At 43.4% G+C, this 137,816-nt stretch overlaps 5 protein-coding genes across 12 annotated transcripts; 3 read left to right on the top strand and 2 right to left on the bottom strand.

Annotated features, from left to right (window-relative positions):
- The first annotated feature begins 5,886 nt into the window (after window positions 1-5,886).
- LOC135311774 (uncharacterized) lies at window positions 5,887-7,023 on the top strand. Its single transcript, XM_064441772.1, has one exon. The coding sequence runs from the start codon at window positions 5,887-5,889 to the stop codon at window positions 7,021-7,023; it is 1,137 nt and encodes a 378-aa protein (XP_064297842.1).
- Window positions 7,024-21,248: 14,225 nt separating this feature from the next.
- Window positions 21,249-63,587, top strand: LOC104046010 (neural-cadherin). The gene is made up of 32 exons (XM_064442381.1): window positions 21,249-21,443; window positions 21,894-22,119; window positions 23,446-23,650; window positions 24,035-24,146; window positions 27,901-28,150; window positions 29,057-29,199; window positions 29,539-29,711; window positions 30,053-30,221; window positions 31,465-31,635; window positions 34,605-34,777; window positions 34,903-35,070; window positions 36,004-36,253; window positions 38,930-39,057; window positions 40,235-40,421; window positions 40,587-40,730; window positions 42,074-42,357; window positions 43,330-44,947; window positions 47,966-48,059; window positions 48,844-49,028; window positions 49,610-49,842; window positions 50,855-51,132; window positions 52,579-52,793; window positions 53,077-53,208; window positions 54,030-54,153; window positions 54,292-54,424; window positions 54,507-54,687; window positions 57,499-57,665; window positions 58,255-58,519; window positions 59,315-59,495; window positions 60,874-61,127; window positions 62,056-62,210; window positions 62,547-63,587. The coding sequence occupies exons 1-32, from the start codon at window positions 21,314-21,316 to the stop codon at window positions 62,946-62,948; spliced, it is 7,530 nt and encodes a 2,509-aa protein (XP_064298451.1). The 5' UTR covers window positions 21,249-21,313; the 3' UTR covers window positions 62,949-63,587.
- A 3,162-nt stretch (window positions 63,588-66,749) lies between these two features.
- On the top strand, window positions 66,750-92,664 carry INTS8 (integrator complex subunit 8). The gene is made up of 27 exons (XM_064442377.1): window positions 66,750-67,001; window positions 68,253-68,427; window positions 70,862-71,002; window positions 71,415-71,486; window positions 72,642-72,693; window positions 73,708-73,890; window positions 74,603-74,710; window positions 75,409-75,564; window positions 76,074-76,174; window positions 77,605-77,746; window positions 78,927-78,997; window positions 79,136-79,311; window positions 80,217-80,350; window positions 80,979-81,089; window positions 81,852-82,053; window positions 82,585-82,706; window positions 83,752-83,936; window positions 85,410-85,443; window positions 86,113-86,169; window positions 86,253-86,314; window positions 87,403-87,521; window positions 89,378-89,481; window positions 91,090-91,140; window positions 91,823-91,896; window positions 91,980-92,044; window positions 92,148-92,191; window positions 92,455-92,664. The coding sequence occupies exons 1-27, from the start codon at window positions 66,872-66,874 to the stop codon at window positions 92,569-92,571; spliced, it is 2,988 nt and encodes a 995-aa protein (XP_064298447.1). The 5' UTR covers window positions 66,750-66,871; the 3' UTR covers window positions 92,572-92,664.
- On the bottom strand, window positions 92,602-107,900 carry CCNE2 (cyclin E2). 3 transcript variants are annotated; one of them, XM_064442379.1, is made up of 12 exons: window positions 107,831-107,900; window positions 105,761-105,799; window positions 105,559-105,667; window positions 105,318-105,377; window positions 103,281-103,432; window positions 100,997-101,132; window positions 98,523-98,669; window positions 97,133-97,228; window positions 96,228-96,362; window positions 95,305-95,416; window positions 94,336-94,490; window positions 92,602-93,975 (listed from the first exon to the last, which is right to left on the bottom strand). In XM_064442379.1, exons 2-12 carry the CDS (start codon window positions 105,772-105,774, stop codon window positions 93,874-93,876), a joined length of 1,218 nt encoding a protein of 405 aa, XP_064298449.1. In that variant the 5' UTR covers window positions 105,775-105,799; window positions 107,831-107,900; the 3' UTR covers window positions 92,602-93,873. The 3 variants fall into 3 exon arrangements, with proteins under 3 accessions (XP_064298449.1, XP_064298448.1, XP_064298450.1); XM_064442378.1 differs by lacking the exon at window positions 107,831-107,900 and adding an exon at window positions 107,454-107,520; XM_064442380.1 differs by lacking the exon at window positions 107,831-107,900 and adding an exon at window positions 107,454-107,520 and having other exon boundaries at window positions 105,318-105,374.
- A 9,189-nt stretch (window positions 107,901-117,089) lies between these two features.
- TP53INP1 (tumor protein p53 inducible nuclear protein 1) lies at window positions 117,090-129,034 on the bottom strand. 6 transcript variants are annotated; one of them, XM_064442372.1, is made up of 4 exons: window positions 128,925-129,034; window positions 125,515-125,798; window positions 124,693-125,044; window positions 117,090-120,549 (listed from the first exon to the last, which is right to left on the bottom strand). In XM_064442372.1, the coding sequence occupies exons 2-4, from the start codon at window positions 125,624-125,626 to the stop codon at window positions 120,300-120,302; spliced, it is 714 nt and encodes a 237-aa protein (XP_064298442.1). In that variant the 5' UTR covers window positions 125,627-125,798; window positions 128,925-129,034; the 3' UTR covers window positions 117,090-120,299. The 6 variants fall into 6 exon arrangements, with proteins under 6 accessions (XP_064298442.1, XP_064298444.1, XP_009503035.1 ...); XM_064442375.1 differs by lacking the exon at window positions 128,925-129,034 and adding an exon at window positions 122,931-122,964 and having other exon boundaries at window positions 120,395-120,549; window positions 124,693-125,041; window positions 125,515-128,545; XM_064442373.1 differs by lacking the exon at window positions 128,925-129,034 and adding an exon at window positions 122,931-122,964 and having other exon boundaries at window positions 120,395-120,549; window positions 125,515-128,538.
- Between the last annotated feature and the right edge of the window lie 8,782 nt (window positions 129,035-137,816).

The following is a 137,816-nucleotide window of genomic DNA, read 5'->3' as shown; positions in this document are numbered from 1 at the left end:
TGATCCAGACTGGCATACTTCAATTCCTTTATGCTTTCAGATTGCTTAGGGAACAAACAGGACAGATGGGTTTTTTAATAGTAATGAGGTGAGATGCATATCATTATGAATTTAATTGCATATATAGAATACACAAACATAAAGGAATATAGAGTAATGCCAAACTATTCAAGAGGTTATAACACAGCAGCAGTATATACATTTACTTTCAGAAATTTTTAGCAGCTTTACAATGCCTTGGAATTTCTTGTTTCAGAGTTTTGGCTGTGCTGTCTGCTGTCAAGCCTTGACTCCTGATGGTACCAAACTGACTGATTATAGAAAGACCAAAATGTGTTAAGACCTGTTAAGACGGGTGGGTGTCAAGAGGATGGGGCCGGACTCTTTTCAGTGGTGCCCAATGACAGGCCAAGGGGCAACGGGCACAAGTTGGAACACAGGAAGTTCCAACTCAATATGAGAAAAAACTTTGCTGTGAGGGTGCCAGAGCAGTGGCACAGGCTGCCCAGGGAGGCTGTGGAGTCTCCTTCCCTGGAGGCATTCAAAACCCACCTGGATGCGTTCCTGTGCCCCCTGCTCTGGGTGTCCCTGCTCCAGCAGGGGGGTTGAATGAGATGATCTCCAGAGGTCCCTTCCAACCCCTGCCATTCTATGATTCTGTGATACTCCATAGTGGTGAGTCTTGTAGCATTTCAACATATACTGGATGTACATACACATACATAATACAGCTTTTGAGAATTACTTACCATTCCTTAAACTGTTTAGCTGCTGTGTGATCCCTGATGAGCACATAGATTCTATTGTGAAGAGTAGAAATTTTTTTCCTGGTTTTCAAAGTAGTTGCTAGGATGGAATATCACCCCCTGACTCTAAAGAGACCCAACAAAAGCCTGTGCTTTGACTTCCCCAACCCTCCAACATCAGCTGAACTGGACCCTCCTCCCCACCACTCAGCTCCAGAAGAAAAATGGCTTTCATTGAAAGACTGATCAAGATGTTCAGTCTTTTCATCAATGCTTTCATATTTCTAGCAAAAGCATGTGGTTTAGTCCTTTTGTTATAGCTTGAAAAAAACCATCTGAACAGCCCATTTTAAATAACTTTCACCATTTGAAACAGGTATTTCATAGAATCGTAGAATCATTAAGGCTGGAAGAGTTGTCTAGGATCATCAAGTCCAGCCATCAAACCAACACCACCAGGCCCCCTAAACCATGCCCTGAAGTGCCACGTCTATATGTTTTTTCAATAGCTCCAGGGATGGTGACTCCACCTCCTCTCTGGGCAGCCTCTTCCAATGTCCGACCACTCTTCTAGTAAAGACATTTTTTCCTAATATCTAATCTAAACCTCCCTGATGCAACTCGAGCTGATTTCTTCTCGTCCTATTGCCCTCAGAGATATGGTGTAAATTTGGGGTTGTCCTTTGCAGGGAGAGGAGGTGGACCTGATGATCCTTGTGGGTCCCTTCCAACTCAGGGCATTCTATGATTCTGTGACTGTAGTAACTTGGGAGAAGAGACCAACACCCACCCCACTACAGCCTCCTGTCAGGTAGTTGTAGACAGTGATAAGGTCTCCCCTCAGCCTCCTTTTCTCCAGGCTAAACAACCCCAGTTCCCTCAACCTCTCCTCATAAGACCTGCTCTCCAGACCCTGCACCAGATTCGTTGCCCTTCTCTGGACACACTCCAGCACCTCAATGTTCTTCTTGTACTGAGGGGCCCAAAACTGAACATAGGATTCAAGGTGTGGCCTCACCAGTGCTGAGTACAGGGGCACGATCACTTCCCTCCTCCTGCTGGCCACACTATTCCTGATACAAGCCAGGCTGCTGTTGGTCTCCTTGGCCAGCTGGGCACACTGCTGGCTCCTGTTCAGCCGGCTGTCAACCAACACCCCTGGGTCCTTCTCCAGCCACTCTTCCCCAAGCCTGTAGCGTTGCATGGGGTTGTTGTGACCAAAGTGCCTAATATCTAATCAAGCACTGAGCCTTGTTGAACTTCATATAACTGGCCTTGGCCCATTGATCCAGCCTGTCCAGGGCCCTCTTCAGAGCCTTCCTACCCTGGAGCAGATCAACACTCCCACCCAACTTGGTGTTGTCTGCAGACTTACTGAGGGTGCACTCAATCCCCTCATCCAGATCATTGATAAAGATATTAAACAGGACTGGTCCCAACACAGAGCCCTGGGGAATCCCACTCGTGACCAGCCACCAACTGAATTTTAGCTCGGTTCACCACAACTCTCTGGGCTCGGCCATCCAGTCAGTTTTCTACCCAGCAAAGAGTACACCTGTCTAAGCTGTGAGCAGCCAGCTTCTCCAGGAGAATGCTGTGGGAGTCGGTGTCAAAGGCTTTGCTACAGTCCAGGCAGACAACATCCACAGCCTCTCCCTCATCCACTAGGCGGGTCATCTGGTCATAGAAGGAGGTCAGGTTGGTAATTCAGTGCATGTACTACTGCCTGACACCAGAAAGAGCAGTATTTCAGCTGTGCCTGGCTGGGATGCAGTCACATCATTTTAGAGCTGGTAATCGCGGTCAAACTCACCCCAAGTGTGTTTGCATCTCTTTAAATTGTAGGGTAGGGGGTGTGTCCACAAATATATATATGTGTTTGCTTTGTCATTGCACAGGTTTTGTGCAACTGGAAGTTGAAAATAAGACCATTATGCTGGTAAGTATCCACAGCTGCAATGTTGTTGCTGGTTCTGCTCTGTAAGGTGGGCCCTAAATTCCGTCAATGGTAGCGATATGCAGCAGAAGCCTCAATTTACATCACCAGAACGATGTGTTAAGGAGTGTGCTAACAGTTCCTGTGTGGCAGGGAGTACGGGGAATAAAATCCAGGTCATGTCTTGACAGGCCGCAGACAAAACCATATGTTTCTAAATGTGTGTGTGTGTGAATAACAGAGAATACAAGGGGTAGTGCATCTTGCGAAGTAGGTTAAAATTGAGCACTTGACGTTGAGAGGATTTAGTTTGCTTGTTGGGACCTTGTGTAAGGCCAGTGGGACACAAAGCATTTCAGAAGATGGTATTTTGCGCTGTCAGTACTGATCTAAACTTGTCCTACACCGGACACTCATCTGGGTGGTCTGTCTGGCTCATTCACTGTTGTAAGGTAATGAGCTTTCCAGCACCTTTGTGAGGCAGGGTGTTATGCACATTTTATTTTTAGGTAGGGCACAAAGAGTACAGATAACACGCACAAAGCTTGCTACAGCACATTAACCATGGATGAATCTGGATGGTTACTTTCCTGTTGTTACTGGTAAACCAGTCCTTAAAAATGTTTGGTTTTACTTTTTGCCTTCCCAGTCGGAGGCCTCACATGGTGCCCATTTTTAGAAATTATCATCTCTCCACCTTCCTAGGGTAAAAATAAAGGCTGACAGGTTGTAATAACATGATGTGATCACCCAGAGGTCACCTCTCCTTAAACCCGGTAATTCCCCAGGTGGCAGGGGTGCCAATCTAGCAGTTGGTTGTCACCTTTCGTTGTTGGCTGTCACCTTTGAGTGTTCCCTGCAATGTTTGACTAAAGCTGATTGAAATGGTTTCTGGCTTTCTTAGGCAAAGCTTCGCTTCCAGCCTAGACATGTTGTTGCTGAAGTTACAACACCCCTGCCTTGCTAACAGCCTTCTATTAAAACTAGCAAACCTGTGTTCAAAGCAACAAGAGGGAGTATTTCTAATGGAAAAAGATAGTAACACAGTTTGAGCAGCTGGATGCAGAGGCTCAGCAACAGGCTGTTCCTAAACTGTTGTTACCGTTGCTGTGTGAAGGGAGACGTTGTTCCTGTTTGTTATCAGGGATGGAAGACGCTGCTGGGACTTGGGCTTGGTTTGATGAGTAGTGGGGGGTGACTGCCACGGGAGCGGTCTGGCTTGCACTTACGCTTCCATTCATCACATTATAACCGGTGTGGTGATTCCCACGCCCAGATTGTTTTACGGGTGCCTAGCAGGACTGATGCATTTGCTTGCTGAATTCAGAAGGACCGTTTCAGCGTTGCCCTCAAGAGCTGTGCACGCTATTCTTTTCCCCAATATATTTCACCCAAAGAGTGAAATTTAAAATGTGATACTTGGTGCTATTGTTCATGTATTATGCTGAGACGTGTTTTGCTCTTCCCCCTTCTGCCAGAAATGCCTCTTCCCTGAAGGAGCTGCAATTTGCAGACACATTCCTGAGAGGCCATGCTTCCACGACAAGCCTGGCTCATGTCAGAAAAAGACATCTTCTTGGTCGCAACTATTTTTCAACGATTCAAGTATCCCAAGGCGCTCTCTCCTTTACAAAATTGTGGCTGGAGAGCTGCCTGGCGGAGAAGGACCTGGGGGTGTTGGTTGACAGCTGGTTGAACATGAGCCAGCAGTGTGCCCAGGTGGCCAAGGAGGCCAATGGCATCCTGGCTTGTATCAGGAATCGTGTGGCAAGCAGGAGGAGGGAAGTGATTGTGACCCTGTACTCAGCCCTGGTGAGGCTCCGTGATGGGACCAGTCCTGTTTAATATCTTTATCAATGATCTGGATGAGGGGATTGAGTGCACCCTCAGTAAGTCTGCAGACAACACCAAGTTGGGTGGGAGTGTTGATCTGCTCCAGGGTAGGAAGGCTCTGAAGAGGGCCCTGGACAGGCTGGATCAATGGGCCAAGGCCAGTTATATGAAGTTCAACAAGGCTCAGTGCTTGATTAGATATTAGGCACTTTGGTCACAACAACCCCATGCAACGCTACAGGCTTGGGGAAGAGTGGCTGGAGAAGGACCCAGGGGTGTTGGTTGACAGCCGGCTGAACAGGAGCCAGCAGTGTGCCCAGCTGGCCAAGGAGACCAACAGCAGCCTGGCTTGTATCAGGAATAGTGTGGCCAGCAGGAGGAGGGAAGTGATCGTGCCCCTGTACTCGGCACTGGTGAGGCCACACCTTGAATCCTATGTTCAGTTTTGGGCCCCTCAGTACAAGAAGAACATTGAGGTGCTGGAGTGTGTCCAGAGAAGGGCAACGAATCTGGTGCAGGGTCTGGAGAGCAGGTCTTATGAGGAGAGGTTGAGGGAACTGGGGTTGTTTAGCCTGGAGAAAAGGAGGCTGAGGGGAGACCTTATCACTGTCTACAACTACCTGACAGGAGGCTGTAGTGAGGTGGGTGTTGGTCTCTTCTCCCAAGTAATGAGTGATAGGACGAGAGGAAATGGGCTCAAGTTGCATCAGGGGAGGTTTACATTGGATATTAGGAAAAAATTCTTCACTGAAAGAGTGGTCAGGCATTGGCACAGGCTGCCCAGGAAAGATGGTAGAGTCGCCATCCCTGGAGGTATTTAAAAGAAATGTAGACGCGGCACTTCAGGGCATGATTTAGAAGACATGGTGGTGTTGGGTTGACGGTTGGACTTGATGACCCTAGAGGTCTTTTCCAGCCTTAATGATTCTATGATTCTGCGAAAGTTTTCTCTCGTCTGTGTCTTTTACCGGTTGCTCTTTTAGCTTGGCTGGGGTTTTCCCTGTATGCTCAGGAAAGCAGGAGGGGTCCCCTGGGAAGCACGGCTCTTCCTTCTGTGCCCACCTCTCTTGCGGAGGGAGCAGCTGTACACGTTACACGCGAGCGGCAGAGGAGGCTGGCAGGAAAGCTCTGGAATTGGTGGAAAATGAGGAATTCGCCCGAAATTGTTATACGCACTCTGCCGCGATGGGGGCTCCACCTCCCCCCCACGGGGGAGCGGGCTCGCCCCGTCCCCGCCCACGGCTCTGAGTGGCCCCGGCGGCGGGGGCGGGCCGGGTCCCCACGCGGCGCGGGGGTGCGCGGCAGGAGCGGGGCTCAGTGCCCCGCGTGGGCTCCGTGGGCAGCCCGCTGCGCTGCGCTCCGCTGGGCGGGATGTGCCGGGCGCGGCGGCGCGGCGGCGGGCGGCTCCCGGCCCTGCTGCTGCTGCTGCTGCTCGGCGGGGCGGCGGGGCTGGGCCGCCTCTCCGGGCCCGTGTCCGGGAACAGCCCGGCGGGGAGGCGGCTGCGGGGCTTGCGGGGGCCGCTGCGGGGAACGCCGGGCCCCGGGGAGTGGGCGCTGGAGGGCGACGGCGACTCCCGCTTCTCCCTCCGCCGGCGGCGGCTCCTGCTGCTCCGCACGGCCGAGGGCCCGGACCGGGAGGCGCGGCCCGAGTACGGGCGGCGGCGGGCAGGACGGGACCCCCGGGAGGCGCTGCTGCGGGTCCGGGTCGTGTCCCGCAGCGCCCACCGGCCGCGCCTGCCCCCGGGGGTGGCCGAGCCGGGCACGGAGGTGGCCCGGCTCCGCGCCCTGGACGGCGTCGGGGAGGCATCGGGGGCGCCGAGGCGCGTCCCGCCCAGCCGCCTGCTCGTCGTGGTGCCCGGCAGCGGGCGGGGGCTGACGGCGGGCTCGCTGCCGGGGCTGCCCCGGTGCCGCCGCCACGCCGCGGCTGGCGCCGGGGGGAGGCGGAGAGCGCGCTCGCTGCTGCCGCCGGGGACCGGCTCCCGCCGCTACACGGCCCGCCTGCCCCACGGGGCGCGGGTGGGTGACACCGTCTTCACCGTCCCGCGGAGCCGCGACCGGGCGGCGGGCGGCTGGTTCGAGCTGGCGTCTCCCGGTGCCGCCCCCGTGGGGGTCGACAGGGCGTCGGGGCGGCTCTACCTCCGGCGGGAGCTGCGGGCGGGCGGCCGGGCGGAGGTGCTGGTCAAGGTGCACCGCGGCGGCGGACGAGGTAGGGGCCGGGCCGGGCCGGGCCGGGCGGCGGGGATGGGGCGCATCCCCCCCCCCGGTGCTGCCCCCGGTGGGGGTGGAGGGTCGGCCCGCGGGAGGGGGGACGCTGAGCGGGCACGGCCGTGCCGGGCGCTTGTCACTCGAGGAGAGGCGGCGGCGCCGATGCCGCTCTCCGTGGGGTGTGGGGAGCCGCGGGCGGGTGGGAGCTGCCCCCCGGGCCGGGTTTGGAGGCGTGGGGATGTGCCGACTCCTCTCTGGTACCGCCTGCACCGCTTTCGCCTGTTTCCATCTTTGAAGGAATAGATTAAATCCTGTGCAGCGGTGTTTGGGTTATGTTGTCCTGTAAGGAATTCCTGTCCTTTTGTAGGACCGGCGGGTCTGCTAGTAGGTTAACAAGCGCTTAAAACTTGTTAAAAAGGGGGGGCCTACCGCAACAGACAGCTTGTCTTATAGCGGGGGGCGCTCATAGAGTTACTAGAGAACCTCTTTGGTTCACTGTCGTCCTCTGTGACCCGCGAAGGGAGAGGCGACCTTGCCCTGGGGGTGCGTGCTTACGGACCCACAGCTAAAGCCCGCTGCGCCTGGAGAAGCGCCGCTGGATGTCAGCTACAGCAGTGGCCCAGCAGCGCGCGGGAAGGGCAAGAAGCTGTTGTGCAAGAGGTGTCAGTGGGCCTAGGACAAGCAAAGGGTATAAAAAACCCCACCCTGATTCTAGAATCACAGGAGTCAGTGTACAGCAAATCGTTACACTGCTGTGTAAACCCTCAGTGCATCAATAGCTTGTATACAGTAGTGCTTCTCCTAATAACAGCAAAGAGAATGGCTGACTTGTTATACTTCTTAAACCATGTTAAGCTTGAGGTACGTTACGGTTACTAAAGCCATCCTTTCCATGTGTTACTTTCGTCTTATTCAGATTAAGTTTGATAGTGTATTTGTAACTCTAGCTCAGGTCTCTGATAATGTTACTGGTTATCATTTGCTTATAGTTTCTTGGTTTTTTTTTCTCAGATGTTTGCAACTTCATCGCAGGGGGAATATTTACAGTTTTCTGTAAACGTTTTTCACAGCCTAATGCTCAGGAAATGGGAAACATCATAGAGCTGGGAGGGAAACAAATGTGTCGAAGCATGTTGGGGGCTGTGATCCCCTTTACCATCCTGCACTGTGTGCAGTCTGAGAATGCCAGAGCCCCCTCTCTGAAAGACTTATTCTTGCAGGAACAGGCTGTTATGCAACATTTAACAAATAAAACCGCTGCGCAGTATTTCTAGGTACTAACTTTAAAGAAATCACCCAACTTTGCAAGTAGAACTTCTCATTCAAGCTACAGATGCAGTTGGAAAGGTGATGTGTTGCTTGACTGTCTTGCTTATTTATAATGAAAGCAAACAACCTTGGGAGCAGTGTTGTACAAATGATTAATCACGTTGTCCTCTCCAATCTGGTGTGGTACAACATGTTTTTACCACTGTCTATGCACTGATAATGTATTGACAAGAGATGAGCCTCAGGGAGAAAGGAATTCGATGATCAAGTGGGACAAGGTCATTTAGACACTCCTTTAAGCTACTTTTGAAATCAAGACTATCTCATAACTTTGTGCAGTAACAAACTTGGGATCTTTTTCTGGCTGCTTATTTTACAGGAAGGTGATGAAACAGTGGGAGGCTTTGAGCATCCTTTTTTTTTTTTTAATCTGAAGAAACCTGGCGAAATGTCTAAAGCAAAACAGTATTAACTTTGGTTTGCTCCTCATTTCTCCTTGTGCCTCTTACTAAATGTAATTAACAGTGGGTCACGGAGTAATCAATGTTATGGAACATGTGCCAAACTTCTAACCCTCTCATTAATTGCAGAACAAAACTATTGGACCCTTATTAATGACTATCTCTTATGTAAAAGTCGTGAATGGACTTAGGCGTTTCACAGGTGCTGTTTCTCCAGTGAAGTGCGTGTCTTGGGGTTGTGTTTTTTTTCAAGAAAAGCAAAGCTTTTTTGGCACTTATATAATAAATGATATAAAAGGAGGCGAGATAGTAACTCGGAGCACTGTCTCTTGCACCTGTAGGCCTAGGAAGAAAAGGTATTCATGTACACAGTTGAAATACTGAAATAAACTGAGCATAGACTACGATAACTTTCTGAATCCTACCTGGTGCTCAGTTGTACTCATAGCAGTGACGTGTATGGGGCGGCCATCTGTTCTGTGGGGACGCTGTAGCTGGCACTGTGAAAAGACAGTTTTTCTCACATTGAATATACACTTGGTGCATGGACTGTGCATCACAAAGAGGATTGCACAGCTTCTGTGAATTATCTCATTTACCTACACAAAGCAGTCAGCGTCCTCTTTGGGCATCTGCCAGGTTGCCTCCGTCTCTCAAAGCCTTGTTGTTCTGGGCTCTGCATGAGCGTAGTTGTGGGATTCGGACCTGCAGTTCAGACAAGACTCTTACATGAAGGTAGGAGCTACTAACCCACCCTTTTCTCACCCACATTTTCTGCTGGGACATTTAGCATCCTGGAAACACTGCACCATCAGAAGGTGGAAGAACAGTGTGTAGGCTGAACATGGAAGGGCTGGGGGTGGTGGGGAAGGGTTGAAAGGGCTGTAGCGCCCTTTCCCTTCCAAGCCTGCCTCTGTTCATGCACACCCGCCCGCACCTACAAGCACCTACATAGGTTTTCGTACTTGTTACCGACTTACACAGGGTGGGACGTGAGCAGTTACGCAGCTGTTTCCTCTTCACCCATGGCTGTCCTTTCTGTAGCTGGGGGTAGGTACTGGTATACCCTGTGTAGAAGTTTTACGTTTAGGACTTTGTCTATCATGTTTCAAAAAGTGAAGGAACACAATTTGTTACCATGTACTTTGACTCTAGCAGACTTTCAGCTCTGTTTTGTTTTTTTTTTCTTTAATCTTAAGAGCCTTCCATGAAGGGCTTGCAAAGCACATGCCGCATTGGCTCGGAATAGTGAGAGCCACTGGGTGCTTTCCATGTTCCTGCACACACCAACACTGCACATACAGTGCACATGCTATCAAAGTGAAAACACCAGGGGTAAGTCACTCCATGATCTAAAAAGGTTATTTTTCTTTAATAGCAAGGGAGACTTGAAAGCCCAGCAAGATAAATCTCTTCCCCCTCCGGCGTGTCTGCAGGGCTCTGAAGAGTAAGCTTGAGGCTAGCAACCCTTTAAATTTGGGATGCCTCAAGACATTGAAGTGAGGTAAACACTAGCAGTTAGTTTATGACTGAAACAAATAAAACCGTTGTAAGGCTGTTCAGTATTTCCATGTTTTAGAATTGAGATGAATCTCTTGTTCAGGTGGGATAACAACTATTTACTACTGTAACTGAATTCCAAGGAGACAGATCTTAAATCTGACTGAGGAGGCTGTAGCATAATGTTGTTCCTCAGGTATAGTGTCTTACCGTAGAATGTGATCAGTATTGAACCCTTATGACACCCTGCAAGAAAAGTACATTTTAAAAAGGCATCTGTCAAATCTTGAAATACCTGAAAATACAGCCTAGACCGCACACAGAAACATTATGTGGTTTGACTCCCTTGCACTTGCTTAAAAAACCTCTACCAGGATGCCTGCTGGGAAGGGAAAGCCTTTTGATCCACATAATACAGCCTCTGTAAAAACTAGCAAGCAATCCGTACGTGTTGCTGGCTATGATTTCAAATCAAGAGATAGCTTAGGGTGTTTTTTTTAATGGAGCCAGAAATGGCCCATTGCTTCCTGGCACCCCCTGACATTTTCAGAAAACCAAATCTGACTCCAGAAACAGAAATCTGACCTGGCAATCAGGTTTAGAAGTCATACTATATGCTGCTATTTGTTTTTTTCCCCTCCCGGTGTCAGACTGATTAAAACCATCTGTGGATACTATTGCTATGCCTTCAAAATCAGGTGCCGACAGAGAAAAAACTTGCTTCACTTAAATCATGAAGCCCTTTTAATGGCCAGGGATCATTAGACAAAACAGCAAGCTCCAGGATGAAGGTTATTGTGTTACCATGTCTGCACATATCTTTGGAAGAATCCTACTGTAAAAAAAAAAAAAATTGATGTAAAAATATATAACGACCCAGAGGCAATAAGTGTTAAGAATGTCTGATAAAGTCTACAGCTGAAAAACTAACAAAAAGCTTAAAAACCAAGGAGGTAAATGTAAAGTTTATGTTACAAGTATTCTTAGTAAGGTACATAAGAAGCTATTTAAATGGTGAAAAAGCCTTTATCATAACAAGTTAGAGAGAAAAGCAATAGACCTGCAAAGTAAAATATTCAGCCCTTTATTCTTAATGTTAACATCTTAAATCCTTTTATACAACCTATGATTTCATATTTCTGATTTTTCATTACATTACAACAGCAGGAAGGCATTTAAAAAACTGGTTTAGACTCAAATCAAAGCTGCAGCATGCCAGAAATATCCCTGTGTGCTCTCAGTGCTGTCTCAGGCTCCAAGAACACTGTGCAGGGCATGGCAGGGTCAATTTTTGTGTACAGGCAGGAGCTGGCTCCTCTGCGGCTGCCTTTTCACACCTGCATTACACATGGGAGGCCCAAAATCTGTGCATACTCTGCACAAGCAGTTTGTTCATATAAGCCTCCCGAGGTAGATGTGCATGTAGCCCTCCTGTTTGGGAATGCAACTTGGAAGTGGACTTGAACTTGCTCCCGTCCGTGCATCTTCCGATGGACTTTGAAAGCTGTCCTTGCTGGGGAGCAGCACTGGCTTCTCAGCAGGTGTTTCAGTGCAGGCATTAGTGTTTCCTTGCTAAAGCAGCCGGACCCAGACTCGTGTGTGTCACAACAGTACTGGAGTTTTAGCCTGAGCATTGAGGTTGGCGTGCTAGTGGAAACTGTCCAAAATTTATGAGAAGGTTAAGAAGAAAGTTCAAGAAAAGCCTTTAAAAGCTTGACCTTAGGAAGCGGGCTGATGGAAGGGGCTTGGGGTTCTGCTCCTGTAACTATATGCTTTTCCCCGTCTGCCTTGTTGCTGATGGAAGGACCTAAAAGCAGCGCTTGATGACAGCAGAGTAAGGAGCCATTTGTGCATACGACTATGGAGGTACTTGCTTCACATCAGATGGGTTGACTGAGCTTTTGCGTGAGTAAACAAACGCTATACGTATGGAATAGACATCTGCTTCGTGAGACGGAAGTAGCAAAGCAGCGAGGGATATGTCTGTGGAAGAGGATCTGTTTAGAAATTCAGTATATAAGGAGAACTGGAACGTAGGCTATCAACTCTAGCTTTTCATTTGTTAGGACACAGCACAGGAACCGGCACACTGCTCTTTTGGAGGCTGCTGCTGTGGTTAATCCAAATGCACCTCTAAATACTGCTGCCCACCTGTATCAAAGGTGCATGTGCTGCTGGGTTTGAGGTGCATCTCTTACAGTTGCATCCAATGGTGTTCACAAGAAATACTGCTACAACTTTTTTTGGGCATCATTTTGTACATATAAAATTCGCTGAAAAAAAATACTGGTATTTTTATGGTGACGATAATTTTTAAGTGTTTGGAAAGAAGTTAATACACTCAAAGTGTGCTCACAGGAACAGCTTTTATTGCATAAAGCCTCAGCAAGCAATTTTCTATTTAAAAACTGTTTGAACAAACCTCAAGAAGAGACTTACGTTAAAGGACTTTGCTGACAGAAGAACAAATGCCTGTAGCTTTTCTGCAGAAAGACTGGGACTGGAAGCGAGGTGATTCCTAACCACTGCAGCAATCAGATTCTGCCTCTCTGGAAGAGGATCTTTTATGCCCCACACAAAGTACTTTAAACTTAATAAGTTCCACTCCGATGAGGAAGAGTAGGTGCTGTGTTGTGTGGGACAATGGGAAGGCAGAGGCAGTGACTGGGAGCTTGTCTGGGCGTAGGTTCCTCAGAGGATGTTGGGTTTCTTTAATGATATAAGAAAATTATAAGAAAAAGTTTAGGAATCTTCCTAGAATTTGTGGCTATATGTTTTGAGCCTCTTTTTTGTTGGCAGGCAAGAGACTTTGCAGGTAATTTCACTTCAGTGACGTAAGTACAGTCTTGAAGTGTGTTGTACCACACAAATGTCTATTTTGCCTGTATTGTTTCACCTGCTTTGTGAAAGATTGACCAGAAAGTGGAAGATGAACTTGTGAGGGATGAGAACAAACCCAAAGAACATGCCTCTCCTTCCTACCAACAGTAAAAACTGAATGATCTGCAAAGAGAAGCAACTTTTAAATGCCAAGCCTGCAGCTGTGTCTACAGTGCTTTCCTTCTTTAAAGAAAATTTTTTAATTCCCCAAATATTCTCTGTGCTGCTGACTCCTCAGCTATTCTTACCATGCCAGTGTGGTTTGACTTCCTCGCAAACTGATGTGCCTGCAAATGATTATGGATTGTATAGTATTTAATGGCATCTTTTAATGGTGATTAGGAGGCTGTTAACATGGCCAGCTGTAGTAAAAAACTTGTTTTATGAAGAATCTGCTCATCTGGCAGCCTTTGAGATCCTGTAAATAATTGTACTTCCTACTTTCTCTGCAATGCTGTGAAGGCTTTCTAATCCTGGTGGTTGTGTGGTAATGGACAGATGTTGGCAGATACACTAGATTTTATGGTGGGGGCAAAGATGCTACTTCTGTAATCACAGGTCTGACAGTGCTTCAGAGCCTTCGTCTGGAAACTAACGAAAAAAACGGCAACATTTTAAAAGAGGATGACGCCACAGTGAAGCTTTGAAGGCTAGTGCAGGATGATGTGGTAGCAGAAAAGATAGGATGGATTTTGCAGTCCTGTTCTCTTGTCTTCCTGAACAAATCTCCTTTGTTTTCCTTTCCTTGATCTTTTCTGAGGCTCCTCAGACCTGTCATATGTTTGGGAGGCTGGAGTGCGAGCTGCATGTTGTAACCCCTGGTGACCATAATGTTAAACGTAAAAAAAAAAAAAAAAGAAAAAGAAAAACGTTTCTTGCAGCAAGCAGAGAGTCTGGTCTCTGCTATAGAGCTCAGGAATAGGTGATGGTTTCCCCATCTTCACGCTGAAGTGCCATGTTAACGGAGGAACACATCATGTTGCTGGTGTTCATTGGGATGGCTGCTGCCTGCCATCATGTTTTGTGCAAGCAGCTGCCTGCAAAACATTACTCTTGAAAATTGTAACTTATAAGGAAAATTGCAAATTTAGAATGGCAAGAATTTATAGGACTTCTAGGACAAGTTATATTTATATGGGTATATATATACACAAGATATTTTCTATCTCAAATATAATCTTGTATGATATTTGAGGTAGAAGTTTATTATTCAGTGTGTCAGGTGTTTCCTGGCAATTACATTCTTTTTAATTTGAGGAAATACAGGTCACTTGAAACTAATTTTGTGTTTCAGTCCTGAAGATGACAAGAGTTTCTTAGCTGTGATAGTCACTGTTTCTCGGGTGTGGATTTCCTGGTGAGGGTTCAGTAGCAAGCCAAAGCTCCTGTTTTGCCCTGCCACTGAGAGGTAACAGTGTGGCCTGACAGCACAATGAGGGGCTGTGTGGGGATCCTGCAGTGATGTCCTATTTCAGACTGGGTACTTCAGAATGGTCTTTGCATACCATGCTGTCTCTTTTACATTCAAATAATTCATTTTGCCAGAGGGAATATAAGCAAAACATACAAAGTACCATTTTTGATGCACATTTTTTACTTCTCAGCTTCCCAAAATTAGTCCTGTCAAACCCACATCGGTCAGTAGGGCTCTAATCCTCATCTCGGGAGAAGAAAATTACTTCTATCACCTTTCCTCCCTCCGTTACAGGAGGAAAATAAATGATTAAAGGAACATGGAATTGATACAAGCTTGCAGGAATAGCCACTTGCAGTTTAAAATCCTTTTCCAGTTCTTTCTTTGCTTTCATGCTCTTGGCCAAGGATGGGGTACGTATATCTGCTCTGTTCTGTTGGATTGTGTTTAGCCCTCAAAGACAGAAAGTTAGCAGCTCTTCACTGCATGGATGGCCATGTGGTGGGTTCCCCCATCCTTTAACTTGCTATGTCCTAACGTTTTTATTTAGGTTTCTCTTGGCTTGTCGTTGGCTGACATCCCTTTCATGCCATCCCTGGCATGCTTTCCTTATATGTAAAGAAGGGGTAGAGCCGAAGCCTTGGGGATAAACTGGTATCTCGAGCAAAACCAGCCCCATAATGTTCCTTTCTAGATTGATCATACCAAGACTTGTTCAAATGTGTGGTGCAGGGGCCAGGTGTTTTATCCCATTGATAGTCTTGTTTTACAGGCTATACAGCCCAGTCTCCTGATTTTTTCCTTCCTTTCAGTGGATGATTCATATTGACAAAATGAGTGAGCTGTAACATCACTGGGTGATGTTGCATTTCGATTTAATAGGATGCTGCGGTTGTGTCAGTGGAACAAAATAAAACAGTATTGATTTCAGAGGCCTGATCTGTTAATGCCTTTGCAGATACAACAGTTGAAATCTCAATGCATTGCTGGAGAAAAACCCTACTTTATCAAGACTGTTTGTGTTTCGCTGACTTTTTTCAAGTCAATGCAATAATTTTCCGTACTATTTGATTGCCATGTGTCCGTAACACCTTAAAATCCTTGATTTTCTCATGCCTGGTGTCTCTGCAAAGAGGAGACAGCTACCCGAACAGAAATGTTCATCCTCCTGAGTAGTGAAGGCTCAAAGTGCTGCTTCTGAACAGCTTTTTCTAAATGAATGGGCAGAATAGTGCTGTTTGACTGGCCTTGGGTTGGTCCCCAGTGTATGTTCAACACTGCTTTTTTTAAGAGTTTCATACTTTCTCCAACTTAGTGAACCTTCACCAATTTAGAGAACTTTCTCCAATTTATAACAATCTTTTCTTCATAGAATCATAGAATTATTTAGGTTGGAAAAGACAATTAAAGTCATTGAGTCCAACCGTTAACCTAACACTGCCAAGTCCACCACTAAACCATGTCCCTAAGCACCACGTCTACACATCTTTTAAATACCTCCAAGGATGGTGACTCCGCCACTTCCCTGGGCAGCCTGTGCCAATGCCTGACAACCCTTTCAGTGAAGAAAGTTTTCCTTCTAAACCTCCCCTGGTGCAACTTGAGGACATTTCCTCTCAGCCTATCACTTATTACTTGGGAGAAGAGACTGACGCGCACCTCACTATTTCCATTCACTGCCAGAATAAGAGCTCTGATGTCTGTATGCACAGAACCCAGGCTGTTTTGTTGGGATTCTTGCAGGTTGCTTCAGTTTAAGTTTTGTTTACTTGCACATAGAGAACAGCTCTGCTCCTTCAAGTCTTAAAAGCAGAAATAAATGCTGAGGGGCTGAAGGAGTGAGCCAGGTGTTAGCTGCAGAAAGATGTTCCACCTGATACCTGAAGTTTATTGCAACCTGCTGCTCTTACCACAGCCCTCCAGGTTTGGCCTCAGCCTGTGCTTTTGCTTTCATGTGTGGTGCTGTCTGTTTCTAGAGTGGTGTACATTCCTTCCCTCACTTCTTACCTTTAAGCGAACAGCAAAGAAAAACACAAAGGTCCAAAGAATGTTTATGCTAGAAGTTCCCTCAGGCTGCTGGGGAATGAGTGACACATGAACATGTAAGCTTCAGAAATCAATGAGATGCAAAAGCTGAAGGGCAGGGGGATTAAAGTGTGATGGAAAGGGTTTAACAGTCTTGCTGGTACTGTGCTCCTGCCTAGAGGCAGGCTTTGCTATAACAAAGTGATTGCTGGCAGATATTTTTCTAGTCAGGTCTTAAAGATCTCATTCATGGATGATCTCTCAGCTCTCCAGCCACTATCATATGCTCCATTATCCTTATAATTAAAAAGTTGCTGGGGATCCTCCCCCCCCCCCCCCCCCCCCCCGCCCCCAATCTTTTCCTTGGGAATGAGAATTCATTACTTTTTGTTACTTTTGTTTCATGGGGTGGGGAACAGCTGACTGACTTCACGCACCAGCCTTTCTATATCTTATGGCACTGTTAGTATGTCACTTGCAGACTCTTGGAAATCTCCAGGTGTTTCTGTCTTTCTGGACAGGCCATGTTTTCTGGTTGTGTTCTTTGCTCTTCTCTGGACACCTGCAGCTGGTCCACATCTTTCTTGAAATCCAGTCCCCAAAACTTCAGTTCCCTGGAACAGGTTACCCAGGGGGGTTGTGGAATCTCCCTCCTTGGAGATATCCAAAAGCCATCTGGACACGGACCTGAGCAACCAGCTCTAGATGGCCCTGCTTGAGCAGGGTGGTTGGACCAGATGAACTCCAGAGATCCCTGCCAATCTCAACCATCCCGAGTCTGTGATATGAGGCTTCGCTAGTGTCACAATTTTACCAAGGCTCAGTGAGGCCTGAACATGAGCCAGCAGTGTGCCCAGGTGGCCAAGGAGGCCAACAGCATCCTGGCTGTATCAGGAATAGTGTGGCCAGCAGGAGCAGGGAGGTGATCGTCCCCCTGTACTTGGCACTGGTGAGGCCCCACCTCAAGTACTGTGTTCAGTTTTGGGCCCCTCAGTACAAGAAGGACATTGAGTTGCTGGAGCGTGTTCAGAGAAGGGCAACGAATCTGGTGAAGGGTCTGGAGAGCAGGTCTTATGAGGAGAGATTGAGGGAACTGGGGTTGTTTAGCCTGGAGAAAAGGAGGCTGGGGGGAGACCTTATCACTGTCTACAACTACCTGAAAGGAGCTTGTAATGAGGTGGAGGTCAGTCTCTTCTCCCAAGTAACAAGTGATAGGCTGAGAGGAAATGTCCTCAAGTTGCACCAGGGGAGGTTTAGAAGGAAAACTTTCTTCACTGAAAGGGTTGTCAGGCATTGGCACAGGCTGCCCAGGGAAGTGGCGGAGTCACCATCCTTGGAGGTATTTAAAAGATGTGTAGACGTGGTGCTTAGGGACATGGTTTAGTGGTGGACTTGGCAGTGTTAGGTTAACGGTTGGACTCAATGACTTTAATTGTCTTTTCCAACCTAAATAATTCTATGATTCTACTGAGTCTATTTAAATACACATTTCAGAGAGGGGGGAGGTGAAATTCCTGTAAAAGTCCAGAAAATTATTGTTAATTTGAACGACATGAATATTTCCCTGACATGTTGTCTTGAACTTAGTAAAATTTGTTCCCTTGTCTGTTTTTTTTTTAAAGCAGAAAGCTGTGGTTTAGGGCTGATATTTTGAAATGGTGGTGGTTTTTACAATTCTACAGCAAGATTAGGACTTCATTATTGATTGATATTTAACACTTAGATCACCTACATGGGACAATATTAAGGAATAAGCCATGTAATTATAACTCTTTGAAATCATTCTCCAGGTTTCTCTAAAAGGGAAAAATTCTTGACTAGATATTAATCTCCACAGAAATTAGAACTGCCTGAATTAGACCAATGAATGAACAAAAATATTTTTCAATGCCGTGTGCCTCCGAATTTTAATTCTGTTACTTGGCCCTAGAAAAATGACACTGTCTATGGCTGGGTTAATTAATGTGTGTGTTTCTCAGCCATCCCTCTTGGCTATGGACAAAATACTGATGGCTACAGCTGCTTTTGTGAGCCACTAACTCATGCTGAGGGTTGTGCCTCATTACACCAAGCAATACAGAGAAAAACACTTCTTAGAGGAGCGTGTTCAACAAATGTCCCCATGTATAGATGTTCCTATGGTACATTAGAAAACCAGAAACCACGTAATCTAAGAGTTTCCTCTAGCTAAAGACACGATGTCTTAAATTATTTAAAATATTTTAAAAACCCACAAAACTTCAATGAAGCCATTTCCCTCCTGGGAATGATTACCTCTGGTAAACTTTTCCAGCACATATTTTTACTGTGGGATAAGGCTTCTCATAAATACGTCTTGTGTGTGAGTGGATGTCTCTATCTGTGGGTAGTCTTTTATTTAGTATTGGATCCCTGAGGTCTACAGTTAAAAATTGTTTGGAATTTCTAGCTTACTTCTTGCCTTTGTTGCTGGTTTTGTCCACATGCTGCTGTCCTTTTCCATCCTATATGGAATGTGGCCTTCTTGAAGGCAGAGGTCAAGGATCTCCTGTGTGAGACATATGTACACCGGGTGGCTGTTTCTCTTGGTAGTGGTGTAGCCCTTAACAGACCTGCAACCTCAATGCAGTTTGTTCAAGTATGTGATCATATTTTATCAGGCAGACAATGTGCATTTCTCATATGTACTTTTCTACTTTCCCCCCTTTCTACATTTAGTTTCTTTTATATATTCAAGAATATATTCATTTTGATTTGAAGTAAAATCTCAAATCCACCTCTGAAACACAAATGTAGTTAGAAAATTTATTCAAGAAGCTCGTATGTACCTTTAGCATCTGTTAGCAAGTTGCTGTGAGTTCAAAAGATTAGAATTTAGGTCTCCTAAGAGGTAAAAATACTGTGATTAAATCTCAATGGATTCTTTGCAGGGGTTCACCCCTTTTCTTGTGTTGGCACTAGCAGTAGCACAGCCTTTCTGGAAGCAGGTCCGAGGTGATCCCAGGAGTTCACAGAATCACAGAATGGTAGGGGTTTTGGAGGTCGTCTCATCCAACCCCCCTGCTTGAGCAGGCACACCCAGAGCAGGGGGCACAGGAACGCGTTCAGGTGGGTTTTGAATGTCTCCAGGGAAGGAGACTCCACAACCTCCCTGGGCAGCCTGTGACACTGCTCTGGCACCTGCACAGCAAAGAAGTTTTTTCTCATGTTTAAGTGTAACTTTCCGTGTTCCAACTTGTGCCCATTGCCCCTCGGCCTGTCGTTGGGCACCACTGAAAAGAGTCTGGTCGCATCCTCTTGACAGCCACCCTTCAGGTATTTATAGGTATTGATGAAATCCCCCCTCAGTCTTCTCTTCCCCAGGCTGAACAAACCCAGGTCTCTCAGCTTTTCCTCATAAGGGAGATGCTCCAGTCCCCTGATCATCTTGGTACCTCTCCGCTGGACTTGCTCAAGCAGTTCCACGTCCTTTAACTGGGGGGCCCAAAACTGAACACAGGACTCCAAATGTGGTCTCATCAGGACAGAGCTGAGGGGGAGGATAACCCCTCTTGACTTGCTGGCCACAATCCCTTTAATGCAGCCCAGGATACCGTTGGCCTTCTTGGCCACAAGGGCACATTGCTGGCTCATGGTCAGCTTGCTGTCCACCAGCACTCCCAGGTCCTTCTCAACGGAGCTGCTTTCCAGTAGTTCAGCTCCCAGCCTGTACTGGTGCATGGGGTTGTTCCTCCCCAGATGCAGGACCTTGCCCTTGCTCTTGTTGAATTTCATGATGTTGCCCCTCGGCCCAGCTCTCCAGCCTGTCCAGGTTTTATTGGATGGCAGCACAGACTTCTGGTGTATCAGCCACTCCTCCCAGCTTGGTATCATCGGCAAACTTGCTGAGATTACACTCTATCCCATCACTGAGGTCATTGATGAATATATTGAACAGGGCTGGACCCAGTACAGACCCCTGGGGAACACCGCTAGTGACAGGTCTTCAAACAGACTCTGCCCCATTAATCACGAGTTGTCCTACTAACGGTCAATCCTGCTAACTGAACACCCTCAGACCACACTACTGGTTGGAGATCAGAGGGGATCTAGGTCAGACACTCGGTGGTGTGGGTCCTTCCAGGCTGCTGTCTGGTCTTACAGTCCAAGGTTGGGCAGATGTAGTCATCTGCACCGATTGTTTTAGGTATTGGAGTTCACTTCTTGGCCACATAACAATACAGGGGCAGTCAACATAAGTGCTATTTTTCTCCAGGAATTCAGATAGACGTGCTTGCTCCCAACCCCCAATCCTCCATACCCAGTAGAGGGCAGTTTGTGTTGTGCTTCCCCTGCCAGTACATAGGGCTTGCTCTCTCCCTGCAGCTGCTGGCTCAGCTGCCTCACCCTGCAGAAGCAAAGCCCGAGGCTTTGCCTTGGGGGGTTTCCATTTTAAAGGTGGTGTTTCACTCACCTAAGATGCAACCAGATGGGATGCTGGGGGCAGAAATGGAAGGCACGTCTGCCTTTCCTTGAATATTCAGTGGTTTGAGAAAACTAAACAAATTAGCGTTGGTGCGGGAAGAAATTTAGGGAGGTTTGATTGCTTACCACTTCCACTGAATTTTAAGAGAAATATGTTAAGAAGCCCTAAACCTGATTTGGTAAAACTGGCAACATCTATGCTGAATTTGTTGAAAATAAAAAGGCCAAATTTCACTGGAGTCTGGATAAGTACGCACTTAAAACTGTGTCAGGGCAAATGGTGTAACTGACATAGCACTTAATATGCATATCTAATTAATTAAAACCTATTATTGCAAGTATTTTTAATTAGTTGTTAACTGCACTTAATGCACATCGAGCTGACAAAGTCCATATCTGTACTGAAGTTTTGTGCATGCGATAGGATAAATGCGATGGGCAATTCCGTTTGTTTATGGATGTTAATGGATAAGATCTTAAACATGCCCGATTAAAGTTTGTGAAGAGCTGCCTAGAAATCCATGCATCTTTTGCAGATAATGACTGGTACCTCTGCCATGTGACACTCCTTGCCCCAGAAGAGGAAATTCTGTTCTGGGGCATGTACCCATACCCGTACCTGGCACGTGTCGATCCAGACGCCCGAAAAGGCACTCTCATCTACCAGCTTATCGCACATTACAGTAACAATGAAAACACCAGTGCTGGGATAACTTACACGCTCATTGCAGGTAGGTCTAGTCTGAAAAAAAATGGTGAAATTCTGTGAAGTTGCAGATTTTTCTTAAGAATTTCCCATTTTATCATTTTGTTGATAATTTTTTTTCCCCTTGGGGAATCCTTAAAGATACAGCAAGTACAGCAAGTAGAAGCTGCAGGCACTTTAAAACAGCTATGTGGATGGGAATCTTTCTTGCTGCCACTTTCTTTGCTTTACTTCTATTTTGAAATCAATTGCAGCCTTACCGTTAGCTTAAGACTCCATTTCTCACCTGTTTTCTTCTCTTACACTGCACCAGACCACAAAACATGGTGTGAATGAAAGATAAGGTGCACAACTGGAGAGGTGCATGCAAGGACATAGGTAGATGATTTGAGGATAGCTTACCTTAAAATAGTGAAGATGCAAACATTCTTGCTGTGGGGCATTTTTCAGACCAGCTTTGTGCATATACTGATAGGTGGCGAAGAGCGATTCCGAGTAGATAAGAATACTGGCGTTATCATGACAACTGGCTTGCCTTTGACGTGGAACAAGGAGTACGTGGTTACTGTGGAAGCTACTGATGAGTATGGCAACAAAAGCCCTTACGCCTCCATTTCCATCCTGGCAGGCTCCCGACCTCCGCAGTTCACTAACATGTCCTACAGTGTGTTTGTCCCTGAAAATACTCCAGCAGGAGAAAAGTAAGTTGTACTTTTTTAGGTGATCTCCCTCCCTGCAGTCTGAGAGGAACTTCACAGAGCACGATAAAGTGACATTTTTGTGTTGTTACTTCTCAGGGCTATGCATACGTGTTTGCTATTACACTTCGAAAATAGCGTTGTGTTTTCTAAAAGAAATTATGCCTTTTCTGGTGTTTGAGAGTCTCCAGTGTGGCACATGGTAGAGCCTGGGATGCTGGAATTCTGCTGAAATTATTATTTTAATGCTCTTGGGGTCTTACTGCATTGCATTATGAATTAAAATAGCCAAACTTCTGGCTATGCATCTCCTGGAGCACTTCAGATATAAATGAGTGCTTGAAAAATATGGCTTTTAATTAACCAGGTTTGGAGTTGGTTGTATCCTCTTTGACTTGTATTTCATTTTTTAGGAGGGCAAGTCATTCCCAGACTTTTGAGATAACAACGCCCATGTGATGTGCAAATAGGTGCAGCTAAGTCTCCAAGGGGCTCTGCTGTTGTGTGAAGAGCAGCTAAGCCAAGCCACAACGGGGAGATGCTGCTAAGCTGGCTCTGGTTTTATTGTCACTGTTCAGCTGCTTGAGAGTGTCATGGGTTTTTAAGGCACCAAGTAGCAGGTGGAGCAGTGCCACAGGGCCTTTAAGGAGTAGGAAACCTCAAATAAGCTGAAGAAGTAGGAAAAAATTACTGGAGATATGCCACTTACTCCTTAAAAGAGACTGAATGAGGAGGAGGAGAGAAATTTGTCTCCTTCCCTGGAGCTTTCACTGAGATGGGCTTAAATTATATTTTCATGCTGGCCAGAGACTGCTGTGAGAGATGGAGCTTCAAAGCATAAGTCACAGTAGGGAGGCAAACGTTCATTGCATGCCCTGCCAAGGCAGACAGCGGGGTCTGGAAAGGCCCTGTGCTTCGTGGGTTTCCCATCCATCTCTTAACTGGTTCCTTTTCTGAATATACAGCTTCAAAGAGAGTCAAAAGTGTAGCAGCTCAGCTCCCTCTGTAACAGAAGCTAAACCAGTAACTGCTGTCAAGTGTCTGGAAGGGTATAAAAGGCAAGAAAAAGGTGTTGTCATGTTAGTAGGGGTTTGAAATAGGTTGTTATCCTAGCCCTGCTATGTCAGGGGATCAGTTTGGTGAGAAAAGAGAGGGTAGGTGGGCTCCCTGTACCACAGGGATTTCCAGTCTGAGTACAAAGCTGAGCCCAGCATTGACAGAGTGAGCAATTCACCTTTCGTCATCCTCGTCTTCCTCTTCTAGGTGCTCAGGAGACAGCTTTTGTTGTTATTGTTTTGAAGCAAAGGGTTATTCTCTCATTCTTTACAGAGTAGCAGTTGTTGAGGCTGTTTCTTTCCAGAGCCAGCCTCTTTCATACACTCTGCTGACAAACCCCAGCGGGCTCTTCAGGGTGAGGCAGGAGAGCGGAGAGCTTAGCCTGACCCACCCTGTGGACTATGAGAATGAGCACCACCTCTATCACCTCTTACTGAAAGCCATGGAAGTTGAGAGCACTCTTAGCAGCGTGACTGAGGTACGTGGATCACTTCGCTTCCTACCCACTGTCTCTGCAATTTTCATTACCTCATTAGCAGGACCAGTTACAACACAGATAGCCTAGAAAACATGTGAAGATACTTGGGAGGGAGGAGGCCTTATGGTGCAGGCAGGAGGCTGGGCTCTGCTCTGGGCTCAGATCTAGGCTCTGCAAGATACTTCTTGTTATTTCTCTTTGGCTTTGCTTCCCATCCGCTTGGAAGCGGAGGAGATAATAATTCCATGTGTTACAGGAGTCATGTGAGGAAAAAGTTTAGCATCAAAGGCATAAGGACGGGACAGCAGCAAAAGCAATGCCTGCCCAGGCAGTGTCCTAAGTGTAGAAACTAAAATCTCTCAGCATGTCTTTTTTTTTTCTCAGGTCATGGTCCATATCACCGATGAAAATGACTGTTCTCCTGAATTCCAGCACTCAATTTACAGCAGAGACAACATTCCCGAAACCATTCCTGTTGGCACGTCTCTACTGCAAGGTGGGGACCATCCTGGTACCTTTCATTTCCCTCTTGCCACAGACCTGCTAGTTTGTGCTACATGTACATGTTCTTACTGTGAGGAAGTGCTGTCTCTTCCACAGCGAGCACTGCCTTTGTAAGACGGGGATGGTAGCCTTCCTAGAGAGCTGTAGGTGGCTTTTGGGTATCCTAGAAGTAGAGTTGTGAGTGTCTTCAGGTGAGGACCACTGTGCTGTGTCACACGGCTGTGCCCATGGAAGGATCCTGTGGTATCCCAAGAGCAGTTAAGGCAGCTGACAGGCAGTGACTTAGTGGATTGCCATAGCTTGTTTCCTAAAAATCTTGTGTCTGTCTTTTAACTCCACTTGGTCATCTTTTTGTGTCCTGGAAGCATCTGCAACTCATTTTTCTTTTCTTAATGTGTTAAGAAAAAAAAATAAAGGAGTTTTTCTTTAGCAGCTAGTTTTATCAAATAGGTATTAGTGCTGTATAATTGACTTACGAAGTGTTAAAGGAGAAACCTTTGGAAAGCCTGTGAACTTTTATATTTATGATTGTGGCTTACCAGTTATCATTCCAAGTTTGTTATGTTTAACATGGCCACATATCACTTGCACGTAAACCCTGAGCGCACAGACAATATTTTTAGAGGCTAGAATAGTATCCTGTCAAAAGACTAGAGACATTGGAAATAATTTTAAGGCCCAAGTTCCAACAAAAACTTCACGGTCACTCTTGAAATGTTTGATGAACTTGGATGATCTTGGATGATGTTGTTCACTTGTTGAACTTGCATGATGCTGCACCTTTTGCCTCAATCTTCAGAGTCCAAAGGACAAGGAACAAAAGCCTACTCTCCAACCTGTTTTACTGGTGTCAGTTAAACACCTTCAAAGGTGTCTCAGGATCTGACGTGGTCTGTCATGATGTGATACATGCCACAGCTGTGTTCTGCCTAAAACTAGGAGAACACTTACAGGCTCGCTGTCAGTATTCAAACTGAAAGTAGGGGCAGGTACTGGGGTAGTAATGTGAACATGGGCTGAGACCTCAGGGGGGTTATGCACGTGTGAGAAATGGGTAAGTGCCAAGGCAAGACTTAGCAAGAATTTCTATGTCTAAGACATGTCTTTTGAAGGCAACGAGGTAAATTTCCTGAATTTGAAGCTGAATATGTGCAAGTCGCAATGGTGATAACAAGCTTACCTTCCCTTGTAGCCACATGCTGGTAAGAGGGCTGCAGGGACTGCTTTCTCTAACAACTTACCAAGAGAGTTCAGAGCTTGCTGTAGCTCATTTTTTGGTTTAATGGCTCTTGGGAAGAAAAAAGTTGATCAGAATGATCAACTCCTGAAATTCCTAAGCATGTGATTTTCCTTACAGAGGTGAATGCTCTTCTCTCCAGGAGACTTGTCAAGCTGATCAAAAGTCACCCACCCCACAAAAGTGGGGAAAAAACTGTATGCTCCATGTCCAAAGCAAGGAGAACAGCAGAACAACGAAGCTATGCAATTGCATAACATTTGGTTGTCTTGCCATACAGGGTACATTTCAAGAGAAAGAGCATTCTTAGAAAAGAAAATGCGAGGTGGAAGTATAGTGGCAGTCAGTGAAAACGTGTGGGTGAACACTAACTTGGTGTTGAAGGGCTGAGCAGCGTTGGTAGTGGCTGCAAGGAAGCCATATGTGCAGTCACCTGTACCCTGTGCTGGATGAGCGCTGTGCCACTAACCCTGCCAAAGCAAGGATCATCTCAGAAAAAAAAAAAAAAGAAAAGCAGCTGTTACCCTGGCTGTGATTTCTTGAGGGGTGGGATGTTGCAACCTCAGAATGTCCCACAGACAAAAATAAATGCAAATTTGAGACAGTATTTGCAGCTGACTGGGTTACTATAGATGGCAGTGAAAAAGTGTGATATATGCCATTTGTTAATACTATGGATGATGCAAATGCAAATGTAGGTTTTAGTCGTCAACCATTTTTATTTTAACACAATCTAAGCCTGGTTTGTATCGTGTTTGTAGTGCTGATGCTACGCTAGCTGAGTCAGTCTGTCTACTTAGTCATTACAGGCAGATTTATGCTCACTGCATGTGCTTTAAGATGTCTGGATACAAACAAGCTATGATCTGAAAAGCACGGAGGGATGCTTTCAGCAGGGGTTAGCGTACTGCTTCAGCTGCACCACTGTGCCAGCAGAGCAAGGCTTGGAGTTGTAGCTGGCAACTTTGTGCTGACATACTAGGCTTTGAGCTGGAGTTAGCTTGCACTGAGCTAGCTTAGAGCATGGGTAGAGCTAGCACAGACCTGTTTGTGGTTGCTATATGATCCTTGAAATACCTTTGCAATGCAGAACAGTTTGCAGGGTGGAATGAAATGGAAGGGGAACAGAATTCCCAGTTGCTATTAGGAAGTAAGCATCCTGTTCCCTATTTGCCAGAAACATCTGGGGGTGGGGGGAAGTATCATTGTTAAGCACATGAAATGTATTTTTGTGAATTATTACAATATCTTGGTAACAACTCCACAGAATAAATCAGAACTTTTCAAATCAAATATGTTTTCACTTTCTGCATATCTTTCTAAAACCAATACTTGACCACTAAATTTAACAGTTTTAAGTCACTTTCGTTTCAATCTTTCTTGAGTTTTTAGTATATTTACGTTTTCAGTACAGCAAGAAAGTGATTAACTTGAAAGCCCTTGCTTTTGTAGCATGTAACACACCCAAACATTTGTTAACAGTAGGCTTTTGAGAGATGTTAAAACGGTATAACGACCCTAAATGTCCTTTTAAACCAAGATGAATAACTTTCCACAGGCAGAGGTAGTTACGGTTTTTGCAACTAAGTAGCACAGGATTTCAGTGCACTTTTTGAAATCTTTTTCTCCCGCTTTGAGGAGAATTAACCCCTTTGAGTTAATATTCTGTTAGTGATGATTCCTTGTTTCTTCATCTCAGTTTTGGATGACCGTGCAGCTGTCTGTCACGGTGTCCGTGCACTGCAGTCACTGTCCTGCTTCCAAAAGGCTGTGTGCTACCACGCTGGCTGCATCTCTATCCTCCTGGTAGAATGAGGATTTTGTTTAATATCAGTGTAGGTATGAGTGCAAGCTTCATTGTTTGGCTAGAAAAATGGCAGGGTAATTAAAGAGCTGAGCTCCTGCTCTTAAAAATCACTTTTGATACTGTGTTGTGAGCCCTAGCTCTTTATTCTGCTGATTTGCTGCTTCTGAGCAGATGGGACACCCAACCTACTGAATAAACACTTGCTGGGGAGGAATGTTTAATCACTCTTTGTACCTTGAAGCACCAGGTAATTAAAAAGTACTTTAGCTATAACATAGCTGGGAGCTAATTAAATTTGAACGGCATCCCTGGAGAGAGCGAGGACACAGTTTATGACTGATAATGTTCTACCAACATACATATTGATTGTGTGGTAATTACCAGTGTCGACTGCTATTTGTACAAAGCATGTTGTATAGCATTGGGATCACGGATCTCATACAAACCCGCCTTGCTGCAATCACTCAGGCTGGGTTGGAGGAGGGGAAGAGTTGTTTTGCTTTTTTACTCCCAACCTCCTGCTGAGCTCCCAGATTCTTACCACAAAAATAAGGCTTTTATGGATAAAACAGATTTAGGTGATGTCTGTTCTGAAAAAAAAAAAAAAAAGTATCTGAAGTTGACTTGGTAGGAAATAGCATAACCAAACCTCTTCTGCAGCATGACCGTTCTGTTAAATGTGTTCTCTATGTTCTCTAACAGTGCTTGCAGCAGACTGTGACTCTGGCTCCAACTCTGAGATCACTTACTTCATCCAGAGCACTGATTTTTCCATCACGCATCACGGGGTCATCAATTCTAACCAGAGGCTGAACTTTGAGCGAGCAAACCATATGTATGAGTTTGTGGTGATAGCTGTCGATAAAGGACATCCCCCTCGGACAGGGACGGCGTCTGTGCGGATTCGAATGGCCAATGTGAATGATGAGGCTCCTGTCTTCTCCCAGTCTGTGTAAGCCAGCTTGAACGCCTGCTTTGGTTTCCACAGATCCTGTTCATACCTGTAATCTTAATAATACTTGGCTAGACGGTAACTTGTTGTTAAGTGCAACTATAAGTACCAGTGAAATCGAGGAGTAATAGTATGAAGAAAGGCTTTAGATGTTGGCCTTTCTTTTCTAGATTGTGCCAAAAATACACCAGCTGTGATACCAGCATATTGACTTTAAGTTTATGTAGACAGAACAGAGTGGAAAAAAGACCTAACTCTATAGGGAATGATTTTCACTATGTTGACTTCTAGGTCTCAAAGTGGTTGTCCATATATAAATATATGACATATAAAGATGGTAGTTAGCAAACATTAAAAGTTAATTTTATCATCAGCAGATTGTATATAAACTAATTTCATGAGGCCCTGCTTGTTTAAAATGCCTTCCTTCATTTCCTGAATAAATATACTTTCTATTTTTTGCAAAAGTTTAAAATATGGACACGTTTTAAACACAAAACTTACATACATTTATTTACAAAATGAAATACTGTTTTACATTCATGTCTGTAGTATCTGATGATTTCCATGAGTATATAGGGACATAAGAAACACTGCATGACGGATAGTAGTCCTTTTTCTCATCTTTAGGAGTCAAGTGATCCTGGTTTGCAGTGCAATGTAGTACGGTGCATATTGATATCTTCCAAAAGATCCTTAGAAATTACGTACACCAAAAATGCAGGATTACAATCCTAAAATACATCCAAGTCTCATCTTAAACTGAGTAAAGATTCCATGATTTCATGCCCAAAGCTTAAAAAAACATTACATTCATAATGAATTTAAAATCCTTGGCTGATGGTTAACATGGTGATGGTTCTTCTGATACTGAATGTGCTGCCATTGCTCCCGTATGTGCGTCAGTTACAGAACTTTCCTTTCGGAAGATGCTGGTCCCAGCACTTTAGTGGCTACTGTTCGGGCAAAAGACCCTGACGGAGATGGGCTGCTATATCTAATTGCAGGAGGCAATGAAGAGGGCAACTTTGAACTGGATAGTCAGAAAGGTAAGGAAAGATGTTTCAGAACAGTTATTTACTATCTAATCTGTATTGTTTCTGCTTCAGCTGTGTGTCAAAAATCATAAGAAAGCACCATATTTATATAATCTGCAAATGGGGGTGCTTTGTGTCAATGAGAATTAGTTCTTTGATATGATGGCCTGTCTCCAAATATCAACCAAAACTTGGGTCCAAGGACTGTGCAGTCAAAGATGACTGATGCCTGTGCTTTGCAACCAAAATACAAACTGGTCCAACAATACATTGGCAGAGAAATGTGATGCTCATTTGACTTTGTTTGTTTACATGGTAAAATGAAATGACACTTTATGCTTCCAAATTCAGGTATCATTAAACTCCGTAGAAACCCACCGCCCAACCTGAAAAGGCCACAATACACACTGAACATCACTGCAATAGATGACAATGCCTCCGGGGGACCCACCCCTCTCAGCAGTTTTGCTGAGGTTATTGTGGGAGTTAATGACATTAATAACAACAAGCCTGTCTTCAGAGAGGTAAGACATCTTTCTGCAGATATTCTTTTCCCATCCATAATTGGGGTTACAGACTTCTCTTGGCTGCTGGTGACTGCTGGGTGGGCCAAAGGGACTGTGTTTGTGGAGCAGAATGAATCTGTAAGTGAACACACAGCTAGCTTTCTTCATACTTAAGGCGTAAAGTCTTCATTCTTCTTCCTTCGTCTGCCTTAGAGCTTGATTTCTTTGTGAGTATAAGTAATAGAAGTGATACTCTTCTGAGTTCTTCTCAGATGTGCTGGAAAAAATATTGACACTGTGCAGCAAATTCATGTGGCTCTGTGTAATACATAGGGTTGGATTTTTGGGTGTATTTTTAGTGCACTTACTACAGCGACAGCACCTGGGTTCTGGAGAATCAGCCTCCAGGCACGTATGTGCTGCAGGTAGAAGCCTACGATGCAGACCTCGGTGTCAATGGAGAGGTGAAGTATGGGCTCATGCACCGAGACGGAGCTTCCTTAGGCTTCAGCATTGACCCAGACACAGGTCAGTAGCTTTCAGGTTACTGAGATTAAATGAAAATGCTGTGGTATGGTGATGAGAATGCCACTGTATGAGTGTGTCTGTGTGGGCTCGTGCTTTAACAGTGTAACTGCAGGGTTAGCTGGAGCAGCTTACAGAATAAACACTGGAAAAAGTTCAGAGTATATTGATAGCTGTGCACATAGACTAAGTCAAGATTATAGTGATTTAAATGACAAATTAAGTAGGGAAGAAAACCCCAGTTCAGCAAGAAGATAAAAAGCTATTCTGTATCAGTTCTCTTTGTTGGATCAAATGTAGCTATAAAAATGCAGAGCAGAAAGTGTTACTCTTAACAGCTTGACTTTGTTCTTCCCTTCAGTGGGGCCAGAGTTTATTTCTCATCTCACGCACCAATAGGAGGTCCAGTGCACTGCATATAGAGGCAAACCCTCGCACCAGAACAGGGCAGTGGCAGACAGTCTTGATGCACTTCAGATGAAGAAGTTATAGAAGTTGTTGATGTTTCAATAGTCAAAACAGTAAAATGGGATATTTGCACGTCCAGGACTGTGCAGGAGACTGGAAGGGCCTACAGCAGAGCAGCAGAATCCTGGTCCCTAGCATAGTACAGACATAGGTCTGGAAGTGGCCTCAAGAAGGCCAGTTTGAAGTCTCCCAGCCAGAAGAAAAGAGCTCAGACAGGGAGAGACTTGGTTAGTTGAAAGTTAAAACTGAAGATTTGGAGAAAACTGTTCGATTAACTGCGCTATGTGATTCTACCCAATTTTAATCTGTTCGATGAGGCAGCCTCCAGCACCTGCTGTAGAGATGGCTTTGGTCACATCACTTGTCCCTTCTGTGGTGTGACTCTTCCCCAAAGTAACAATGAGCTGTCTTTGAAATATTCAGTTACTTGGACTATCATTGGAGTAAACCTAAGGGGGGCCTCTTGAAGAGGAGGAGAAAGTCCTGCTGTGCCCCATGAGGAGTGAGGTAACAAGGTACTTGGACTGAAGCTCCTTATCAGGGCAGCAGGAGAGAAAGCTGTTGACTGCTGGCAGCATGTGACATGTGAGAAAAGGAGCGACGGGAACTGGAGTTGGTCTTGTCCGAGACATGTGTTGCAGGGTTGGTGTGAATTGAGCTTGATGGTCTTGCTGCGTGCAGTCAGAGCTTCCACTTGTGCAGGAGATGCGCAGGTCCCTTTCTGCAAATTCAGTCCCAAAGCTGTGACACGCAGAACAGGAGGTGTCTGTGTTCCCAGGAGTCATCACAACCACGCAGAGTTTTGACCGGGAGAAGCAGAGGGAGTATATGCTGTCTGTTACTGCTACTGACCAGGCACAGGAGCCACTGATCGGCGTGTGTCAGATCACCATCCTTATTGCTGATGTCAATGACAACGATCCCAAGTTTGAGAACAGCCGCTATCAGTGTGAGTGTTTCTTAGCTACCTGTCCCAGCACCGCACCATGAACCTGGTTAGTAGTTCCTTATAACAGTTGTCAGTTTTTTATGTGAACAGTCTTCCTTTGCTGCCTACTAAGCCAGTTACCACTTAATCCATCATCAGTGGAAGTATGCAGAATTGATCGGCCCTTTTTACTCATTGCAATACTTTTAAAAACATTGACAGTCTTCACTCCTACATATGAGGCAGAGCTGATCTCTTCCCTTTGCGGCTTTTCCCTGCCCAGTTTTTCTGTACACTGAATTTTTATTTGATGTCCCAAAATGAAACCTGACATCCTAGCTCTGAATTCATCAACTCTGACTAGAAGAGCAATTGTCATCTGTGTCTCTTTAATACAGCACCTCTGTTTGAATAGGCTGGAGAGGTATTTATCTCTTGTCTAACAGCCTCAAATCCTTGGCTTCTAGCCTGCATTTGGCTGAGAGCCCTGATGCCTCCTGTAACTGTGCTGCTGAGCTAGCTTTTCCCATTTGCCCTGGTGCCATTCCCTTGTTCATCCCCACGTGACGTGCTTTTCATCAGTCTTTCATTTAATTTTCCTTGATGCTTCTCCAATAGAATCCTGCACTTCAATACACTTGGACCCTCTACATTTGATGTCACCCACAAGTGACAAGCGTACTCCCTAGTTGCTGGACTAGAACAGGCTCTTTCTTGCATAATTGCTTCAAAATGGCAAAAAAAGGTTGATGATGTGTGTGACAACAACTCCATTTTGGAGTTGTTTTGCCAGTTCTATGGAAATGTCATGTAGGGCAAAGCGGTGACCAATGCTTTACTAAAATGAAGATGGCTCATAAGTAAGTCATCTTTAGCATCACAGAGGCCAGCATTTTAGCAGGATTCAAAAAGAGGTTGGATGCTTGCACAGCAGGATTTTAACAAGGAGAAGTGACCTGTTAGGAAACAGTCTAAATATACACCCACACTTCAGAGTTACGCACAAGGACAGAAAGAAAATGGTGTTGCACCTTTTAGAGTATCTTACAGCAACTAACTCCAAGTGCTAAATTGGTTAAAATGTGCAGACTGGGAATAGCCATTTCTGCATTCCTACCAGTGGTTTCTGCAAACCTGGCCAAAGCAGTGCTGAGAAATCGGGTAGGAGTGATCTCAATGGAGAGAAATATTTTTAGACAGAGCAGTGAAGTCCTTGAGGTAAAGGTAATGTTTGTGCAAAGATGAACTTTTCTACTCTGCCTTTAAACATGACCTTCAGCTGAAACTGCCTGGGATTATTTTTTTCAAAAGTAGTGAAGCTGAGAGGTTGCATTTGGTAATTATGGTGACTTTGGCACTTCTGAGGAATGGGCAGATTTTTTTCTTTTTTCATGAACACCAGGGTACCAGGAAAGGCCCTGAAGCAAAGGCAGCCCTTTGGGATGGGGAAACTGCAGATAATGAGGTCACTTCATGCATAGCACTTTTCCAGCATCTATACATAAGTAATCAATGTTTGTACGTCACAGAATTAAAAATAGCTTCTTCTCTAACAAGATCAAATACCATTAGTCATAGGTTTCTATTTTTCCTGGAAACTGCTGGTTCTTTATTCCTCTGCCCTAGGATGCTGGTTAAATCCCTGATTTAAGCCATGCATCTTATCATCTGCCTGCAAAACAGACATTAAAGGAATGCTTAACTCCATGCAGTAGGGATGGTAGAGTACGTGTTACGAGTTATGCCAGCCGCAAGCAGAAGTACATGAAATGAGAGAGCACGGCCCTTCCAAGTGATTTTGTATTTTTTCTTACAATGTGATTTAACAGGATTTGACTACAAAAGCATAACTTTAAACACAAAAAAGGGTATTTTACAGTGTTTCTTAGCAATAAATTCCATTTTCATTAATCTATTTTAGTGCCAGTAAATCTCTTCTGAGAGTAGCTTTGGCTGTTACTGACATACCAGGGACATGAATCCTATGCCAATTATATGTCCTGGGGGATGAGGGAAGCTAATTAAAACTTGAATTGTTGTTCATGGAGCAAGTGGTTGTGGTGGTTTAAGGTTTTACTGCCCTGCTGCCACAGATTGTAGATATTAAGGGAGAAAACCAAAACAGAAAACATGACCACTCCACTGTATATAAGAATGCAGTTCTGATTGTCCCACCTTGGAAATGCTAAAGGAGACACATACAAGGGAGATCAAAGATACGAAATGGTTACTGAACAAGAAGTGATTAAATAGACTGACTGGGTTGTCTAAACTTAACTGTGGCAGACTTCCCACTGCCAGGGCCATGTCAGTACGCTATGCTGATGGAGTGGTCTGTCTAGGACTACAGCCACAAAGACTGTGCTGACAGTCCCTGTCAAGATGCCCTCTGTCTCGGGTGGATTGCTGGGAACAGGGAGTGAGACCTAAGGAAAGGGGCATGTACAAAATGAACCGTTATCTTTGCCCTGGACAGTTTCTTCAAAACCCTGGGGTGTCTGGGGGGCATCTTCACTATGACCTGAGCCTTCATGCTTTGAGATTACCTACTGCCTCCCGCTGGCAGTGCTGCCGCCGCCACTCACATTCAGGATTAATTCAGTTCACACAGAATTCCTCTGACGCCAACCTGCTTTTATCAGCAGCTGAGCCCAGCAGCCTGGGCTGTGATCTGAAGCAGCAGGCGTACGGGCAGCTGCCGGGTTTGCCAGTGCTACTGTGGAGAGGCATGAGTGCTGGCAGCAGTGTAGTCAGTAAACCTGCTTCACCAGCAGCTCGCTTAACAACCCAGTGTGTCAGGGGAAAGGGAAGGGGAAGCTAAAAGAGGACTACAGACACGCTGTTAGTGACAATACTTCATAACCTGCCTCATTACAGAAGCATTTAATCTCCCACGAGGAGGACTATGAGGTTTTACAGGAGGATTTCTATTACACACAGCCTGGTAAACCAGAGCAAGACCTGCTGACAATATCTTTGTCTTTTCAAAGACTTCCTCAGCGAAGACACTCCAGTGGGGATGAGTTTCCTCCGTGTTGCAGCTCATGACAGTGACCAAGGTGTAAATGCTGCTGTCACATACTCAATGTTAGAGCATCAACTGGAATACTTCCAGATCAACCCCAGCACGGGCTGGGTATATGTGAACCGCCGGCTCTCCCAGGTAATGCGACTCTGCTTGGAAGAAAGCAACCTCCAACCCATCAAATCCATTGTAGAGCGTTAATTGCAATCTCTTGATTTGTACAAAATGGTTTGCAAATATCCGCGGTCGTCTTTGTTTCATAGACAACGCACATTAGCCGCTATATTGTAGCGACAGATGGAGGGAACAGAAGCAGCACTGTGGAGCTGACAGTAACTGTCACTAATGCACTCAGCCAGCCGCCCCGGTGGGAGCAGAGCAGATACTGGGTAACCATCCCCGAAAACACCATTCGTGACACCAAGATAGTGGTATGTTAGAAGTACAATTACTTCACTCCCTCTTCTTTTCGTTTCAACTTTGTCCTCTGTTGTGCTCTGTCTCCACGTCAAAAGTATCTGGATGCCCACTCCGCAACCTTACTGCATTGTGCTGTTTCCTTCTCAGCCTTCACAACTGTGTAGTTAGTGTTTGTCAGGAGTACCTGTTGCAGAATATGTTGGCAGTTCCACTGGCAGCGGTTTTCCCAGTGACTTCTTACACCAGTGGATGTCAGGGTGTGCTCCCGCAAAGTGAGACCTATGCCCTGCCTGTGTGGGAAATCCTTGAGTGTTCCCACCAAGGGCCAGCTCCTCACTCCTCCATCCTCAGTGGACCGTGCTGCCTGCCTGCATCTTCCCTACAGCTTTTCTCAGTTTAGCACTACAGCATGGAATGGCACGATAACTGATTGGGCTGTAGTTTGCTCTGGGCTCTTCTAACCCAAACCAATTCCTTTTTAACCTGTACATACTTATTCTTTAAGGGTAGTCCCTCCTGTAAATTGCCAGATAATTTCTGCCTTCCTCCTCCTGTGTGTAATATCCAAGCACTTGCAAACGATTTAGGTTTTGTCTGTATCTTGCCTGGTAAAATGTACCACTCAGTGAAGAAATGGTCTCTTTTTGGATTGCTTTTGTTTTGGAAGGAGAGAGGAGAGACTTCCTTTAGCCAGTGATGCAGTTCTTGCTTGGCACATTTACAGGCAGGTAAATTTACTGCTGATTAAAGACCTGCATCAAACCTAAAAGTCATAAAATGAAACTCAGCTCCATAAACTTTCTCCTTGGTCTGTTATCCAAGTCACATAGGCATGTGTGTTCTTGAGAACATACGTGTATGAACATTATTGCCATCAAACTGAACATTTAACACTTGCAGCCTCGCGCTTCATGAACATATGTGGTGGCTCTTTTCTTCTTTAGACCATCAAAGCCACATCCCCTCTTGGTGATCCCAGGGTTACGTATAATCTGGAGGAGGGTCAAGTTCCAGAGACTAACATGCCAGTTCGTTTCTATCTGAAGCCAAACAGAGCTGATGGATCTGCTTCTCTTCTAGTCGCTGAACCACTTGACTTTGAGACAACTAAGTTTTTCACCCTGACAGTCCGGGCACAAAACGTAGCAATGACCCCTTTAGCTTCCTTTACCACTGTTTGTGTGAACGTAACAGGTAAGCTTTGCTGCTGGTAGAACAACTCAATATTCTTGTTATTTTTAGTACAACTCCATGCATTAAGGTAATATCTGTGAAATGCCAAACCACCTAAGAATGCTTTGTGCATTTCTGCACTGTAAAAGGAAGTTGTGCAGTCATGGAAAAGGTCTGTTTAAGACAATTGCTAAGTGCAACTATAAAATGTGAAAATGTGATAATGCAAAAATGGGCTGTGTGAATGTTTACGCAACACTAGTGCCTGCTTTTATAAGTGTGATTGCAAAGATTTTCTTCTGGTAGGAGGAAAAAAATCTAATAAATGTCCCTGAGCTGCTGAAAGGAGATGAGTATTACTGTGCTGTGTTATGGAAAGAGAAACAGCTCAGATAGGTATCAAACAGAAACCCGCTCTGTTTAGAAGTTGTTGTTACATTCAGAATTTTCTATTTAACATCGAGGTTAAAACTGTAGAAATGAAAATGCAAACATCCTGACAATAGGTACAGTTTTCAAAGATTTGATCCAACCCTCTTTATAGTGGGATCTTTTTGTAAGGCTCTACTATAGATCTAAGTAAAACTATAGATGTGATTGTAATCCCTACTTTTTGAAGCATTAGTGGAATTACTTTTGATATGTAGACATTCAGATGAAAATACAAATAAGTGCAGTCTCCAGCAAAAGCATTTGCCTGGCTCGCCACCATGGAAATCAGACACCTAACTGGTAATTTGAATGGGAACACAACTTCCCTGCTTCACTTTATCACAGCATTGTCCTGTCTTCCACAGTCCACCAATACGAAAACCCTTCAGGTTTGTAGAGCAAGAGTGCTTCAAGTCAGGGTCTAAGCCTCATTGTAGGTGATGGTCCCTGTCCCAAAAGATTTTACCTACAGTGCAGTTATTAGTATCAGAATTTGGCAGAAACTTCATTTCGCTCACAATCAAAAATCCTTTTTCAATAACTTAGTATTTCATACAAAAAAAAAAAGTTTACACACACATATATTCATTAATGGGAGGAAAAAAGTAAGTTAAACACCTTTAAGAGAGAAATGACTACCAGAAAGTTTCATATGCAGAATTGTCCTTTATTTATGCAAAAGCACACTGTAAAGGAGGTCTTTTATAGCATCTTAATTTCATTACCTTGCTTGGTGAATTTGCTGAAACTTATCTCTAACAATACATATTCTGTTCTATAAAATATGAAGAAAAAGCCTGTTTGTTAGAAAATAAGTTTTCACAGACAATTATGCATATAAGGGAGAAAGAAAATTGGGATCTACAGGACCCCATACCAACAATGTAAAAAAAAAAAAAGGTCATTTAAGACATTGGTCCTGCAAATAGTTTTGTGTCAGAATCAATGGAGTCATGTGGCAGTAGTAAAACTAAATGTGCACTTAAGCATTTGCAGAATGGGATATTAAGAATTTCATCTGCTCTTCATAAAGACAGATGGATCTGAGGAACTGTCACTACAGCTCCTCTGTTTTGGCTCTATGCCACAACACAGGAAAACTACTTTCCTAAAATATCTTAAAATGTGGCTGTTAAACTGTGAAAAGTGCAAAAAGATATAGGAGACTGCAGCATTTCTGAGTTGAGTCGTCTTCCAGACAAAGAGGAACACCAGACTGACTTGTCATGGGTTGAGTAGGAGGACGTGATTCCAAAGCAGTTTAAACAGATACGAGTCAGTGCTGCCATAGTTCTCCTGCCTGTTCCTTGTGCTCGCCTAGTCCTACACAGCAGTTTTAGGGAGAAAATGTGTCAGAAACTGGCCCTGAAAAACACTGGACATATTTTTTCCAGTTTAGGTCTCTACATGGGTCAGGCAAGGAAGACAAGCAAGACCAACACTGATATAAGCTTAACGTGGCTTTGCGTTGTGCCTAGTCTGATCTGACTGCAGATGGCCGCTACCAGGACAGACCTTCCGTTCCTTCACCTGCACAATCCCACCACATCCCTTGTGTTGGATCTGGCAATTACATAGCTGCAGGGGGTGTCAGATCACAGCTAGCACTTTTCTCTCCAGAATGAGCACTGTCAACACGGGAGCCCATGACCCAGCTCATGGGAAGGGGGATCCCATGGCTTAGAGCAGGATGACAAGAGTGGGAAGATCAGCATGCTTCCTTTGGACATTGGCCACTAGTTAGATGAGGGGAGGCTAATGTGCAACTGCATCCTAAATAATCATTAGGTCCTGCAGCCTAACATAACTCTGCCTATGCTGCCCTACAAAGGCCAGGAAAGACGGTTTTGCATGTGTTCTTTGTGAACTCTATAGACTGCAATTTAAATTTCCATTTTATGTTAATCAGCCCTTAATAAAGTGCTGAAATTAACTACTGCTATAGATAACCAGCTCTTTACAGACTGTGGATGAAAGGCCTCCTGGTCCTGGCATTCATGAACTTACTATAAGAAGATCGCTGGTCAAATCATTAGCTAGTATCTTAGCTGAGATTAGGCCACTGTCTCCCAGAAACTGCTCAATGTCTGTAAAATGCCTCCTGACAGCTGCCATGAAAATGGGAAGAGCCAAAGTAGGATGGCTTCTTACTAGTAACAATGCGAGTTCTTTCTCCAAGCAAAATTATGACTGTGGAAAAAAATGCAGTTAAAAAAAAGTCTTCAAACATTTGCTCACTGTGGTCCCCATCACCTCCTTTTGCAGATGTCAATGATAATGTTCCGTTCTTTGTGTCTTCTAACTACGAGGTGACTGTGCCAGAAGGAGCTGATGTTGGCAAATCTGTGGTTCAGGTGTTAGCTACGGACTTGGATTCTGGCCTACATGGAGAGGTTTGACCTTACGTCCAATTCTTTTCCTCCCAATAGGCAAGTTCTAGTATTGTAATTAGTGACAGTGTGCAGACAGCAGATGACAGGGTAATGAGCCACAAACACTTCTTACAGCACTTGTCAAGCATTTGTCTAGCATATGCCTGATGTGCGTAATATGGGATGCAGGCAGAGAAGATGCTGTTCATGAACTTGGGATCCTGCATTGTAGCAGCTCATTCTGATCCAGCAACTGTGACAAAGCACTGCTGCATGCTTCTCAGGGCTGCTCCCATGACAAGACAAGCGGAGGTGGCTGCAGAACATGTTTCCAAACTCTTGCCTCTTCAGCTCATTATTTAATTGATCATCAGTGACTATGATCAGTTAATCACAGCCATTTAAATATGGTCAATTAAATAACATTTCATTTTACCATCATTGATCAAATGGTTGGTTAAACCAACATAATGACCCAACTCTAGGAAAAAGCAGCATTATGTGATTTTCTGTGCATTTTCCTGAGTCTTTTCCCCAAATCCTACTAGCTCTTCTGGGAGGGAACTCTGACTAGTAGAGATCTGCTGTTCTGTAACTGTCATTTTGCAACTTCTGAAGAGCAACCTGTGTGGTAGAACTGCCTGGGAGTGCTCTGGGCATGACCTGGCAGTGGGGGTGGTAATGTTTGTTTCAGAGGAGGAAGCCAAACCTCTATTAAAGGGGAAAATGTGGATAGCTTTCATCAGTGGAGGTTTTCATTCGTTCGGTCCTATTGAATGGGACCCAAACTCTCAGCCCCATTTGTTTTGAGATCAGAAGCAAGGTGGGTTGCTAGAAGCTGGGGAGACACTAAGGAAGATGTCATTCCATACATTCTCTGTCCCGCTGTTATTCATGATCTTTCTTAACTGCTCCTATTGGCCACTGTTGGAGATTAGATACTGCGCTTGATGGACCTTGATATCACAGAATCTGTGATATCACTGGTACAGATGTTCTTCTGTTTGAGACTTCTGTTTTTCTATATCAAAACAGGCAAAATACTTAGAAAAAATATACCCAGATGAACTGCCTTTCCTCAGAGTGTTGCTACTTTGCAGACAGACCCAGGAGGCTACTAGGGAAGGGAGGAGTCACAGTACTTGGACAGACAAATGAAAGTGGAAAATGCAACCTCTCTTAACTATTTCCTTTTTAGGTTCACTACTTAATATTGAAAGATGCTAGTGAGGATTACCGATTCTTCACCATTGAGCCTGAGACAGGAATTATTTCCACACACGCATCTTTTGACAGAGAGAAAAGAGCCTCTTACTTGATTGAAGTTCAGTCTCAGGACTCTTCAGAATCTGCTAGACCTGGTGTTCATGGGCAGCCCAACACAGGTAAAACCAGTAAGGAAGTAAGGTATATATTGGGTAAAAGATATCAGCGACTGGGTTCCTTAACTCTTCTAGACTTGGGGGAGTATGTGAGCTGTCTGGAGTACGACACGGTTTTCCACCTCTGACATTTCTAGACTGCACGTTCCTCTTGCATCTCCTCCTTAGACACCGCCTACGTAAGGATTTTTGTCAGTGATGTGAATGACAACGCTCCAGCATTTCCTCGGTCAGTGTATGAGGTCAGCATAGATGAGGACAGGGATGTTGGCAGTCCTGTTGTGACAGCAACAGCAGATGATGAAGATGAAGGTGAGTGGACACTGCATGTCCTTCTAAGTCCTCTTAGTTTTACTGGGTGTTGTGTGTAGGTCTACTTCCTTCATGGGCAAACAAATCTCTACATTCAGGAGATAATTAAGCATTCCAAGCATTTGTAAAAGTGAGGAGGGAAGTTCTGGGCACATGGGAGCATTTTCTTTTATTAGGTGCTCTGGTTTGCAGTGCTAAGGTTAAGCTAGCTGGCAGTCTCTTTGGGGCAGAATGAAATCACCTGGAGTGTGGCTTTTTTGCTCCTTTCATGAGTTGGTCCAGCTCAACTTGCTAGAGAAAAGCAAACCCATTAGAAAAGAAGGCAAGCTGCTGTGTTGGTGGCAGAGCCCAAATAAGCACCAGAGGAATGTGCTGTTGGGAGCAGATGGGAGCTGACCATTCCTGTCGGTGGCAGTGCTGTAATGCCTGTGCCTCTTAGTGCCCATGATGGAGAAGTAAAGAGGCCATTTGAAACAGGCTGCCGCACTTGAGAGAATTTGGAAAAAGCAACTAGCCAAGTGACGCTCAAACTCATGATGCAAAGGCAGCCAAGCTCTTCCAAGTGCTAAAGTTGAGCACAGCCTTTTCACTTTCTTGGCTTCCATGTTGCTCTAGTCTTCTCATCCACAATTCACTCACAACTTAAAATGCTGAATGTTCTTTCTACTAGTGGTTCACCTATTTAATTTGGGAAATTACTTTCTATCCTGGAATGCAATGTCATGTATTTTTTTCCTTTTTAAATAAGTAAGCATGAAGCACCAAGCAATTTTTGTTTTGCTTCTAAATGTTTAGCAGCAATCAAACAAGTGCTGTTGTACAGGTGGAATGTTCTTTTGAGATTAGTTCTTGCTCAATATAGAGGACTTCTGTTACGTTTTAGCACCATCCAGTGGTTAAAAAAAAAGTTAAGGATTATTGGCATTTGAAATGGGAGGCTTAGGAAATATTGAGCAAAAATAGCTTCTAGTATTTTAATAGTATGTTACTTTATATAGTATGTATATATAATAGTATGTTACTTTTTTTATTATTGGCAAATGAATGCACAATAAATTAGAGGCACAAAATTCCTTCATTATCTATAAACAGATACTTGTCTATGACCGCGAATTTTGTTTGTAAATGTAAATGCAGACCTAACCCCCAATCTACCATACACAAACCCTTCAAATTACAATCATGGATCATTCTGTTTGTGGCTGAGTCTGTTTTATCTCACACACACACACAGGGTAACAGTCTGGGCAAATAACTTTTCTCTTGAATACATGTTCACTGTCTGTAGCTGGATTGAGCATTCAGAGAGTGGACAGACAGTGGTCATTTGCTTTCTTTTGTAGGTGCAAATGCCAAACTAAGGTATCAGATCACATCAGGAAATGTGAAAGGAGTTTTTGATGTGGAACCTGAGGTTGGAACTGTCTTCATTGCTCAGCCTCTGGATTATGAACAAGAACAACGTTATGAGCTCCGGCTTGTAGCTTCTGATGGAAAATGGGAAAACCACACTCTTATAATCATCAATGTTGTTAATAAGAATGATGAAGCACCAGTCTTCACTCAGAACGAATACCAGGGCAGTGTCTTTGAGGAACTCACAGATCTGCCTGTACTTGTCCTAAAGGTAAAGCAGTTTGCACAAAGCAGAGCAAAACCTGACTTTTTGTTCAGCTCAATCCCACCCACTCACATACATTCAAAAAGATAATTTCTCTAGGGTCTAGGGTGGGTGACCCCTGGTATTAGGATTTAGCTAGCAACTTTCTGTAAAGAAGAGAATAAAGAAATCCTGGTTGAATTTGCGTGATGGACTTGCTTCCTTGACCAGTAACAGTTGGACTTGACGATCTTAAGGGTCTTTTCCAACTTAAGTGATTCTATGATTCTGAATATTGAAAAAATGTGATGGCTTTCCTTTCCAAAGCAGAGTTAGCATATTTTGAGTAACTGTATAAGCATAGTGTGGTTGGCACCTGTACCTCATGCATTTGAGTCACAGACTCTTTGGCTACATTTGTACTACCAAATAAACATTACCAGGGATTGTTCTTTGACTCTGGAACTCGATCATCTTCACTGTTTTGTTGTTAGAGCAGTCCCTGGCATGAGGACTGCTTGGCTGGCAGTCTCCCAAACAGTCTCTGGATGCAGATCAGCAGCTGGGTGTTCTCTCTGGCCTGTGCTGATAATCAGCTTGGATGTATGGCCACCTTGTTTTCGCAACCTTCTATTCACTTGGAGAGAAACAGCCCCTATTTGCCTTTATATTCCAGCTCCAAAGAGTTTCACAAGAAACATTTGCTCAGCAGATCTGTTATTACTTCCACTTGGTTCTTCCTGCAGTTATTTCCTCTTTTCAAAATATACAGGGAAGTACAATATATTAGTCTGTCTAAACATGATCATTCTGTTTCTCTAGGCTGTGCATGACGTTTATTGAAAGTGTGCATGACCTGAATGACTCAAACCAATAGACATTTGCTGTTAAAATGCATGCTATTTATTCAACCTGCACAATACCAACTGCCATCAATAAAAGAACAGTGATTTCCCCTTTTCTTTTACATAAACACTTACCTGCTGTGGCTTGTTCCAGGTTTCTGCAACAGACCCTGACCGAGGAGCTGATCAAAATGCCATTAGCTATTCCCTGCATGGACAGGGGGCCAGTAGTGAGTTCAGCATCAATGCGAACACAGGTGAGATCAGTGCAAATAAAAGGTTAGACCGTGAGAAGCAATCAACCTGGCGCTTTCTTGTTCTTGCAACGGACGAGAGCGGAGAAGGACTGACTGGCTTTGCAGATGTGATCATAGAAGTGAGGGATGTGAATGACAATGCACCCCTTTTCCTCTGTGTGTTGGATGGTTGTTTCACTGGCTACGTCCCTGAGGATTCTCCGGCAGACACTTCCGTCACGGAAATGACAGCAGTGGACCTCGATGACCCAAAGGCTGGTACTAATGCTGTGCTAACATACAGCATCATTCAGAATGTCCAAAATGAAATTAATCTGAACTTGTTCTCAATTGACTCAGTTAGTGGCACCCTCTATACAGTGCTCGGGTCCCTGGATCGGGAGAAGGAAGACAAGTACCTAGTAGTGGTTGAGGCCAGAGATGGAGGAGGGCTCACTGGGACAGGTACTGCCACTATTTTGGTGACAGATGTAAACGATCATGCTCCAGTCTTCCTGCAAAGGATCTACACTGCATTTGTCTCTGAGAATGCGAGTATTAACGCTGAGGTGGCAGTGGTGTCTGCTGTGGACAGAGATGAGGGAGAAAATGCCATGGTGACGTTCAGCATCCTTGATGGGGACAATGACCGCAAGTTCTCCATAGAGACAGATGAAGTCAACAGCTGTGGGTTTATCCGGCTACGAAAGCGGATTGACTTTGAGAAGCCTCATGAGAGGGTGTTCAATTTGACTGTGAAAGCAGAGGACATGGATTTCTTCAGCATTGCTCACTGCGTGATATATGTGGAGGACTCCAATGACCATGCTCCTGTCTTTTATCCCCAGTTCTATGAAGTGGCTGCACTGGGGGAAGATGCACCTGTTGGCACCAAAGTTGTTCAGGTTTCTGCTGTTGACTTGGATTCTGGCCTGAATGGAAGGTTTTATTACCACCTACTAAACAAGTCTGACCCAGGTGGCCAGTTCTCTGTGGCTGGCGATGGGTGGGTGATGGTTGCTGGACTGCTGGATCATGAGACAGTGACACAGTACCAGCTCGTTGTCATTGCCACTGATATGGGGCAGCCCCCTCTGACTGGCAGTGCCACTGTTTTAGTGACTCTGCAGGATGTAAATGACAATGGGCCAGAGTTTGAGGCTCATTATAACCCAGTGGTCTGGGAAAACACAGCCTCTCCACAGGTCGTCCAAATGAATGAGACCTCTGTGTTGCTGTACGCTAAGGACCGAGACACTGCTTCTAATGGAGCACCTTTCTCCTTTCACCTTCTCAGTGATTTCAATAGTCTGACTAACTTCAACTTGCAGGACTTCCACAATGGAAGTGCCTTGCTCACGGCACTGCGTACCTTTGACAGGGAGGTGCACAAGGTGTTCTACCTGCCCATCCTGATCACAGACAGTGGGATCCCTCCAATGAGCTCCACCAACACACTGACCGTTAATATCGGGGACCAAAATGACCACCCACATTCTCCTGGCTACATGGAATGTCTCATTTACAGCTATGATGGTAAATCACTCCCTGATGCTTGCTTCCAAGTGAGACAGTAAGGTCAAAGGAGCAGCTGTGAGATTCACAGGAGGACTCTGCCCTGTTCCACATAAGCTAGAGGTGCTACTGAAGTTTGCTTAAGCCGCACCAGAGAGCAGTAGGTGTGCAGGGCACAGGACTCTGGGCCACTTGGTTTGTGGAAGAAACTGAGCCAGCCTTGAAGGAAGAGTATAGCTGGCTGCTATTCTATGCATGTTTCAATCAAACTTGAGTAATGGTATCTTGTTTTCAGATGCAGTTTTCCAGCAGCATTAACATTTCAGGGGGAAAAAATCGACAAAATTCATCATGTTACTGAGAAGTGATAAGTCTGAGTGCTGAGAACCTTATTCTTCCTCCTTAAACCATTTTCCTCCTCCAGACTGAATTCAGTTTTAGTGAACACTCTTAAGTTGAACTCATGTGTAAACTGCCTGAGATATTCATGTAAGACTTCAGCTGAGAAATGCTGTAATGTGGGAATTTTCTGTGAATGTTGACTGCAGGTAGTGCAAGAGAAGCCACCTTTCCCTTCTTGCTTTGGCAATTAGCTAGTGGTTCTCTTGTGATCCAGGGTCCCCTGGTGTAGATGCTCTTGACCATTTATGTGTACTGAAACATTGTGTGCTCACTCTCAAATTCAGCTTATTGTAAAGTTGAAACAAGTCTGGTTGCTGTTTGCTGAGAAACTCTGCTTGCAGCCTAACTACAAGATCTTTTCATTAAGCCGGAATTCCCTTTTAGTTGCCTCTTTAAAGGTTAAACTCATATGTACTGTTAACTTCTGGGAGGGACTATTCAAGTCTTCAGATCTTTTGTTATTTAAAATATTAAGGAGAGACAGAATCAGAAGGCTACTCTCATGTTGTATGTTACATTCATGTAATGTAGGAGTCAAACACCAGGGCATCCTGTACACTGCCTCCTACAAAATATTCAGTGAATGTTGCCACACTTGCAGGAGAGGTAATTTTCGCTCCTTTTTGCATATGGTCCCTCAGCTGTCAGGGTTTGTGCTGTTCCCTTTCACAAGATGAAGTCCCATGTTTTTTTCCTCTTTGTGTATCAGAGAATCATAAAATGGTTTAGGTTGGAAGGGACCTTTAGAGATCATCTAGTCCAACCCCCCTGCAGTAAGCAGGGACATCTTTAACTAGATCAGGTTGCTCAGAGCCCCGTCCAGCCTGACCTTGAATGTTTCTAAGGATGGGGCATCTACCACCTCTTTGGGCAACCTGTTCCAGTGTTTCACCACCCTCATAGTAAAATTTTTTTTCCTTATATTCCATCTAAATCTACCCTCCTTTAGTTTAAAATCATTACCCCTTCTTCTGTCACAACAGGCCTTGCTAAAGAGATTGCCCTCATCTTTCCTATAGTCTCCCTTTACATACCGAAAGGCTGCAATGTCTCCCTGCAGCCGCCTCCTCTCCAGGCTGAACAACCCCAACTCTCTCAGCCTGTCCTCAAAGGAGAGGTGCTCTATCCCTCTGATCATTTCTGTGCCCCTCCTCTGGACCCTCTACAACAGTTCCATGTCCTCCTTGTGTTGAGGCCTCCAGAGCAGGATGCAGCACTGCAGGTGGGGTCACTGCAGAGTGGAGTAGAGGGGCAGATCTTTGATTCTTTACTCAGTAGATATATTAATTCAGATACCTGTGGATCTTTCCTTCAGAAATAGCTTTTGATTAAAAAAACAAATATTAATTTGTGAGCTTTGCTGAGGGGATGCAAAACCAGCAGAATACATGCTGCTTTTCATCTCACCCCAAAGCATCCACAGCTACTGGAAGTAAGCCTGGTTGCTATATTTTGGACATCGTCTCTATCTTGCTGTAATTTCCTCCAAATTACTATTGTTTTTTGCCCTTTATAACCCAGTCAGCATTTGATTGTTTATCCTGCCAAACCCCAATCCCTGTCTAAACCACTCTGTAAGTTGGTTCGATACTGCAGTCAAAATAGTGAAAATGAGTAATTCTGATGTTGTTTCAGAATCTCTCTTACATCTTTCCTCAGAGGTGGCTTCTCTTTTTTCCTTCTCATCTGCATTTGATTGCAGCCACCTGTGGATTTAAATCTATGTAGCCATATAGCAAATACAGAATCACAGAATGGTAGGGGTTGGAAGGGACCTCTGGAGATCATCTCGTCCAACCCCCCTGCTTGAGCAGGGACACCCAGACCAGGGGGCACAGGAACGCGTTCAGGTGGGTTTTGAATGTCTCCAGGGAAGGAGACTCCACAGCCTCCCTGGGCAGCCTGTTCCACTGCTCTGGCACCCTCACAGGAAAGGAGTTTTTTCTCATGTTTAAGTGTAACTTCCCGTGTTCCAGCTTGTGCCCATTGCCCCTCGTCCTGTTGTTGGGCACCACTGAAAAGAGTCTGGTCGCATCCTCTTGACACCCACCCTTCAGGTATTTATAGGTATTGATGAAATCCCCCCTCAGTCTTCTCTTCCCCAGGCTGAACAAAACCAAGTCTCTCAGCCTTTCCTCATAAGGGAGATGCTCCAGTCCCCTGATCATCTTGGTAGCTCTCTGCTGGCCTTGCTCAAGCAGATCCCTGTCTTTCTTAAACTGGGGAGCCCAAAACTGAACACAATACTCCAAATGTGGCCTCACTAGGGTGCAGTAGAGGGGGAGGGTAACCTCCCTCGACCTGCTGGCCACACTCCTTTTAATGCAGGCCAGGATACCGTTGGCCTTCTTGGCCACAAGGGCACGCTGCTGGCTCACGGTCAGCTTGCTGTCCACCCGCACTCCTAGGTCCTTCTCAACAGAGCTGCTTTCCAGTAGGTCAGCCCCCAACATGTACCAGTACCAAATAAGCAGAACACCACGTGGTATTTGCAAACTGGTGCACATCTTCTCTCAGGAACCCTCATAACTATTTTTGTAGAGGTTTTGGACTTAAACCAGTAAAACTTGAATGGCCAACTTGTTTGTGTTTATGTGAGAGGTCTGACCATACCACTTATATGCTATGTTGTTTTAGGTATCCTCCCCACGACTGTACTGGGACAGGTCCTTGCCCCTGATGATGATGACTGGGATCGCAAAATCTACCAATATGAAGGGAAAACGTCAAGGTATTTGGAGAGAAAAATGGAAGTTGGGGTGAAATGTATGGAAATCTTGCCCACACGCAAAAACATAAAAAGTATTTAAACTGCCTTTTTTTGAAAACAAGTGTGCAAAAGCATTTTGTTGGTTTGACACTTGTGTGTTGCTCTCTGAAAGCACCTCTGAGTGTGAGGCCACAGTAAACAATGCTATATGCCAGACTGGTCCACGCCCCTTGCCTGATGGGCTAGAATGCCATTCCTGTTCACAGCCATATCTGTAATCAGTATCAGTGAGCCACTGCAGAAAAACTACCCACTAACTTCTATCCTCCTTCCATGCCCCTGGAGAGTCAATGTTTCCGTGTCACCAGTGGTTTTAAGACCTTACTTGTATTGGACGTGTTCACACCAAATTATCTGGATTGTGGCTGAGGTTGAGATGTACATGTGCCATTCAGAGGTTTTGACAAGGCGTCACTCTCAGTGAATGTATCCTAGAATGTATCTAGGAGTTTGCACTGTTTCCAAAATTATGATTATAGTAGCCTGAGTCTTCCTACACAGGTCCTATGGCGTAGGAGTAGGAATGAACCTTCCTGATGTACTGGTGAAGAATCATTAGGAGCCAACAGAGGAGATGTTAAAAAGTTCTGTTCTGTCCTGTCCTGTCCTTTCATGAGGAAAGACATCTGCTTTCTTTGACAGCTTGCCCAAAATAAAGTGGATCAGTAAAAACAGCAGGGATGGTAGTCGCTACTTAGCTTTTGAATTTCTCATAGCTTGTTCCTTCGCTTAACTCTTATTACAGGTACTTTATCCTTAATGATAACTCAGGTTTGCTGACTATTAAAGAAGGTACCCCACCAGGAACATACAACGTAAGAGTCAGAGTCATTGATGGAGTCTGGCCAGATGTTGTCTCAACTGTAAAAGTTATAGTGAAGGAAATCAAAGGTGATGCCATCCATAATGCTGGTTCTATAAGAATAAAAGGTAAGCAATGTGATGAAGAATGTTAGGATCGTAATACTGAAACGTACCTCTTCACTGTAACTGCTGTGTTTAGAATTCTAATGCTCTTAAACATGAGATGAGAGTTAATAATTTTCTAGGAAAGGGTTTGAAAATGCATCTTTGTTTGCATGGTCCTCTGACACTATATGTGAATGTACATGTATGGAGAAAAAAGACAGCAAGAAATGCTTGTCTGATGCAGAAGACAAAGATGCGAGATTTCTACACCAACTGTCTAACAAAACATCAATATATATTGCAGAAAAAACTTTATTTAAACAAGTGTCTGTCCAAAATTGCCCAAATTTTTTCAATCTTTGTGGAAAAGTAAAATCTTCTTAAACATTTTTCTTATTTAAAAGAATGGCAAAAAGAAATTAGTAAGAGTCAAAAAGCTTGAGAACACAAACCCTGAGCAGAAGCCAGCACGGAACATTTCAGGGCCTAAAAATGAAAATACTCCTGAATTTGCAACCTTAATATTATTCTGTGGTGCTCCTTTCTTATTGCTACAACAGTTGCAAGATATGTGTTTGTCAGGTTTTTAACTTTTATTACAGATATCACTCCAGAGGAGTTCATATCCCAATCCCCTGAAAAGCAGAGTAAATACTACCAGATGAAGAAGCTGCTTTCAGAAATTATGTCGGTTCAACTTGAAAACGTTCACATTTTCAGTGTATTAAATAGTGCAAGTCAAACCCAAGGGGTTGATGTTTGGATTGCAGTTTATGGTCCACCCTATTATAAAGCAGAAAAACTTAATGGCAATATAGCAGCCTCCAGATCATGGGTAAGTATCCATACTATGTATGAAACCACAGCATCTTCTCATTGTGTCTCTTCAGAGAATATCCATTGCCTAGTGAACATGTGTATTTAGAATGAATCAGGGAGCAATGTGTGAGAAAAATGGATAATTTTAATCAGTAAAGTCAAATGGTCCTTTGGCACTTACATTAAAAGTTTCAAATATGAATGTTTTAAAAGCCAGCCTATAAATACATATTAAGTCACCCAAACACAATCAGCTTTTAGGAAAATGAACACGTTTTTCCTGTTGAAAAGACTGTTAAACTCTGTATAAAGGATGTGTTTGGCTGTTGCCTTTTCACATGGTATATTAATGTTTCCATTTATAGTCTTCTACACAGAAATTTTCTGTAGCTGAAACTCAGACACCAGTCAAAGGTTCCAACTTTCTGAGTTAAGAGGGTGAAGCAGTAAAATAACCATTCTCCAGTGCAAAAACAGGTTGGAAATGTGCATTCACAATTTAGTAAAGTTCCTGCCCCTCTTGCAAAAAAAAAAAAAGTTTTGATCTAAGTTAAATGACTCGCTCTGTTGGAAATGTGTCTGTTGGTAGACAGAGGCTGAAATAAGAGTTATGTTTAGAATCAGTGCTGTAGTACCAACTCACTCTTGCCAGAAAAGTTATGTCTTCATTGCCCAATGCCTGTCCACCCTTCCCAATTTTTTTAAGACAGAATTGTCCAAATTAAAAATACGGATCAGATGCTATGTAAATGATCCATCACAACCATCTGAGATTAAAATGTATCCACTCAGCTTATGATGAATATGGCAATAGCTTACTCGCACTATAATTGACTTATACCAAGGCTTTGGCCGTAACAGATGAGAGGCTGAGCTGCCTTTGGCTGGATAGAGTGAGGTAGATGTTGGAAGGAAGTAGAACAGCAACCAGTTTTGAGAATAAATAAGACTTGGGCTTTTCATGGCCGTCATTGTGAGCTTCCTCTCTGTGGAAAAGTCACATGAATGCAGCTAATTGTTCTCCACAGCTGGAAAACATCTTGGATATAAATATCACCCAGATTGGCATTGATGAATGTGTGACTGCAAACTGCACTCATAGCAGCGGATGCATCAGCAAGCATGAACAGAGTCATGTGCCAACAATAACCACAGCTGGAAGCATTTCACTGGTGTCTGTGACAGTCCGGAGTCATGCCCTGTGTGGTTGTGCAGCTCGGGAGAGTCCTCATCTCTCCTGCTCCTCATACCAGACAAACCCTTGTCTCAATGGTGGCACATGTGTGGATACTGATCTGGGCTACAGGTTGGTAAAGCTTTGTCTAGCGTGCAAGCAAAATGCTTCTAGCTCAGTCTGTAAGGAGACGACTGGAAGCTTAGGGGGATATCACTGCGTGTCTTCTCACTGTGGCAGATCTGAGTTTTGTTATACTTCACGCACAGATCTTGCGAACAGACCTCTGTTTTCACGTAGATACATAGGTTCATCATAGTCTCCAGGAAAACCTTGGGAAGATTGCAGGCTGCACTGGTTCCTTTAATGTCATCCTGCAAGATGCTTTTGTTCTGTGCAACCTACCTTAATGTTGTTAAACATTTAAATCATGTCACTTATGTCACTTAATAACCTCTTCCCCACATTCCTTGTCTCATTTTTTCTCCAAAAATTACATGTCATAGACAAAATAGCATAAAGGTGAAAAAAAATGATGGGACTATAGTCGCTCAGAATGAGCCTGGTCCCCTTACAGAAGGCATGTTTGCTTTAAAAAATGGTCATCCCAACATAGGAAAGCAGAAATAATGAGCCAGCCTCTGCTAAGAACCCTTGATAGGGTTGATAGGATTCAGAATGATGTTGCAGAAGCCCTGGTCATAGTCAAGATCTGCGTCTGACATTGCTGCTCGGATGTAATCAGCCAGGGAAATTTTGCTGCCCAAAAAATCTTGGTAGGTTCTACTACCTATCGTTTGCTCAACTCCGATGCTTCTTTACTTCTGCTCCATTTTCAGTGGGTTTTTTCTGAGTGATCTTTTTCTGCATCCTACCCCTGTCACTCTGCTCTCGTTAGGTACTATTAATCTATGAGAAGTAGAAACTAAGAAAAAGGGGCCCAACTGTTTTTCCTCCTTGTCCTCCTGCCCATTTTTGTTGCTCCTTTAGTTTCCCTCTTGCAGTTTTTGTTATTGTCATGCCGTGATTACTCTTTTCTACAGAATCCCCAGGGTATTAAGGAAAGAACCCCAATGATCTATTTTTGATAGCGTAAAGGAAATAAACCAGTAAGTAGCTTGCAATAAGAGTGAAGTTATCAAGATCTATGACTGTCATCCCTATTCTCACTTTTTCTGGGTAATATTACTTTCCCACACCCTTCCTTTGCTTTCCCTGTCAACATTATAAAGTCTTTGAACAAGCTGATAACTAAGCCTAGTGAAAAGTGGCTTTCTTATCTTTGCTGAAGAGATTAGAGGTTTTCAGGTGCTTTGTATATTACATAATCTCTGTCATTCGTTCACAGAATTAGCCTTGTATAGACATACTATCATTTAGAACAAAAGCTAAATTGTGTTTATACAAACAAGTCAATAGGGAACATTTTATGACAGTTTTGCTTGTGCTTAACCCACACTATGGCCTAGGCAACATGAGCTCCTGTGTTTAAAGTTGGAGGGTCCTGCTGTGGGAAGAGCTCTTTGCGGCTTCTGCTTGGATGGTGGATATTTGCTTTTATTTATTTTTTTTTAATAGATGCAAGTGTTCTGCAAATTTCCATGGACCAGACTGCCAGCAGACAAAACACAGCTTCAGAGGGCATGGTTATGCCTGGTTCCCTCCTCTTAAGCCTTGCTTTGAGAGCCGAATCTCCTTAGAGTTTATCACCGAAGTTGCCAATGGCCTTCTGTTGTACCATGGACCAGTGGCGCGAGGGCAGCCTGGAGAACAAGAAGGCTTCATGGCATTAGGTTAGCAACTTAAAGAGTATTTGTCCTTTGTGTTTGTGTGAAGGTGAGATTCTACTTAGAGTTGATAGGGTTTTTTTAAGAAAAGTTACTTCTAGAGAATAAGAAAATGCAGAACAATTTGTCAGCATGCCCAGTTTGTATCCTGTGTCATTGTGTTAGGAGCTGGGTTTTTTAAGCTGTCTAAAAAACTCCTCCAATTAAAATCTAACTGCATCAGTTGTTTCAACTGAGTTTGAGTGGGAACATGGTTAGCACATATCCAGTAAGAGTCTTTCCTTTGCAGAGCTCTCCGGTGGTGTCCCGTTGCTGACTGTGAGCCACAGCTCTGGTGTGCTTTTCCTGCAACTGTCACGAAAAGTTAATGTTGCAGATCGCCGCTGGCACAATATTAAAATTATAAATGATGGAAAGGCAAGTGTAAATATGGAATATCCTGTGGAAGCACTAATTCATGTACCTCGTTATTCCTTCCAAATCCTTCCTCCCGCCTGTAAAGCTCTTTAATCAATCAGTCTTTCATCATCTCTGCAACAGCAGGGACTGAAGTTTGTCAGCTCAGGTGTCCTCTTAGTCTTGAAGCAGTGAAGCAGAACAAGACCTGGAGAAGTCCAATCCAATTTTAAAACTGGCCCTGCTATTTTCTTCGTTTAATGATCCTGTTAGACTATAGAACTGTGATAATCCAGAGGCTAAATGCTTCCTGGACTGGGGGACTGAAATATCCATAATTTCTGTGAGTGGGAAGCCCTGCCCCACCAATGTAGGAATGCAGCACAAGAGTAGATATGCTTTTGTGTAAGGGGAACATCTTGCTGATGTAACACTGGGGAAGGCATCTGCTAGGCTCCCCCCTCCTCTCCTGCATAAGGCAAGCTGGGAGTCATATCAGGATCTGGGATGGGGAGCCTGGCAGACCATCTGCTCTGCTAGATTGTCTCTCTGGGTTCTCATTTGGCAGAAAACTCTGAGAAAATCCCATCTTCTTCCTACCATGTCAGTGACTTGGCTTGGTCATGGTAGAGTCAGATCTTTGTTTTGTGTGGCTCCTTAGTTATATGCCATATGCAATAACCTTCCAGATTAGTATGTGGATGTGTTTTATTATTTTAATATAGTTTCCTGCACTGTAATTGCTAGTTACTATTCCCCCTTCTGCTAAGTGAAAGAAAATGTATAATTAAAGTGTATACACGTCTCTGGATGCAATTGTTTTACATAATGTCTTTCTCTAGAGAGTGAAGCTGATTCTTGACCACTGTGTAAATGTCTCAGTTAAAGACAATAACGGTGTCATTAAGAAGATCTCCCACATGGATCTGTCCTCCTGTGAAGCCTCTGGAGAGACTGTGGGATCTCAAAGGTAAAAAAACCCAAAAAACAAACCAACGAGAACTAGGAACATAATTACTCAAAAGAGCTAAGGAAAAAGGGGGGAAAAACAGCCAAGTTGCTGTATTTTCCATGCCACTAATTCTTTCTTTCCCTCCCTTCCCTTCAGCATGGGTAAGCTCTTCAGTGGCCATCAGCCCCTGCAGCTGGGTGGAGTTAAGAAGACTTTGCCTTACCATGGTTCACAAAGGCACTTCAGAGGGTTTGTTGGCTGCATACGCAATGTCATTGTTGACAGTAAGGTAGGGCTACTAAGACCAGTCTTGGGTCTACTGCTGTTAATGGTAGACACGTTACGTCATGCTTCTCTGTGTCCTTTTCCAGGTCTATGATTTAGAGCACCCTGCAGAGTCCTTGAACAGCGCTCCAGGCTGTGTCCTTACAGATGAAATGTGTCAGAGTGGTGAGATGGCCTCCTGTGGCGCCCATGGCAAGTGTGTTGGTGGTTGGGATTTCTTTCGCTGTGACTGTTCCCCAGGATATGCTGGACCAGCATGTGAGAAAGGTACTGCAAGTTCTAGGGAGAAGTTCATGGTGAGGATCTGTGGGAACAGCATCAAACATATGACTCTAAATTTGCCACAACTTTGAACTGAGTAGTGTAATAAGACCATGCTGTACTCTGGGAATGGTTTAGATCTGCAGTGATGTAAAGATTCTTCTAACTCTTTTTGAAAAAAGATAATGTCACAGATGGGGGTCTTGTTGAGACCTGCTTTGCTTTGCAGAGAGGGCAAGTGGTCAGATGGGTTATTTTTCCTTTTCATCACAGCATCTTATCTCTGAGTGGTGAAAGATGAAACATTCTACATTGTGCCTTCTTCCTCTGATCATATTGATCACAAAATGTAGTTTAATGAACATGGTACTATTTGTCACCTTGCAGTGGTTATAAGAGTGATGAGGTTGCCAGCTTGGTATGTTGCCTTTGTAAAACCTGGGGGCATAACCCTCAAGTTATCCTCAGGCCCTATTTTCCATCTATAAAATGGGGGTACTTGCATTTGCATCTGTCACTGGAATGAATGGAAGGTTGTGCAATGCCCCTAGAGCACAGCAGTGGGTGCATGTGGGGACATGATATAAGGCTGGCTCCAGCAAACAAGTTATCCTGTAAAAAGCAGCAGGAAATACATATCAGACAACAAAAGCATGCAAGAGTGGATAATGAAAACCTTGGAGACATTGTAAGAAAGTGCAAAATTTTAGCACAATTCAAAAATTTAGGAAATAAATTATTTAACTCCTAGTAGCCCACAGCCATGTTCAGGGTACAGGGGGCACACACTTGAAGTTGGCTCTGTCTTCCGTATCTTAACACTTTCAGCATCCATTGCTCTGAAGCAGAAATCAGAAGTGAGTTACAGGTACCTCTAGGTACAAGGTACAAACGATGGGATTGATCATAACAGTCTATAATGACCACCAGTGCCCCATAACTTTGGGGCGTTTGTGTAGTGTTGAAAGAGAATTAGTCCCCTCTATCCTGTAGTTTGAATGAGCTACAGGTGAGGATGAGCAGCAGTTATCAGCTGGAAAGGAGCACATGCAAGCTAGGGTTGAATCAATGTGCTATGATTAACAGACAGGACTGGTGGTGTATTACACGCATGCTTTCAGCTCACTGAGCTTACTTTTCCTTCTTGTATACAGAACAATAATACCCTATGCAGGCAGCCAGACCCTCTCTTCCTTTCTCCATGTACCACACAACACTTAAAAGGCATGACAGTAAATTACTCAGCTGAGTCTGTCCAACAGGGTGAGGACTGGCACACTCTAGGCCTGGAGCCTTCCCTGTTTAAAGTGTTTATAATGACCACAGAAATGGCTAATACAATTCAGTTATTTGTATTAACATTTTGCAGACAGATGATACTGATTTACAAACATATGCCTACATTTAAATCTTATTCTGTTTCGTGTTATCTTGGGATGCTGGTTCACAATCCCAACTGCTATATTGGGTCCTACCCCTCACCACTGTGGGACAAACTAAGTGCTCAGAAAGTAATTACTTGAAATCCATAAGTCAGATCCTGATGCAATGGGAAAAATTCAATTGGTTCCAGCTTCTTCTAATATATTGGGCTGCAAAATGCTGGTGTTCAGCTGGTGCTTTATGAATGGCTGAGCCATGCTTGCAGCAAGGAGCAGACAGCTGGGGACAGGAATCACTGAAGTGTCCCAAGCAAATCTATCCCTGCGCACCAGTTACAGCCTGTAGCTGCAGAGATGGTGAACAAGAGAGAACAGTGGGCTAGGAAGAATAATATGAATGGAATGAGCTAGAGAAGAAAAGAAAATATGCTTGAAGAAATAAAAGAGACAGAAGAAACAGTGAGAGGAAAAGAGTGCAGAAATGAAGTCTCTCGATCATTTGATATTTCATGTCCTGGGAATCAGTCTAACTGCCTCAGCATCAGCTGGGCAGTTCTTGGATTTCTACTTGTGTGACACTGACCTCAGATTAGCTGTTGGTGACCCAGCGTTCTTCCTGTCTAGTCACTAACTTGGACTATATCTTTATCTGGTAAGAAGAACTGTCTTTTTTCAACTAACCTGTGTCCAGAACAAGCAGATCTAGGATTGCTGTCAGGTAGTAAGACTGCAGTTGGTGCCTGAAATGCTGCATAAGAGCACCAAGGTCAGGGTTGTTTAGCGGTCTTTGATTTCTATAAAAGTGTGCAGTGCAACTTCATCACACTCTGCTGGGTGACTCTCAGATGGATTCCCCAGGATGATGGGGAAAGAATGACTTTCAGTGCATTTGCCCTAATTAAGATAATAAGCATTGACCTAATCCCTCTTCGTAAATAAAAAAATTACATATTATAACTTTGACCCTGTGCCAGCCCCCAGGGTTTCTCTTGTGCCAACTGGAATGGGAAGTAAAGTGCATATTTTCTAACAGTGAGGGTTACTGAAAGAAACATGAGATTCTCTTCCTTTTTTTGTCTTCAGATCAATACCAGCTACTTTACTGGAAGACATGTTTCAGATCTTGAAAAAAAAAGGAGTTAGCTGACTTAGCGTAGGAGTGACTGGGTAGAATGTGCAGCTTGTAAGAGGCAGAATGTTAGAGTAATTATCTAATTGTCCCTTTCCTACCCGAATTCTGTATCCTTTGTTTATTCTTTTTCTCTTAATTCCCATGGGGGTGGGGGACGCTTTCCATGATGCTTCATTATGTTGTCAAAGCTTCTTAAGAACTAAAATTCTGGCATTCAGAGTTTGTTAATTCTTCAGCAGTAGAGATCTGAGGGAGCCGTAATTTCTGAGTGTTTTGCTTTGGTTTTGTGTGTGTTGTGCTTAGTTCTTCCAGAATGGGCTTTTGGAAGGGACAGTTGGATCCATTATGAGCCGAGAAGCAACCTCAGCACTCACAGCACTCAGATCCAGCTGATGGTGCGCACCCGTATCTCCCACAGCACCCTTCTCAGCTTGGCCTCTGCAGATTGGAGTGAATACATCCAACTAGAGGTGAGCAGACCAAATGCCGTTCTGTTTCAGTGCTCTTAATTTGTCATGGAGTACCCCAAAAAGAGAAAAAGATGCATTTTCTGATTAAGGACACCTATTCTTTAATGTAATAAAGAGCAAGAATTTTCCACGTGAGGGTAACTACTCTCATTTGTGTTGTACTCCTCACTATTACCCTTTTAGAGTATAGATTCTTGCTGTTTCACTGCAAAAAGTACAGGTGAGTGCATGTAATACACATGAATAGGGAAGATTGTTTTGTCCTGTTTGCCTTTTCCTGTTGCCTCTGTCTCCAGTTATAAAACTTGTCTCTACATTTCTGCTGCTGTTGAAAAAGCTGTCTGGATTATATCAGCCAGAGAGCACCTAACTATTCCAAGTTAGAGGAGAGAGTGGCCTGTAAAGAAAAAGGCTGATAATCCCTGGACTTGCAGTTTTCTTGTGGTAACTTTTATCTGGGAATAAAGCACTTAAATGAAAATGGTACTCTTGGTTTTTAAAAACTCAGGTCCATTTCATGAGGCAGAACACTGTAATAACATTTTGAAGTGCAATTCTGTTACTAAATGTTTTTATTGTTGTCTTCTAGGTGGTTGAGGGTTTCTTTAGTGTTAACTTCAGCTTGGGGGACAAAAGTCACTCTCTGAGAATGAGGACATTACGTATAAACAATGGCCAGTGGGTTCTTCTGACCATGGAGCGCTACAACAACGAATTTACCTTGCGCGTTAACAGTGGTGGAGGTGATCAGGAAGTGACCTCTGTCTTAGGTACGAATAGATGGTTTGAAATGGATTGGGCAAGCATTGTGCTAGGAAACCGCCTTCCCAGTCACTCAGAGAGTGATTTTCAAGGTACGTGATATGATGAGTTCCCAAAAGGAGGGAATTAAAGCCTGAAAGGGGGGGGTCTTTGAGTGTATTGGAGACTCTAAAACACAGGTTAGAATTCCTGTGGAGAATACTATGCTCATGAAATCCCATCTCCTCTACTAGGGAATTCAGAGCTAATGTTCAACTCTCTATTTGCTGTTGTATCTGGTCCTAGTGAAGATGTGACATTTCCTGTAGATATTGAAAGATACCACTTTAGATTTTTATTTCCCATGCCAGAGACCCATGAAACAGGGAACTCATGCTGCAATCTTCACTCCCTTTTTGCCTTGGAAGGGTTTAAGGAACAGACACAACACCTCCTGGTGGGAGGAGAAGGATTTGCAAAGCAATTCATTACGCACTCTATTTCCTGGTGTGGGGTGCTGGGACTTAGAGATGTGGCTCAACAGAAGACAGCTTCTTCCATTCTGTTGCTTCTCATTCAGACCCACTTCTAAGACTGTATTTTAAATCTAGATTAATTTAGTGGAGCTGTTCTGGTTCATAGCACAGTTCTGCTAAATCATTGCATTGGTACAACCAAACCGTCCTGGAGAAGTATTATCAAGCTGTAGATCAGCCAGGGCACATAGACACATGTTCTGTAACTCTTCTAAAATAAAACTGATAAGCAGTATGAGGATCTTTCTAAAAAATATTTTAAGTGTTTTACAACGCTCTAAGATCTCCTGCATATGTGCTGGGGGCAAGGCTTGAGGTGGGGGAGCTGTTAGTTCAATGTATTTCTCTGTATACTCCCCTGCTTTGATGCAGGTTGTATGCGTGATGTCCAGCTGAATGGTCAGTCGCTTCTTGTCGAGGGCAAAAGCACGGAGTTTGGCCTAATTCTGAGGCGGCAAGGTGTCACGATGGGATGCCATTCCAGTGCCTGCAGCAGCCAGCCCTGTTACAGCCCTTTTCTTTGTGTAGACCTGTGGAGAAAATACGAATGCCGGTACATCAAGCTTTTTCATCTGGGGTGGTTGGGAAGCTCTTTATTTCTACCTTAGTTCAGGCAACTTGCTTCTAACAGTGAAACTCCCTGGTGCTGCTGGCCAGAGAGGGGCATCCAAGGACAAATCCTGCTCTCCACCTCATCTCCCAGCATGGGCCAAACTTGCCTCTTCCTGCAAGTCTTATATGGAACCTATTTACTCCATCATTTTTTCCATGGTGAGAAGATTACCAGCCAGTGAGGAAGTGAAATGCCCTTTGATAAAAGGTGGATTGCAGACGCTTTCATCTCTCCTTATCTCTGTGAAAATGTATATACTGTGATATAGCATATACATATATATTGTGTGTATGTATGTATATAATATATATTGCATATACAATATATATTTACATATATTTTCTGTAAATAAATTGAAATTCATCATACTTCATATGAAACAATGAGAACTGCAGAATTAGACTGTCACAAAACTGGATTCTAAAATTTGCTGCCCAGGGCCAAAACCAATGCCCACCAGCTGGTATCCTACACAATCAATTCCTTGAAGAAGATCCACTCTTTCAGGAAAATTTTCAAAAGATATATTAAAATATACAAATCAAAATATAGGCATTTTTGTTCAAAAAAACCAAGCATAGATACATGTGAGACTGGGAGAAGGTGCCACTGGCATTCCTTCAAATCAGCCAAGATTTGGCACTTCTGAGGCGTGGTGATTCACTGCTGAAAGAGGCTGTGAGATGGTCTTAAGTGTTCCTTGAGACACTCCTTTATTCAGTCTACTTGTGAAAGAACAATATGGAGGCTTTTCCATTTATTCATTGGTATTTCTTCTTTGGATTGTGGAAAGCAGGTCTGTGCTTCTCTCAGCATTCCTGCATGGCCTCTCCAATTACATATCAGAAAAAATCACTTTATCTTCTGATTAAAGTCCTAAAAGACAAGATGGGTCATTCTGAGGAGGTCAATGACATCTCTTTCCCGAAGGCCCAGATGAACATTGCAAAGCTTATACTAAGTGCTTGCTAACCCCATTGATCTCGGGCATTCATTTTTTTCTAGGGGTTTTGAGCATGCCTTTAGAAAAAGGGTTAGTCTTTTCAGAAGCTGATGGATCACTTTTTTAATGAAGGAGTGAAGCTTTTCTGCATATCTTCTGGATAGGGAAAGCAGAACATATGTTCATGTTTTCATAAGCCTACTAGCTCACTATGTTAGAGTTTACATCTATTTCATACTCTGTGTGGGTTTGTGGTTTGCTTGAAAAGACTTTAATTATTGGCTTTAAAGAAATAGTAACAAACTTTGCACAAAAGAACATACAACTCCAGGTGCTTTGCTTGCCTAAAAGATATCTTCTGCTTTTGTTGTTCAGGTGTCCATCCGGGAAAGTAGAAGTGACTGACAGCCTTACAGGGCTCCGACACTGTACCTCATCACCTTGTGGACACTGGACCTGTAGGAATGGGGGTACCTGTGTGGCTCAATCCCAAGACAAGACTATCTGCCAGTGCCCCGAAGGTTACAAGGGAAGATGGTGTGAAATTAGCCAGGTGAAGGCTGGAAGGCCCGTTGGACTCAGCTCTGGCTCTATTCTGGCAATCAGCATGTGCCTCCTTGTCTTCCTAGGTAGGAAAGCAAGTGCTTTATTTCATTCTTTTTAATCTTGTACCTTGCTCCATTGAATCAAGTGTGCTTTACCTTTGGATGTTGTGGTCAGTGTTCCACTTTTTCTGGAGACACCAGTTGGGAGTTCATGTGAGGATCCTAAGAGACAGATATCAGCACATACTTATGGTTTACTTGCTTTGAAGGCAGTTCAAACAAATTTAGGACTTCTCTCTTTCAGAATCACTTATTTTCAATCACTTATTTTCAATAAAGTAAGAGCTTTCCATCTATGCATGCAAATCTGTGTGCAGACACATCCATCTGAAACTCCCACCTGCCCTGAGCCCGTACATTTATATTAGGTAGGATCTACAGCTAGTACATGCTATTCATATATTAAGAAGGCAGAGATCTGTCTCTAGAAAGTTTAGGATCTTAACAGGCAAGCCTCGTTAAGAGTGCGGGGCAGAAACAAATGTTCACAGTGTGTCCAGTTTCAGACACACTGTGGCTGAAAGGTTACTAACACCATAAAACTCTTTCTCATATTGATAAAGAAAAACTGCATACACATCTCAGAATAGTAGAGACTCCATGATTATATTACAGTTGTACCCTTCATTAAAACAGTGTTTTACTTACTTTGGGTATCTTATTTACTCAGGATTGATGAAAGGCCAGAGATTGGCCAAAATGCCTTCTATTTAAATGGATTCCTTTAGGTGAGTAAAATACCCTTTTAATGAAGTTTATGATGTAATATACATAGATAATTCTTTACATTCCTGAATTTAAGTTGTTTATATATTAACAATTACGCATCTCTTACCTGGGAATTTGGTTGTCAAATTAAGAGTTGATTTAATATCTCAGGAGTCATATAACCACTTGTTTGTCATGCATCATACTTTGTCATATAACAAATATGTGTCTTTATTTCTTCCAGCTCTCTTGGTCTCCTACACAGTGTGGAGTCAGTGGGGAAGTTCCGGGTTTCGGAAAGGAGGAATTTACCACATTCCTGAAGAGCGTGAAAGCTGGGAAGATGTTAGAGAAAATGTCTTCAATTATAATGAAGAAGGAGGAGGAGAACGTGACCAGGTATGATGCAGCTTCAATACAGTCTGCAAATCCAACCTCTCCTCAGCTTCCTTTTTCAGACCTTTTATTTAACTTATTGTCCTTATCCACTTGGCTTTTTTTTTTTAAAATTTATTTTATTTTTACCTGAAGTACTACAGACTGGGAGGCTTCTATTTCAACCCAATCTGTACCTTTCACGATCCTGGTCATCTGTGGCCACCTTTGAGAGGGCTGCTCTGGACACAGTGCTCTTGCTTTAGCTGAAGACTACCATTACGCAAAAGGATTTGGATGATCTGACCTGTTTTCTTTTGTGCTGTTTCTCTCTGATATTTGCATTCTTTTTTCTTCCAGAATGCTTACAATATAGATGAACTGAAGAAACCTCTCCATACCATTCCCTGCTTCTCCTTGAGGGCAGCTGCTCCATGCTCCAGGACAACCACTGGCCCAAAAAGAGACTCGCTCCCAAAACATGCACTTCAGAAACAATCAACATCAGCTGTTACCAGTGTCCCAGACTTCAAGGAATATGTTTCTAAAATCATCTGGGATGCAGACAATGATCTACAGAGTCTTCCAGCTGACACTATTCATTTTTACTGCTTAGAAGGGCAAGGTTCTCTGGCAGGGAGCCTTAGTTCCTTAGACTCCATTAGTGGTGATGAAGATCTAAATTATGATTACCTCCAAGAGTGGGGGTCAAAGTTTGACAAGCTTAAAGAACTCTATAAGGTCTCAAACAAACATTTATAACCAGAGTTAAAGGAACTTGGAATATTGCCATGACACATGGACACTACTTTTAAAAATGCCCTTTTTTATATATAAGGTACATCAGGTAACTTACTTGATGCAAGTTTTTAGTTATAGTAGTGTGATATACTCACTTTTCCCAGAAGTGATGATCCCAACACTCTTTTTATATGCGCTGTATATTATTTAATGGTAGAAGTACAAAGACTTTTAAAGCATTAGTTTTCTTGAAAACTTTGGAATGTAGAATTTTTACAGAATAGTGTTATAATACACCTTTTTATTCCTATAGACCACAGTGACTTACTATATAATCATAGAATGGTTTGGGTTGGGAGGGACCTTCAGAGGTCATCTAGTCCAACCACCCTGCAGTGAGCAGGGACATCTTCGACTAGATCAGGTTGCTCAGAGCCCCGTCCAACATGACCTTGAATGTTTCTAGGGATGGGGCATCTACCACCTCTCTTGGTGTCGTGGTTTAGTCCTAGTCAGCAACCAAGCACCACGCAGCTGCTCGCTCACTCCCCCCTGGTGGGACGGGGGAGGGAACCGGAAGAGTAAAAGTGAGGCAACTCATTGGTTGAGATAAAGACAGTTTAATAGGTAAAGCAAAAGCTGCGCACGGAAGCAAAGCAAAACAAGGAATTATTTCACCACTTCCCACGGGCAGGCAGGAGTTCAGCCATCTCCAGGAAAGCAGGGCTCCATCATGCGTAACGGTTACTTGGGAAGACAAACGCCATCACTCCAAACGTGTCCCCCCCTTCCTTCTTCTTCCCCAGCTTTATATACTGAGCATGACGTCATATGGTATGGAATATCCCGTTGGTCAGTTTGGGTCAGCTGTCCCAGCTGTGCCCCCTCCCAGCTTCTTGTGCACCCAGCAGAGCACGGGGAGCTGAAAAAGTCCTTGGCCAGTGTAAGTGCTACTTATCAACACCTAAAACATCTCCACATTATCACCACTGTTTCCAGCAAAAATCCAAAACATAGTCCCATACTAGCTACTACGAAGAAATTTAACTCTATCCCAGCTGAAACCAGGACAGTGGGCAACCTGTGCCAGTACTAGGGTTCTCCTGAATGCAAGAACTTGAACTATTTTCTCCCTAGTATTAATATGATTCCTATCAGGTAGGTAGCAATGGGTAGGGCATTTTATTAATTGCATTCATTTTAGACTGTGAAATAATTATTACAAATGTTAAATATAAAACATTTTAAATTTCTGTTGTTCTTGTCAGCTGTTGTCTTATCCTCATAAACTGTAATCTCCCCTGACATCACACATACCACCTCACTCACTGTTACAGGCTGCTCAACTGCGTGAGACTTTTCTGTCTGACCCTTTTTCTAATTATCTGTAAAGAGGGGAAAAGAGTGGAAAGATCCTAGCTGTGAATAGCACTTTGCTGACATGACAATTTACACTCTTAAAAGTGGTTTTCAGACTTGGGAAAGGTTTATTTTCAGAAAGCTTTTATTTCCAATTTTGCTTTCCACATGGAACCCTTCTTCAAAGTCTCAGCTGGAAAACAGAAGACCTGATAGCAGGTGAAAAACTAGAAGGGAATCCAGGCAAAAGTTGGAACCAAACTCTTTCTATCAGGAAAGTTGTGAAAATTGGGTTCCTCAAAACAAAGCACGGGAAACCTACCCTGTTCCCCTTTGCTTCCTCCTACTCCCACCCTGCAAAAAAAGGACTGTGGTTTGAGCACGGAAAGGGAGTCAGGAACTTCTGAAATCTAACATTGACTTGAACACTCATCTCTCTGACCATGGGTAAATCACCCTGTTCTGTCCCTTTCTCTCCTTCTTACCTCTCTGAAATAGGGGCAGCTACCAATGCCTGGGGTGATATATGAATGTTAGTAGGTGCTTACACTGTTCTTGAAAGCTCTGAAGTGCTAAGGTTTGTTTAGTTGTTTTTTACTCATTGATTTTTTAATTATCAATACATGATACTCAACATTTGTTTTTATTGAGGTCTTGACACTTCCTTTGATTTATAACTATTGTTTTAAAATTAGATCTTTCATCACTATTCATCATTTTACTTAGCATTAAAAATGCAAATGTGAATTAGTTTTGTACCTAGAAGAAAGATTTTTATACTGTTAGAACAAGTATAAATTTACACTGAAAACTGAACAAAACCACCATGTGAACTGAACAAAACAGTGTGCATTCATTCCATAAAATTATTTATAACAATGACACTAAAATAGCAATATTTATTAGATAGATTTGGAGCACAGAGTCAGTATGAGCCACTCCTTCATGGCAAATTCTCGTATGGCTCGGCATTGACTGTTTATACAAAGTCATTAAAAAAATATTGTAGCTATATTAACATATAGCCACATCTTGCTTATTATAAATTTTTCCTCCTATTTAAAGGTGTATCGTCTTGTAAGAAACTACAAGATCTCTTACATCCAAGGATATTACGCATGTTGTTGCTGCAAATGAAAACTGCTGAGCCCCAGAACTTCAGTGTAGCAACTGTTCCTGAGTCTTGAACTTTTAAAACATTTTATGAAGTGCATAAGCATTTTTATTGCTCTTCATTAAGTTGCCTCTTCTGAACTCAGCATCAAGTAAAGCTTAGCATAATTAATGGTAAAATGCATCTTCCAAAAGAGACTAATTTGAAAAATGCGCTACAAATAATGCTGACAGGCTAACTGTGATCATCCCCCAGAGGATTATTTTGTAATTCATATTCTGAAACTGAACATTTTACGGGTGGATGCATTAAACAATAACTCAGGAAAGTTGAAGCAGTAGTTATTTTTTTCCCCGCATATAACTGAAGACTCAAAGACTCAAAACACGCATGACAGAAGAGAACAAATTGCGTCAGGATAGGTAATGGACTTCTGTCCTCATGGAAGACGAGAAGGAGGAAAGTTTCTTTGGGTCACTTATAGCCAAATACAGAAGGTTTATGGCTGGTAGGTCACTGTTGAGCTACATAGTTAAATGGACTGAGACTGAGAAAGGGCCATTGCAGCCACTCATTTGATGCAGTGTCCCCTCTTCCTCTTGCTGCAGATGTTGTGGCTGTTGACCCACAGGAAGGAAAAACAGCTCAGTCACTCAGGGCAATGGCTGGGGCAAAAGGGATTTGCATTGTGTACTGACAGCGAAAACTTGCTGCACAGCCCGAGCAAACTCTTTACTTGGTAAAATACTTGAGAAATTCAGCCGAATGACTGAAATAGTTAAAAGCTTCTGCTAGTCATCCTGCTTCTCCCCCAAACATTGACATCCAAGAAAGAGGCATATCTAAAACGCCTGGGAACCAGCTCCTGGCTAGTTGCAGCTTAGAGACGGGCGTAGACGGACAGGGGCTATGTAAATATGGACATCTTAATAACGGTGGAAGCTGCTGTTGAAAAGCAGCTGCTTCCACCACTTGGCTCTAATTTGCCCTTGTTCATGGATCTTAATTTCCTCGCCTTTTCATAAGGCATTAAGGTGGCGCGGGCAGGGGGAGGATGGAGGATTAGCCATTTTCCCCTAGGCTGAGCTGCGGGAGCCTGCTCTAGTTAACTTCAAGTCACCACAAATTTACCGTTAGTTAATTAAGTAGCAGCGGCGGAAGGAAGGAAGAGGTGAGCGAAGGCAGGCCTCAGGCGCCTGTGCGTTGCGGAGGCGGGAAGCGCACAGCTACCACCTTCCCTCCCCGCCGCGGTGGGCGGGGCCCTAGCCACTGGGCCGCCCCCGCACCGCCCTAGCCACTGGGGGCTCCGCGCCGAGGGGAGGAGCCGTGTGTAACCCCGCCTCCTGCTGCGGGAGGGGGCGGTGGCCGGCGGCCATCTTGTCGCCGCCGCAGCGGCCGCCTCCTCCTGGGGAGGGCGCGACGCGGGCGGCTGCCGGTGCTTGTGGAGCCGCCGCCGGGGCGGGCAGGAGCGATGAGCGCCGAAGCGGCTGACCGGGAAGCTGCCACCTCTAGCCGGCCTTGCACGCCGCCGCAGACCTCCTGGTTCGAGTTCCTGCTGGAGGAGGCGCTGCTGGAGCAGCACCTGCAGAAACCCTCTCCCGGTGCGTGTGGCGCGGCCCGGCTGGCGGCCGCCTCCCCTCGGCTGTGGGCGCGGCCCGGCAGAGCCGTGAGGGGCGGCGGGGTCTGCGGAGGGGATCTTGGGCCCTGTGGGCCCCGGCGGGGAGGGGTCAGGCACGGGGGTGCACGGCCGCGGCCGGGCGGCGGCAGTTGGCGCAAGCAAGGAGGTGTTTTTCTCGTTTTACGTTAACTTTCCTATTTAATAACTTCCTTTCTCCGTCTTTCCTGTGTGGTAGATCGTTCTTCCTTTCGCATGTGTGAATTCTGTTGGTAGAAATGTTACAAGTTGTTAATTTTTACAATGTAAAGTGCTGTTTGTAAAAATCATTATGATTTGCAGCTGGTTTTCTCCCATTAAGTCTCGCTAGCGTCAGGAACTAGAGTCCTCCTACAGGTTCAGTGCTGAAACTGCTCTGCCTGCTTAGACCTGGAATGAACAGAAACCTAGTCTGATGTATTATAAGAAAGTGACCATATTTAAAAGCAGCTGATCTTTTGAGCATCGTAAGTGGGAATCGTCTTTTTCAGTACCTCAATTCTACAAGCAGGTGGATGAAATGGGAAAACCTGAGACAGTATTGCCCCTACAAAAAGTAAATTTAAGCATAATCAGGCTATATCTTTATGCTTAGATCTTACGTTGCTATTTCACAACTAAAAATAATTATTATTACTAGTTTTATGTTTCACAAAGTTCAGTGAGAGTGTAATAGTTATGATTTTGCTTCAGTTTTTCAAAACAGCTAAACGGCACCAGAGAGACTATCTCATTGTAAGGGAGAGATTTGGAGGGTTTCTTGTCTGTTTTTTTAAAATCAACCTGAAAGGATCTTCTAAATGTATTCAGAAGTACCAGCAGTTGCTTGAGGATATATTCTAGAATACAGAGGAGAATTACAAGTAGGTATATATTTTTGCAACAGCTGACTTGTGATTTCAATAGACAACATTCATTTTCTATAGATGCAAGTACTCAAAAGTAGTTAATACAAAATAGTGAAAATAAATAAAAGTGTAAGAGTGTGGTTACCATGGTCAAATAAGCTTGAAGGTTAAACAAAGATGTGTTAATAGTCTGATTTGAGTCAGCATAAGCATAATCCTTTGGGATTAGGAGCTGCCAGGTGACAGTGTCAGCTGTATAAATGAGGAGGAAAGATCCCTATTCATAGCTGCAATAAGAAATTTATTTTTGGGCTTGCAAAAAATGTGAAGAGTGACTATGTTTTTTGCAGATCCACCACCTGTACAGCTGATTGTCCAGTTCTTGGAACAAGCTTCGAAACCATCTGTGAACGAACAGAACCAAGTCCAGCCACCACCCGATAACAAAAGAAACCGCATTTTGAAGCTTCTTGCTCTTAAAGTTGCTGCTCACCTGAAGTGGGATTTGGATGTGCTAGAGAAAAGGTATAGTTTGTACATCTTCATGCTGAAATCACTAAACTGAAGTGGCTTGATATCTTTAATCCAAAAAAATGGAAATCTGTCTTGCTTCCTTTTCTGACAGTATCTTCCTTACATTAAGAAGAGTCTTGGGTGTGACAACTGAAATCAAGTTTGATTTCATTTGTGAGTTAGAAAAGGGTTTTGATGAAGGCAATGTCTGTCAGCAAATCAATACTGTTTATAATTTAGAGAGGAAGAATAGTGGGTCTAAGGCATTAAGATGTGCACATTTAAACTGCATAAAGATTAATTTTAGATTACTAGCTTAAGTTTCCCCATTCTGACATACTTGAAGTTGGAGGTCTTGCTCTAGTTTTGTTACTGTAAAGCACTCTGTTTATCTGCAAACTAGATCACTGAACTGACTGCGCTTGAAACAGACAAAATCCACCTTTGCATTTTTCTTTTACATTTTTTTAATCCAAATAATTTCAGCTGCTGAATGTCTGATGAGGCAGAACAGTTGAAAACTTCATTAGGTAAAAGCTACATTGATTTTGAGTGTGTTTAAGTTTCTTTAAAAAAAAAAAAATCATTGTCTTATTTCTCTTGATTTGACCTGAAAGTCATATGGTCTTTACAATGTCATATAGAATTTTTTAAATTTCAGAAGTATTTTGAAAAAAACATTCCTTCAAATTACTGGTAGGACTTGTTTCTTCCTATATACTTTTACTTGTATTTTTAATCTGTATTATAAAATTTTTGGCGTTTTGTTTGTTTTTATAATGTGCTATATGAGCAGTAAAAGCACTTGGAATGAGATGTTCTTGGATGTTTTTTTGTACCTATGAAGTGATCTTTTTTTTCCCTCCCCAAATAATATTTTTGTCGTCTGTTAAGCTATGTCATAGTTATCTGCCTTAGTGAAGTGATGTGAGGCAGGATTACCACTTGCCAAAGTACCTTTGCAAGATACTGCACAACTGCATAGAAACCTGTATTGTGGTTAGTTTTGTCCATCCAGTATTTTCACAGCTATCTGGTGTGCAACAGGGTTTTTTAAATATACTTCATCTTTGAAACCAGATGTATGTGAATGTGCGCAAGAGGGCTTTTTCTTTTTTTTTTAATGGCTGCTTCCCTTCTTGCAGGAGGAATTTATACTGACATTTATTCATGGAATATTTTCTGTCATTAGTACATTTACTTCTAAAAATTCAGGTATAATCTTGATTTAAAAATCATCCCTACTGTATGATGATATTGGGCTGATTCTGGGTTTTGATAGGATTATTTTGTCCATCTGTGGTGGTTTTTTTGAGAACCAATCTGAAATAATTTCACTAATTTAGCATTTCTATATAGTAGTTAGAGTTCTTGTTCTGTTAGCTAGTGAAGCCTAAGATTGTTCTTAAGAAACATGCTTTTGTGTTTTAAGTTATTATACCCAAAGATTCAGTCATGGTAGTTAAAAAGGAATAAAATAACAGCTTGAGCCCAGCTTTGCTCTAAAACTTCTGCTGTTATGAACAGTTGAATGATGTTCTACTCTTGCCAATGAAAACAAGATTCCTGGATGTCACATAGTAAACCAAGTGTTTGTTAGTTTAAAATGATAGCTGGACCTGGAGTCCGATACTACACAAGACCTAAAATTTGTTAAACAGGAATTCTGGCTTTAGTTGCTAAAAGTGTAGTTTCGCTGGTTGTTTTAAATGCTGGTTGCAAAGAATGCGAATTTTTCACAAGATTAAAGGCACTTTGGCGGTAGCTGATCACTTCTAATTTCAAATAATGTCTAAATTAGTAATAGAGTTTGAGTTGTGTTAAATTATACCTCAAAAGCTTGGAGTGAAGCAGTTCAGACTGCGTGCCTTCTCACTTTATCAAGGAAGGTTCTGTCCCAGCTAATGTATATTTTACATAATACAGCTTACAATGCTCCACAGTGTTCTATTCCAGTTCCTAGTCTTAACTTCACTGTTTGCTAGTGGATGCTGCAGAAAAGGGTATAAGCCATAATAGCACAAAGAAATGTTCCCTTTGAAATTTCATTTGCAATGGAAATGTGGTTGTTTACCTTCTGGAAGTATGATCTGGGAATACTTTGAAAACAATTTTGTGTTAGTTGGAACCTGCTGTTATAAGTGACTGGATTATTCTGGGGATGTGTCTGTGCAGAGTAATGCAGTGGTGCACAGCAGTAGTTCAGCTGTCAGGGCAACTTTCACTTTGGCTTAACTTAAACTGCTAATACTAGTCACTGCTCTACATACCTGATCTGGAATGGCATCTGATACAGAGCATTTCATTATGCTAAATAAAATACTACCCTTACTTCCATGGGCTGCTAAGTGATAATATAGTACTGACTAGTAGTGTATATTACTTAAAAATTACAGGAGTAGTATTACTGTATGAAGTGTCTGATTCTTTTTTTTTTTTTCAATAGCTTATCTGTTCCTGTATTGAACATGCTACTGAATGAACTTCTATGTATCAGCAAAGTTCCCCCAGGAACTAAACATGTAGATGTAGACCTGTCCAGCTTACCCCCAACCACCGCAATGGCAATACTACTCTACAACAGATGGTAAACTACTTTAAGGCAGTAGTCTTAAAACCATGATAGAACAAAACATTGTTTTCTTCTATCTATATACTCTTACGTAGAAGGAGAAAGAATCTCAAAGTAATAACAACTTTGTGATCTGTAGGTAGGTTACAGTGAGGAGCTGAAAAGCTATTCTACACCTGGTTTTGTTTCCTAATAAAGTAACCAAGGTAGTGATTTGAATTGTTACCTTATAAAGATAAAAATCTTGCCGTCTTTTAGGTTTTTGTGGACATAAGAGCATTTCTTAGATGTGTGCTTGAGTAGAGGATGTATTCTAATGGTTTAATGTATCTGAAATGATAAACTGATATTTTCAAGAGACGTGTCATTTGCTTATTACACTTCTGAGGCTAATACTATTCTTTGCTTAATTTTCTCCCGTATGTAGGGCCATAAGGACCATCGTTCAAAGTAGTTTTCCTGTAAAGCAAGTGAAACCTGGTCCACCTCAGTTAAATGTGTAAGTTACAGGTATAATTCATTTGGACTTTGTGTGTATTTTGTAATCAGAAATTTCATTTCTAATTGGATTAAATAATGTTAATAACATAGCACCTTAAAATGGCTAGTTGTAGCATAGAAAACTTGCATTTATTTCAAGTATATTCTTATTTGCCTGTCAGACATACTTGATGCATATATGTTCTTGTCTGTTGTTCCACTTTTAATATGCTATAATCTCTGTGACTTTGTAGAGGCATGAAAAATCATGGGAGAAAGGGAGATGGCAATTTGCCTAGGCAGAATGTTTATTCCCTCGTTTAAACACAGTACATCTCTTGCATCCTGTTTTAACTTACAGCATCTTGCTTAGTACACTTGGTTTATTATAGCAATTTGCCACATTATGTATGGTAAACTGCGAAATAATGAAGTATTTTCATTTGCTTCATTAGGCAATAAATTGTAATTTAAATTCACTATTCATTTTGCAGTCTTGAAGTTGTGTGGCTTTGGTTACAACCTGTCATTGGAATTGACCTCCATGTTATAAATTTCTCCGATAAAGTTGGGAGTATCTCAGTGGTACTTTTCATGTGTTTTGTGTGAATTTTACACTCCAACATTAGGCCATACTTGTTTGAGAGAGTCTGTTAAGTATGTTGATTAAAAAATACCACTACTACTACTAATTTTACTGCAAATCGTATATTGTCTTAAATATCAGAGTCTGATCCTGAATCAAAAAGTTCTGTATGGGGAAATAATTTAAAAATACTTGTAACTTTTACATAAACACGTGAACTTCTGACCCTGAGACATGCTTGAGAAGAATTAAATAGTGAAACTTCAAGAGTCTTGAGGCTGTGGAAGCCAATTTCTTCATGATAGTTTTGCTAATATTAACAATCCGATTTTTAAAGAAAAAAGCAATGGAAACTTTAACTTCCATTCTATTGAACCATGTTCTCATTCAAAACTATCTTTTCATGATATAATTCTGTATTTCAGATATAAATGGCTAAGGACAGTCAGTGGTCCTGCATGATGATGTTTAAAATGTAGTTAAGCAAAACTTACTATGACTTCATTGTAGCAGTCTAGAACATGAAGTAAAACAACATGCAGGTTTCCTTTATGATTGAGATCTTTACCTCTTCTGTATATTTTCCAGGATGAACCAGATGCAGCAAGAAAAGGAACTAACTGACAATATTTTGAAAGTGGTGAGAATTTTTCCCGTCTTATTTTTGCTTGAATTTACATGTAAATATGAATGGACAAGAAATAAACAATTGCATCACAGTTTTGTTTGATTCAGTACATTTATATTGCATTTGCCACTTTTAGTATTGGCTACAGTTCCACTGTGCATGTTTGAAACAGTGTTGTTTCTGCACGGCATGTAGTATGGACTTTGTTCTGTGTGATTGAAGTATTCTTTCATCAGCCCATCCTTGGAGCCATATGAATTGAGCAAGCCTTTACAAAATCAGTGTGTGATTAGTAATTAAGACAATACTGTGCTTGAGCTGCAAAATCGTATGGCAGCAAAATTCTATGCTTAAATCCTTTAAACAAACAAACAAGAACTCCAGCATTTTAGTAGCTGAGTGTTTTCTGTATGTAGCTTTCAGCAGAATGCTAATTGTGCCTGATGTGTTTCCCTTTGAGAGACAAGAAAGAGCAAGCCCTCTACTTCCCTAAGTAGCCTGTCTCATTTTCCTACTGTAGTACTACTTGCAATCAGTGAAAGAATTTGTGTTATACAATTTCTACAGGTTTTTACTTTTCATATTTTTTCAAATAGGTGAGCATGAAGGATGTTTAACTGTTTTACCAATTCATCAAGATTTTTGAAAAAATCTTGCTGTTCACAGAGAAGCTGGTTTTGTTTCAGCTGTGAAATAACTTAGATTTTACTGTCTGACCATTGCATAACTTAAAGCTCTGAAAATTGGCAAAAAGATGTAGGTGTAACAGAGGAAAATGTTTTGTTTCAAGTGGAAGTAAGGGTTTGATCTTGTTTCTCAGAGTACCTGAAACTGAAGTAGAAGTCACAAATTTTTATTGTACAAGAAATACAGGAGCAGATCCTACATATCAATACGACAGATGTAAGAACAGGGATGTTTTTACTGTCCTTTTGCTGTACTGTTACATTTCTAGTGTTAATTTAAATCCGGAGCTAAACTCAAAACCAAGAGGTTAATTTTGTCAATGCATTTGAACTATTGCAGTTGAAGGAGCAGGCTGCTGATTCCATCCTGGTCCTAGAAGGAGCACTTAAATTAAACAAAGATCTTTATGTCCACACTATAAGAACTCTGGATTTATTAGCCATGGAGCCTGGTATGGTGAATGGAGAAACAGAGAGTTCCACAGCTGGACTGAAAATCAGTGCAGAGGAGATACAGTGCCAGGTACCTTATGTTAGATACTAAAGCTTTCCATTTATAGCTGTTTCTTTAGACAAAGTGTTAAGTAATATCTTTTGAGATTAATTGCAGTGTTTTTCTATTAGTATTTCCTGTGTTCTTTTTTAGTGCAATGAGATAATATTGACTTAGTGTTTACATAATTAAAACTTTTTTCAACACTGTAAATATTGTTGCTTCCCCCCAAACCCTCACTCTCCTCTCCCTCCCCTTATAATGGAGTAAACAATTATATGGCAAGGACAGCTTATTGCATTGTTCTTAACAATTATGTGGAAATCATTCTGTAGTTTTGTAATGCTTGTGCAGAATTTCTCATACAGAGGTCGCAGTTAAAGAGGAAACAATTGAAGTATCTGGGAAAGGTATGCAGTGTATGTTGGTATGTTAGATAAAAGTAGGAATAGTTTAAAGTACATGTGAGGTTTAGGCTGAAATACTTAATCTTGACTTGAGGGTGACAGAGCAGTGGCACAGGCTGCCCAGAGAGGCTGTGGAGTCTCCTTCCCTGGAGACATTCAAAACCCGCCTGGAGGCGTTCCTGTGCTCCCTGCTCTGGGTGTGCCTGCTCAAGCAGGGGGGTTGGGCAAGATGATCTCCAGAGGTCCATTCCAGCCCCCGCTATTCTGTGATTCTGTGACTTAAAATGTTATATAAATTTCCAAGATAATGTATTTTATATCAATGCTCTTTGCAGGTTTGCTATGATTTGGGTGCAATATATTTTCAACAAGGATCTACAAATGCAGCTGTTCATGAAAATGCTAAAGAGAAGTTTTTCAAAACAAAGGAGTTGATTGCAAAGGTAATGTTTTATTAGCATGTATGTTCAACTCTTCTAGAAAAATTTGTCTAAATTACTGCTTCCTTCTTTAGCAATTTAATAAGTGCTCTTTAAAAACCATGCATACCATTACATTTCATGGGATTTTGACAGCAATTTTTGTTTTTTTCACATTGTGCCTTGTTCAAATTTATATTAATTGGCTGCAGTATATTGCTGCTTTGTTCTACATTCTCTTACACAAATTGCAAGAAATGCAAAAATAACATCTCTAGTGCTAATATAACTCAACTGAACAGTACATTCTGTGTCCATTGTGGTATTTTGATTGTGGCGATGTGTTTTTGAGGAAGGTAGAGATACAGCATTTCCTATTCTTTGGGTTTTTTAATCTCTCTTTCCCTTGGAAATGAGGTTGTCTTATGTTCTGACCTTTTAAAAAAATACATTTTAATTTACAGCTAAGGCATGCTTCCCTTTTTATTTTGCTTCGTATTTATATTCCCAAACCTGCAAAGCTTTATTTTATTTAAATAGACAAAACATGGTCTAAGGTATAAAAAGCGCATATAAAGGTATGCTGTTAAAAAAAAGTGTACATGCACATCCCTTTGCTTTGCTGTTACTTGGGGAAATTGTGAGTCTCTTTGTGATTCTGAATTAAGCTTATGTTTCATAATATTTTGGCAACTAAGATTTGATTAACTCTTTCTTTTCAGAATGGTTCATCATCACTTCATTTTACCATTGATGAAGAACGGTTAGCTGGGTACTGTCAAGCTTGTGGAGTTCTTACCTCATCTTCTGATGATGCATCTCAACAGGCAACTCCTTATAGTCAAATCCATAGCTGCATGAAATCTGGCAACTATCAGGTAGGGTGATTAAATAAACCCACATATATTTGAGGTTTTTTTAATCATTCTATGTGGATGACTCCACCTGAACTGATAGAGATTTTAATAAATCTAAGTGCTCCAGTTAACCATTAACATACTGTTTTAGAACACATGTATAGGAATATAACATAATCAGATACATATTAGATTAAAATATCTTGGATTCCATACATTGTAAATAACTTCTACTAGCTGATATATGGGATTTTCAGGTAGGATCTAATTCTTTGGGTTTCAGAGTGTTGCTACTGAGATGTGCAAGTTTTGTTTTTTGGTGGTTTGGGTTTTTTTTTTCTTTGACTCTCTGATGCTAGATGCTAGAGAACTTTGTTGTTTGGACCTTTTCTGGTTGTTTAATGAATTTTATTATTACATATGGGTGCAAGCTCCTTCTGTTAGTTTGATAATTTTTACCAGATAAAAAACTACTTTATGTGTATCTTTTGCATTATCTATTGACTATTCCAACTGTATGTGTGTTATAGGACTTGGTGAAGATATTCCTTGAAGATAATGTAACCCTCAGTTTACCTGTTCAGTTCAGGCAATCAGTGCTGAGAGAACTCTTCCAAAAAGCTCAACAAGGGTGAGATGTTAAATAATGATCTCTTTGGTGATGATGGAAAGCAACTTTCGTGAGTGTTATGTTTTTCATGGAAAGCAAACAAAATCTTCTAACAACAGGAAACTTCAGCCTTCATTGCTGTTAGCAATAGTATAAACTACATCCTCCAACTAAGGAGCTATGTTGCAATCTATCTCACTGTGGCCATATGTGGGAAAAATTTTGAGTACTAACGCGTAAATAAAAAAATCAGTAAAGTAGTAAAAGTCTAATTGAGTGTATATGTGTGTCATATCTATTTATCTATATATTAAAATCTATAACTAAGTTAATTCCTCTTTAGAGGTCTTCCAAAACTTGAAGTCAAATCTGGTCAGGCTAACGATACTAAGCAGTAATATTGTAGGAGATGTATACTTCGTTGGGAACATTAGCAGTGTAGTGATCTGTGATTAGGAGCCATGTGCACTGCTGAACTAGCCCAGGGCTGAAGGTTTAGTATGGTACATTTACAAATTTTTTTTTTATAATAAGCAGAGAGAATTAGGCACATTACAAGGGCAGCTTGTGGATGGCTTCCAACTGTGAGAAATGCTGAGCACATGGCCACATCCAAAATTCAACCTTCTGTGGGGCTTAGGCACTTGAATCAGGGCTATATGGAAAGTGTCTCCATACAATCATGATGATAATCCTTCTCTGAAGGGAAGGTGCCTGCAAGTATTTCAGTTGAAGTGAGAGAGGCTCAGTTTCACAAACACGTGTGAAGAAAAAGTATGGATGGTGACAGTCTCTTGTGTAAGAGCTTAGTTGTTACTGAATTCAGCTTTCACTTCAGCCAGAGAGGAGTTAAATAGTCTCTTCTAAGACGATCTTAAGAGGCTGTACCTTAACACTGTGTTAGGGGTGTTTTCATCTCACATATAACTGATAAAGAGTGCCTTCAGTGATGAGCACTAGCCAGAGAAGGATGGAGGAATATGACTTTGCAATCTATTGAGGCACACAGGGAAGGATTAAGAGAAGGTGGCCATAGGTTCTGGATGTTTGTTATGATTTTTGTCCAATGATTGTGTATTCTGAGAGGCATTCCTGAAGTCTTTTGGGATGTCAGCCAGGCTCAGGGCATGCTTGCCAAGAAGCAATGCACCTTCATGTTGGTCATGCTGACATAACTCTAATTGGAGTTCCAGTGGTGCTCAGGCTGAAGCAGTAATGAAGTCTGCATGTGAAACAGAGGTCTGGGCTCTGTTTTTAAAAAAAAAAAAAAAAAAAAGGTGAGGTTGTGGGTAAACTTAAGTAGATACTGAGTAAAGTTTTTCAGAGTGCAGTCTTGGACAGAGGCATGTGCTCCAAACTTGTCTTGGGATCTGGCACCTGGAGCTTTGCTTTGATACCTACTCTGTGTTTGTCAGAGAGGTTCTGTGACCTTTGGTTTTGTGTTCATGCAGGAATGATGCTCTAGATGAAGTTTGTTTCAAAGTCTGCGTGTGCAACACAGTCTGCGATGTATTGCAGGGTCGAACAATTGATATTCAGTTTTGTCAACTGTTCCTGAAACCCAGCAAAGAGAAAATAGACTTTCTCCTTGAGGTGAGAAGTTACCTGAAATTAGAGGGGGAAACGGTATTTAGTGAGATATCTCTTTCTGCATATAACTGTATTATTGTTGCAAGTAATGCTCAAATTTCTGAAGCAGAGAAAGTACTTTGTAAGGTAACTTCTCAAACTTTATTCAACTTCTTTGCATTTAGTACAATTATACTGTATGTGATAAGTCTTGCATCTGTGTTTATAGCTCTGTTTCCACCTGTTGGGGAGGAGCCAATGTTAACCAAGTGATTCAGCTTGGATTTGAAATTGCTGCGATTCCTGACATCATTAAATTGTGTAGAGATATTGTTGAATGTTTGTTTTCAAGGAACAAAGAAACAAATTCTCCAAGACAGAGAGAGATACTAGAAAAAAGTATATGCTGAACAGGACCACTTACCCTTACCAGCTTTGTTGTAAAAGTTAGCATGTCATGAAATGATCCTGTGTTACCACATGTGAGAGACTTAAGCTGGTCCCCTCAGAGAAGCTTTTTAGCAAACTATTACTGCTGAAAGTAAACTTACTCCTTTTGTTGCTTTGCTGTTATTTTCATACCTTCTTTGCTTAATTTGAGCCTTGTCTTTTGCTTGTCTCTTCAAGCATGTGGCAAAAATTGACTGCCAGTACTCTGTACTTCAGTGCAAGTAAAAGTTCCATCAACTGCTTATATTAGGTCTTAAGCATATTTCTAAAAAATAATAATTAAAAAAATTCAACCATCTAGTTATCTTTCAACTATGTTTTTTGGTGTTGGTTTTTTTTTTAAACTGTTAGTCCTAGTGATTATTATGTTTTTGCACTTAGAAACATTGGTTCATTTTTAAACTCATATAAAAAAGGGCTTTGTTATGTACTTAATGATCTTGTGAGGCTGACTGATACTCTGGAACTCAGCATCAGCATACCTAAATATCAGAGGAATAGGAAAAAGGAATGTAAATTGTGTCTGAGGGAAGATAAGTTGTCTGAAACAGCTTGTTTTGTGTACAGGTTGAAAGAAATTCTGATCCATCTGTGATGGCTACAGTGTTGTCAGATAACTTTGTTGCTTCCCTTGAGAGAGGGTTGCTGCCTGATGCTAATTGTAAGTCAGAAAACTGGGCAGTAACACTGTCTGTAACTAAATATTTTGAGAGTTCTAAGGGGCCACTTAATTATTTAGTGCTTTCTTTCCCAGGTTTGTTCAAGATCAATAGACTTGGAAAATGCTTCCGAAGTATTGAAGAGAAAAATGGCAGCATTTCTCAAGTATGTACCCGCATTAAGATAACATGAATTTATGCTTTGTAAGCCATGTAATACAGCACAATAGACCTTTTGAGAACTTATAACTGCAAAACTGAGCAGCTTCTCCCTGCTCATGTATTAACTTTTTTATTTGTTTAGAAACTTGTGTTTGGGTTTGGAAGATCTTCAGCTTGTCTTCATGATTTCATCTCATGACCTCTTCATAAAACTGCTGAAAGATGATGAACGGAAGCTGCTTGTTGATCAAATGCGGAAGAGATCTCCTCGAATCAACCTGTGCACGAAACCTGTGACTTCTTTTTATGATATCCCAGGTAATTTTCACAGTACTTCCATTAACTTATATGCAGGCAGTTATCTGTTTCCATGCTTGAGGTTACTATGTGCAGGTCTGTTCTCAGAAGTTCAGAGAGAATGTTTTTGGAGAGAATACTTCCCATTTTTAGTTGGTGAACATCCTACTTGTTTGAAGGTGGCTGTTATTTGCTTGTATTTTGCTTGTATTTCAGCTGAGTATAATAGATATGCTCCAATGAATGTGTCCTAGCTGACCAAGCGGAAGAGGTGTGTGGCAGTTTGAACCAAATCTGGCTGTGGCAGCTGTTCCCAGAAAGCATACCCTGCCTCTGGACTTAGACCATCACTAATGCTTGTGTGACTGTGTGGTGAGCTAGACCAGCACTACCACCTGGCTGAGGTTTTAAACCTACCAAAGTGGAACCCAGATCTGTTTGGCCAGTTCATTTCCTAGATATAGCTGGCTGACTGTGCAGCTGCACAGGTCAAAGCTAATATAAGAGGTGCCACATGGTGACTGGAGCTGGAAAGAACTTGCCTTTCCAGCTCTAAGACAGCCTTGCATTGACTTAAGCCAGTCGTGAAAATGCATTTTTTCACTCAGGCAGTATAGAAACACTTTTGTGGTTTGTGGTTTTTTGTGCAGATCTTTGCTACAGTGAAGCAATAGGTGCAAAGGTAAGGGAATACTCAAAGCTGCTAGTATGAGAAAAGGGGGCACTGCAAGCAGCCTATTAGGCAAGGGGAGCAGGGAAGCTAGCACACAGTGTTGTGGAAGGGCACGAAAGGATGTACAGGGCCTACAAAATCAGTGGGATTCCACTGTTCTTACTGCGTTATGTTTAAGATGTTACACACTAAAGAAATGTAAGCATCTACATTAGCAAGAAATGTGCTGGAGACCTGATTGCTTTTCTTCTAGCTTCAGCAAGTGTCAATATTGGCCAGCTTGAACATCAGCTCATATTGTCAGTAGATCCTTGGAGGATTCGCCAGATCTTAATTGAATTGCATGGTATGACTTCAGAACGACAATTCTGGACAGTTTCAAATAAGGTAATTTATTTCCATGTGATCATGAGAGTGTAATTCAAGGACTGGTTAGGTATCATGCTGCGATTAACAGTAAATACTCTGTCATAGATCCTCCATAGATTCTGGCACTTGCCCCCCCCGCATAGCGGTGGTTTAAAAAGAATGATGATACGTATCTAAAGTCACATTCTCTATGAAAAGTATTACAACAAAATGTATAACCTTTGTTTTAGGGAATTGCTGGCTGTATCACAAGCTTTCCTTGTGAGAAAACAAATTTCTGTAGCTTTTGCCTTCAGTGCTCTGACTAGTTAGCAATGTTATTTTAAATTCTTACCACTAAAAGCTGGGAGCAGGAGAGAAGAGATGGGTTTTTTTTCCACTAAGTAAGGATTTATTTTATTTTGTTTGGTGTTTCCCCCCTACCAATTATTCTGTATTCAGAGTAACAACACAGTAGGGTAGATAGCAGTTTTTATTGTACTTCTATACAAGCAATACATTACTTCTGATTAGATGTAAAAAATTAAGAGTTGGTAATTAGATGTCAATTACTTTCAGTGTTTGAGTCTTGTTTTTAATGTTTTAAGCAGTGATGTGAATTCTAAAATCTGTTTCTGTGCAAATGTCCTATGTATTTCTCTCCCAGTGGGAAGTACCAAATGTTTACGGCAATGTTATTTTAGGAATCAAAGACAATCTGACTAGGGATTTGGTCTACATCCTTATGGCGAAGGGATTACACTGCTGTGCAATTAAGGTGAGCAAGCCATCTGAAGTTACTCGTGAGTTAGTTTGGACAACTGAATTTTAGCAACACTGAAAATATGGAAAGCACTTTTTGAGAAAAATAATTGAAAAATTAGGTGAGGGAGATGTAGTAACAATCTCTGTGTGTCATACAACAGTTCAATATTTCTGCCTCACAAAGTTCTGCCAGTAGAGCAAGGATAGTGGCTTCCCAGTGAGTTGGGCCTGGAGATAATTTCATTCAAACAAAGTTTTGATTATGATGTACTAAATCATGTTGCATTTAAAGCCAGCAGTGATTTGACTTACTGATCTGAAGTGCTGTTCCTCTGGTGAACTTTTACATAAGGAGTTTATTGGAATGCTGTTTGATTTGCCTTGTAATTGACAAATAATAAAAACTACTATAAAATAAAAAGACTATAAACTATAATAAAACTATTAAAAAACCCCCTACAAATACTGTGGTTTGCTAAAACTACAAGGTGAAACTGAACGGTACCTAGTATGCAAGTAGTTACTTCTGGTACGCTTTTGCTTAAACTTCTTGTTTTGTTTGAAAAATCTGGAGCTGTTGGAACTGTTAAGCTTAATAGCAAGTCCAAGGGACTCAAAAATGTAAATAGTAACTGTGAGATGCTTGAGCAATGCTAATGATAACGGATGCCAAGGCTGGTTCAGCCAGGGTAGAGCTGAACAGCACTTTAACTCTTAGTCCTTTCCCTTATGAATCCATTAGGAACCATAAACCGCAGGAACCTCTTTATTGCAGGATTTTGTCCATGCAAAACAGCTTTTTGCTGCTTGTTTGGAGCTCGTGACAGAGTTTTCTCCAAAACTCCGTCAAGTCATGCTGAATGAAATGTTACTTTTGGACATTTACACTCACGAAGCTGGAGCTGGTGTTTCTGGAGAACGTCCTCCTTCTGACCTTATAAGCAGAGTCCGAGGATATTTGGAAATGAGAGTACCTGGTAAGTACATTGTTGTCTTCCCTGGGACTCAGTAAAGCACAAAGCCTGAGAGAAAGGGGGAAAGAACCCCAGCAACTGTGTATTGTAGATCTACCATTTCGGTGTATAATTAGAAAAACAGAAGTGAATTTTGACACTGGTTTTAGTGAGTCTGTAGAAGCTTGGTTGGTTTTCAGAAGCTGGAAATGAGAACAGCAACATCCTGATGCCTACATATTGCTAAATACTGACAGCTTCTACTCAGTGCCATTTAAAGGACTTGAACAGCATACACGTGTCTGCATTTTTCCCTGAGAAGTTTTGCTAGATGTTAAAGCAGTCTGCATGGTTTCACACTGAGGGAGTAACGTAGTACTGTTGTGGTTGGAGGAAGGTGGTGTTGCTCCTGATTTTCAGGGCTAAGGATCGTGGTTGTCTGTGATAGATATGGATATGGGTGATTAGAGGGAATGTGTTTTGCTTGTTTTCATATGATGCTGTGTTATCTCAAATTAAAAACATAAGTTATGCAGAGAATCCCTTTTCTTTCAGATATTCCTCTTCGACAAGTTATAGCTGAAGAATGTGTTGCCTTCCTGTTAAACTGGCGTGAGAATGAGTATTTGACCATGCAAGTTCCATTACCTCTGGTTCAAACTAATCCTTATGTGAAGGTAATGAGTGCTCAGTCTCAAAGCCTTGTCAAGCTGCAACTGACTCTTTCCTGTTGTACTTTCCTTTTGTTTTTTTAAAAGCATGTTTCCTTCTGTCTCGAGTGTTGGGTTTCTATAATGAATTAAGTCTGGTATAGAAGACAGGGCTAAGCAATAAGTGAGTTTGGCAGTTGATAGAAGGCTTGAAGGCCGTGCTGCAAGAACAGATGAAACAAACTGCTTCTTTGCCTTTGTTGGCTGCCAGCTGAGGTTGATTCTGTAAGCATCATGCATGTGTGCTTGTGGTCCATGAGTTGACTGAAACCCTGTAGCACTTCCATAAAGGACTCCTCTCGCAGCTGTAACTCGGCCTAGATTCACGTAGGAGGTTTGAGAAGTGTACAGATCTTGGGCTTCATGTCTGGTTGTTTTTCTGTTCCCAAGACGCTTGTTTTCCAAATGCACTGTAATGGTTCCATATTTGAACCCAGCACCAGTGTTGAATTTCTGGAGACATTCAAGCACTGCCTTATTTGAAACTTTACTTTCAAAGTGGTCTTATAACAATGTTTCTACTTCAAAGTCAGGGAGTGAAGTTGAACACAGATCATACTACAGGACATTCGTTTTTTGCCTGCTCTGCTTACCTGTGGTATTTCCTAATTTCCATTTTAAGGTTCAGCTTTTTCTGTATATCAGAGGGTGCCAGTTTCAGTTCAGATTAATTATTATATGAAAGTTAAAGGAGTTCTAGGGAGCCAGTCTTTGTAAAACTGTATCTTATGGTTTTAAGGTTTTATGCAACATATTTAAGTTGAGCTTGTTTTCTGGATCCCGTAGTAATGAAATATAGCCTAAGGAAACTAATAAAGGGGAAAATTCTCTGATGTTTAATTCCTGTCTTCTACTTCCTCAGTGTCCTCTGCTGCAAAATTTAGACACATTGCTTTGTAGTTCATAACTTAAAATCACTTGCTTAGCCATTTTAAATGCCAACAATTCCTCTGCTGTAGTCAATATTCAGAACAGCTGTAGTTACTCTATTTTTCTCTTTTGCATTGTGTAGCTGGGACAGTTGCTGGCTGCTACATGCAAAGAACTTCCAGGTCCCAAAGAAAGTAGACGGACAGCTAAAGACCTTTGGGAAGTCGTTGTGCAAATCTGCAGTGTATCCAACCAGCACAAACGGGGCAATGATGGCAGAGTGAGTTTGATAAAACACAGGGAGTCTACACTGGGCATTATGTACAGGTGTGTTTTAAATTATTTTTAAAGATTGTTTGAATTGTATATTTGACCCTGTGTTCCCTTCAAAAATTGTCTGGATTCTGCTATCACAGTGGTGGCAACGGCCAAAGATCTTTACTGAGTGAACAATCTGCTGACCAGTGGTGTTGGGTATTAGTGGTGATTCGTTGACTTTCCTTTTCAGAGAGAGGAGAGGAAGGAGTGTGTGGGATTCAGGCCAGCATGCAGACACCGAAGCATATATGCCTGTGCATCCCATTATAATCGGTGTAGATCTTCCAGTAAAGCCAGTGGCATCTAGAGGGCAGTTTAGCTAACTAACTGGAGGTGTCTGTTTTACATCAAATAGAATTGCTCTGCAGACTCCACTGACTGAATCAGTGAGCTGCTTCTCTAACGGTATTAAACACCTAGCTCACAGCCTAGGTGTCTACACTTAGCTTCAGAAACTTAGATTCAGAAAGCTTTCTTAGGTTTCTGAATCTAAAGCTAGACATTACTCAATCTTGAAATTGAATTCTAGTTCGGCTGAGCCCCTGGGGAGAGGGGAAAGGAAGAAAATATTGTTTACTGGAGTAATTTCACTGTCAGTTACATGTTAATTGATTTAATTGATTCAGGACTCTCTGATTTGTCCACTCAGTAAGTGTGTTCAGCCTGCTCTTAAGTCCAAGCCTGATTATAGGTTGCCTATTCTGGTAAATTCTGGAATGTACGATTATATTGAAAAGCTTTTCATGTTAAGAACTTGGAAAGGGTGCCCATGGCAAACTTCCGATGGTTTCTTTGCCTTTCTTGAGCTAATCAGGTTAATGTGTGCCTAAAGGCCAGCTGCTTTTGCTTACAGTGCTGCAGGGTGGGTGGAAGAGGGTATGTGCTTGATGTAGGTGTCAGTTGTATACTCCGGCAAGGAAAAGGAAGCAGTACAGGTGTGTTCTAGGATACTGAATCTTTTCTGACCCCTCTGATTCAAACAGTAAAGGGCAGTGGCCCTGTGAAACCTTTTTCAACCAGGCTCTGCTTGTCTGGATTGCCTTACGGTGACAATTGCTGATGTGGCATGACAAGGAAATCAATGTACATTATAAATGATCATGGTGTACCTTCTTCTGTAAGCCTGTAGGTCACTGTTGCAGTCCTACCTTGGAGAACTATGGTACAGTTCAATTGCTTTCCCTTTTAAAGTCAGTGGTTGACTTACTACAAAGTGATTTTCATGCCTTTTATAGCTTGATGGAATAAGAGATACTTCTTATTTAACCTGTTTTAAATGTAAAAAAACTTGCCAGTGACTGTATTAAAAGTGAATGACCTGCATGAGTGTTTTCATATACCCTACATCTGTAAACATAGAAGTGAAAGAGTATTGTGGGGGGTGAAGAATTTGCTTTACTGACTTCAGTTTCCAGTGTACTGTTTGCATGTGTTCTTTGCTGTGGACGATTAATTACATGGATATTTTTATCCCTAATTTAGGAGTGAATTGCTGTCCTTCATCAAAAAGCTTCGGGTGAGTTCTAGTTGCAAACACATTCTCAAGACTACTATAACTTTCTTTTGGTATATTTCTGGACCTTTCCTGTTAAATTCAGAAAATCTGATAGCTATACAGGTGTTTTATGTAGCTGAAGAACTGAATTTGCAATACCTGCCATACAGCAGCACAGAATAGCTTGTAAAAACAAAACAAAACCAAAAACCCCACCTGAATTCTGACAGTGGAGATTTGTTAACATTAGTAGTATATTTTGTTCCCGCTATCACAAAGCAAATAATTCCTTTTGGAGGGAGAAGGAAGCTGCTACTTGCATCCTAACTAAGCAGCAGGAGTAAGGGGATGGGAAATTGTTTTATATCTTGTGGGTTCGTAAATGCCTGGAAAGTTGTAGTATACTTAGTTTAAGTTTCAGGCTAGGCAGTAGCCACAGAAACAACTTAAAGATGTGTAAAACCTAAGTAAAGCTTATATCCAAGCAGTTATTCAGGAAAACCTGAAGTAATTAAAGACTTCCTACAGAAACTTTCTCTCAACATTCATGTGCTGCAGGATTCTTAACAAAATATTGCCCTGTTTCAATAGGAAATTACGATGATGTCAGAACTTCTTACATAGCTTTAAAGCTTAGGGAAGAAAGTGGAGTTTTGTTAGTTCATGGGAATATTTTTTTTCTCCTTACAGGAACCATTGGTTTTAACCACGATATTGTCCCTGTTTGTCAAGCTTCATAATGTTCGGGTTAGTGCATGTCATAAACATCTTTCTTGGTTTTCTTGAAATGTTTCTCTTCATTATGTCTCTCATCATCTTTCTTCTCTTAGGAAGATATTGTGAATGATATTGCAGCAGAGCACATTTCCATCTGGCCCTCATCCATCCCCAAGTAAGATGATAATTAAAAATACAATTTTCAAAATAGGCGTTTACGTGGACGGTTTGATTCCTGCTACTGTGGATTCATTATTGTGTGATTTCTGCCTTGTAAGGGCATCGCCGCCCCCGTTCTGTTTGCGGGCAGATTGGTCTGACTGCACAGAGGTTTTTGCTCCTAATTTGATGGTCCTGATGGAGACGCGGGTACAAGAAATGGAGCAGTGTGTTAGCTGTGTGCTTGACTGTGAGCTATATGTAACTGTGCACTATATAATATTTTAATACAAAATAATATTTTTTGAGGTGTGTTTGAATAATTGCCAAAATGCTAAGTGGCATACGGTATGTATTGGTTTATTCTGGCTGGTTTGAACTGTATTTCTCCAACAAAACGTAGAGGCTCTCTGGGGCTAGAACCTCACCAGTTTAGATCCCATGTATGCATCGAGAGAGTTGACTCTTGTGAGACAGAGAGCAAGTGTGTAATGCTTAGTGTCATTAATCTGTTAATTGGTCTGATTGAATAGGCTCATTGCCACTGACATAGACCTCAGTGTATATTGTAAGGTTAAGCAGAAGAAAGCTGTTTTCAAGGTTACCAGAATTTAGCAGTAGGGTGAGAAAAAACATGTTCTCAAAAATGGAGATTCCACGTGAGCTTTGGGAAGAGCTGCCCATGCAATGTGCCAAATAATTCCTAGCCTTCCTTTCCAAGCTAGTTCCACGAGTTTCCAGAGATTGCTGTCTGTGGCCATTTATGCGGATTCTGTGATAAATTTGTAGTGGTGTCGGGCATTGTCTTCAAAATTCTTGAAAGTAAGAGCATATATTCTTGCACGGAACCCTTTTATGCTGTCAACCACAGATAAAGTTCTGACTTTTTGTCCTAGTCTGTGAAGGGTGTGTTTATTCTGTCAGGTTTACTGTATTGAAACAAATCAACGCAAGTCTTAGTTAACACTAAGTCTTCCCTGGGGTTATTTTTGTGTGACATGTAATGCAAGGTGCTTTGGACTTAAACTAGATGTGAAATCAGACTACTGTTTAAAAAGACAAAACAATCATTTAGAAATTATTTTTCTTCCTTTTTTCCTTTAGTCTTCAGTCAGTGGACTTTGAAGCTGTGGCTGTTACAGTAAAAGAGCTAGTCAGCTATGCATTGACTATCAACGCAAACAACCACTTCTGGCTAATTATTCAGGCAGATATTTATTTTGGTAAGTGAAACCAATGCCTATTTTTAACATGTCTCTAGGGTTACCTTGCTTCTCTGAGATTTGCCTGACATAGCCTTCCTTGTATTTCCTCTTATGAAAAGAAGCTTAAGTGATACATGAGTTTAAAATCTTCAGACACAATAGTGTGGGTGAATTTGTCAGGGAGGGTGTCTGAGCCTGCAGGGAGACAGAGCTTTGATAGGTCATGTGGACTTGCTTTTAGGGTAAGGGAAACTTCACTGTCAGTGTCATCGTTAACTTCACCTTTTTTAATGGGTACAGTTGGTCATTGAGTGGTGTAATTATGCAAACCCCTAACATTCAAGTCTTATTAAGTGAATGGAAAGTTGTATGAAAAGTGCTTGCTTTTAAATGTGGAGACCAGCTTCACCGGAGCAGAAGACAAGCAGAGTAGAGAGGATCTGTATTTTATATAGGGAAGTATCTGGGATTTGTAAATGAAGGAGCATGAACTGCTGGTCTGGTATTGGGAAGCTCTTGCCCGTTGTTCTGTCCTCACCTGCCACTTTCCCAAGACATACCCTTGCCCTTCAGCTGGTTGCAGTCAGCAGAATTGGGGCATGAAGTATTCCAGCTTCTGGGCACCGTGACATGCACCCAGAATCATAGAATCATTAAGGTTGGAAAAGACCCTTAAGATCATCGAGCGTACCAGGGCTGCAGTTGCCTGGGGAAATCTTGCCCAGCCTACGTGATACTATACTTTGTTAAATTATTCCCTAGTCTAGAGTCAGTTCCTGGGGCTTACTTTACCATGTGGGTAGAGTGGAGGGAAGTAAGTGCTGAAGCATGAACATTCAGAAGGTAGCTAGATAAGTGCGGGACTACCTGGTGTCTGTGCTAGAGGAGGAAGCTGTGGCTCTCCTGATAGGCAGCTGGGTATTTCTTCCACCTAACTTATCTGCTGTGACCAGTCTAGTGAAATTTAGCATATAAGCCAAATTGTTCTTTTCTGGCAATAAAACAGGATATGTGCTGTGCCTCTGCCATCTACCTGCTGGTGCTTTGGGCTATTCCAGGAGGCAAGGTGCACATTTCCAAATCTCTGGAAGGATGTCTGTGGTGTGCAGTAAGACTTAGTGCAGAAATCCTAGCCTGTTGCTTCCAAAGGAGACAAATTTGTCTCAAAGATGCTTTAGTGGTCTGAGCCTTGTGTTTAGAGTTGTCACCTTAGATACAGGAGTGTGATTCAAGGTGTTAAACTGGCAGCATTTACTGCTCATACAAGGTAGAACAACATCCTGGAGGAGGATGTTTATGTAGGACGCCTCAGAAGCTGGTACTTGAAAGAGCAGTGGTTGGAGCCTCCTGGCACATGCCAGGTGCGTGTTTCAGAAGCTGTGTGGATGAGCAGACTGCTCTCACCGCAGGCACCCTGAAGGCTCTCTTCACATCGGTTCAGTAGGGACATACTGAGAGTAAAACTAGTGCTGAACCAGGAGATGGGTGCAGTGGCATCAGCCGGCCCTCTCTAACTCGCACCAGCTAAATTCCTTCACTGCCACCCACGTGCTACATTCAGTGAAGGCGAGCTTCTTTTCCACTCTTGAGGGTGATGGATTTAAGATGAAATACCTGAAAAGGAAACTGTAATTCTCAGAAGGCAGAACTTTGCCAGCGCTGCTAGTTTTCCTGAATGCGTAGTTTTCTGTCGCTGCTTTACCGTCTCCTGTGTGTCTGTGCTTTTCAAACAATGACATGCAAGTCACTTGCCCAGTAGAATTCAGCTATGAGATATGTGTAACCAATTTAAGTCTATAAACAATTGATCTGAGTCTTAGAAATAACTGCTGTGTTTACTTTTAAGACCTTATTTTTGCTTTTTTCTACTGCAGCAACAAATCAGTATTCAGCAGCCCTTCACTATTATCTACAGGCAGGAGCTGTATGCTCAGACTTCTTCAATAAGATGGTACCACCAGACGTGTACACGGACCAGGTGAGTTAAAAGGGGAATTAGATGTGCAAAAATACCTCTTTGGATTCAGTCAGCATCCTAGTCCTCTGTAGAGACAAAATTGCTAAACACGCGCACGTTCCTGTAGCCTGTATGATTTTCCGTCTGATGCGTTTGGGATGTGAATCCTCATAGATCCGTTTTTTTCTTTGCTTGTTGCTTGAAGGCCATAGAAAATCTGAAGCATCTTTGAAGCACAGAAGGCTTTTCTGTTAGTTCGCAGAGACTGAACTTCCAGAGCTGCTAGCAGGGAAAGGGCTGGTACTGGGCTCCAGTGTGGTAGTGAGCAAATAAAAAAGCCAAGAGCCCGCACATCACTGTGGGGAGCGGCGATCCCCCAGCTCATCCCTGTGGGGCCGCAGCGTGCTGCACAGTGCTGGGCGGGCTGACCTGCTTAGGGCAGCGCTCGCTCTTCCTCGCTGGCTGTGCTGAAGCACGGGCCTGAGCCCCCGGCTGGTGGGAACGCCCGGATCCCACCATGCTTCTGGTGCTAGCACCACACAAGTAGAGCCTGCTTGCTTCCGCCCATGGTGCAGACAAATGCAAGTGTGTTGTTTAAAGACTTTGAAAATATTGTCTGATCTAGCTAACACAGATGAGGGGCGGGAATGTGGATCACATCAGCGGTGAGATCCAGGTAACATCGGCTCCTTTTCACACACACTGGTATTTTTTTTCCAGCCTCAGTGAGCAGAGCTGGGTTGCAGCGCTGTGCAAGGCTGGCCAGAGAGGGGTAGGGCTGTAACATCCCTCTGCCACAGCGTGCCGGAGGTATGGCACTGTGCGGAGTGTGCACCTGTGTACTTGCAAGCTCGTGTAACAAGTGGCTTGTCACCTGCAAGCAGGCCATGAGTGAGAACCCCTGAATACCTCTGTGTGTGTTGGGGGGAATCTTTGATCCCAGCCGCAGCATGCTCCGGTGAAGTCTTGCAGCCACTTTAACCTTTATCCAGGCATTTTCTTGTTCGTTAGAAAACCACCGTGTTTCCTGTAGGCTGCGTTTTAGTAGGCAGAAGGCTTGTTGTGACTGTCCAGACCCAGGGAAAGAGGTTATTTTCATGCCCTGTCCAATTGCTGCTCCTGTCTGTGTGGCAAGTGAGAGCTTCAGGCACCATCTGGGACCCTGAGCGTTTGCAGCCCGAGCGAGGCTGTGCCTCGTGCGAGGCGCTAAGGCGGCGCAGGCGCGCTGGCCAGGGCCAGCATGCTGTCAGCTGGCAGCACTGCTGCTCGCCGGCACGTCTTTGCTGTGGTGCAAGAGCTGTTGCCTGTGAGCCCACAGGCTGTGCTGTTCCCACCCAGGCCAGGCCATTGCTGTGGGTGGCAGGAGACAAAGGTGAAGCTCTTTAACAGACCGCCACCTGGCCTGCTTGCCAGAAGAGGTGTTTTGGTCTGTAGCACGTCGTGCTCCTGTGAAGTCTCCGAAGTGATGAAAGCTCAGTTGATCAGTAGATGTGCAAAAGCCCAGGAATTGTTGGGGGGAGGTAGGAGAATGTACAAAGTTCTTTAGCATTTTAAAAAGAAAAAAGTTGCTCTTTGTGTTCCAATACTAGCATTGCAAAACTTATGTTTTGGTTTTTAACTATTCTGTAGGTGATAAAAAGAATGATCAAGTGTTGTTCTTTACTCAACTGTCACACCCAGGTAAGAGTTGAAACGTGGCATTTACTAAAACATTGTAAGTATTTTTATGTTAAGGGGAGGGAGGGGGAACTTTCTAAAAAGTAAAACTGAATCCAACTTTCTTTGTAAATGCAACCTGCAGTAAAATGGAACTTGTGCTGCTGCTTCCAGTACACTAGAAGGACCCAAATTAACGAGTGAATAAACATATACTTGGAAATGCAAAAAGTAGAAATAGTCGGGGGGGGTGTCCTATTTTTCCTAGGTTAGAGTGATGATTTTTTGTTTTTTTTCTTTCTCTGGTAGAGTTGAGAGAGAGTAGGGTACCTGGGGGGCGTGGTAGGAGCCTGGCCATGTTCTTCATAACCATGTGTGGCCAGTGTTGTTCAGTGGGATTGTTCATTTGCCAAGAAGTAACAAGGCTTATATTAGGCTCTGATTTTAAAATATAGTAAATGCATTTAGAAAACTGGTCAGTCCCTGAGTAAAACCCCTTTTTCTTCCTTTTAGCTGCTACACGTGTTGGTGTTTCAGAATGGGTTGTGCATGCTCCCCAAGTTCAGGTGCTCAGAACTCGCTTGCTGTAGAAACCAGCGCTTGGTTAGGTCTAGAAACAGGGTGGAATTACTGAGGTGTTATGTGGAAGACCTGTTTGTGGGAAATTAAGGCTGTGAAAATCACTTCCTTCCTTCCTTCCTTCCAGGTAGCTATTTTATGCCAGTTCCTCAGAGAAGTAGATTATAAAACTGCATTTAAGGCATTGCAGGAACAAAACAGGTAAATGTTACAAGAAAGTTTATAGATACTTAATACACCCTATGTGAAGGTGTTGGGTAATCTAACCCTGTGTTCTCTTTCAGTCATGACGCCATGGATTCTTACTATGAATACATCTGGGATGTCACAATTTTGGAGTATTTGACATGTATCCTTTCACTAGCCCATGGCCCCAGAAAGCTCATCCTGGATGTTCATGGCTGGAAAAGGTCCCTTTCCTACCCAGGTGTCTTTTCTTGACTCCCCCTCAGATCTCCACCACAAAAGAGGCGAGACAGACAAGCGGCAGATAGCAGTAAGTGAACGTGGAGCAGCTGGGGGTGTGGGATTTACCTTCCTGCAAACTGTCCTTGAAAACAATTGCTGCTTCCAGTCTTAATTTTGTTGTGTAATTCCCCATAGAGCCTGGGTGCTCATGTGAAGTTGCTGGTGGTGGGGTGGGGTGGTAGAGCCTGTTACAGAAGTAAAGCCTCCATTGAAGGAGGACAGAAAATGCTTAAGATGAAACAGCTGTACTTAGAGGGCTCTTGCTAGTGATGTCTCCTCTTTTGTTTTGAGATAAAAGCCATTGGGCAGACAGAGCTGAATGCCAGCAACCCCGAGGAAGTACTACAGCTTGCTGCACAGAGAAGAAAGAAGAAGTTTCTCCAAGCCATGGCCAAGCTTTACTTCTAGGCTAATGCTGGAAGACTATGACAAAATGTGTGGAAGTGAAAAAACATCTGTCAAGACTTTATTTTTTAAATTCATTTAAATTTTTATACAACATTTACAGTCTAGTATCTTTCTTTTTAGAAATAAATGAAATCTTACAATAAACCCCTTATTTTTACAAATTGTACAGAAGGCTGGAAGCAACTTCAGCTAGTTCTGCAATGGCTTGTTTGAAGAAGACATGCATTCAAGTTTGCGAGGTTAGCGAGACTTTAATGGGGCATGGAGTGGCACCTGATGCTCTAGTGCAGCTTTGTGGACAGCATAACGTCACAGAGAGCGTGTCCCTGGCTGGGGGCACAGGTAGGAGCACCTTGAAAGAGGGAGGAGGGCTGATACCCATCATTCCCAGAACTGTCACTTCAGCACAGAAGTGAAGCACCTCATACACAGAGGTAGTGAAATATTCCAAGGAGAAAACAGTAGTTAATGCTGTTTATAAACACTGATAAAATACAGCTCCACAGTTAGTTTAAAATACTGTTCCTATGACATGAGTGGTTGTAGAGTACCAGCAGCTCGCTTCTCCCCATACCCCCTCCCCTTCTTCTCCCATGGTCTTGTTGAGAGGTGGTGGCTGCATCTTGTAAGAGAGAACCCCCTCCTTCATGGACCAGACTGCTTCCAGTTAGGGGCACTTCAGGAGCGTGTTTGTTGCTTGTACTCTTACCTGAGGTCAGTGCTACACTAGAACTGAAGTTCATGGTGGCCCTGAAGGGCCACCTTCAATTCTCAGCCTCCTGTGGCACTAGAATTTGATACCAGGCTGGCTACGCTGTAATGCAAGGGCAGAGTGGTTTCAGAAGAGTGAACAGCTTACCCCCGGATGCCAGGACACAGGGGTGACTAACTGACCTTACCAAGAAAAGAAGAAAAACAAGTCAAGAAGAGGTAATATGTACAAGCTGTCATTAGGTTCTCCTGTAGGGCTAGCCCCAGTTAAAGGGAGTTGGGGATGTAAGTTGAGTGGACAAACTGCCACTCAGCCATTTTTTAAAAGTTCCTGAAATTCTTAAGTTAGGAATGGTTAGAGGTGTCTGAGAATAGACCAATGTAGCTCAGGCTCCTGTGGCAGCCTGGAGGCACCCTTGGCCTGAAGCTTTTCTCAAGTCTCTAGGAAGACACAGGTCTCAATTTCCACCTGCTGCTCAATTTGATGCCCGCATTGAGCAGCAGTAAAGAACACGAGGCACCTGCAGTGTGGTCTTGTTCCAAAGCACCAGGTCCTGTGTCTGAAATTGTCCATGGTGTGGGTTGTCCACATCATTTCTTCTCTGTGCTTTTGGGAGGGGTTATTATTCCTCCTGTTGAGATGGGTGATAACTGACCTGGGGCAGTAGATGGTGCTCCACTGTTAACTTCTTCCTGTGTATCAGGGGAGGAAGAAGAGAGTTAATACCTGTGACAGTTTCTACTTTATTTCACCAGTATTCCTCAGAGTGCTAGTACAATTCAAGTGCTCCAGAGTTAGGATACTGAATAATTAAAAAAAAGCAATATTACACAACAAAGTTAAACACTTCACCAGTTCTTTGCTTACAGCCTGCAAGTGTTACGGTAAAACACCTTTAGTTTATAGCACCATCAAGCAGGAGCAAGAAACAAAAGGTTGGGCACCACTGGCCCTGCTGGTTGAGGCGACCCAGGCCAGGTGCGAGCAGGAAGGCGTTGGTTCCTGCCTCAGGAGAAGGGGTGTGTAACGCTGCAAACCTACAAACCACCTACCAGCATGTCCAAGTAATTTGTGTGCGTTTGGATATTATGTCGATCTTCTACTGCAACTTTCTTGAAGTTCTTCAGCTTCGCAGGGACCTTCTTCGCGACGCTGGCAAAGGGAACCATCCATTCTACACACTCTGAAATGCTGTCCCAGTCCAAGCCTATGGGGTAGAACACAGCGATACACATAGAAATGGTGGGGGGAGTTGCACAGCGTTCCAACAGGGTTATAAATTTAAAACAATAACAAATACTGCAGATAAAAATCAAGGAGCATCCTCGCAGAACCTCCCAGCATTCCCATCCTTGTTACTTAGTGGTGTGGTGGCAGAGGGCGGTGAGCACTGGTGCCCTGAGCAAAGCAGCTCCCTGGCCACGAAGCGTCCTGTTGCTCTCCCAGGGAGGCTGAAGTGACTTTGTCAGTGTGAGCTCAAGACTTTGGTTCACACTCTAAAAACATACACTATCATTCACAGACTCCATGGTACCTCAGGCAACGCACCAGTGCTAAGTGATCCCCCTCATCCTATAAGGGACAGGGTTGTAGGACTTAAAACACAGGTTAGTTGAACGCCACTGGCAGCTGAGGAGGACTAGAGGCTGACTACATTTTGGGAGAAAAAAGTAGCCAAATCATGTACAGCTAACGATCCCCAAAGCAAGCAGAAGTCATGCAGCAGTAGTGTTAGCCCAAAAGCAAGAAGGATAAATCTGCCTCATTTGCTTAGCCAAGACTATGCTTCTGAAAGCGTTTCCTTCTTTTCTGAGTCTTTGTAACATCTGAAATAGTGGTAGGAAGGAAGTGAAATTAGAGGGGAAAAAAGCCCCACAGAACAGAAGAACAAACTATTAGCGTGTGTGTAGCTTTTGCTCTTTGGCAGACTGGCAAGCCAACACACTCTTGGCAGCCGGAGGCACGTAACAGCTTTCAGAATTCCCTGCCTGACAAGACCAAGCTTTACAACGGCTTCTTACCTGAAGCTTTCTTAACTACTTCAATTGAGGTATAGTGGCAGAGCGCTGCAGCAGCTAGTGTTCTGTACTGGAAGTCCAAAGAATTCACATCCAGAATACACAGGTCTAGGAGCTGAGCAAATAGAGAGAGGAGGAAATGAGAGTTACAAATTTTCACAAGACGACACTTTCAGTATAATCCTGTCTCAAACTGCAGTGCGCACAGCAGTCCTCCTACAGCCTACGCTCTGTAACACGGCTCTGCTTTTTGGCGTCAGTTGCAGGCATCTTGTTTATTTTTGGCATCAACTGCAGTTAAAATGGCTCTCTCAGAGTTATGATGCAAACCAGTCTGCACTTACACCAGTGACACGCAAGACATTCTGCTTGCACTCTTAGCAGAACTCCAGGAATGTAGTTTCTTAAATTAAAGCTAGCAGTTCAGTGACTTGGACATGTCTGCTCTTCAGTGAGCGCCTCTGAGGCTGGACACAACACACACCCATAAATACCGAACCACAACAGTTTCAAAATAGCCAAACCACTCCTCAGACTGCCTTTAGGTGAACACAGAAACACTGTTACGGATATTTACAGGTAAAAACAGTTCACTGTCCCTGTCGGCTTAAATCACCCAACCCTCCTCTCAGAGCTGTTGCCACTGGAATGCACAGCCATTAAAAAAAAACCAAGATGGATTTCTATTTTTCCTGTGTACAGAGAAGTCTTAAAATGTGTGAGGGTAGGGAGACAAGAAACACATGGGTGCTTGTCCTCAAAATGTAGCATGAAGTTCTCTGTTGGTCAAACTTTTGCATTCCTTAACAAAGTAACAGGTGAGGCGAAACAAGGAAAAAGCATTCTTTCATGGCTTTGGGGTACAATGTTGAGTCGTACTTGTAAACCACTCCAAAAAGCGTTTTCCAACACAGCTCACTACCTACCTGCGCTATCTGAATGAATTTTTCCTGAGAATACTGAGGTAGCAGCACTTTCGGAACATCCTTCAGAGCGTCCACTTGAAGATAGAGGTTCAGCCACGAGACGATCGTCACTGGACAGAGTTCCCATTTTAAAGCCTGCGAACATTGAACAAACAGGTAAGCACCTCTGACCACACGAGGATAGTTTTGCGCCCCAACCTGTCTTCCCACACCTCCCCCTCTGAGGGTGCTCAGCTTATTGCACAGATCCTCAAAAGAGACTTAACGATTACGTACAATTTCAAGTACAAATACTCATTTTCCATTGCATGCTCACTACATTTTGAACAGGCTGCATTACCATCAGCACAAAAATGGATATCTCACCCCCAATGCCTGTGCAGCTGGGTCTCGCGTAACTCCCCCACTCAGGAGGTGGGAAAAAGGAGTATTTCCCCCGAGCCCCCAGGCCAGTGCCTGAACCTGCAGCCGGTACCACCTAATGAAGGAGGCCCGAGTAAGGAGTTCTGTGATGGTGAAGGGGGATCCTTTCCAACACAAGGAGCACTGAGTGGTGTTCGTTCTTTGCCCGGCTCTCCTCGAGGACCCTGTCCCCAGACAGCAAAGGGCCCTGGCAAGCGCACTGCGCTACAGCGACAGCCATCTGCTCTGTCCCGTGGCTGGCTGTACCCGTTAGAGCCTTTCCCTTCACATGAGCAGGAGAAACCTGTCCTTTTCAACAGGCAGGGATTTCAACCCATCAGGGGCCTTAGAGGTCCACTGCACATACAATGATGGTTTCATTGTTTTGCAGAAAGAGGGACAAACTAAACATGTTCTTTTTCTAAGCAGATAAACAACACCAAACACAAGGCTCAGCTGGACAGTCTTTCAGCTGGCACTTACAAACACAGCAAAGTTATTACCTTTAACATAATAAGTTCCATTCTTACAATATCATCTTCACTGCAAGCACCATCAGTGACATAAGCAAATTCCTGTATTTTAGGAGCGTAGATTTCCTTTAAAGGGAGGGAGGGGAAAAAGCAAAGATTAGAGTCCCTTACAGTTCTAAGAAAGCTTGAGAAGATACTGGCAAATACTTTTCAGTCCATACTGGAATATTAACATTTCTTACACTAGAATGGTGTTTTGCTCATTATATGAAGTGACTTGAAATTTACAGGATGAGGAGATACTAAAACCAAGTAGGTTCTACGTTACTTATTGTAGAACATGATAGATTTATTGCAACTTTCTTAGCTTTTGGGGAAATAAATGCTGACCAAGCAATGAGAACAGCTTTCATTTTGACCACTTTCTACTCAGCTATTTCAGTTGATGTAAAAACATATACCATCCTGATTCTTGTACAGCACGCTGCGGTGTTAGAAAAGGCTTGCCGATACAGGCTATGCACAATGTCAGTTAGTGCCGGTGTAAGTCTTGTCGATTATAGAAAAAGACAAAAAACTAGAAAAAGATGAGAGAAAGTCCCACAGCCACTGTAGCTGGCAAAATCCATTGTGCAGAGCTGGTTAACAAAAACACTTGCCAACCCAGACATGCCAGCTGGGGCCACGTGAAGGTAGGTGTGTTAGGGAAAGAGAACTTGCCAGCAGAACTGCCACTCTACCAGCTGGCTCCGCTGCCTGATGCCCCACGCGCTTCCTTAGGACAGATAACTGCTGTAGGGCACCTCCTCAGCTTTAGGGGCAACAGCTCAGTCGGGGGGGTTCAAAGTATAAAAACTTATATCCCAAGTTTTCCTCTCAGTCTAGCCTACCATCACCTACAAAAGGAGACATACAAAATTACGCTGTGGGCTCGCAGATGTCGTGTGTGATATAACACATCACCATCACTGCACTGATCATGTTGTCTTTAAAAGGGAAAAAAAACCAACCCTCTGCTAAATGGGTTTAAAGGGGGGACATCAGCCTGATGTACAGGCAGTTTGAGACTTCGGATTGGGTTTGTTCGAGTCCCCCACCCATTCCTGAGACTGTTTGCCAATTGCTGTACATTTGGAAAAAGACAGAACAAACAGAAGCTACTCCTAGCCCATTTGCATACCTTATAGGTTTATGTGGTCTCCTTCCCTGCTGCTGAGGAAAGGGAGGACAAAGACCACACTCCAAGAGATTGACACATGCACAACTGGAGGAAGAGAAAACAAATTTCCCCTTCCGACCTTCCGTGTTGTATGTGCAACATCAATTTCAAAAGATGCAGATGGAAGGAACAAATATGTTATCCCTGTCTTTTTAATTATTCCAAACTTAATATTCTTCTCCCTGTACCACAGCTTCTTACCTCAAGTTTGGAGGCAATGAATAATGAGGTAATTCCTATGAGCTGAAGCATGCTCTTGTTAATGTTCTTTTGCGTCAACATGAATCTATCAAAAAAGTCTTGAGCTAGGTAGAAGGTTTCCCTGTGGAGTGCATACACCTCACATACCTGCAACAGGGAAAAAAATAAATCAGTTTTCTGTTAAAAAACTATGTGCACGCATTGGAATATTGTGGATTGTCTATGATACACTAACATAATTCGACAGCATACTTTTTCCTATCTAAATAGCATCCAGTTTTCCTAAAAATAAGCACAAAATTTTCCATGGAAAGAAGAAAAGTCTTATGGGGGGCTGGGGAGCAGACCAACCCCAAACAGCAAAACACCCCACTAATTTGCTTAAGACTACTCTGGGCTCAAACCTCAACTTGAAGTCACTGAGCATATTCCCCCTGTATTCCAAGTAGGTTGTCCCAGGGCAGAACCACTAAAAAACTTGAAGTCTTTGCCTCTACAGCAAATAAGCCTGGAAGCCCCCTCCCAAGGGGGCTCTGCAGACAAGCCAGGAGCTGTGCCTGCAGCCCCTCATGCACACCGACAGCCTCGCTGAGCAGGAGCGAAATGGCAAGAACCGCCATCTGCTCCGTACGGTTGAGGGTTTGCCTGGCAGGGAGAACTTCTAATGCTCGCATTGTATCAAAGCGGTTCAAATGCCAGTTCAACAAAAAAAAGGAAAGGAGACTGCCCAGGCCTGGAAATCTTACACAGGGACCTATTTTTATCTCTCTAATCTTAACTGAATTTGGGTGGCTCTACCACAACTCCAGCTTATCTACAACTCTGTATCCCTTCCGCAACTAGAAACTAGTTAGATATCTATAAATTACTTATAATCTACATACAGCCAGCAGGAAAGAATATCCCAGAAATAGATCCCAAGTCCAAGCTTCTTGTCCTGCTTCATTATTTTGCTTGTATACAAAGTCAGAATAAAACCTCACTACTAACTAGCTATTTCCTAAGACAAGGTTGAACGCCCATTGGCAAACTAAACCGCCTTCCTGACCATCAGAAATGCAACTGGTTGGCAGTTAACACCACAGCTTGTTCTTTCAGACCTGATCTAATATTTGTCAATTGATGTGCTACTCTGATATTATTAACTGCTGCACCAAGCCAGATTCAGAACTAAAAAGGTACAGACCAGGCCCACCCACGAACAAGTGGCATAACTTCTGTAAAAGTGGATTGCCCAAACACAAGCAATAATTCTGGGTCACATTAAACAGCATCTCAGTTATGATGTTACGGAAGACAATGTTAGGAGCTACTGGACAACTCTCAAAGCTGCTGGGATTTTAATCCACTGAGGCATATAGAACTGCTGAGCTGGACAACAAGAAGGGGGCCCTTGTTCACATTTTTGTTTGGAAATTGGATGATTTCCTAAGAGCTCAAGATATTAAAAAAAAAAAGCAACAAAACACAATGTAATGGTGGTATGTAAATTACACATTAGAGGAAGTAGGGAAGTGCACAACTGGAAGAGTTTTTATATTCAGACTATATTTAAAAAAAAAATGCACACACTCCTTTCCTTTCCCTTGACATTCCCTACTATTAGCACTGTTCCACCAAGGCAGCAAGAGCACTGCTAACATCTGCTTCCTTGGAGTACTTGATATGGAATTGGTAAACCCACAAGATCCCTTCTGCTGTTGGGCAAGGACTGCATGAGTCAAAGGCTGCTTTTGGCAGTGGTGGCTGAATACACTCAATATTCTTGGAGACGCCTCCAGAACATAGCTCTCTCTTTACAACACTAATCCTCCTTTGCATAGGCTGCCAAGATTGAGAACATCCATTTTGTTTGACAACTGGAATACTCTGAAGTACAATAATTAGGCTGGAATAGGGATGATTTGTTTATCATTGTTTTCCAACAAGAGCCTCTACATCATGAGCCTTCAGATGTCAACCACTAATGCACTACTTTTGCTCACTTCACAGGATAGAATTAAAAATTTACTAGGAAAGTCAGAAAATAGTGTCAGGGCTGACATCCAAGAACTCTTGATGTAGGTGGGGCCAGGGTGGTAACTCAAGTACTCAATCCAGATGAAGTTGTCTCATGGCTTAGATATAGTCTAAGATGCAAAGGTAGAGCTCCATAACTAATCCATCTATAGGATTTCCAGTATAATTGCCTCAAAACTAGATTTCTCCCCTTCCCAGGAAAAAAGTGTGGCAAGAACAAATATTTAGTGGCCTTGCTTGCTGCCCTGTGTGGAAGGTTCGGTGTCTCCTGCCAGGGAAGACTGAATGTAGCTCACCAAGAGGATCAAAAGCAGTAACTTGTAACCCTTTTGTTGCAAACTAGTTTTAGCATTTACCATACAGTACATTTTGCTGTTAGATCCTTTACATAAAAGCTGTACTTTTACCTGCCTACTTCACAGGCATAACGCGTGGCAAAGTAACTAAAAACACACCTCTAAGAGCCAGTCTAACAGTATCGATCTCATGTGAGGTTGCAAACTAGAATGTAGCGACGTGAAATGTTTGCAATGAGCGTATCTGTTCTCCTTCTTCAGGATGTTGAGCCAGACATCTTTGGAATTTCCCCAGCTACGGAATAAAGTTACACAAAGCATTATTAGAGTATATATACACCTTCACAAAAGGAGTATAATGTTTATTGTTTACAGAGAATCAGAAACAAGAAGAAAAATTCTGCATACTAAACAATCCTTATGGTAATTAGAAAACTGCAGGTATACTTTGAACACTTTACATCAGTGTACAGCAGCTTGCCAAGATCATCAGCAAGTCCAGTTTTATAGAACAGCCAATATAACTGAATGTGTGCATCCCAAAGTTGCACATACAGCTAGAGTTTCCTATTTTGCCTAGTTAGGTGGCTGTACCAGAGGGCAAGATAAAAAACAAACCCTCCCCATAAAAAAATAAACAAACAAAAAAAACACCAAAACAAAACAAAAAAAAAACCAAAACACACAACACAAAAAAATCCACCCCACTCCCCAGGAAACACAAAACATACACAAAGTTGTCCGGTTTAGTTTGAGAAAAACATTTACAGATAGCGTTTAAAAGTCACTCATCCATCCCTTCCTTTAGGCTCAGAAACAGGCTATTGTGAGAAAAACTGAGTTCTTGTTTATTGGTAACTTATAATTTATTAACAGTCAAGTCTACTTGGGAAGAAGATGCCTGTATCATTAATATGTCTCTGTTTTAATTTGTAATTATTGTTATCATTAATTGATGTGGAGTTTTTTCTTGTATCAACTTCTCATCCTACAGTTACTAAGGGGGACAGCACATCAACCTGCAATGCTGATTTCCCACTGAAATTTTTGGAATTATACATTTACCTTTCCCCAAGCAAAAGCACAGAGAGATTAAGCAGACCTGATCCCTAGTATCGCCTACAAATTCTAACCCAGATCAGTTCCATTCTGCTGCCACCATAAGTTAGAAGCTGGAGAGATACTTGCTTGTTTAACACACAGTTGTCCCCATTTAAGTGGGCAGGCATTGAGAAATCTCCTATTATGATCCTCCTGCAGCAGCTAGGAAAGTGTGAAGAAGGCAGGAGAGTAAATGATGCCCTTATTCAGCTGATCGGAAAGGATGGAGCTCAGCTTTACCAGCTGCCTATCGACAAGAGGGAAACCTCAAGGATTAAACCCCTTGCATGGAATTCTGTACCTGAACATATCTTTGGGATCCAGCATTTTCCAGCAACTTGCTAAAGAAGCGCATGAGATTCCTCATTCACCATCCTTTTTTTTTAAAAATATATTTTTATTTTTTAAAAAACTACTTTGCACTGAGCTTTCCAACATGTATAAAAATGTGATTTGTTAGGTATAGAGAAAAGCATACTCTTTAAAGCATGGTTCAGCAGGCTTGGGAGTAATGCTGGGAGAGAAGAGCATCTGAGTTTGAAACCCACTGAAAAAGAGTGAAAGAGACCTATTGCTTTGCACTGAGGCAAAACATCACCATGGGGCATCTCCCAGTTCTGGTCAAGTTTTGGCCAGAACAAATAAAAACATGAGGTATCTAGAAAGGTTCTCTTAAAGTAACACTTCATGTTCTGCTCCTCTTCTCATTCACCTCAGCGGAAGTTTTCCCTGATGCATTTCAGTAAATTTAACAACTCTCTCATTAAATGCCAGGCTGATGCAAACAGCAACCGGCGTGTTAATCTAACACACCTGAATAGCTAAGAAATTCAGAAATCAAAAAATCCAATTTAGTCAGCTAATCTACCCCTCTGCAGAAGGGAAACTGTCTAGAACCCTGACTGCACCAAGCCTACTGCGTTGCCTTGGCAAGCTACCTGCACAGCAATATTGCTACAAGTTTATTTGCATATTTGCACATTTTTAAGTTCTTAAAGAAAACTTTGCTTAGTATTTTTTTGGTCACTCACTTCCAACAGCACTGAAAGAATTTTAGTTTAACTGTTATGTGCCTCTTAACTACTCAGACTCTCCAGTCTTAAGTTATAAGAGGACAGCTCTGAAAGGCAAAAGTTATCTGTCCAGTGCATTTATAGTATCAGGGTGGGAAGCGGGAACCCACCAGAATTCCTGTCCTTTTTTTGGACTTCAAATTTTTTGTGGGATGAGGAGACAAGTAGAGGTACGGGTTGAGAACTGCCCACTATTACACAAACACAATGCAACAACAGTTCAGCATATTTGACAACACATCAACAGCTGCTGCAGCTGGTAAACTTACTTGAGTTCTGGCAAAGGTGATGGATTTATGAAGAGGTTTCTGAACCTATATTTTTTGAATCTTGAGAAGTCAGTGGTTACTGATTCTTTGTGAGGTGTTTCAATAATTATGCAAGGTGAGATGCCTCCTGTTATCGTGGGCGGCCAACAACTCTGCAACATATACAAGGTATCTTTTAAATGCTGATTTTACTATGAGAGCAAGGAAGGCGAGAAGCAGATTACAGTAACAACAATATATGTAACGTATGTTAGTCTTCTTGGACCTCAGCATCTATTCAAGTGCAGAAACCAAGAAAGATTAAATGCCAACAAAGCCTTTTGTAGCCAAGACAAAACATGTATAAACAAATTTGATAAATTTGGGAAACTCAGCTTTGAGGAAGACAACTGTCTTTAGCTTATGAACCCACAGGTTCATAAGGTTGATGGTCCTATCTACGCAGAGGGAAAAGAAAGGAGAGGGTGGAGGTTCTACTGTCTCTCAGTGGAAATTCAGCAACTTGTTATCTTCCAATTAAGCACTCCAGGGAGGAGCCACCCATCTCAGCTCCACAGCTAGATACCCACTGAGCAAGCAGCAGCTGTGAACTATCTTTGAGCCTCCCAAGGCCAAATATGGGATGCAATGACTCAAAAGGAGAAGAACCCAAAGCTATGCATGCAGAAAGCTTCAAAGAAGGAATTCTAGATTACTTTAGTTAACTCTGTAACATGTTTCACTAATAATTATTTGGTTGGACATAACCAATACAAGTAAGGAGGTATCACATGCATAGAGTACATGCAATGCTGTAATGGCTGACAGCCTTCAAAATGGTGACACAGAACTTTAATTATGCTCTGTGGAGTTGGGGGGATCCCATTCCCAAAGAATGGCAACACCTGCCCCTCACAGAAACTTTTCCATATAGCTGTTTTGCAAAGTAAACTACATATGATTTCCTCAGTATAGCTCAACCTATTTACAGGCAAAGTACCTGAATAATGAAGTTACATATTCCAGCAAAATTGATCTTAACAGCACACAGCCACAAGAAAAGGGAGATCCTGCTCCTCCTTCTCTCCTGTGATTCTCACTGCCCAAGTCTCACCCCTTCCTTCTTTTGTCATCTTTGATGCTTGTCAGACCCTCTGCTGGACTGATTCAACTCACTAACCTGGCAGAACATTAACGCATTCTGTAGTGCCAAATTAGCAAGCCAAACCTGCATACTGTTTCATTTAAAGAGAACCAAAAATGGAACAAGGCAGGGGATAGAGCGCATGGCCAGCTATCAAGGCAGGAAAGAAAGGGGAGCAGGATTTCCCCCTTTCGGAAAAGGTAGGGGTGAACCTGTGTGTCACGACTAAGTACAGCTGGCATACTTACACAGCGTATTTTTTCCTCTACACAAAGTTTGCAAAGACAACTTCACAACCAGAAGAGTTTTGCTTCACCGTAGCTGTTGGTGTCATTTGCTTTACAAACAGAATAACTCCAGACAAGATTGTTTGCAAAAGAAAGTTACATTATTTTGCCAACCCACTTCAAAATAAACAACTGTAAAGCCCCTCACTTGGTTTAGGAGTAAACTGTTAAAACACATTCCTAAGCTGATTTAGATAATCAAAATAACTATTAAATGAAAGTGAAGAGGGCCTACATGGTTATGAGTTTTCTTAACTAAATGGCCATGAAGCCACATCCCAAGTTAAAACAAGTGCAATGATCTTGTTTAGACTTGCCTCTAGGCCTTACCTACTCTGCATGTGGAATTATTCTGAAATACCTGGTTTTATTCTCATTTTTACACCTAACCTTAATCTGCAGTGGTTTCCACATTGAAGGACCCTTTATCTACAACAAAGCTATGCATAAAAATGCAAAAACATATAAGAAAAGATGCTAAGGTGCAGAGCTCTCAGTTTTTAATATCCGAAGGTAGAAATTTCCTATTCAATACTTTCTAGTGTGGAATGCATGCCTTCACACCCACCAGCATAAACCAGATGGGCTCCCTCACCTAGTTTGAGCTGATAATCAGGATTGAATTACCTTAATCTCATATTGATGCTTTTTAGCAATTTTTCCATCTTCTCTTTTCTTAGTCTCCTGCTGAGAAGAGACACACACATCAATACACTGACAATGACCAGCATACCCACCCCTAAAGCTAAAGCAAACTGTAGCTACTCCTGCTCCACTTTCTAACTGAGCTAAGTAAAGATTCTCCCATTCAAATGCACTGGAGAACTTTCATATTATCAAAACTTTTCAAGTTGCCCAAACCAGTCACCTCTGCTGTTCTCTTTTTTCTGGGCTGGAGGTGTTCTGGTGCCTGCAGTTCTTGTGGAGACTCTTCTTGACATGACAGCGGCTGCTGCTGCTTGGCTTGCAACCGGCTACTGCAAAAAGCAAAAAGACATTAGATGTTAACAGAGCAGCAGTTGTTAGAAGAATGCGGATAAGCTTGGTGTGTTATGAGGCTAACAGTTTACCTGCGTCTTGACATTTTCTTTGGGTTGTAAGATCTCCACCTGGATGGAAGGAATAACATAAGTTCAGTTAATGTATCCTCAAGAAGTCAGGATCAAGTTCCGTACCGTGCATCACAAGTCACATCACAAAGAGCAGCAAGGTTTACACAACTGAAATAGAAGGGCACAAGTATTTTAGTAGTGTAAGGAATGCCTGAGCAGAGGACGTCTGTGGTGTATAACCACAGGCAGCTCCGCATCCTGCTGGGAGTTACACCACTGAAGTAAGTTATGCAGGGATGCCCACCTATGCCAGCAGTTTGGCTCAGGCTGGCTGGGTTCATCTGGCCCGGGGGGGGGGGGGGGGAGCTATAAAGGGACATTTCCCACGGAAGAAGATGAAGGGGTGTTCGTGGGGCTGTGACCCCCCCCCACGCTGCAGCCACACGTTTTGCCAGCGCAGCGGCTCCCTCCGGGGCGATCTGGGGGGCGGCCCCCCACACCTGCCGGGATGGGCCGTGCCGAGCCGAGCCGTGCCGCCCGCCGCCGCCGCCCGCGCTCCCGCCGCGCCGGTTCCGCGCCAATTTGCAAAGAGCGGGGAGGCGGCGGCCTGCGCCGCGCCGGGCCGGGCAGGGCCGGGGGGCGCCTCGGCCAGCCCCGGGGCGCAGCGGGGTCAGGCTGGGGGGACGGGGGGTACCGCCGCTCGCTCTCCCTCCAAAAGTGGCCGAGCCACCATCGGACCCCCCGCTCCCCCCTCCGTGGTTCGTGGGGTGCTGAGGCGACGCGTGAGGGGGACAGGGAGGCGGGCAGGACCGCGGCCCCCTCCCCCGCGCTCCCGCCTTGCTGCGAGCGAAGCTCCCTCCAAAACCTGAGGGGGGAAGGCGGGGGGGGGGGGGGGGGGGAGGGGGGCGATTGCCGGGATGGCAGTGCCGCACACCGAGACACCCCACACACACAGCAGGACACCTCCCCTCAGTGGGGGACACCACACAACGGGGGGACACCACACAACGGGGGGACACCACACAACGGGGGGACACCACACAACGGGGGGACCCCCCCCGGAACCCCTCAGCGCGGGCTGGGGCACCGCAGGGATGGGGAGATGCTCCCATCGGTCACCCCCTCGCCGAGCCCCTGCCCTGAGGGGAAGGAGCCCCGGTCCCGCCACCGGGATGGGGTGAGGGCGGGCGGGCGGGCGGGCAGCGCGGGCCGGCGATCGGGGTCAGCCCGCCAAGCGGCTCGGCCGGCTTCCCCGCCCCCACCGCGCCCGTCTCCCTCCAAAACCCGGCAGCCCGCACGCCCGCCCCCAATCCCTCCCGCGGGGCTCTCTGCCGCCGGGCGTCCCGGTGTGTGTGTGGCGCGGCAGGCGATGGCGGGCTCCCTCCGACACCCCGTCCCGCCACCCTGCCTCCCGCCGGCGGTGCCCGCCCGGAGCCATCGCCCCTCACAGCGCTCCCTGCCCCGGCGGGCACCCACCCCCCGCCTCTCCTCAGCCACTCTCCCTCCAAAACAGTGCCCGGGCGGGCAGCCCCCGCCTCACCGCTCCCGCGCCGCCCCGCTGCGGCTGCCCCCCTCACACCGGCACCCAGTCTGCCGGTGCCTCCACCGCTGCCATCACCACCATCGTAACCACCACCGCTACCGCCACCACCGCCGCCATAACGGCCCCCCGCCGGCGGGACCCCCTCCCGCCACACCACGCCCCGCGCACCTCCGCCGCCGCCCGGGCCGCGCTGCTCAGCTGGCGCCGGCGCCAAGTCGCTATATAGCGCGGCCCGGGCCCGCGCTGCGCATGTGCGAAGGCGGCAGACAGCTCCCCCGCCCGCCGACCGCCCTCCCGCCCTCCGCCGCCACCCGCGCCCCGCTCGCCCCAGCACCGCCCATTCAGCCGCCGGGCAGCACCGGGACCAGCGGCTGCCCCGCCGGGACACCCCCGCGTCCTGCCCGCCCCGGCTCCCTTGGGGGAAGCGTCCCGGGAGAGCGGCGGGCAACACCGAGATGAGCTCTGCCGCCCGGCAGGAAGAGCCGCCCGCTGCCCCGTCCGCTCTGCCCTCGCCCCGGCCCCGCTGGCGGAGCATCCCCCCGCACCGTCATCCCGATCCGCCGTATCAGGGTCCTGGTCCGCTCCGGGGTCCCGCCGGGGCGGCCCCGCACGCCGCACGCCCGGCAGGGCACTGCCCGCCCTAGGGGCGGGGCCGCCGCCCAGCTCCAGCCAATCGGAGCGCGCCACTCCGCGGCAACGTGCAGCGGGCGGCGGAATGTAAACACGGCTCGCGCCGCGCGCGCCCCGCGCTGCGCCGCCCCGCCCTCAGGCCGCGGCGGGAGCGGGGCGGGGCGGCTCCTCCCGCCCGCCTGAGGGTGGCCGCCGGCAGGCTCTGTCAGCGGGAACGCGCCCAGCGACACCCCCTCCCTCTCCGCGCCACCGCCGACAGCCCCCTCCTGTGGGACCAGCCCTCTGACACTCCACCGGCACCCCGCGCCACGCGTGGGGGGGGTGTCAGCCCGCTGCCCGCCACACGGCTCACCACACAGGGATGGCCTTCACCCAGGTGCACCCCAGGAAGGCACCCGGCTCCGCTGCGAAGGGCCTAGGCCTTCACGGCTGAAACCGTCCCTGAGGTCCCTTCTCTCTCCTACATTTTTGCAACATGTTTCACCACAGAGAAATTAATCCCATCAGGGAACAGGCCTTGCCCAAGCACAGCCTCCATGGTCTCCCATGGACAGCCTTGCCCAGTAGCTTTCCACACCTGTCAGCCAGGCTGACCACCGCACCTCAGGGTCCCACCGAGCCCCAGGGCAGCAGGTCTCACCGTGAGCAATTCCCTTCTCCATCAGGAGACGATGCTGAAGGGCAAAGCTTACCCTCAATGCCAGGCACACCTCCCAGTCACTGGTAGCATCGCTTCGGGGTTGTGTGGAGTTTTCTTAACAAGTACCTTAAAAAAAAAAAAGAAAATCCACACTGATCCAAAAGCAATGAAACCCCACAGTACCATGTACTTAGCAATGCTCTGAGCACATGTTTTTCCTTAAAGCACCCATGGCAGGGGCTGTGCGTGGTGGCAGGCCCTCACCTCAACACAGGGCACCTGTGGCCAGTTTTGCTGATGAGAAGCAAACCGTGCTTTCCCTCTCCTCTCTTGCAGTGCAGAGCACACATGCTGCAAAACAGCACAAAGAAAAGCTGCAGCTGCCTTCAAGTAAATCCACCTCACCATCATTTTTTTCACTTCTGCTTTTTCTTTTCCCAAGTGTAACACTATTAAAGAGTAAACATAGTTTTTGCCTCTAAATACATATTATAGTAATTAAGCATGATAAACAGGTTTTGATCCTTACCTTCTTACAGCTTTGCCATTTTAAAGGGCAAGAGAAAAGGCAGCACAGCCCAAAGGCAGAGATGTTACAGTAGGGTTGCTAACAGCAGATTAACAGGTCACAAGTTTTGGGCAGCAAGGGCCATCTCTCAACTGCAGGTGCTTAGAGCAACTGACGGAGGGGGGACAATGATTCCTGCAAACTTCAAGTAAAGCAGCGTGCATGACAGACACACAAGAGATATGTTGCAACTATACTCCTGAGCTCTGCAAAATGCGTGTTCCAGTTCCTATCATGAAGAAAATCTGCTGGTTGTGGCTCAAAAGGGATATAAAAAACCCCACAAACCACTGTCATCTGTTCAAGCCCATTGACACTTAGAAACAATCTTTGTCAATTGTCTATATCAACTCATTTCAAGAAATCTAACTTATAGTTCAGGATGCCTAAAGTAGACATAGCCTTATGGAGATAGTTCTATTAGTTGATCTCCACTGAAGTCCACCAGCAAGATACATCCTGCTGCCTGGAAGTGCATCTCCCACTCCACAAACTCCAGAGAGAAGGTAGTCTCCTGAATTTTGGGCAAACTTGACCTAACTCTAACCTCAGGCCTTTTAACCGACTTGCTGAAGTTGAAACCCTACCATAGCTGACTTGTTAAAAAAAATTGGAACTTCATGAAGGGGCTAGCAAGAGAGGAGAGACAAAGTATCTTTTTTACTAAAAAACCTCCACGCCTCACAGATGCCAAATTAGGGCTTGGTGGCAGCCAGCCTCCAAGCAGCAAAGCAGTTTTGGTGCAACAGGAGTAAATTCCATGGCACATCGTGAAAGGAGAATACTGCAAACTGAATAGTTGCTAAAAATTTAATGGATCAGGTCTGCCATGAATAGGTCTCAGCACAAAGACCATAAGGACAATGCTGCTCATTTTTCCACACCTTTTAATGTGAGCTGCTGCAGGTCGCATGCCACCATATTTGTGGTTTTGCCTCAGTGGTGGAAAATGTACCGGATCCTGTAAGCATTCTCTACCCTGCCAGCAACTTCTCCCATAAGTTTTCAGCAGTACAGAACAAAGAAAATCCAGAAGCTAGCATGTAATAAAGTCCTGCTGCAGACATTATGACTTTATGCAAATTATGACTTTAATGCAAGCTAATGCACTGACCTTTTGATGTGGCAATAAAATTAAAGTGACTTAGTCCACACTGGGACATTTCCAAGTGAGTTTACACACCCAGTACATCCTCTTTCATCATGTGGATGCCTCCTTAGAGGGGATAAGTGTAAAAGAGAGAAGAATTTTTAAGCTTCTAGAAGTACGCTACAACTGCTAAGCAGTATTTGTGCTGGGATCTGGTAAGTCCTTCTAGATTAGTCTAGTGGTTGGTTTGTTTTTCCCTCCAATAACCACTTCTAGGTATGCTCCAGAGAAGGTATGAACCCCGTTGGAAAGGTAGGAATTACAAGACCTTCCATACAAGTTTACACAGCTGAAATTTCTTTTCTTGGTTATCCTTTTATGGTTCTCTCTGAAGAAGCCCCAAGCCTACCAGGAATCTACAAAGCACAGGTCAAAAGCTGTGAGGAACAATCCATTTACCAAGCGTGCTTAATACTGCTCTTCTCCCAGAGCTTCTGAATCCACCTGGTTCTTCCCAAGGAAGGGAGCAATATTTCATTATAAACATTTGCATGTAGCTCCACTGTGATCCAGGCGCAAAATAGCACAGAATATTTGCCCCCCCCCTCCATGTTCCTACTTTGTTGCTGTAAATATTTTACTATGGTAATATGCTTGGACTGCTGGGCTTTGTCCTTTGGAGTCACAGCCGTGTTGTCAAAGCTATTCTATAACTTAAGGGAAAGGCCTGCTCCAGAACTCTTGTGTGGTTGAACGTTGTTGTTTTTAAAAGAAGTTTTAAGCTTTTTTATTACAGAATTTCTCCAGCTACATAGCTCAAGCAAAGCACCATTAAAGCTTTACACCCCTCCTAAAGAGGAATCCTTTAGTAGAAAGTTGCACCCTTCCCAAACCAAAATGTTTTTCTTCTGCTAAATAGCATGAAATAACTTGAAACCCTGATGTTTCAAACCCTTTGTTTTCTATTAGAACCAATAATATTCTACTACTTTCCTGCTTGTTCTACTTCAGAGACTTTTTCAGACAAGGCATGATCCAGTTTAATATACATCAAGGAATATTTTTAAGACCTTACTTACAAGATTGACTTATTTTGGGTTTGGTTTCCCCCCCCCACCTCATTTGGAAGGGAGAGAGCCCATATTACAGTTATTAAGGACCTTTTAGCTAAAATACAACACAGAGTAAACCTTTCAGTCATAAGCCTGTGAATATCTCTTTCTAAGGTCAATAGCAGCAACAGAGAGCACAGGCAATGACCAGCTATTGGTAAACAGCCTGTATGACAATCAGATCAGCTTAAGACAACCAGTACTAAGAATTATTTTTATAATAGAGGAAGAAAACTCAAGTAGAGATCAAGAATAAGTTAACAGTTCCCTTAAAGTTTGGAGGGTCAGACCTACAACAGTATAGCATGATACAAGGATTTCCTCTTTGACTTGATTTTTTTCAAGGCATAGTTTTAAAGGAGTGGAGGAGCAAGGAGAGTGAGAGTTACCAACCTTTTAAACCTGCATTCAGAAGTAGATGCCATCACTTCCCAGCAGTCAGAAAGCAAACCAATAGACTCTGTCTCAGGAAGAAAGAAAGAGACTACTAATAAGAGCCAGAAGGCAATGTACTTTCCTCAACAGTAAGAAACTTGGAATAAACACTGTCTTGTCCTGAAACTCCTTTTATGCAGGAGACACTTTAGCCATATGCTGTCTGAGACCCATACCCTTTCCTGTAGGTGAACATTTAAACTCCCACTTTCAACACAAGGGCGAAGCACCTTTAAAGTACAATCCTTATGGTTGATATCCTGAACAAAGCCCCCAGTCAAACACCAGTAAGGAGGAGCACCTCTGCAGTGCAAAGCAGCACCTGTAACTAATAGCCAAGCACTGAGCCTATCTTCACCTACCCCTGTGTTAAATCTCCTGTTTGCAGCTCAAAGAAATAAGACCCACCTTCCTCATGTTTTCCAGCATCGCTTCACCACTGGACTGTAAACATGACACCTTTTGGACCAGGAGATAAGTGTAGGTAGGTGAAAAGAAAGAATCTCATGTCACAGAAAAGAGCCATGTAGAGCACAAGTAGGACAACAATACAGTACTTTCTAAAACCAAAATAGATTAACTTATCCTTACCATCACCTCCTAGGGCAGGCAGCACGTTAGGAGACACACCCCTTCCCCCTGCTGCCAGGAGAAGCAAGCAGCTGGTTGCAGGGGAGGGGCCTCTTCTCCCTGACTCAGCCTCTGACCTAGCAGTGCATGTGGTTCCTCATTCAGATGGCGCACATCACCTCATCAGACCTACCGCTGCTGGGCCCTGGGCTCAAGACTTTCCCTGCTGAGTATGAAAGGTGAAGAGTGTTTGCTGATGTTGCCCCAGCTTCCAAGCACTGTAGCAAACACCTTTTCAACACTCAGGGACTAAGACTTAAAATTCTCCACAGCCCCAATCTTGGCTGTTGATCTCTCTAGAGGCAAAGGTGATGTGCAGGAGATAATACACCATCCCAAACTGCCCTCCATTAGTAGATCTTTGGTAAAGATGTATTTACTAATTCAGCTGTTAGGCAGTTTGTCATGAGCTGCAGAAGCCAAACTCCTCTCTTTCTTCCCCATACAAGGTGGGGACAATACAAGACAACTCTATCCCAGCTAAAACCATGACAATCTCCTATTCCTCAGTCTCACACCACAGACAGAAAAACTAGAGCTAGAGCTGAACTTCACTGCTGGGAGTAGACAAGGGGATACCTCTGCCCATGTCAGTCCCGCCTTTCTTAACCATGATCTCATCATCTTTATTCACCTTGCAAAAATTAACAGCTGTTGGTCACTACAAAAGCCTGAGGCCTCCCTCCTCTTCCCCACCTTTCTCTGCCTCTACTAATCCTCAGAGCCCCATTTCAGGGAATCTGGGATTCTTTTAGCACTCAGAAAGGCTGATTTTTTGGCATTATTATATTTCTTATTACACTGCCTGACTAGGTCATCTTGCTTGGACACAACAATGTGAAGGCTGCACTTCATGAGAAAGCATAGACTTACGGCACAGCCCATGTGTGCATGAGATCTGAAGTCTGCTCCTGGCCACTAGCCTAGTTTTGTTACTCTTACCTGGCTTTTCTTTTTGGCTATTATTCTTTTTCCTTAGCTTGCCCATGAAATTACAATATAGTTATTTGCCTCATTAAGGTATTTGAGTGTTCAACTATCAAACTGCCCACAAAACTTTGTAACCAGTCAAGAGACTTTAACTTCTGAAGTATTAGTTATGCAGCAGTAGCTCAAGGATAGTATTTTGATGAAGAAAAAGGCTGGCTGAGAAACAAAACTTTATACACATCCTGTTAAGTCTCAGTTCAGTCTTCCACTTATTCTAAGACTGAGCTATCACAACCACATGACGGGAACAACAGTGCCACAGCAGCACTGGCCTCTTCTTTTGATGAGTCATTTCTACATGTGTCAAAAACCCTGAACCCTACTTGCAAGTATTACTGAATAATGAAGGTAACAGCATTTTGTGGTTATAAACATGCACCAAAAGAAGTCGACGAGACAAAGAAAGCAGATACTGCAAGACTCAGTGAGGAAACAGAGTACCTCCATCATTGTTAAGTGTCAGAGAACAGTAACTAGTACGCTAGCTTCATCAGAGACATAAAAGGATTTATATGAACAGGAAAACTAGAATGTAAAATGAGAACTTAAGTCAATATGTTTACATTGATAAGAGCCTTTATATTAATGTACTTGCTTTGGCACAGAGAAGTTTTAAAAAACACTAGTTCATGATATTTTGGAAAGTGTCCAACCTAAATTTAAAAAAGCTGCATTAAGTCTGAACTAAGCACCCCCAAGAGGAACACTATCAGTATAGCTATGTTAGGTTATCTGTATGGATGCGATTACACAGGCATAATTGGTCAAACGTTCTCCTGCAGAATACTGTACGGCTCTCAGCATAGACTTGCTGCTTTGATAAATGTACAAGTCACAAAATCTACATTTGAAAAGGAGAGGTTTTACTCAGTGCTTCCTCTGGGAAGATGGATGCTTTGTTGCACAAATTCCATTTCATCGCTCAATTAAATAGATCATTTTCTCACCCAGTTTGTTCAGAGGGAGAGAATCAAGTCAGGGACTACTTGCAACAACTCAACCCACAGAACTCCATGGAGCCCAGCAGCCTGAGTCAAACATGTGAGAGTGCTGGCTGATGTCCTTACAAGGCCACTCTCCATGATCTTTGAAAAGCCACAGATATCAAGGAACCCTGATGATCAGAGGGGAAAAAAATATTCACACACATTTTCAGAAGAAGCCAAAAGAACAACCCAGAGAAGACAAGTAAGCCTATTACTTACATCTGAATGGAATTCACCATACTTCGTCTTGCACCCACTGCCTTTTGTCCTGTCACTGATCACCACTAGAGGAGAGTCTGGCTCTGTTTTCTTTACTATCCCTGTCAGATGTTTAGATCCCCCCCAAGCCTTTTCTTCTCTAGCCTAAACAATCCCACCTTTCAGCCTCTGCCCATTATTTCTATCTTCAATCCTATTGTCATTTCCCGGGCCTCTTGCTGGGTACACTCCAGTATGCCCATGTCTCTCTCGTACTGAGGAGCTCAGCACTAGGCACAGCACCCAGATGTGCCTCACCAGCACTGACTGGGGGGGAGGATCACCTCCTTCCACCTGCTGGCAACACTCTGCCTACTGCAGCCCAGGAAGCTTTTAGTTGTCGAGGCCACAAGGGTGCACTGTTGGCTCACAGTCAACTTGGTGTCCACCAGGACCTTTTCTGCCAAGGCACTTTCCAGCCAGTTGGCCTCCAGCCTGTACTGGTTCCTGGGGTTATTTTATCCCCAGGTACAGAACTCCATATTTCTTAGAATCATACAATCATTTGGGTTGGAAGGAACTTTTAGAGGTCATCTAGTCCAACCTCCCTGCAATGAGCAGGGACATCTTCAACTAGATCAGGTTGCTCAGAGCCCCATCCAACCTGACCTTGAATGTTTCCAGGGATGGGGCATCTGCTGCGGGCTGAGGGCTGGTATATCCTAGCCAAAGCTGTGCCAGGGATGGTTCTAGAGCTGTTGGGCTACAGAGGCTGCAGCATCCTCTGGTACAAGCAGGAGCCCAGAAGAATGCAGCACTTTTGGAAGGAAAATATTCCCCTTGCTTAGGGTTAATTTTTGTTTCCTTAGGAGATTACGTGGTGGTTTTTTTCCCAGCTGCTGAAGGTATATCCAACCTATCAGTCTCTAGCAAATTAGTGACATCCTGGCACAGGTTGCCTAAAGACGTGGTAGATGACCCCTCCCTGGAAACATTTCCCAGTGTTGCACTCCATGACGTTCCTGTCAGTCCATTTCTCTAGTCTGTCAAGGTCCTTCTGAATGGCAGTACAGCCCCCTGATGTATAAATAACTCCTGTCTTCTGCAAGCTTCCTGATTTACGCATTCTGCCCCATGACCCAAGTCATTAATGAAGGTTTTTAACACTGTAAGATCCAGCATTGGTAGGATACACCAGCAGCAACTGGCCTCCAGCTAGGCTTCATGCCACTGATCTCAACCCTTTGAGCACAGCTGAGCCAGTTCTTGATGCACCTGCTGCTCACCACCTACTTATGTGGTTCATGATTCATCAGTTTGGGAGGATGTTATGGGAGACAGGGTTAAAATCCTTGCTAAAAATCAAGATAAACAACATCCACTGCTCTCCCCTAACCACTGAGCCACTCATTTAATTGTAGAAGGCTATCAGGTTGTCAGGCATCCTTTCTCCTGCATAAATTCATTCTGGCTACTCCTAATCACCTCCTGGTTCATGTTTGGAAATAGTTTCTGGGATTATTTGCTCCATCATCTTACCAGAGATCAAGGTGAGACTGAGTCTTGTAGTTCCCCCTATTCTTCTTGTCCTTCTTGAAGATAGGAAAGACATTTGCTTTCTTCCAGCCTTCAGGAATCCTGCCCATTGCTATAACCTTTAAGGTAATGAGAACAGCTTCACAATAACATCAGCTCCTTTGCCAGTCATGGATTTGTCCCATAGATCTCTGTATGTCCCATCTCTTTAAGCATTCTTTAACTTGATCCTTCTCAACCAAGGGCTGATCTTTCTTGCTCTAGGCCTTTCCCACCAGCCTCAGGGGCCTGCAATTCCTCAAGGCTGGTCTTACCAGTAGAGAGCAAGGCAAAGAAGGCACAGACTACCTCAAGTCTTCTGCATGTCCTCTGTCATGAGGACTCCCACCTAGTTTAGCAGCAGGACCATGTCTTCTCTATCTTCCCTTTGCAGCTGATATGCATATGGAAGGCCTGTTGTCCTTCACATCGCTTGCCAGGTTCAGCTACAGATGGCTTGGCTTTGGCTTCCCTAACCCCAACCCTGGACATTTGCACAGGGTCTCTACATCGCTTACAGGTTACCTGTCCCTGCTTTGACCTCTTGAATGCTAACAGCAGCCTTCCATCCAGATTCTTCATGGCAGTCCATGGCAGGAAGATGGAAGGCAATGGGCATGAATTGAGACTCTCTTAAGAGGTTCAGCCTAAATAAGGAAAAACTTTCCCCCCTACCTCATGCACATTTTAAGCAGTAACATGTTTTTCTCTCTGTCCTGTTCACCTACAGCACTATCGCATGCTGATCAGGAAATGCAGCAGTTGGCAGAGACATGTAATGCTCCTTAGACCATGCATTGCCACTTGATCAGCAATGCAAACTGATTCCCAGGACTTCTGTACTAGAGCAACTCTTCTGAGATACTCGGCCCTTGTACCTACCATACCTGATAGGGTGCTCAGGCATTTGGATTTTGACTGACCTGTAACATAAAAGAACAGACTGACAATTTTCAATAGGCCATTTTTTATTGAGAGTTAAAAGCATGTCTCCCCATGGTGTGCAGAACGCACTATGAAAACAAAATACAGAAGATTGTTTTAGTAAATACACACTGGTTAAGCAATGCTACTTTTTGGCAAAGTGCTGTATTTTGTTGTTTTTCAGCTTGTGTTAAACTATTAAAAGTAAGAGCCAGGACATTCTTCCATATCCAAAGGACTGCTACAAATAGAAGTGGCTCTGGAGAGAAGCTGCCATATATGCATAGACTGATGTACAGTATTAATCCTAACTGAAATGTCCCTTTTGAATCTTCAAGTTTGCTGTGTAGAAGGCACAGTTTAAAATGCAAGTCTGTCTATTGACTAATACATATGAAAATAGTTTCAGCAAGATTCATGAATATCAATCAGTATGAGACAGTGCAAGGCCTCCACTTTTACAAGAAAAAAACCACACACACTTTAATACAATTCAAAAACCATATAAAAAGCCACATAGCTCACTATTAAAACAGAAAACCAAAACAAATCTAATCGCCCAATAGCTCCAGGCACAAAACAGGGCTAGATCAACATAAATATATAAAACAAATTAACAAAAAGCCATTGATGCAGTACTATCTCACACAATAATATGGTTTCCAATATTACAAATTGAGAAGCACAGCTTTGTGCAACAAAACAGTTTATATCCTGAAAGATATAGGTTTTCATCACCAGAAAGTCATCTAGTAATGTAGTATAAGATGATCAGTATCTCCCAATTCTAGGAGCAGTCTAAAGTTGCATTTACTTGCCTACTGAGAAGAACAGACCAAGGCTCTCATTGTAATGCCTGGGAGCCTTATACTTGCAACTCCGTCTCCCTGTTAAGAGTTAAAGGATTACTTACTCCTGACACAGGGAGGTGGAGACTCCATCTTCCTTCATTTCACTTTAAGAAAATTAAAGCTGAAGGAAAGTAGTTACTTTCATATAAAGAAAAATAATAAAGGAAAGCAAAGAGTTTTCCTGAGCTAGAAAGTTGGCAGTGAGGAAAAGGAAGTTTAAGCGGGGCAAAAAAAGTTGGAGTGATAAAGGTGGATAATCTGAGGCAAGTAAGAGTACCTGTGAACAGATGAGAGACTGGTGAAGCTACAGCTATTTGCAGATAAACCAGAGTATGTGGACCACAAAAGAATTGTTGTATGGACATGGGCACATACTGCTGAAAAAAGTACTAACAAATCTGTTTTGGAAATTCATGACATGACCAGTTCTATTTTCTTTCACTGTCCATGTGAGTTTAATGTGTCTTTAAAAAAAAAAGAGACTAGTATATCCAGGAAAGCACCTATTGCTTTTGTACATTTAACCATTTGTCAATATCCCTTTGCAACAAACCTAACTAATCCCAGTAAAGCAGGACATCTGCAGTGAAACAGTGTATGGGGAACAACATTTATAACCTCTAAGTGTGTGCCACAACAATTCCAGCTCCAGAATGTGCAATGTTACCACTACATCAAGGTTAATCCAAATAGTTGGGTTTTTGCTTCAGTGAAATTGAGGCATTTTGCTGAATTTAAAATACTTCATAGGTCTGGAATAATTCACATTATTGATCTTGCCTAATTTCAAAAGACTCCTCACACGACTCCTTATACTAACTTCTGTATAAGGACTACTGGAAGACATGGCTGAATGTAATGTTAATACTTTAATGCCCTAGGCACTAAACAGAAGGAAAAAAAAAAACCAAAACAGTAAGTCACATTAAGCAGTGACAGAAAGGAGGGATAACCTTACTTACATTCCCCTCTTCTTTCAGTGCAGAGTTCTGCTTCCACACTTCCAAAGCCATTTAATCTGCTTCCCAGATTGATCTGTTGGGGTTCAGCATGGCACGTGGCTGCTGTGTAATACACTCTTTTGTTAACAGGTGAACTTTGCTTTTTTTTTTAAGTGCCTGCCAACTTCCAAAACATCTTGCACAGTGTTCTTAAGAAAGCCACTTGTTAGTTTTGAATGGCTTTTCTTTCCTGTTGGCCCACAGAAGTGCTATCCAGTCCTTCTGCCCCAAATGGGCTAAGAGAACAACCACTGCCAATCTATCTCAATTTTTATGCACCCTGTTATCACTGTGTTTAGTTCTGTAAGACTGTTTTTCAGCATACTCTTCTCCCTGCCACACACTGCCCTTCATTTCCAGTCACAATTAACTCAGACTTCATTTTCAGAGTAAGAGAGAGAAAATTAGGAGAACTGCTAAAACCTTCCTTCTAGCTACTTTTGAGCTACTCTCAATCTGTAAATATGAGACTATCTAACAGCAATTAGCAGCTCAGAAATAACCATCCATCAGCCTGACTTCTTTAAAGAGCAGTCAGCTACTGATGGGATTAAAAGAACCATCAATCCACCATTTTTTCCTTTAACTAGAGATTAAATGAAATAGGGTAGGCGAAATATACCTTTCGAAGACCAAAAGAAAGAGAAAGGAGTAAGAACTTGAGCTGTACCAAGTAAAACCCAGTTCAGCTCTCTGGGTTGTGCATCTGCACTTAACCCATAGGTACACTTTTCCTTCCATTCCACTGAGGTACTATATCTGTAACACCAGTGCCGTATCATACTGCAACAATATTTGGGGGACATTTAACCCTTTACTGACACCCATATTAAGTACCTAACACACCTACACAGACTCCACTTACACAAGCAGGTACTAGGCAATTTAGATTAGATGTCCTTCTTGTAACAGTTCAGAGTAACTATGTAATATCCACTGGCAGCTATAGTATTTCCTTGTTAGAAAATAATCATATATGCTGATTACAGACAGATACACAAGCTGTCAAGTACTGGTCTTTAAAGCATAGGGCTAACCTCAAATTTTCTAACTCCACTTTGATTAACGCAAAACGTAACTGATTTCCATCTCAGTTAAGTTTCTTTAAAATACCATTTAAGAACCCATCTATACATCATAGTTTATAAAACAGCACACAAACTATCACACTGATAGGCTTCCAAGACATTGACATTTAACATCAACGTTTAGGACTTGCTGCAAGATGTTCAGAGATTTATGTGTCGTTTCAAAAGAATGCAACACTAGTTACGATTGTGTTTGAGGGATTGATGATCAGCTTCAGATTGACCACACTTACCTATGCATAAAAACAAAAGCAACGTAAAAACAATTAGACCATAGATTAAAACCACGAGAGCCATCAGTAATTGAACTGACGCTGGCAAGGCTGGTGAACAAACAGTCCATTGTGCTTGATTTGCCGAGAGTGGCAATCCCTGGTGAGGTTTTGGCGACGGAAACCGTTTCTGTTGAGATAGTGTCTTCCATTATGTTCTTTTATCCAGTGAGTAGGACGAAAGCTCTTGTTTTTTTCCAGAAAAGTTGAATGAGTAGCAAGAGCTGTGATGTAGCAGTGAACACGCTGTCCTGTTTCATTTTGGGCCTCCAGTCTAGAAATGTAACAAGCAGGTATCAGTCATTCCTGAGCTGTGTTGGAAAGACATGCAAGCTATAGAGAGCAAGAGACATGGACATCAGTATCCAGCATCTCAGAAGGGCACCGTTACATCTACTGGGACTGATATTTGGGCTGAGGCGAGGTCAAGTCAGTTTAGGAAAACCACACTGGCAAGTAGTGTGCAGCACTGCTAACTCACTTTTAGTGCGAAGACAACACAATAGCCTTTGGACTTTTGGCATATTACACTGTTAATGCCCTTCCTTCCCCACCCCACCTCCCTAAGCCCAAGATGCAATACAGATCAGAAATATAAAGCAATGCATGTCACACTGCTCCAGCTTTAGAAGACTTGGACTTATCCACTAGGCAAAGTTTGGTTTAAAAATCATCTTGAATATAGGTGGTTCAGCCTGAAAGCAGGAGCACACTAATGAAAGCGTGTTGGGATTGCCAGCCACGCAAATAAATCCAAACAATGTTCATGCAGAGGAATAGGAAAGATAGAGCAGTTGTGACACACATGGGAAGTAACTTAGAAGGACTGTTCCTCAACCAGCCCTCTAGATTTCATGAGCAGAGAGTCAGCGGTTTTGGCAAATCCTTACTCCATCATGCACTAGTGAAAAACAAACCAGCAGCCTATGCAAGCAGGGAATGACATATTGAAAAAGGACTTTCCTACTTAACAGAACAATCACTAGTGCTTCCTGAAACTTCCAAACTAAAGCTAAAAATAGCCTGGCAGTTTTAAAAGCAAAGTAAATCCCAAGCCTGAGTGCCACAGCTGGTGTGACATCAGTGGCACCAGAGTTGCTTGCCTTCTCTCTCCCCACCCAGGGTCCAACGACTAGCTGTCAACTCAGCGGTGCCCAGGAAAGATGTCTGCAAGACCAGGAGCTTGCTCAGATGTGAGCAGGAGGTCTCTTGGGAAGTCTGTCAGCATTAGCATGACTCTATAATAAAGTCTCTTCTGGAAGAGCTTAACTTGCATTTACTGTATGATGTCTCTGTAGACATAAGTCTGGTCTGCCTTGCCCATGGTACACCCTTGTAGCCTTGCTCTCAGGGGGGCTGCAGGTGCCTGGCAGAGAAGTGAGATCTTCTGCCTCCCCTCACTCCACACAGGAGCAAAATACTCCCTGTCAGCAAGAGAATATTCCCTCCCTTCTAATTTTTCTTTTAAATATTCAAATCCAGTTGCTTTTTGGCTCCTTGGGTAGCTTAATATGACCAACTGAAGCCTACATATTCTGGAATAGCCATGTGTGACAGCTGCTTTTCCCTTGTTCATTCACTGGATACTGTCCTACACCTGGCACTTGAAATATGAAGCAAGAAATAAGAAAAGAGCACATCACAAATCAACTCACAGTGCCTTGTAAACAAGTTCTATGCAGATTACACCAGTTTAATTTATATGAGGGTGCCTGCAAATATGGGGCTACTGTTTCCTATATGGGGTGATCCCTTAACATGTTCAACAGTGCTAGAGGTGGAACTCCATATGAAGTCTTTCTGGGGAAAGCTGTAAGGAGCTATGAGGCCACACCACCTTGTGTTATTAGAATCCGTATTTCCTAAGCATGCCCTTTCTGCATGTCATTAACTAGCAAAGGACATCAACTGCTAATACAAAGTGTTGTGGTTTGTTACGGAAAAACATGACTAACCTGACAAAACAGAGGAGGTTTAAACAACATCCTTTTGCTTTGAATTTAAAAGGAACAAGTATATTTCCTCCACAAAAGGAAGAAAAACTAGTTGAAGATATTTATGCTTTTTCCCTTCTTATCAAAAAGTCTTCCAGCACTGGTTTGCAAACCAACACTCTCCTCCTTGCCATCTTAAAGCAAAACTGGGATAGCAGAGGTGGTTTGAATTAGGTAAAAGGCCACACGCTCTTCCAAAACGTAGCACTTTGGTACCTTAGTGGTTGCGTTTGGTAGCCTGATGCTAGCGAGCCCCAGGCACTAAGAGAAGAGGGTGATGAGCTTCCATCAAGATTGTCAAAATGTAATTTTAGAGGGGCTGTGTCTAAAGCCAGACCGCTGCTACACACATTTGCTGTTGCACCCCCAGCAACTCTTCTGCTAGAAAGCGTAAGTGTCCTGCTAGTTGCGCTACAGAGCCAGACTTCACAAGAAAAATTAAAAGGCTTCAGACCCCACCCCAATTAATATTTAAGTAATTTTTCTGCACTTAGCGTTTCAGCTTGTTAAAGCAGATGTAGTTAGGCTTGATCAAGTAACATCATTTGGCACAGAGGTTAGTCCTAAAACCAGTATTTTTTTGGCAGACAAGGCTCTAGAGGAAGCAGTGTTGCTAGCAGCCTGATCAAACAAAGCACTGTCCCAAAACAGTAGTACTTACTGTGCCAGTGTGCCTTAAGCAGCTTTTCTTGGCCCTACAATGTTAAATGGCCAACCATTAAACCACTAGAGACTTCAAAACAGCTTTTGAAACTCAGTGCATTACCAGTGTAATTCATTTTCCTAGTTCCTGTAATCTACCTCAGCTTTAGACTTAAATCTACTCCCAGTTCTGCCACTCAAAATAGCTCTTATGCAAAAGCTTAGATCCTCTGACGAAGCAACAGCACAGAATTCACTGTGAAGAAACTTATTCACGTGCCAGCTGAGGATCACCACACCTTTAGCTTCCCAACACATAAAAGTAGCTTAACTGTACAGCATAATATAACATTCTAGAGGGGGATCTCTCTAGAAGATTTTATACCAGTATCCCTAGTTCACAAGTCACTGAGAAAAGTCAGAATCTTACTTTGTGTGTTACTATCCAATATAATTGATATTTTAGATAAACTGATCTACCGTCTCTCACTAGGGTATGCCTCACAGCCTGCAGTTCTCTTGCAGATTCCTTCAGACCCTCATTTTAAAGGTCCTGTGTGCTCATAGCTTCCCCCCGATTTAAGTTAAGCTAGACCTTTGATGCTTAACATCACAAACTACCCTCCCCGAATATTTATACAAATCCCATGTTCTCCAAGACTAACAGTATCAGCACTACACTTCAATATTATGCAGCAGCATATCATCTCAAAGTCACTCATTTCTTTCAACTAAGAACTTTATGACAAGGAGGTCATCAGAAAAGTCAGTGGGCATCTACCTACAGCAACTCTACCACTATGCTCAATTTTTCCCCCCTGTGTAACAATGCTTACTGTACCATGACTTTTTTTTTTGTCCGATTGTTTCTAACTGTAGGCACCAGATGGGAGGAAAAGTCAGTCTTTGTTATTAACCAGGATTCACAAAACACCCATTTATTTCCAATTCAATGAACACATGGGCAAGTGTGGAGTCATAATGGCAAAAATACTCTATTAGTACATGTCTATGTGCACTATACTGATATAGCTGTATATACCGGACAGTTAATATCAAAGCAGCAGTGCAAAGCAAACATGCATCTGCAGTAATTCCACATGGAATATTCCACGTAGGTTTTTAAGGACCATCCACACCCCCAAAAAACCCCAACTCAAGCAGTGCAACCTCTTACCTTGCTAAAAGTAGAAGTTTGCAGTGTAATTTTTTTGACTTTGAGGGGAGTAAGCTTTGTGGACTATTTCAGTTTGCTTTTTCCACAAGGCACCTGTGGAAAACTTTAATCTTGTCCTAATCTATCACCAGGTTGAGGAACAAAAAAAAAAAAAAAAAACACCAAACAGACTTTCCTGTCAGGATAGTTAAAGTAATATTTTTTTCACCTCACAAGGTGACTAAAAGGGTACTGACTAACAGGTATGAAAATACACATAGCTATGGAGGGGGCAAAGTGCTTTCAAATCTATGTTATCAGCTATAGAGCTAACTGCCACCAACAGGAGTGGAACATATTCTGCGAGGGAACAACGAGGCTCCATACATATTCACCTCAGTGTCAAAATAGCATACCCAACTGTTTCCTGACATGGTCACCTTGTATAACATTTTTCTAAGCAGGCAGGCAGCCCTGACCACCCTACCCACCTTGTGTAGTACTCATGCTTTATTCACTTGCTCTGAAATAAGATGGAAAGCTCAGTATTAAGTGTCTAAGCTGATCAAATAGAACCCAGATATTTTCAGCAACAGAGGTCCTTGACAAGAGAAGTCAGGCATACCTGGGACTACCTGGGCTGTGAAACTCCTCATCTCCACACCCAGTCTCGTTAAGGCTGTGACAGGTATTGTGGACAGCATACACAGACATGCTGGGATGCTCTATTAGGAGGTTCTCCATCGGACTAGTTTCCACTTTGATAGTGGTTAATCCACCTGCAGTAAAACATGGGGGAGGGGTGATAAACCAGCTCTCCTCCATGGGACATGACTCAAACTGGATGAAGCAAGACTCGCTAGCCTCTGGCAAGTGTTCCAAGGGAGACGGTAAACAAGAGAAGACAGGCGAGCCATCGGTGGCTGATACTTCAGTGATGTCCGCTTCCTCCGTGGAGCAATTAGTGCAAGTGTCTGCTGTAGGTGGCCATTAGTCAGCGGAGAGGAACCCATGGACATTGGTGATTGCAGGAGGTCAAAACCAGCAAGGTTGCACGTAGCCAGAAATGGGATATAAAAAAAGAAAAACAAGGAAACAGAAATAAACCCCTATCAGCAGGCATATAAACTTTTTTTTTTTTTGAGAAGCAAAGGGAGGGGAAAAGGGAGTTCCCTGACAATCCACGCTAGACACGTAAAACAACCGTTATCAGTAAAGCAATACAATTGTGTAATAAGTCAAACATTTTATCTGTACAAGTGGTTCCGCTGAAGCCTGTGTCAGGCTTATAAACCTGACATCATTTTTCTCATCAGTTTACGTAACATGTTTTGGTACATTTGTTTGGAAGATACCCTACGCTCTAATCCACACCGGTTTTGCTTAGGTAAAGTTTCTCCCAAGCTATTGGTTTCTAAGCAGAGCTTATGTTTGACAGACGTCTTACCTATAAAGTCAACCAGAATCCACTCGTCGTCTTCTTTCTCACTGAACTCTGGCTCTTGGCTGGACAAGCTATTAATCTCTCCCATGAGCATGTTATTTAACCTCTGGAACATTACTAAGGCAGGAACAAGACTTTGGCTGGTAGGTCTTTATATCCAAGGTTCAAGGCACAGCTCACACTGTACTAGAAGACTGGCATAGACTTGAGATTAAAGTGCATAGGTGCTTTATCAGCTTAGGTACGGGACATGCAGAGGCATGACTGGTAAACAGTTTATGTGAAACCTGCAAAAAATGATGACAGGGGTCTTAATGACAAAGCAATAGGTAAGAGCCCTAGGGAACAAATTAAAAACCCTCTCATTAGTGCAGCCTGAGGAACCAGTGAACACTTTTCCCTAAGAGGAGAGGCAGCTTCACTGGCATTCACCATTCCCTCCCAGCTAGATACACAAAGAAAAAGCCTAGGTCTCTCCTCAGAGCTGAGTGCTTTCCTCTAGATCCTCCTCCCTGTGCAAAGGTCTGTTCAGTTGTTGGTCCCCAACTTCTCCTATAGGAGAAGAGGACTTTTGCCGAGAAGCCTTGTGCCTACACTCACTGGGGTGCTCCCTGTAATCCCTGCCTGTCTTCTTCCTGGTCTGAGAGAGATGCAAGGGGCAAGCACACATTTTCTGCTCCAGACTTCGCATCTCCTCTGTTGGCACAGCCTCACACCTCTCCCAGAGACTCCTGCAAGGGCTCCCAGGGTGCCCAAGGCAGCATATCTTCTCTCCCATCACACACAGCTCAGGGCCATTGCCTACAAGCTAACACAGCAGGAAGGCGCGTCCCCTCTTCAGGTTCAAACTGCACTACCTAGTTACCAGTGGGATAATTTCCACGGCAAGTGCCCAATTAGTCATGTATGCAAGCCTAAGTAACAAAGAAAAGTAACCTGTATACTTGATTAAAACCAATGTTTATTTCTCAATATGTTCCCCTACATCTACATGTAATTAGTCACCATAAGCCTGAAATCTGCATTTGGCAGTTAAGATGAAAAATGCCATTACTAGCGAGAAGCTGAACATTCAACCACCTCAGATCAGTGTGCTTAGAGCCTTTCAGTGTTTACGTATGAGCCAATAAATAGAAGCCATTAAAGTAGCTGAATAAGGAAAGGCTATGCATGAAAAATGTTCACCAATTTAACAAGTTAATTTCACCACAGTAATATCTGAATTATCACAGCATGCCAGAATTATTAAATACCTGCTTAATAATTAAATATGGAAGAAGATATGCATGTAGGACAGTATGAGTGTCTGCATTCAGAAAGAGAAAGGGAGTAGACACACTACACTAGACAAACCCAGCCATTAAGAGAAGATACAACCCATAAAGAATATTATTTAAGGCCAGTATTCCTGGCTTCATCCTGTGACTCTCAGGCCCCTCTAAAGGGTCATTTTGGCATTCTACATCATCTTACCCCAGGACACCAGACCCCATCACCTACTTGTTCAATGCAAGGACAAGCACCTGCTCCATGCAACACCGCTCCTATAGACATTTATGCAGCTACCTCCTTATTCAAACAGCACAAAAGGATAGGATTAGAACTTAGAGTAGTCTTCAGAAGCAATACGAAAAGGTGCAGCATAACTCAATAAGTTATGCACTCTAGCTCTTTAACAGGGGCTACGAGTTGCAGGGAAATACAGGACTAGGAACAAATGTCTCAGCTGCAGTAGTGATAAAAGGCTGATTTTTAGGACCACACTTGAAAATTAAACATCTGGGGTCTCTTTAAGAGAGCTACATGAATGGTTAGGAGTCTAAAGAAAAATGATAAAGTCTGAAAAATGGAAAGGCTTAACAACAGGGAAGAAAAAAATGGCAACAGTTGTCCATTCTGTAAAGAAAGAGGTAAACATTTATTCCCTTCTTCTACATCCACAGCAAGCAGAAGTGGCTTTTAACTGCAGTAAACTTCAATTTTCAGTGGTTACTAGCAGGAAACGCTTTTAACCATTAAGGTCATTGAGCCCTGGATGGGTTACCTAAGGAAACGCCGAATGCACACAGCGCACCTAAGCATCTTCTTGAGAAGGTTGGAGTGCTTCAATTATACTCAGAACTTGCTACAGATAAGGAAACAGACTCAAAGTGAAAGCTTGAAGCCTGTAGCTTTCCAGTCACCTTCCACATCCACCCCTAACCCTCTTCCGGCACAAGGCCTAGGAACAAAAGAGCTTGTTTTTTCTTTAGGCTCACTACCAAGCAGTAGCGTAACTGCTGATCAGCGCTGGCTCTCCCCATGCTCCCACTGCCACTCGCACACACTGCCTCTTTCCTAGATCTAGACTGGGAGTTCCTTCAAGCAAGGGCTGTCTTTTTGCTCTGCGTGTAGCGTGGAGCAAGGTGAGAGCTCACACTCTGTTAAGGCTCCACAGGAATCACAGCAACACCAAATAATTAACCTCTGAGAGAGAAAAGGGAGATAGATCACTGTTCCTGAGAACACAAGCTAAACAACCCACAACTTTTGACCCATAAATGTCTTTCTGTAGATCAAAAGCAGATTGTCCCATTTCCCCCTTCCCCCATCCCAAAAAAAACATCTGAATCATTTAGAAACCAGCTGATGTTTTGACATCCTTTTGGACAAGTGCCTTTCAAAATGCCACACTTGCACTCTATTGTGCAAGTCAGATGGGGACCAAGAAGTGACACTGCTGCCGTTAGCGAGGGCCATCGTTAGGCGAGTCAAATGAGAGAGCAGCTGAAAGAGAGGTACGCTGGTTGTTAGACAGGAACTGTATCAGCTGCAAGGAAAGACAAGGCTAGGGATGACCAGCTCAGCTACAGCAGTGATAAAGCACTGTTACAGATACACAACCAATGCATGACAACAATATTGTATTGTTGCATAAAGAAACTTTTTTCCTTTTTCCCCCCGTTCTAGCCTAGCAAAGGCGATAGGGTGCATGCTAAGCAAAAACACCCAAAAATAGACACCCCTCACATCCCTCCTGCAGTTCCCCGTGGGAGCCTGCCCGATGGTCCCCCCCGCCCTCCGCTCGCAGCCTTGCTATTTACCACCAGGAGGCTCCAAAAAGCCGCTCTCGGCGGAGCCGGCGGCTGACCCGGCAGAGCCCGCAGCAGCTGCGCACCTTCCCGGCTGCGCTCCGGAGCCCAGCCCCGCCGCTGGGCGGGGAGGGGGGGGAAGGACAAGGCAGCGGCGGGGGAGAAAGCGGAAAAACCCTCCCGTTCCCGATGTTCTTCCGAGGACGGAGCAGCCGGGAGAGATGCGAGGGGAGACGGGCACTCTGCTGCTGCCTTCCGCCGCCTCGCCCGAGTGCTCAGCCCACCGCTGACCGTGCCGCCCCCCGCGCCGTGGTCAGCTCCAGCCTCGCAAAGGAAACTCACCCGCACAGCGCCGATCCCGCAGCCGCGCCGACCCCGCGCCCGCGGAGCCCTTTGTTGTCACGGCCGCGGAGCGCAGCTGACGGCCCGGCCGCCCCGGCCACGCCCCTCCCCGCCCCTCCGCCAATGGGTGCCGCCGGCGGCTGTCGCTAACGCACGTGACGGGCGGGCGGGGGAAGGGGCAGGGCGGGGGGCGGGACCTCAGGGCCGCCTGCCCCGCCCCGCCCCGCCCCGCCCCTTCCCCACGCGTTACCGGAGCCGGTGGCTGCGGATAACTTTGCTAATTTTGGGGTCCTCACGGAAGCAGCGGGCAGGGACATCTGGCACCAGGTAGGGGCGCTCAAAGCCCCGTCCGGCTTGGCCTTGAACGCTGCCGGCGGTGGGGCATCCGTGCCTCGGCTGGGCAACCCGTTCCAGGGGCTCACCAGCTTCATCATTCCTTATATCCTGCCTAAATCTACCCTCTTTCAGTTAAAAACCATTACCCCTTGTCCTGTCACAAGAGGCCTTGCTAAAGAGATTGTCCCCATCCTTCCTGTAGTCCCCCTTTAAGTACTGAAAGGCCACAATAAGGTCTCCCCGCAGCCTTCTCTTCTCCAGGCTGAACAACCCCAACTCTCTCAGCCTGTCCTCATAGAAGACGTGCTCCAGCCCATCGCTTTGGATCATATTTGTGCCCCTCCTCTGGACCTGCTCCAACAGGTCCATGTCTTTCCTGTGCTGAGGGCTCCAGAGCTGGACGCAGCACTCCAGGTGGGGTCTCACCAGAGGCGAGCAGCGGGGGAGCATCGCATCCCCCAACAATTACTAGGCTGAAGCACCTTGGCTGGGCTGTAAAGTTTCCAAGTCCCACATGTGAAGCCCTAGAAAACTTGTATGTTAATCCACTTACCCCACCCACTCCCTGTTTTTCTTTAAGAAAAAAAAAAAAAAAGAGGCAATGAACGTAAATGCAGTGCTCTTCTGCGAGATGAACAGCTAAAAGGAAAGGAATTTCCAGGCGGTGAAGTTACAGGCTGGGAGGGCTGGTGTAGCTGTGCCACACACCTTCAGTCGATTAATATAACTCTAAACATATCAGAGTGTTAAGAGTTGCTTCAGACCACAGAGAATGCTGGGCGGGCAAATATCCACGCCCTTTGGAAGATGCTGAAACAAATGGGTGATGAGTAGCCAAACTATTTTACATGCAACACATCTTACCAATTCAGGATTTTTCATGGGTTTGGTAGTGCTGAGTAACTGGATTTGTAACAAGCTATAACATTTTCTACTAAAATACAAGGCGTGCAACAGGAGTGTGTTACAGTTGCTGGAGTCCTGATAAACTTCTTGATCTTTTAACCTCAGTGTTTAATAATACCTTTTTTGCACACTTTTTTTCCCCTTGTAAGGACAAAGCTTTTCTGTGTAAAACAAAATGGAGGAAGTAAATTTTGGAAAAACACTGAAAAGTGTCTTCCTGCAGCTGGGAATAGGCTGTGTAATTTGACTGACAAACTGTCTAGCTGTATGATCTGCAACATTTTTGCCAAAACTTCAAACGTCTGGTATTTGATTATATTTTTCTAGGCTGAACTAACCCTTCCTAAATTATGGGATCAACTTTATAACATCAGCACTATCAAGGGGCGTAAACTGGCTGTATGTTTGATTGAATTTTAGTTTTATAAGTTGAAGCGACTCAGGAAAAAGCCTACCAAGTCTCTTTGATTTTTGATGATCGGGGCTCCAAGATTGAATGGGGGAGGGGAAATGGCAGAGGCGCGTGTCTGTGCATTCAAGGTAGGAGAGACAGAAAATTAAATTTACAGAATAAATGCCTCAAAGAATTTATCTGTATTGCAAAATTACCTTGTGTTAGAACACGCTAATTAAGGTGATACAAAGCACTCAGCATAGACAAGAGCTGTCATGTTTGGCAGCTGGGTTACCTTGGGTCAACAACAACAAAAAATGTTAAACATAGTAGTCTTTGTTTATATTGACTGTTACATTAAGCATTACATGTTAATCAATTAACATAATGTATTTTTCCAGTGTAGGCAAGCCCTAGGAAGGCTTGGGTTGTATTTGAGATACAGACTCATAATGAAGTTAAAAGGCTAGTGTTTTTATTTTTTACAGTCCCCTGAGAAGTAATTAAAGGGAAAGAAGCTCTTCTCTTTCTGTAGCGTTGCTCCAATTTCTTTCCTCTTCATTTCACTTATCTCATTTCTTAATTCCCTATAGTGAATAAATGGTGGGAAAAATGGGCTTGCTTATTCTTTCCTCCAAATTGCATTGCTGTTGGTAGGAGAGGGGCAGGTCCAAAAGCTACCCCTCTTCTCAACCTGGCAACCAGCCTGCTTTTGTTGCAAGTCTGACAAGTACTTAAGCACATGAATGGTTACAAATGAAATAAATTACATGCATGTACTTAAATACCTGCTGACCAAAAGCCCGAGTATTTCATCCTGCACTCACTGAGGTCAACGTCAAATTTTCTGGTGACTGAAATGGTGCAGGTTGTGGCCTTAGATGCTTTATCCAAAGTCTTTCAAATCAATTAGCCTTTCTATTGATTCTAATGGTTGTTAGATCAGGCCCTCAGACAGCAAAAGAAATACGGTCACTTTGGTCTGGGGCTTGCTGGACACAAAAGCTGACTCAGGGACTGGCCTTCCCTTGAGGAATTTGACTTTTGTATTTGTAGTACCAAAAAAAAATTAATCTGGAGAGATGTCTGGAGCAAGGGAACCATTTGTGTTTCCAATAATATGTGCCCTTGCATGTCTCTGAATAATTGTTAGGAGTTAGCAGAGAGCCCGTTGTACTTTCTGCATGCTCAGTGGCAGCTTAATGGCACAGCCAACGCTGCACCTGCAAAAATTCCCCTGTGTGTCATAGGAATAGTAACTGATTGGGCAGCAGTCCCCTGTTATTTGAACTGTATTGATTTTTCAAGATCCTACACATTAATGCAAGGCATGACGTATTGTCTGGGTTCCCACTATGATGAAATACTACAGCAGTATTTAGCAGGCACAATATATGTCTAGCCGTGGAGTACAGAAACACTGACCTTCCTACCACAAGACCTGCGAGTTACAATGAGCGCATTGAGCTTATAACAAAGCACTGCCATGTGTCATGCCTCTTGGAGAGGCCCTACTCCGCAGACGTGCCTGTTTAAATGGTAGGTGAGAACGCAGATCTATCCCCGTATTAGAAACCTTGAGTAGCAGGATGGAGAATGATGCCAAATAGAGCTTGCACAGACTAAAAAAATAAACTCCCTCTGAACTTTGGAGAAGACATACCCTCCAGACAAAGATAAACAATGATTCTTTCCAAAGAAATCGGTAACAAACCGCTCGATATCACTCTGAGCGTTTTGCACAAACAAATCCATCGTTCCCATGCAGCATGAATCTGGCACATCTGTACAGGAACCTCCACACAGTTCGCCTTTGTTGAAATGTGTGTCATCGTTTGTTTAAGGTCAGTGCAGCACAGCTACCAAAACCAAAGTTTCAGTTTAATTGGATGCCCTCAACCTGTTCGTGATTAAGATAAATTCTAATGCCTTTTGCCCCATGGAAGATAGCTTCCACCTGGCTGTAGCAGAAAGTCCTGGGCTCTATGGGAAGAAACTCTGTGTGATTCTGTGAGATCACCGCTGTCAGATAAGTCTAGGTCTGTCCTGCTGAATGCAACATGCAGAAATAGTGGGGGGTTATACTTTTAAAAATAGCTCAAGTTTATGATTAACTGCAATGAAATACTTCCCCCCCCCCCCCCCCCCCCCGGAAAAGATACAAGCTGCTGTTCAAGAGTCCAGGCTTTTCTGTCCAAATTTAGGTACAAACACTTCAAACCTGTTGTTTAAAGCATGAGCAGTCTCAACAGATCCAAGCTTAAAAAAGCACAGTCTGACATTTGCATCCTTGCATAAACGTCAATCCCTTTTTTGAAGGTGACTTCTAGATTTAAACATCAGTCTCAATGAAAACAGGCACTTCCTTTTCTGCTCTTCTTCCTCTGACTTTAGTTAGTGCAATTGTTTCTGCAACATTGGCTTAAAGATACCAGATTGATTGTTCCTGCTGCAAGTCACAAGTTTCTAATGCTGTTTTCCCAAACAGCAAGTTAAAATTTTGAGTAAGAGCAGGCCTTTCCAGACTTTTATGCAAAACAGGTGTTAGAGACCTGTTTCTGTATTTCTAGAGCATGAACTCAGCAAATACATGAATCCAATTTTGACATGACTAGGAGCCTCATGATTTGGCTGAGCAGGATCCAAGGAGTCAGAAATTACTCGATATGATCCCCAAACCAGACTGAAAAAGTTGAGGGATTCAGTTTTCTGTGGAAGAACTATTATCCTAAAACATTAAACCTGTTGTCTTTTTCAGCAAAGAGTCCTTTTCAGCAGAGTCCTTGTTAGGAAAAAACTCTTTTTCCTTAGAAACTGTGAAAATGCAATTCCAGCTTTTCATATTGTTTAAGAGCAAAACCAGGTATAACTCCATCTTCAAATTGCCATTGGCAGGAGGCCATTGTAAAGCGTAGCCAGATTAAAAAAATAACAGTAAGCTTTAGCCATACTTTGGGCTCTTTCCTCAGCTCTGTCAAAATAAGAATCCTTCCAGAATTCCGTATAGATTTCCATGGTCTGGATAACTCTGCTTTTTTCTAGAGCACCTTCAGTGCCAGTATTTGAAGCACTAGCTCGGGCTGGCATGTGCCGGGCGCCTCAGCAGTTAGTACCGTGCAGCAGTGCCAGCCAGCGGAGAGCCAGAGGCAGATGCCTCTTCTTGTGCCATTATGTGAACGATTTCTCTCCTGAGTCCAGAGGCATTCATCAAACATTTTCCGTTGGGGTTGTCTGTCCCCTTTCATTTTTGTGTCTTGTACTAGAAAAAGTCCAGCATGGCTTCACTGCTCTTGCCTGAACCTGTCCTCTCCTTCAAGCACTCAGTAATAAAAGACCCTATTGTACCCCTGGGTACAGCCAGGGATTGTGCTGCCTTACTGGTTTCCTCTGTGCCCTGTGATTTGAGAGGCTTTCCAGAAGCACGTCTCCTGCCTAAGACAGTCAAGTAAAGCACTCTTATCATCCAAAGGAGAAATGACCCGAGGATTTTTGACTTTGGCATTGAACATGTATTTGTCACATTTATGAAATTCCTTCATGCTTCAGATATTTGATGGGTTATTACCATGGTTACTAACACTTAATTTTTTCTCTTTATTTCAGTGGTGATCTTAGGATGATGGGCATCCCACAGTCAGTGTACAGGCAAGTGTGCTTGACGAACGCTGGAGAGAGCTGCTGCAGTTTCATGTTGGCAAAAAGTTGTTCTTAAGCACCTACTACACGTTGAGTTTAGGAGTAATTTACCTTGGTGCCATAATTGATTTTCCTGTGCTGGGTTTACCTTCATAATGATTGTAACTTAATGTTCAGTGAGAGGATAAGTACATTTCTCTGTCTGTAGCATATCTGTGTTTTAAATCATATGGGAATGACAGACAGCGTGCAAGAGAGCTTCCTCCTTAAACTGTCAGCTCAAAGCATGTTTTGTTGTGTGGCTAGCCATGCTTAAAACCCTTCCTTGACTTTTTCTGCACAACCGCAGAGTCAGCAGACACACACTGTTCACATCTCTGAGGCATTTTTAGTCTCACCAGTGATCCATTTGTTTTCTTTCAGCTCTCCCACTGATTCATGCACTTAATAAAATAGTGAACACTATCTTTGTTCTGTTGTGACGAGTTACAAAAGAATTAGCAACATCAGTTTAGCACCAAGTAATATGAATCACATCATATACTTGGATGGGCTCAGATGTCAACTGTCAGACTCCATCCAACTGCAAATCACCATTATTTTTGAAAGATTTCTTAGTCTTTGCAGGGTACAAAGCACACACCGTGATTCCGTGTTGTTATTCTTTTCAGCCATGGATGTTTCTTGCAAATACTGAGCCCAACATTTCTCAACATAGCTCAGACCGGCCCTAATAGATAAAAAACAAAAGGCCAAGTACTTCTGAGAGAAGATCAAATAATGTCTATTGCAACAGAGCCTGAGGTGATCACAGTGGATAAAAAAGACGTGACCTTTCCTGCTCCCAGGTCTCAGGCACTGTGTTGGTAACAAAGGCAATCAATACTTCACAACATCTTTAGCTCATATGTTCAAGCTTAATTTTAACATAGCATATATACAAACATATATGTGTGTCTCTGTGTATTTAATGAATGATTTATACAGTGTATTACAGTATACATGTATGCATATGTAGTTTACGCATGGAGGAATTGATTTGGGATCACACACACTTATTGACAGGTTCCCTTTCTTGCTTAGGTCAGACATGATGAATGCCAGCACTCCATCCCAGCTGAGCTCTGCTGAATGGATAAATAGCGTGGGAGGTCTTGTCTGTCGGGCTAAGCATTTCATAGAAGCCAGGTGCAAGAGTGATCGTTGCATAGTGAATCGCTGCAACTCAGAATCTGGTATTACAGTCATCTGAAGAGCTCTTTTCAGATAGCATTTTAAAACTGGCTCTGCACAGTAACAAATTAATGAGGTCCCAGTCTCTGCAAGATTTGTGCTAATGAAGCCTCCAGGCAAGAGACAGCTCCTGCCCCATGCCCTTCCAGTCTGCAGAAGTTAGTGTTCACAGCAATGTATAGCTTCCCTGCATAACAATGTAACTAACTCCCTGAATGAGAGCAATGATTTTATTAAAACTTGCCAGCAAGGTTGTCTTGTCCAGCCATTGCAGCAACAGATCTGTAGTTCCAGATTTAGTTGTTAACCTGTTGCGTGGCTTTGGGCAGACGACATAACTCTGCTAAGTTCCTCATAGGTAGGATGTGGTCAGGTAATCAGGCACTCCACCGGGATGATGCAAGGGAGTTGTTTGCACTTAACCCTTTTTACTATAGGCTGTCTAAGAACCTATCAAATAGCTGTAAGTTGTTGGAAAGCTTCTTGGATATGAAGAAGAGCTGTCCCTGGAGTATTCTTCCAGCTGATAGTTCAGCTGGTGTGAGGTCCAAAACCTAGACAAAGTAAGTTAGTATGCTTCATTTCTCAGACACATACACCAAAACAGCACTTCTTGGCTATGAGTGACAGTGTGACAGAATGTGACAATTTGACAGTCATGCTCTCAGCCTCCAAGCACCTGGTATCCCCCAGGGTTCAACCCCAACAGCTGATGTGCTACGAGCCATTTATCTCACCTGTACCAGTGCTTCAAAACATGCTACCTGATGAATTTTAAAGATACATCTTTCATCCTGCTGTGGTGAAAGTGCTCAAGTATTAGAAATGTTTTTTATAACAGGATTCCTGGCAGAAGCAGAGCCTTAGAGTGTCTTCCAGGGTTTTTGGAAAAACATCATGACTGGTTGTGACAGACTGAGGAATGTGTTGTGAGAAAACAGGCAATTCAAGAGAAGAGCTAAATAAAAGACGCTGAAGTTGAAAGAACTGTTTTTCTCTGTGCCTGAATTTTAGACAGATTATCACTCAAATGTCAGCGCTTGAATAATTAAGGTGGAGTAATGAGATGTAATTGCCAGAGCTGCAAGGACAGTAAACATAACTGCGCTATTATCAGGACAAGCTGAGCTTCCAATGGTGTAACAGGTCAAACAGCTGTAATCATACCACCCTACCTGGAATAGGATAAGTGAAGGGGTCACGTGCAGGCTGAACATGAACATAGTGTACCTGGGCTCTGGAACTATAATTAGAGCAAAGCTGAAGGTTTATAGATCCCAGGCACAAAACAGTGTGATAAAGCTTAAAAAAATTTGAAAGTAAGTTGGAGGAAATGCAAGTTAACTATTCAACAGAGCAATGTCCCATTAATTAACTACATAGCTGGGGTTGTTAGTGGAAAAAAACCCCTGCTATTTAAGAATACAAAATCTAAGATTTTATGTCTGCTCAAGAATAATCCACTGCAAAAACACAGACTGAGGAGCAAGTGAGTAGGGAGCAGCCCTGAAGAAATATTCCGGAGGTTGCATACTCTTTCAAAAAAAGAAAACTACATACTGAGAGCTACAAATATAAATAGAGGCTATAAAATACGTGAAGTAATTCTTCCACTTTTCTCAGTATTGGCAAAGCTCAGCCAGAGCTCAGTGAGCCTGGCTTGGGGCACCATGCTTGGGAGAGATAAAACACTCATCAGGCTACGGAGGAGAGTAACATGTATGATCAGAGCTCTAGAAAAACACAGCTTACATGGGGAGATTGGATAAATAGGGGGTGCTGGCTCTAGTGAAGAGAAACCTGACAGAAATATGAGCAGTTGTCAGAAATAAAGATATTGCAGATTAGTAAGACATTCCATTGCCGCAGAAATAGACTTTGGTTAGACATTAGAAAAAACTTTCTAAAAATAAGGCTAGTGATGCATTAAGCTAGATTGCCTGGGGATTGTAAGTCTTTTAAAAATAGAGATCAGATAAAACTTAGTCAGGAATGACAGAGATAAAATTCATCCATCTGTAGAGAGTGGGATGGTATAGATGACTTCTCAAGATCCCTTTTCATCTGTATTTTCCATGATCATCCAAAAGATGAGTGTTTGGGTTTTTTTCAGACTTGCTTGTTTATTCATGCTATTCACTTGCTTCTTCATCTTGGAAATGGAAATCCCATTATTCAGTCCCAGCCAGCACTGACTTCAGGTTTTTCTTGTACTATGTAGCAACACAATGTGACTGTTCAAGTTGCAAGACATCAAGACAAAGTTTAAAATGGTGCTAGTTAAAATACCAACTTTGAAATGACAATCATACTAGTCAAAATACTTATCATTGGCTTCAAATCAAAAGATTTAATGAAAACAGGTCCTAAGTTGTGAGTCTTAGGTA

Source organism: Phalacrocorax carbo, chromosome 2, assembly GCF_963921805.1.
Source record: "Phalacrocorax carbo chromosome 2, bPhaCar2.1, whole genome shotgun sequence".
Lineage (NCBI taxonomy): Eukaryota > Metazoa > Chordata > Aves > Suliformes > Phalacrocoracidae > Phalacrocorax > Phalacrocorax carbo.
Note: the sequence above shows the minus strand (reverse complement) of the source record. Positions and strands in the feature narration are given on the sequence as shown.

Excerpts from the sequence above, each read along its gene's own strand:
- LOC135311774 (XM_064441772.1), top strand. The coding sequence starts at position 5,887 with ATGTGCCGGGCGCGGCGGCGCGGCGGCGGGCGGCTCCCGGCCCTGCTG.
- LOC104046010 (XM_064442381.1), top strand. The coding sequence starts at position 21,314 with ATGTACCCATACCCGTACCTGGCACGTGTCGATCCAGACGCCCGAAAA. Across the intron at positions 36,254-38,929 it reads TGTTTGTGTGAACGTAACAG|ATGTCAATGATAATGTTCCG; the intron begins GTAAGCTTTGCT and ends CTCCTTTTGCAG. Across the intron at positions 62,211-62,546 it reads GAGGAGGAGAACGTGACCAG|AATGCTTACAATATAGATGA; the intron begins GTATGATGCAGC and ends TTTTTCTTCCAG.
- CCNE2 (XM_064442379.1), bottom strand. Across the intron at positions 103,433-105,317 it reads AGCATCAATATGAGATTAAG|AGTTGTTGGCCGCCCACGAT; the intron begins GTAATTCAATCC and ends TATATGTTGCAG. Across the intron at positions 93,976-94,335 it reads CAAATTACTTGGACATGCTG|GAAGAAGTTAACAGTGGAGC; the intron begins GTAGGTGGTTTG and ends CCTGATACACAG.
- INTS8 (XM_064442377.1), top strand. The coding sequence starts at position 66,872 with ATGAGCGCCGAAGCGGCTGACCGGGAAGCTGCCACCTCTAGCCGGCCT. Across the intron at positions 83,937-85,409 it reads ACACTGGGCATTATGTACAG|GAGTGAATTGCTGTCCTTCA; the intron begins GTGTGTTTTAAA and ends TCCCTAATTTAG. Across the intron at positions 92,192-92,454 it reads CAGACAAGCGGCAGATAGCA|ATAAAAGCCATTGGGCAGAC; the intron begins GTAAGTGAACGT and ends TTTTGTTTTGAG.
- TP53INP1 (XM_064442372.1), bottom strand. The coding sequence starts at position 125,626 with ATGTTCCAGAGGTTAAATAACATGCTCATGGGAGAGATTAATAGCTTG. Across the intron at positions 125,045-125,514 it reads GATTCTGGTTGACTTTATAG|CAGACACTTGCACTAATTGC; the intron begins GTAAGACGTCTG and ends GGCCACCTACAG. Across the intron at positions 120,550-124,692 it reads CACAGCCCAGGTAGTCCCAG|ACTGGAGGCCCAAAATGAAA; the intron begins GTATGCCTGACT and ends TTACATTTCTAG.